The sequence below is a fragment of the Ambystoma mexicanum genome, chromosome 2q, assembly GCF_040938575.1.
Source record: "Ambystoma mexicanum isolate Mex_15411 chromosome 2q, UKY_AmexF1_1, whole genome shotgun sequence".
Lineage (NCBI taxonomy): Eukaryota > Metazoa > Chordata > Amphibia > Caudata > Ambystomatidae > Ambystoma > Ambystoma mexicanum.
Genome location: NC_090924.1, coordinates 551,869,438 through 552,013,616, shown reverse-complemented (window position 1 = coordinate 552,013,616; position 144,179 = coordinate 551,869,438).

The following is a 144,179-nucleotide window of genomic DNA, read 5'->3' as shown; positions in this document are numbered from 1 at the left end:
ACCCCCAGAATGGAGGTCGGGAGCATGGTTGCACCGGCACTGTTAATAACGGTTCCGGTGCAATCACGAGTTCTGCTCGCGGTTGCCGGTCTGCACGCCAGGTCAGACCACACGTGCAGTCCGGCACCGGCAAGCAGTACTCGTAATGTGGCGGAGAGGTACAACAGTGCCGGTAGCACTACCAGCGCCGTTGTTGCCTTTCCGCCACATTCGTAATGAGGCCCAATGTCTGTTATAGCCTTACATTCTAGGTACAGTCAAAATATAGTAGATACAGCTTTCTAGAGTTGATTCTATCATATGCCAAGTGCACCTTCAAGTGTCCAGCAATGCCTCTCAATGTTAGTTAATGACCCATGTGTTGTGTTCTGTGCTGCCTCACTTCTTGTGAGCACTAGTGCTCTAGGCCTCACATGCCATTCACATAAGTACACAGAGACAGAGAGGAACTCAACTTCTCTTTATTACCCTCTACCGAGTTCTGCCTTCCCGGGCTCTACTAGCCCCTCCTCCTCCTTCCTTCTCCGTGGCTTCCCTCCTCTTCCCTTAAGGTGGATGTCTTCTTAAGGTGGGCTGGCCACGTTGCATGTCATAACACTCCCCCCCCCCCTTGCTTATCATCTTTGTAGGGAGCAGTGTTTATTCTTGTGTATTCTGGTGGCCGTTGTGGTCTTCTCCTTGGCCTCATTCCCGTTATCTGTCTTCTGCTTCTGTGCCCATGCCGAGGTCTGCGTGCCCTCCTGGCGAGCTTGTCCTGGGTGGGCTCTTCTTTCTGCCCTGTGCCCCATGTCCTTGTCACGCTACTGGGTAGTCCTTGTGGTTCTCTTTCCGGTTTCACTCAGCCTTTGAGCTGGTGGCCTTGACATTCGAGTGCCGCTGTCGTAGGGGCTGGGAGGTACGTTTGTTTCCCATTCCCCTAAGTACGCGCGATGTGCGGACGGGGTTTGTAGTTGTCCTGGGGCTTGCGGTGTGGTATCGCCCCGTGTTCTGGTCATAGTGACTGTTCGGATTCTCATCATAGTCATATGTCGAGGTGTCCACGACTGCCTTTTCATCCCCTGGGACCATCGCGGTTAGAGTGCAGGGTGCCTGTGTGGTGGGGCGTGTATTGGATGCTGTAATGGCAGCAGGGGTCTCTGTGGTGCTGGTGCCGGCCTGGCCGTGCTGCTTGGTTGGGTGTCCAGTCGAGGCCCTTGCAAGCCCGTTATCGTCATGGTGGCTGTTGATGGTGCTTGCCCGGTAGCTCTGCTAGCACCTTCCTTAGGCTGGTGATGTTGTTGATGCACCTGCCTGTGCTGTACATGTCCTTCTTGGTAGCTGGGGCCCATCCTTGCTTCTTGCTCCTTCTTGGGGCTGCTGATCATCTGCAACGGTTGCACTGGCAACAGCGGATGCTGTGGTTGAGTTTCCGGCTGGGAGGACCTTGTGTTTGCCTACACCTTTCTTGCAGTCTACTGTCCGTATTTTGTCCATTGTTTCGAGTAGGGAGTGCCCCCTCATCCCCCCTTGCAGTCCTTAAGGAGCCTCTTCCATTGAGGCATGGTGCCTCCTACGCCCGTCCCTTGTTCTGTTGTGGTTGTTTGTCCTCAGTGAGCGGTGTGTACCCCTGTCAGGGGTTACCGGTTGGGAAACTGCGGTCTTGATGTGTTCCGCTCCTGTGTGGGATGCTCTGTTCTTCCGGGTGGTCGTCTCGTTGTGACGTTTCCCAGGCAGCATCGTCTTTTGCACTCGGATGGGGTAGTCTTGGTCGCAGTCAAATCTAGGAGTGCTACCTCTGCAGTCCAGTCTCCTCCCGGAGGTGTCTGGTGATGCTCCTCGCTTGACTCTTGTGTTTACCCTAATGGGCTCCTGTCCTTGTCTTGGGCCTTGTCCTTTCAATGTCGCTCAGTGTTCATGGTATTTCACCAGGCGGTGGCGGACTTGAGTTTGTGTGTGGAGTCCCCTTTGTCCGCTCTCTCGCCTGGGCATGTATGATTGATGGCTGGTTGTTCCGTGTGTTGAGTGTGCCTGTGCGGAGCCTTGCCTCCACTCTAATTTCTTCCACGTGGCACCGTTATCTGTGCTGTCTCTGGGTTGTTGCGTTTGTGGCCGTTCTTGCTTGTTGTTAAGTTGTGTGTCCCGAGGACGGGGCGTACCTGTATCTCCAGAAGTCTTGCGTGCCGAGGTAGCCAGGTCGTGGTAGAGGTAGACACGTAGCTGATGAAGTCTTCGCAAATGAAGAGTAGCGACGCAAAGAACCAACCCCGGACCCGTCCTGTAATACAGGATTGAACTGGGGCCGGCTCCTGACGCCACGAATGACGCTTCCCAATATTAACGTGGCGTCAGAACAGTGCAAGCACTGACTGGGAAGGTCGTAGATGTTTCTGGCAGGTACCGGCAAGTATCCCAAGCAGCTATCCAGGATAGTCAAGTACAAAAGTAGCCAGTACAGGTAAGCTGGGAGTCCAAGGTGCCAATGCCGGTAAGCAAAGAGTCTATGGTACAGGTACAGGTAAGCAGTGAATCCAAGGTACCAATGCAGGAGAGCCGGGGAAGCAGACCAGGACCACAGGAGACTCAGCAGGAAGTGGGCAACTCAGGCAAGGATGGAAGCAGGAGGATTCCCCAGGGAGGTAGACCAAAGTACACAAGAAGACAGGAGAGGGAAGGGAAAGGGGAGCCAGACAAGGGTAGGGGCAGGAAGGACACAGCCCAGGCACAGGATCAGGACCCAAGAACCTCAGAACCAGGGAGCGAAGCGGAAGGGAACCAACCGCGTTGAGACGCGATGGGAAAACAATTCGGATCGCTTAAGTAGCGGTCCTGTGTGAAAACGAGGCTTGAACCGCGCTGCAATGCGCATGCGCGAATGGATGTCGCCTCGCGAACGAGGTTTGGAACGCAAACACGTTCGAACAGCTGCGTGAACGACAACCGTGCCCCACACGGGCCAGGACAGAGCAAATCCGCCGGGGAAATGTGCCCGGGGCGGCGCGTCGTCTCCACAATCTGAGACGTGGGTGCAGCCGCCAGGAACCAGCACGCCCCCCAGAGCCCCGCCGCCCAGTACAGGTAGGTGTCCTAACACTATGCTCCCCACCAGAAAGACCCGGAGCACCCGGTTTCCAGGGATTCCTACGAAAAAATTCCCGTAGTAGACGGGGGGCATGAACGTTCACACAAGGTTCCCAAGTCCGATCACAAGCAGGGTAACCCTTCCAGTCCACCAAAAATTGAAGCCTACCCCGGAAGAAACGGGAGTCACAAATCTCCTGCACCTCAAATTCCGGAGTGCCTCCCACATCAATGGCCGTGGGTCGAGAATGCGAACGACCGTACGGATCAGACCAAAACGGTTTAAAGAGAGACACATGGAAGACGGGGTGAATCCGCCAAGACTGCGGCAAATCCAACTTGAATGCCACAGAGGAGATTCGTCTGCTCACCCGGAAAGGTCCCAGAAAACGGGGTGCTAATTTAGTCGGGAGATTGTGTACTGGTAGATTCTTAGAAGAGAGCCATACCATGTCCCCAACCTGGAAAGCTGGCTCACTACTCCTCCTCCTATCAGCCTGTGCCTTCATACTTTCACATGCCTTGGCGAGAGCTCCCGTGGCCTGGATCTGATTCTTCTGGATGTCAGCAACCATCTGATCCGCGGAAGGAACTGCACTGGAAGGAACAGGATGAAATGGAATCAACCTGGGATGAAGACCCGAGGAACAATAGAAAGGACTCATTCCAGTGGCTGAGTGTTTAGAGTTGTTATAAGCCACCTCAGCCAGATCCAGATGTTTTGCCCAGTTGGATTGAGAAGCATTGGAAAAACAGCGTAAGTATTGCTCCAAAGTCTGATTAGTCTGCTCAGTCAGGCCATTGGATTGTGGATGATAGCCGGAACTGAGAGCACGCTGGACACCCAAGTGACGGCAAAGTTGCTTCCAAAAGGCAGAAATGAACTGAGATCCACGGTCTGAAATAATCTTCTCAGGAAGCCCATGTAAGCGATAAACAGAATGTAAAAAGGCCTGAGCCATACTACCGGCTGAAGGTACCTTCTGGAATGGAATGAAATGGGCTAGCTTAGAAAAACAATCGATGACCACCATGATGCATGTATATTCTTCCGAGGGAGGGAGGTCCACAATAAAATCGGTGGCAATAGTATGCCAAGGATATGGTGCTCTCTCGGTGGGTTGGAGAAGTCCAATAGGTTTCTTTCGTGGAATCTTGACCTGGGCACACACTGGGCAACATTCCACATATTCTCTTGTCTGCCTAGCCCATCCTGGCCACCAAAATTGGCGAGAAATCAGTTCCTGAGTGGATCGAATGCCGCGATGTCCCCCAATCTTAGAATCGTGTAATGCTTGCAGGACGGCAGTCCGAAGTACCTCAGTGGGGAGGTATAACCGATTGTGAAAGAAGAGTAGGCCACCGTTCTCCCTAATTGAAGGGTGTTGGAGAAGTAAGGAATACTTGGGATCCTTTTGAGTGTCCTGTAGGATGGTATCCAGGCATTGAGATATAACCAACAAGAAGTGTTTAGAAGGAAGTAATTGTTGAGCTCGATGATCTAGTTCAACGTTGTTCTCCAGGGAGCGGGAAAGAGCGTCAGCCTTCGAATTGCGTGACTGAGGGATGTAAGAAATCGTGAAATCAAATTGGGAAAAGAACAAGGCCCAACGAGCCAAACGAGAAGTACGACACTGTAAGGAGCGTAGATACTGTAGGTTCCGGTGGTCAGTGCGTACTTCCACTGAGAATCTTCCCCCCAGAAGATGGTGACGCCATTCCTCAAATGCAACCTTTATGGCCAATAGCTCCTTTTCAATGATTGCATAATTTCTTTCGCTGGATGTTAACTTCCGGGAATAATAGGCAACAGGAACCTCCAACCCTGTCTGTGGATCGTCTTGAAGAAGGACAGCCCCAACAGCAAAATCGGAAGCATCTGCCTCCACGATGAATGGCCTGTTCTCATCAGGATGATGTAAAATCGGGGAAGTACTGTATGCCTCCTTCAGTTTCTTGAAAGCACTGGTTGCTGTTGCAGTCCATCTGAACGGAGTCTTGTTCCTGGTCAAATCCGACAAAGGCGCGGTTACTTCCGAATAGGCAGGTATGAAACGCCGGTAAAAATTGGGGAATCCTAAGAAACGCTGAAGAGATTTCAAGTCGGAAGGTTGTCTCCACTCCTGAATCGCCCGTACCTTGGCAGGATCCATGTGTATTCCGGATTCACTAATAACATATCCAAGAAATTCGATACTACTCTGATGAAAGTGACATTTCTCAGCTTTGGCATATAAGTGATTGTGATGTAACCGACCAAGAACCTCCTTCACATGACGTGGATGTTCCTCTTTCTCTTTGGAGAATATCAAAATATCATCGAGGTATACCCATACGGATACACCAATCAAATCCGAGAAAATGTCGTCCATTAGACGTTGAAAAACGGCTGGAGCGTTGCACAGACCAAACGGCATTACACGATACTCAAAATGCCCTGCTGGGGTCTTAAAGGCCGTCTTCCATTCGTCGCCCGGCTTGATACGTACTAAATGGTATGCCCCTCGGAGATCCAACTTAGAAAATATACGGGCATTCCGCAAAGACTCCATAATGTTGCGTATCAAGGGCAACGGATATCGATCCTTTCGTGTGATGTCGTTTAATTGCCTATAGTCCACACAAGGCCGTAAAGTGCCCTCCTTCTTTTTCACAAAGAACAAAGGGAATCCCGCAGGTGACTTAGAAGGTGTTATATAACCTTTCTGAAGACAGTCATCCAAGTATTCTTGCAGGACCTCTCTCTCGTGAGGTGATAAGGAATACAATTTGCCATGAGGAATTACTGCATCGGGTAGTAGTTCTATGGCACAATCAAAGTCTCTGTGAGGTGGCAAAGGAATGGTACCAGGTTCAGAAAATACCTCATGGTAATCGTTGTAGTCGGAGGGTACCGAAGACAAGGTACACACGTGGAATGGTCCTGATCCTTCTGTCTGAGTGGCAATAGTGGAAGATCCGGTACTAGGTCCGAAGGTGTTACACTCCCGACTACATCGATTGGAAGCGAAGGTCAGGTTACGGGAAGCCCAATCAATAATGGGGTTATGATGTAATAGCCACGGCAACCCCAGAATTATCGGGTATGAGGGTGATTTAATCACATCAAGAGAAATCAGTTCGTGGTGTTCAGCTATCTGTAACTGTAGTATTCCGGTATGTTGGCGAACCGGACCGGAGGCCAAAGGGGTTCCATCAATTACCTCCACCAGGGTAGCACGATCCTTATCAAGCAGAGGTATCCCGTTCTTCTTGGAAAATTCAAAGTCCACGTAATTACCTGAGGCTCCACAATCCAGAAGACCCAATACAATCACTGATTTGCTATGCCAGGTAACCCGGATCTGAAGAGCCATAAGGGCCACCGGAGTCATGGGTGGATGGGTCGTCACAGGAATGGGAAGGACTGAAGAGATCGAAGGGCCTGTCACTGCCTTCCTCCGTTGCGACAGGCCTCTTAGTTTTCCGCCTTCTTGATTGGTCGCAATGGACAAGCACTGAGAAAATGTCCGGCAGTACCACAATACAAACAAAGACGGAGACTTCTCCTGCGTCTTTTCTCAGCCTCCGATAATGGTCCTCTGAGTGCTCCTAGCTGCATCGGTTCTAAACCCATCTCCGAACTGACGGGCGCGCCTCCAGCCTGAGGAAGTGGTCGGGGAAGGAACCTCTCTAACCGACGTCTCTCACCTCTTCTTTCGGCCAGGCGATGATCAATACGTAGGACCTGCTCCTGGAGTAACGGCAGAGTCTCAGGTTCGGGTATGTGAAGTAACTCATCCTTGTATTCTTCTCTTAGGCCGCGTCTGAACAGAGTTTTTTGCGTTACTTCGGGCCATTGAGTGTCCGTAGCCAATTGACGGAACCGACTTATATAAGTGATAATATCACTGGGTCCTTGTTTTAAATCCATCAACTGATTCTGTGCCGTAACAGCCAAATTGGGAGACTGAAATACCTCCAAAAATGCTTTCTCAAATGCCACAAAATCATTAAGAATGGGACTGTTAGCCGATACCAAGGGAGAAGCCCAAGCCAAAGCACTTCCTGTTAGATTTCCCAAGATGTAGCCGATCTTAGCCTTTTCTTGTGTGAAATGTGATGCCCGGAACAAAAAATGTATCCTGCAATGGTTGCAGAATTCTGCCACACGCCTAGGATCACCATCAAACTTCATGGGTGCGGTAGAAGCCATTGGTGTCTCCGCATGTGGAATAACAGGGGTTCCTTGCATGACCATCTGGCGAAGATTGAGATTCTCCTGACGTAATACCGCCATTTCTGCTCTTAAGGCTCTGACTTCGTCATGGATCTCCTGGGATTCCTCCATCTCCGTCTCAGAACTGGGGATAAGGCGTCTCAATCTGTTAAGTTGTGTGTCCCGAGGACGGGGCGTACCTGTATCTCCAGAAGTCTTGCGTGCCGAGGTAGCCAGGTCGTGGTAGAGGTAGACACGTAGCTGATGAAGTCTTCGCAAATGAAGAGTAGCGACGCAAAGAACCAACCCCGGACCCGTCCTGTAATACAGGATTGAACTGGGGCCGGCTCCTGACGCCACGAATGACGCTTCCCAATATTAACGTGGCGTCAGAACAGTGCAAGCACTGACTGGGAAGGTCGTAGATGTTTCTGGCAGGTACCGGCAAGTATCCCAAGCAGCTATCCAGGATAGTGAAGTACAAAAGTAGCCAGTACAGGTAAGCTGGGAGTCCAAGGTGCCAATGCCGGTAAGCAAAGAGTCTATGGTACAGGTACAGGTAAGCAGTGAATCCAAGGTACCAATGCAGGAGAGCCGGGGAAGCAGACCAGGACCACAGGAGACTCAGCAGGAAGTGGGCAACTCAGGCAAGGATGGAAGCAGGAGGATTCCCCAGGGAGGTAGACCAAAGTACACAAGAAGACAGGAGAGGGAAGGGAAAGGGGAGCCAGACAAGGGTAGGGGCAGGAAGGACACAGCCCAGGCACAGGATCAGGACCCAAGAACCTCAGAACCAGGGAGCGAAGCGGAAGGGAACCAACCGCGTTGAGACGCGATGGGAAAACAATTCGGATCGCTTAAGTAGCGGTCCCGTGTGAAAACGAGGCTTGAACCGCGCTGCAATGCGCATGCGCGAATGGATGTCGCCTCGCGAACGAGGTTTGGAACGCAAACACGTTCGAACAGCTGCGTGAACGACAACCGTGCCCCACACGGGCCAGGACAGAGCAAATCCGCCGGGGAAATGTGCCCGGGGCGGCGCGTCGTCTCCACAATCTGAGACGTGGGTACAGCCGCCAGGAACCAGCACGCCCCCCAGAGCCCCGCCGCCCAGTACAGGTAGGTGTCCTAACACTTGTGCTGCTTTGTTGGTGTGGATGAGCTTCTTGTCTTGATGGGTTGATTGTGGGGGCCTCTGTGGGTGGCCACCTCATGCTCTTGCATGGTTATGTCCTGCAAACTTTTGTTCCTGGCCTGTGCTCTGGTTCCTTGGTGATGGCTCACTTTGTTCGTTGACCCTCCTCTACTTTCCAGTTAGCACTGGGCACTGCTTCTTCTGTGTCAGCTGCGTCTTCCCAGCTGCCTCTGTCCGCCTCCTTCCCTTCTAGGGTGTCCTCGGGTCCTCCTCGCTCTTAGGTACACTTGCCTCCAACAGACCTGGGTCTGCCTTCTCCTATTTCCGGTACCTATTCTGGCCCTCTCCTTGGGCATTATTCTTCCTTGGCCCCCTCATTGGGCATTATTCTTCCTTGGTCCCCTCATTGGGCAATCTCTGTTGTGGCCCTCTTCTTGTGCAATTACTTTTTGTCCACTTACTCTTTCTTTTATGGCCCCCTCATTGGGCAATATTCCTCTTCGGCCCCCTCCTTGGGCAATATTCCTCTTCGGCCGCCTCGTTGGGCAAAATACTTATTTTTCATCGACCCCCTCTTTGAGCAAAATCCTTATTTTCCATTGACCCCCTCCTTGGGCCTCCTCATGCGTTCTCGTTGCCTTGTTATTTCCAAAATTCATTATTCTGTTAATCACTTTATTCTTTTCTTGCATTTGCAGATGCAGCTGTTTGGTTTATTATTCGTGCAGTTTTGTCTTTCGAATGTCATGTTGTTGCGTTTATTTTCTCTTTCTCTGCATTTACGGTCAGTTCTTTCCTTGTATTGTCTGTGCAACCTCTATTTGTGTACTCTTGTGTTTATTTTACTCTTCTTCTCCTCGCGCTCAACGTGATGCCACTGGTGTCATAATACTCTGTTATCATCGGGTTGCGTTACTATGACAGTGTTGTATTTACTATCCTTGTTGTCACTAATATTCAGGCCAAGATGGCTGCACGTCCTTAGGCCCTTTCCTCTGATGTTACGGGTGTTACGCGCGCTCTGAACTTTCAATCCTACGTTCCGGTGAGTAGCGTGCTTTTTTAACGTACACTGGCACAGCATGTATATAACTCTGTCACGTAATGTTCCAATTGTGGCAATATTAATCTTGCTTCGAACGACAGTCTACTCGTTGCCTTTCTTTATGGCTGCACAGCAATGTACACACTTTCAAATGAACTACTGCCGCGTCGACCCATACGAAACCTACGCGCTCACACGCCTTCCTTTGATGTCCCTTCAGCCCAAATGTCTGTGACGGATGAATGTCCGTTGGCTTCTCTCGTTGCTCACTCACGACAGGACACTAGGTCTGTTTGTTTCCTCCATCAGACATCAGCGTGGGTCGCCTTTCCTGATGGGGCTTGTCAGGTGTCAGTCCCATGCTCCTCTTTCTGCGCACTGGCGCATGGTTGGTTCACCGCTGGGTGCGTCTCTCACCCCTTTCCCTGTGCGCTGTGTGGGTACGTCCCCACTCCTCACACGCACCGGTGGAGGGCCAGTCAATTCCAGGGCCACTCTGCTTACGTTGAAGAGTATCTTGGGTCCCTCGCTGGGCATCTGCTGCGCACGGCAATGCGCTGGCAGGGTGTGTTGCGCTCCGGTCCTCTCCCTCGAACACGGCGCTTCGCAGGCTGGGTGTGCTGCGCTCTGGTCTTCTCCCTCCTTTACGGCATGCACACGTCCGTCACGCTGTACCTTATTTGGATGCCAGTGATCCGAAAATTTCAGACATGGGCATTCCGCTCATGTACACGGTTGGGCCTTTCCCTTTGTCGCCAGTTGTTGTGTTCTGTGCTGCCTCACTTCTTGTGAGAACTAGTGCTCTAGGCCTCACATGCCATTCACATAAGTACACGGAGACAGAGAGGAACTCAACTTCTCTTTATTACCCTCTACCGAGTTCTGCCTTCCCGGGCTCTACTAGCCCCTCCTCCTCCTTCCACCTCCCCTTCTCCGTGGCTTCCCTCCTCTTCCCTTAAGGTGGATGTCTTCTTAAGGTGGGCTGGCCACGTTGCATGTCATAACACCATGCACCTGTTGTGGTCACCATATGTAAGGGAGAGTCTAATTTCTGCAATCATACGTGAAGTGCAGCTTCAAATTCCCCACTGATGCTATTCAAGTCCATGTATGAATTGTATGTGCAACCTCATGTGTAATTCATGTGCCAGGCTCAGCCTCAAATGATGCAAAACCACCATGTAGTTCTGTTTCCATAAGAGGCTGTCTCTGTGAAATGCTTGAAAAAATAGCTTTTCCATCCTCGTTTCTAGGATGGTAATGCGTGTGTTTCTGGGTCAGAAATTACCTCGTCACGATGTGTGCCTCCCCCTGCACAAGCTCCCAACAGGCACATTGGCAATGACCCTAATTTCTGTGCATTTAAAAACACATCCTGTTTGTGAATTCAGGGTGCGTTTTTAAATGCGTCCCCTGATTTGCACAAACGCACAAAGCATTGAAAAAGGGCATTGGAACGAGTGCATCTAAGGCACACACATTCAGATGTCCTTTGTGAATCGGCCTGCTCCTTTTTTGTTGTTGCAAGGGCATCGCTTGCACACAAAAAGGTTTTGAGAATCTTCCCCTCTAACGTTATTCTGAGCCTTTGCTTGGAATTATTGATGCAAATACTTAGGCATTTACAATAATCCATTACTTATATAGCGCTTTCGCCAAAGCACTTACATACAATTATTTTAACAGCAAGCAAAATTGGTCAACCTCAAAATGATGAAAGAACGAAAAAGACTGTGCTAGGATTCACACCTTTGACCTGAAAAACACACATAGACCCCAGCAGTGAGCACTTAACCCACTGAACTGTCTTACCAGCCAATTATCCTTAATTCTGCCTCAAAATGATGAAAGAACGAAAAGACTGTGCTAGGACTCACACATTTGACCTGAAAAACACACATAGACCCCAGCAGTGAGCACTTAACCCACTGAAATGTCTTACCAGCCAATTATCCTTAATTCTGCATACCACAGCATTTGGCAATGGACAGGCTCTTAGGGTTACATTTATGAACATAACACTATTAAAGTGCTTAGAAGCAGGAGGGTTGTGCCATGGCCCACCTGTAAATCTGATAACAGTAGTCTTCAATGTTGTGGGGGAAGATCTCATAATACATGTTTCCTTTTAACTGCACAGTAGATTACACAGCATACGGTATCACAATAGGACAGTTCAACTCTGACATGTGCCAGCCTGCAGCTTTCAAGTTGATATTTCAGAAGGGCTGAGTCAGGCCTCCATCCTTTTGAGGTTTATGCATTATGCATTATAGATTTTGCCAGGCATGAACCGAAATACATACAAATATGATACAATACCAATAATTGTACTTCAGTTCAAGAAAATCTAGGTCACAGTAATATCAAAACATGGAGTATTTTTGCACAAAATTATATGCTCCCAAAACATTAAAGTTGACTCTAAATAAGAATGTCTGGGAATCCAGTCTCCGATGCCTTTATAGACAATTACTAATTTCCAGCCGCAGCTTTGCGTTTATAGTATGTTAGAGAATGACAAACCTCTCAGGGTGATTTTCAAAAATCAAAGAGAGCTCCAAGAATGCTTCATTTTCGTTTGTAGATTGCCTCTGCAATCCTTTACCATGGGATGCAGAGGCAGTGCCAGAGGTCGCAAGGAAGTCACCAAGGATTGCAGTTACGACCCCTGGTGACCCCCAAATGATGTCCATGCTCCTCTAGATGTTAATTTGGCAACTCTCCCCCTTTATCATAAAGCGTAAAATAAATAGAAATTCTTAGGTAGAGTAATCATTTCAACAATACGAATTTTAACCATCAATAACTAGAGCAGTATAGACCATTCGACGCTCAGTTAATTTGTTAATCTCCTAAACCTATATAGGGCCATCTTTATAGGATACCTCACAATATATACTCAAATGTAAGTGTGGGAATCTACTGTTTTATTTCAAAGTCTGATATATTCCAAAGTATAAGAGTTCTTTTTTGCTTCATTATGTTTATGCAGATAGAATCCCACAAATCCAAAGGACAGTGTGATCACTGGGGTGTAAGCCGGTTTTAATTATTTATACTATGGCCCTCATAAGTTTGGTGGTATCCCGCTGGATTTACCAGCGGGATACCACCAAAGGCTATTACCATTACTGGCACCAGATATGCCAGAATTACCTGCATATTACAGGTGCCAGCAACTGCAAGTAATTCCCCATTCCATGGAGCCCGAAGGCCTCCATGGGGGGATTACCAGTATTACCAGCACCGGTAATACTAGTGCTGGTAATACCAGCTGTTTTTTAACAGTGGGTGCCTGACTTACTTCCAGCTCTTGGCTGGAGGTAAATCAGGGAACCCCACCAGCAAACTTGAAGTTTTGCAGTGCTGGAAATGTGACGGTAAAGGAATTACCACCAGTTTTTTCCCACACCGCCACATTTATAACGAGGCCCTATGTTACCTGCACAACGAGCTAAATCACGCTCGACGTGCAGATGACATAGGGCCTAATTACAGGAAGTGTGGAAGAAACTGAGATATTAATTTAACAAGAACATGGCTCCCTTCATAATGCAGCAAATAAAGGTACAATGGGCACCTCTGTTGGGTAGTTATGGGATCTTTAATACTGATGAGTTTTCTTCTGTTAGGCAGAATCCTGTGCAGTTCCCTTAGGGAGCACTACACAAGATTAGGACTACAGGTGAGAGCAATACATCCCCTTTGGTATCAGTCTGTACAACAAAGATTTAGTTGGTAGCTGTGGCTGAGCAGTCAGACTTATCTCAAGAGGGAGATGAGCAGTATTCAGGGTTTACACAATAGACCTACAGTACTAGGGCACAAGGAAACACTGACCAAAGCTTTGTATTAAAAAGTAGGTATATATTTATTTGATACATTTATAATAACACACATGTATCACAGTCATCAAGCAAGTTAAATAAGTCAGAGGAAAAATATACACACTCCCTAGTTGAATTGTAGACCAAGTGAACCAGAGTGAAAACTGAGCAAAACGTCACAGTGAAACCCACACACAAGGGATACTCTAGCAATTTCTCACAAGGGAGGGAAAGCACAAGTTATATACAAATAGCTTCTTACACACCCTAGCAACACTTCCCATAAGTTTGTGAACCAGATTAAGCAAGACAGTGCATCAGTATAGGCAATACTTAAATGAAAACTGAGCAAAATGGCATTTCACAAGGTTTAGAAAGGGGAAGATAAGGGTAGTTATAAGAAGTAGGTGCATCAACACAGTTCTAGTTGAGAATCATTCTAAAGAAGGCAGTTCTAACAAATGTAGCCAGAGTCAGTAGGCCTGTGCCAGAGTCAGTGGTACAGGGCAAGGTCCCAGGAGCGAAATGTTCTTGTAGCTGCAGTCAAGTCTTTGATTAAGGATTTTGAAAAAGGTGGATGCAGAAGTTGAAAGACAATGTTAAAAGAGAGGGGCGGCCAACCCAACAGGTAGGTAAAGGATTTAAAACACTGTTAGCACTACCACGCAGAAAGGGTGGCCTGGCGGAACAATGTACCTTTAAAATGAAGAAGTGGCTCCTGTGGTGGCGGTTGTTCCTGGTAGTTCCTGCAGTTCGGGGAATCTAGCAGAGGAAGAGAGGCTCTCATCGTGGAGGAAGGTTCGAGTTACTGCACTACCCAGGGATGACACCAGCCGCGGTGCTGCCCAACGAATAAAAGGTACGCTCCTTTAAATCGCGGTCCGGGTGGACGGGTGCATGGCTATTCGGCCTCCGAGTACAGTGTACGGGAGATTCGACCAAGGCAGGTCCGGGAAGGCGATTGGAAAACTTGTTGGCCCCACCAGCTCAAGGGAAGAAGGCTCTTGCAGATGAAGATCTTCTCTCGTCGTGTGGAGAAAAGTGGTGATACGCTGCAGCAGGGCTTCACCGGTGGTTCAGTCGTTGCAGATGTCTTTGGCTTCTCTCCTCTTTGGCTTCTTAGTTCCAGTGGCGACGTCTTGCTCTTCCAGTCCTCAGGACCCTGCTTTTATGCAAAAAGATCCCCATTCATACAGCCTAGCTGTCACTCACACAGTGGAGTGGTCATCTTGGCGGGAGACCCTCCAGCCTATCAGGATAGAGTGCGACATGGGTTGCTGAGGCAACCCTGTCCAGGGGTCCTACGCCCCCTCCCACACAATGGACCCACCCAGACTCAGTGGCGCCGAAAGGAAGGCTTCTCATCAAAAGCCCACCAAACGGATGAACAAAGGATCCCCGACCTGGGTTAGGAGTTTAGAGAAAGACACGAGAAAGAAGTTATATTAATGTTCTGGCAAATAAAACCTACCAGAGTAAAGTTAATATTAAAATACACCGGCGGTATGTTAGTGGCTGTCAGAAAATGTTGTAGCCTCGAACAATGGGAAAATCCCATAGGAAAATATTTGCGGTTTAATATTTCCGGTAGTAACCACTGCCACCGGCCAGAAACTTTTGAGAGAGGGACTGTACGGTACTCACTCGAAAATGAACATAACGAAAAACTACTAACCCTTCCCAGTACTTCCATAGTAAGATGGGTTGTACTGGTTTAGTTCACAGAAATTGACTAATAAAGTCAATGGGGACTTTACATGCCCTGGGAGACAGTAGTCAGTCCCAGGGTATGGAGTCTATGTTTGGGGGTCTACACCTCACTTCACTGAGGGTGCTGTGTAACACATGTGAATAAAGATGGTTCCTATGGAGGGGAGAGAACTCCATAGGCATTAAACACAAACATAGCCTAGAACACACATAGCAAAAAAATGCCTAAGAGTGGGAAAAAGAGTCTCAGTCTTAGCAGGAGAAAAAAACAAACCCTTCTAATCCAGCAAAGCTGCTGGGGGACTCTATAGGTGAGGGAAATTAGCCATAGAATGAGAATTCTCCCTAACATCTTCCACAGTCAACACTCAGGCTTTAAGATTGTATATAGGTTTAAATTGTATTTAATTAATTGTACTAGGAGATGCATACACCTCAATATTTGAATGGATGCATACCATTTGACCTGGAAAATTCTCAAAGAGGATAACTATGGCCTGCTATCATCTGCAGTGGTGGCTCTCAATGGATAGTTGTAGAATGCAGCACCTGTGTTCTTTTTCCTTGGAACCACGGTAATGGGGTGAGGGACCTCTGTTATTTTGGGAAGCAACCAGGAAATGGGGTACAAAGAGGAAGCCGAGTTACTGGTATTAACATACTAGGTACACATGGTAGTGTTGCTGCATGGAATGCTCTCATGGCTTGCTGCATTGCTACCTGTGTGGTCAGTCCAGGCATTAACGGGTGGGGACGGTGCTAAAGGTAGAAAGAGGTCCACTGGAAGGGGCACTGAAGGGATTAAAGCCACGTGTGTGGAGAAGAAGACATTCTGTAGAGCATTTTTGAGTACGCTCATGTGGAAGGTATGGAAGGCTGGGATGGAAGCATTATTATTATTATAATTTTAAGTGCTTTAATTTTTCCTTCTGGAGCACTGTGTGCCTGAACCAATGGATTTAGCTCATAACAATGCCATATGTGTTTCACCTTGTTGCTAGATGAGAGCAGCCCACTCCCCAAGCCTTTTTTCTTCTAAGAGATACATATGGTTATGGTTCTAAGTGATACATATGGCTCTAAGAGATACATATGGTTACCTCAAAGGCACAAATACAATTTCCGGCTTCACATTTCATTGTACATCTACTGCGTTCAGGCATATGGGGAGGAAGGGGTAGCACTGCATGTTCTGAGCTCTTTTGATATCCCTCAAATCTCTACCTTTTGTATTCGAATAGATCTTATACTGTTGGCAGCCTACTGCACATCATCTATTTCATCTGCATGTTGTTCTACTCCCTGCTCTTTATCCAACTTGTCTCACCCCATGGCTTGGTCTGTAACCATGCCTAAAAGATTTTTTTTGGCACAGGCCCGGCGTGAGCAGCTGAAGCGATGACTCTTACAAAGATAAACAAACACGATTTTAATGTCATGGACACTGCAGTACAATTGGCACAGTTTACAAATTAAGTGAACAGGGTAACACTATGCTTTTTTGTATATTTCTTTACAAAAGAATCCTTTCTATCATTTAATATCGAATTAAATACGCAAAAGAAGTAAAAAAGGGGGGAAAGTACATTGTTACACAATTTAACAATTTTACAAGACACACTTGAATACTAGTACAGTTACATACATCTCAGTTCATACTACTGTACTATAGGTTGAAACCTATGGCACTGTGAAGCCTAGCCCCCACCCCACCATACAGGATTGTCGAATATAGGTGTAGCCTCCTCCTCTGTTCATTATATGATGACACCTACTGCATTTTGAGACATAAGCCTCTTGCACACTATCCAGGATTATCAAATATAGGTGTAGCCTCCCTCTTTGTTTACTGTTTAATTATACCTACTGCATTGCGATACCTAGGCGGACCCTCCGTCTTTGTTTACCATATGCCTAAACCTACTGCACTATGAAACATAGGCCTTTTCCCCCACTACACAGGATTCTCAAATCTAGGTTTAGCCTCCATCTTTGTTTAATATATGCGGATACCTGCTACGGTATGAAACCTAGGCTCATTGGTATAGGACTTTCAATTCTAGACCTGGACAAATATTGCCCCAGCTGAGCAATCCCGCAGCCTATGGTACGTATATTTCACACCACTATTGTGGACACAGGCCGCAGGCACGGCCAAGCATCCATGCACGATAGAATATGGCTATGGCCAAGCACATCCGGTCTGCTCTCACACATAGCTGTCCAGACTAAAACACCTGACGTGCCTCAACACCTCTGCCACCAGCATACAGCGACCACCACCCGAAAGGAAACCGGTATAGCTGACTTCACATAGAATTGCTCAACAATAGCAATCTATCTCTAACCCTCAACAGCACCCACCCATGTGTCTGACCTCTCTTGGGCTGCTTAGCCGAGCCTTGCTAGCCGCCCAAGTCTTAGAATGGCAACATGCACACATGCATCTTCTAAGCTAAACTCCCTAGAATTTCCAATCACATCGACTAAGGTCACCAAGGGCGTTCCAACCGAGGAAAAAGCGCATGAGGCCACACAAGTGGGGAAAGAGCGCTATATAAATAACAAAATACAATACAATACAACACAATAGTCAACATTATTGGACAGCTCAATTCATCATAGTCAGCGTTATTAGACAGAGAGTAATAGAAAGAAAGATTTCATGAATACATTCAGAGGACCTGTTTAAAGACAGATACAGACATTTTATAAATATGACCAATTCCTAGGGCCTGAGTACTAAAACAGTTACATACATCTCAAATCATAATAGGTGACGTTGTTCCACTGGACCGACTGTTTTAGCACATATCATTGAGGTCACGCTGTCAACATTTATAAAACCACGTATAGGAACCCTTAATTTCCTCGTACAACCTTCACACATTCGCCCATTCTATTAGTAACATGCAATCAACATATATAAACACATCCTTACATTCTACTCATTCTATCATAAATTACATCATTAAGACATTTCATCAATTTTAACCATATCATACAATCACCATTCATAAAACCAAATATTCAAATCATTAAATTCTCCCCTTTCTATCATGGATTAGAAGAGATTAAAAAAATACTCTTGTGATCAAATTGCAGCAGTATTACTGCTCCAAATAAATGTCATTACGGAAGACTATACTTTGTTTACTGTGTTTTCAGGGTGGAAGAACACACTATATCCCGTTCCTTAAATAGGTCCAGGGACTTAATAAATGATGCAATCGCAAGACCCTCTGCGGTGTTCTGAATGTTAATACACCAGGACCATATATAGTTATCATCCGCCCTGGCTCCACATTTAACAAATTTGGTCATATGGGTAGACCTTTCTTTACATAGTGCCGGGCAAGATAGTAGTAAGTGCCTCACAGTTTCAGTTTCATACTCCTTCTCACAATAACGGCAGTATGAATCTTCCAAACATATCAGTTACCTGCGTAGTAACACATCCCGGGTAGGTAACATATTCCAACACAGTTTTAAGAGAATGCTCCGATAACATCGGTTTGGAAACTGTAATAGGAGGGGTGAAATGACCCCATTTCTCTTATGATCCCACTGTAGATGGCACAAAGAGGGGTAAGAATGGAATCTATCTGTGGTTTTGATCCTTTTCCCTATAATAATCTTTTCACCCTATCAGGGTTTGTGATCAATGTCTCCAAATCCGTATTGAGGTCACACATAGACTGGTCACAGATATCCCGAATTGCAATCAAAAACCTACTGGAATCATGCCCCGGTCCACACATTGGCACCAATTTACCCAGATCAACATAGAGCGTATTAAGAGTCACCATGTCACCCGAACCTCCAAGGATGCAATTCCCAGTTTGTATCTGACAGCCGTCACTGTAATATTGTTAGGCTGTTTAAGCGTATGTCTCCAAAGCCCTCCCTCCAACGTTTCCCAGAATTTCATAAGTTCTTGATAATGTAGCTCCATCCCATATATTAGTTTTGGCACAACCTTCCCTTCGTAGAAGTACATTTCTGTTATTTAGTTTATTTATTATTGTATTTGTAAAACGCCTAGCAGCCCGCAGGCATCAAGGCGCTGTTTCACAAATGTGACTTAGTTACAGGAGGTGGGATTCATGCACAGGTTACACATTATTCAATACAATGTTACAGTGGTGAATGCCTTACATGTTGACATGACGAGCAGGAACAAATGGAGAGTACATACATGTAGTACAGTCATTGTGGCGGTTTACACAAACCGCCACAATGTTTTTATTGCTTTTCTGAAGACCGTGTGGGATTCAATGCTAGCTGCTAGAACTGGGAAGCAAGAGCTGCCTGCTCTAATCCTGAGGCTTTTCGGAATGGAAAGTCGTTGGTATGGCTGGATCTGGCGGGTCTGATTGATGGGGCACAAAGAATCTTTGCGCGAGGTAGCGGGGTGCTGTGTCATGGCGACATTTGTGGGTAAGTGCCAGGGACTTAAAGATGATAGATTCTTTGACGGGTAACCAGTGGATGGATTTCCTGGTGGCTGAGATGTGGTCTCTTTTAGAGACCCAGGTAGCTGCTCTAAGGGCATTGTTCTGCACCGTTTGAAGTTTCTTGATGTTCCTTGCTGACGTGCCTAGTAGGAGTGCGTTGCAGTAGTCTTGGCGCGATCCTATGATTGCTCTTGCGATGGTGAGGGAGTTTTGTTGCGTTAGGAATGGTCTGGCGGCAGTGGTAAGTTTCGAGTGGTAGGCTGCCGCTGATGAAATTGCATTCACCTGTCTTGTCATGGTGAGGTTTGAGTCCAGGTATACTCCCAAAGTTTTGACTGACTGGGATACCGGGATGCAGGTGTTGTCAATGAGAAAGGAGTCATATTGGGATCCCATTTTTTTGATTGTGGCCAGAGAACCGATGATAAGGAGTTCAGTCTTTGCACTGTTAAGGCACAGCCGAATTGAAGATTTAATGGCAAAGCGTCCAAAATTGTGCTCCAATTTGGTCATTTGATTGGATACAACAGAGACTTTCTGTTTAAGGAACAAGCAAACTCCCGGGTCCGAGGGCTGGGCCAGTAGGGTTAACCCCAAATAGAGCACGCTTGACGTGCCCCCTGCATAGACCAATTCTGTCTTTTCCTTTTTCGTCCCCTTGAAAGCACCAAGACACGGGTCTTCCGGGGGTTGACAATCAATCCATTCTCTGCCCCATAAATTGCAAATTTGTCAATTAAACATTGAAGGCCCACTTTGATACAATCGAGGAGCAGAAAATGTCGGCATAGTACAGCCAGGGAATACGGAACTCTCCTAGTTTCTGCGTAACCAGGCCTACTTCAGCCAGATAATCCCCTACATCAGATACAAATAAATTGAAAAGACAGGTGGCAAGAGCACAACTTCAGGCCCACCCGGGTTACAATCCTACAGGACAAGTTGTCTTCAAGTTTAAGTCTAACGCAGATTCCTACATTATCATGAAGAGCCATAATGAGCCGCAACAGACCCACTGGAAGCCCCCACCTCGCATGTTTAGCCCACAAGTGGCTCGGAATAATACAATCTAAAGCAGTCAACAAATCAATCAAAGCCACATAGATTTCCCCACCATACTTTCCCCAGGCGGTTTCCTGTAATGCCCTCACAACTAATCCATTCAAGTTCGTGGAATGACCTGCTTGAAACCCTGTCTGGAGTTTATTTAATCGGTGTGAGTAGTCACCCACTTATGCAAATGGGTTAGCAGCATTGAGGTAAACATTTTACAATCTATTAATTATATAGGGGGATAGTTTCTAGCCTGATCTCTCACCCCATGTTTAAATATAGGAACCATGTAAGCAGTCTGACAGGAAATTGGAATTTTACCGCTTTTCAAGAAACTCTTAAAGAGCATAGTGAGAACCTGTGCCCAAACAGTCGGATTGCCCCTGCAGGTATTGTTAGTCAAGCTGTTGGGTCCAGCCGCCCGGGAGGTTTTAGCACTCTTGATAAACTTCAACACCACTTCATAGTCAATAAATGGTAGCCATTCACCCCCACCATACTGGGTAATCCCATACATATAAGTGAAGAAATCTACCCATTGGATTTCAGAGACTGCATTCAATTAGTTAACGATGTTAGAAAGCTCTTGATTGTTAATCACTGCTCAGAATGCCCTTAAATCTCATGTAGCTAAGGTACACAGTATGATTTTAATGTCTTTTTGCAGCATCACTGCCTTTCTGGAGCTACTATAGTTTGTATACCTTTGTTTGACCAATCTGATTCTGGTATTCTTTTTAGCTTGGTCCCAGCTGAAGCAGCGAATCAACCTCAGGTTTCGATGCATAGGTGCTTTCACACCGGCAAGCCGATGATCAAAAATGCGCCTGTGTTTATGGCAAGACGTGCCTAACCTCAAATTAGGGTGAGCCGTATCAATCAAGCAACTCAAGAAATTGTCAAAGGGTGAAAACATGAAGTTTCCATTCCAGGGTACTAGTACTCATAGCTGTTGTCAGTTCACTGTTGAGGATCCCTATATTCTGGGGAAACCATGTAATCCCTTTACACTGCCCCACTGTTCTGAAATTAGTAAGGTCATCCTTAATCCACTTTCAGGACACAATGGTCGCTCCGGTATTTGGGGAAACCTTGCCCCCTGCATTGGAGTTAGAGGAGATTAAAGCTACAAAAACATAATCAATGGTTGAGAAGCTATCTCCTCTATGCCAGGTTGGTATTATTGAATTAGTGGCATTAAATCCCTCATTCAAACAAACCAAATCCAAGGACTCTAATGAAAGATTCCACATTCACTCCCATTGTTGCTTATGGTTGCCCTTAATCATATCTGGTAGGGTCTCCCAGGGTTCGTTATCATTGCACAACAGACCACAGTCGGAATGGAGGTCTCCTGCCAGTATAACCCTACCATTCAGTACAGCTTCCTGCCAGTCCTCAATTAGGTTAGTGATTGTTCCCAGAAAAGCATCTAGTCCAGCTAAACCCTTATGCCGGGTAATGATTGTTCCCAAAAAAGCATCTAGTTCAGCTAAACCCTTATGCCCTTATGCCCTTATGCCAATAAACATTGACAAAGAGGATTTCAAGGTCACCCACCGTGGAGGAGACTTTCACCCCCAATATCAGGACCGGGATGTTGGGCACTGACATAGCTGAACGTCCCAAAGTCCCCTTGAATGCAATCATAAGTCCCATTGAGGGTCTTCCTACCCTATTATGTTTTGCGAATTGGAAGAACACCTCGAAACCATCTATAGAGATGTTATCTAAGTGCCAAGTTTCTTGTAGAAAAATGCAGTTACTTTCTTTCAGCATGGCAACCGTTTCAGGATTGGATGACAAATGTGTGTTACCCCGAGTGTTCAATACAATAACTTTCATTTTCTATCCTCCTCCGTCAACTGTTTAGGATCTAAGCTTATTGGGGCGCGATCAAATCCACATGGCTGCTTTGATATAAGCCCAATTTTCGTTCTATTTATTAAAACCACTGTGCTGTTGCCTCGCTTGCCTAGGTCTATCGGGATGCAACACAACTTTCAGGTTCCCACCATAGTTAAAAGGACCTTTTAAGGCTTTGTGCTCCACTTCCAATAATTTGACCTCAAACCCCAGTTTTCCCAAAGTGTGAATTTCCGCCATGGCAAGATTCATAACCAATTGGAAGTTAAAATAAATGTTACACTTCTCCCATTAATCACGGTCTGGGAATGGAATCCTATTGAGATCACAGGAGGATAAGAGACTCAGGTTCGGAATTTCTGCAAAGATTTTAAGAACATTTCCCCGATTCAGGAACACTGACCTATTTGGTCCTCAGAGGCTTGTCATCTGAATGTTATGTGTAACTTTACAGCTCATTTCTATGGTATTCATTAATGCCATCAGGAAACCTCATGATTATACTATTTCTGCCATGCTTAGGTTGACTATCGGCACCCTTGGCCCCCCTCGGGATACTCTGAGATCCCCCCGCTCTTGGGCCCTGTGGTTTCCTATCTCCAAAACCAAAGGTGCCATTCGAGCGGTCATAGTCCATAGGGTTCTGTGTGACATTCGGAACATACATTTTCTCTAAAGATTTAGCCTGCTCTGGGCACTGTACCACGGTCTTACTTAATGTACCCAGATTACTGCCTTCCTGCTGGATAAATCTGTCCAGTACCTGATCAGGCAGTGTATAGGACCAATCTTTTATTGAATTCCGTCAATCCATCCTTCAATCCATCCCTCAATACCGAGTCAACCTCCGGGGTTAACCTTTGTTGTAAGACCAACCCACAACTTTGTTCTAGTCCCTCTAATCTATTATACATTCTGTGAAGAGTTCGGTATGCGCTGTGACTTCAGCCCAAATATTATCATAGAGGTTCACGAACAAACTAAGGACCATATTTAAGGCGGATACAGTGGGTTGTGTTAGGCAGATTGTATCATCTACTTCCCTGAGGGTTACCTCTGAAATGAAGCCCCTTTCTTTAGGCCATTGCTATTTTTTCATCGGTGACCCCGCATTGGAAGAATCACAGGTTTGCTGTAGCACGCTATGAGACGAAGAGTCAAAGTTAACATTTCAATTTTTTGGATAGCAAAGTCAACAAACTCTAAAATGCTCAGTTCATGGAGTTCATTTTCTCTGGGATTCCTTTCTGCATCATCCATCATAGAATGATCCAGTCTTGCATTCCCTCTCACAGAAATGATATATTTTATTTCAGTACTAGTACAGGCTTTTTCCCAAAATAATTCATGATTTACTGTCCATAGGAGAAAAGGGGGTAGATTTCTTAAGATTTTGTTTTTTACCCAGAGCACGTACCTTCGGGGTTATGTGAGTGCCCTCATGTGTAACCATGCATCCTCTAGCCAAACCCACAAAGGAGCCATTAAAGAGTGTTGTTTCAGTATGTTTGTGGGCATCTTGCCCTTCGTTGATTTGAGGTCCTCCTTCATTGTGGAGAGACCACAGGCATTACTATCCTCTGCTTACCTAACAAGGCCCACCCCATTACCAGGGACCGCCCCAGCCAGTAAGCACAGCCACTAACCGGTCTTCTTGATGATCAGTACAGTTTTCCCTCCTCCTCCTTAAGTACATTGTTATTAGCTATAGGACCACCTACCTCCAGTGTGGCCAATAGCTCTAAATTAGGGACAGCTGCCTCTAAATAATGAGCTGGGGCAGTTAAGTTGAGATCACAGGAGCCTACATTGTGGATTTGAGCTGTTACAATACATTCATCTTGGTGGGTAGAGCAAATTTCATCCACAGCCTGCAGCTCGGTAGTATGGATTACATCCGCCAAGTTATTGTCCTCTAAAAGATCAATGACCCACTGCAAAGCAAAAATAGGATCTTCAGAAACTGCCATATCTTGTTTTTGATCAATTGTATCATCAATAGTAAATTGGCTCCTGAGTCCCTTTCGCAGCATTAGAGTGTAAACCACAAGGAGCATGAAGGGAAAAGGTAAATCTCAACAAGGTATGGGTACCAAGGGTAGACAAGGCTTGCCCACTTACCAAGCAAAGAAACAATCTTTGCGAGGTGATATGATATGGCATTTATACATATATACACACGTGTTTCACTAGTTTCACTAAAATTGCTAGGTCAGAGTAACAGACCGAGAAAGAAGGCCAAACCCAGGTCCCACTCCCATCTTTTACTCATCCCTCTTATAGGTTGAAAGCATAGAGTACAATTCCTATATAAATAATCTAAAATAAATTATCACAAATTTATAAATTTGCAGTTCCTAAATATGAAAAAGGATAACATTCAAATTCAACCCTCTTATAGGTTAAAAGGAGGATAAGGTTTAGTTCCCATATAAAGAATCTAAAATAGAATTTCACAAATTTATAAATGTACGGTTTCTAAATATAAAAAGGATAACATTCAAATCCAATATATAAGAATCTTAAATTAATTGTCTCAAGTTCATAAATGTACTTTTTCAATTATATAAAAGGATCAAAAAATAGGTTCTATGTAAAATGTCTGTATTCACAGGTTCAAAAGGAAATTCCAGATCTAACTATTTAAAATAACGTCCTGTCACTTGTTCGCATAAACATAAAACATAAAACAAAGGACAAACTGACATTCAAAATATCTTAAAATATCTCAAAATATGGAGCTTCAAGGACGCTAAACGGAGTTGCTCTGTAGAAAAAATAAACAGAATGTGATGTAGACCAGTACCAAAAGTCAGCTAAAACTGTTAACTGTAAGTCCGATGTTCAGAGCTCAAAGGAAAGAATCCCACAGTCACTCCTTCAGTGGGATACCAGACAAAGAAAAAGGATTTTTTTAACATGAGGACACTGAACAAAGAAAAAGGAATGTTTTAACCTGAGGTCCACACATAGTATGCAGTGTGTGGCGGAGCCCGCAGCAAAAGTCGACCAAAGCTGCTGACAGTAAGCCCCGTGTGAGGAGCTGAACGGAAGGAATCCCGCAGTTACTCTTATAAGGGAGCTCTATACGGAGAAGAAGGAATATTTAGCCTAGAGTCCACACAACATTGGAAGTTTGGAAGTGGCAGTAGGTATTGGCAACAGGCAGAGACGCCTTTATGGGAGGGCAAAAAGGGCAATTGCCCAGGGCCCCCACCTTGTAGGGGGCCTCCACAAGGTAAGATTCCATTGTTCATCAGACTTAAATAGCACATGCCAGGAGATTTTATGGCATGCTGCTGAGGCGCTAAACCTATTGCCTGTCTGTTTTGACAAGTACATTCTGCCTTGATCAATTAATCATGTAATGCTTTCTGTGTTCACTGTGGAATACATAGTTTGTGTGTTCCGTACAGCACAACTTTTGTAGCATACTTTCCTTCCTGTGGGAATTGCGTTGATCATGTGCAATAGCCAAAGTTGAAATCCATATTGATAAATTGAGTGCCACAATGGTTCAGAAGTTAGTTCCGTGTGTTAAGCTCTCATTGCAGAGATATGTGTTCATCGGAAAGATTAGAAGAGCGCATTCCAGCAAGGCCGGCTGCACCTTTCCTGTGTCTGAAGTTTATAAACATACCTGCATATGTACTTGGATTTTCAGGATAAGAGGTGCTATTATCAGCAATGATCCTGTACCAGATAGGGGTTGCTATAAAAACTAACATGTCATTCGTATTGCGAAGGTCTAGAAATTGGTTTGTTCAGATGGGGCATTCTAAAACCTAGGCAATCCCCTCCAAAGATAAGCATAAACTATTAGTCCAAGTGGTGAATAAGTATCCAAATTCAAGACTGTGGAACCAAAGTGCTCATGCTTGTATCCTGGCTTTGCCAGCAGATGATACAGTAATCCTGGTTAAATCATATATCTATTGCATTACTGTGCTGTCTTCTGTGAGGTTTGCCTTCTTGCATGCTGGTGGCATTGTTTAGCTCATTACTTGATATTTCTTATGTAGGGCATTTGAGTGGAAGGGGTGGTAGACAGGAGCGAGCGGACTAGCAGGGTAATTCATAGATTTCAGCGCAGAGGCAGCACACGCTAGCAGCGCAGAGAGGGAGCGTGCGCCAGCGTGCGCCAGCCGTGTGCGCTAAACAGCATTCTGGCGCACCGCGTATTCATGGAATTGCCAAGCTATTTTGAGCGCTGGCGCAGTGACCATCTCGCAGCGCCAGATACGCCCCCAACAACGCCCCTTGCGCAAGGAAAAACCATTGAAATCCCCAATGCAGCGCAAAGGGCCGCGCTAACCCTGGACCAGCTAACAGGGCCGCTACACTGCAATCGCGCGAGCGGGGAACGAGTATTCCTGGGGGGCGCAGGAAGTTTCACACGCAATAGGCCTACTGCGAGCGGGGTATGTGTATTTCTGGGTTACGCGGGAAGTTTCACGCGTGATTTCGCTGTCTGAGTGGGCTATGTGTATTCTGAGGGGTGCGCGGGTACTTACACATGCAATTTCGCTGTCTGAGCCGGGTACGTGTATTCTGAGGGGTGCGTGGGTACTTTCACATGTGATTCCACTTGCAGAGCGGGGTACGTGTATCCAGTGGGGTGCGCAGGGAGTCTCACATGCGATAGGCCCTGGGCGAGCGGGGTAAGTGTATTTCTGGAGTGCGCGGGGAGTATCACATGTGATTCCGCTTGCAGAGAGGGGTACGTGTATCCAGTGGGGTGCGCAGGGAGTTTCACACGCGATAGGCCTTCTGCGACTGGGGTACATGTATTCCTGGGGTGCGTGGGGAGTTTTACATGTGATTTTGCTTGCAGTGCGGGGTACGTGTATCCAATGGGGTGCACAGGGAGTCTCACATGCGATAGGCCTTGGGTGAGCGGGGCACATGTATTTCTGGGGTGCGTGGGGAGTTTCACACGCGAATCCACTTGCAGAGCGGGGTACGTGTATTCTGAGGGGTGCGCGGGTACTTTCACATGCGATTTCGCTTGCAGAGCGGGGTACGTGTATCCAGTGGGGTGCGCGGGGAGTCTCACATGCGATAGGCCTTGGGCGAGTGGGGTACGTGTATTTCTGGGGTGCGCGGGGAGTTTCACAAGCGAATCCGCTTGCAGAGCGGGTACGTGTATTCTGAGGGGTGCGCGGGTACTTTCACACGCGATTTCACTTTCAGAGCGGGGTACGTGTATCCAGTGGGGCGCGCAGGGAGTCTCACACGTGATAGGCCGTGTGAGAGTGGGGTACGTGTATTTCTGGGGTGCGTGGGAAATTTCACACGCGATTTCGCTTGCAGAGCAGGGTACGTGAATTCAGTGGGGTGCGCGGGGTGTTTCACATGTGAATTTGCAGTGTGGGTCCTCCCAGGTGTGCCCTCTACCCCCTCCCCTGCCCCTGCAGGCAGCCCAAGCCACAGGGGACTACCCAGCACCCCTGGTCATGTCCCGCAGGCAGCCCATCCACCATGGGCATGCCCCCCAGCCAGCCCACATGTCACCTTGCACTAGTGATCACCAACTCATGTCCACCTGCACCCCCACCCACCCAGCATTGACAGGCACCTGCCAGTAGGCCCCCACTCATGTCCCCCTGCACCCCCACCCACTCAGCATTGATGGGCACCTGCCAGCAGGCCCCGACTCATGTCCCCCTGGACCCCCACCCACCCAGCATTGATGGACACCTACCAGCAGGCCCCGACTCATGTCCCCCTGTACTCCCACCCACCCAGCATTGACGGGCACCTGCCAGCAGGCCCTGACTCATGTCCCCCTGCACCCCCACCCACCCAGCATTGACGGTTATGGCCCGACTCATGTCCACCTGCACCCCCACCCACCCAGCATTGACGGGCACCTGCCAGCAGGCCCACACTCATGTCCCCCTGCACCCCCACCCACCCAGCATTGGCGGGCACCTGCCAGCAGGCCCACACCCATGTCCCCCTGCACCCCCACCCACCCAGCATTGACGGGCACCTGCCAGGAGGCCCACACTCATGCCCCCCTGCACCCCCACCCATCCAGCATTGACGGTTATGGCCCGACTCATGTCCCCCTGCACCCCCACCCACCCCGCATTGACGGGCACCTGCCAGCAGGCCCACACTCATGCCCCCCTGCACCCCATCCACCCAGCATTGATGAGCACCTGCCAGCAGGCCCCGACTCATGTCCCCCTGCACCCCCAGCCACCCAGCATTGACGGGCACCTGCCAGCAGGCCCCCACTCATGTCCCCCTGCACCCCCACCCACCCAGCATTGACGGTTATGGCCCGACTCATATCCCCCTGCACCCCCACCCACCCAGCATTGACGGTTATGGCCTGACTCATGTCCCCCTGCACCCCCACCCACCCAGCATTGATGGGCACCTGCCAGCAGGCCCCCACTCATGTCCCCCTGCACCCCCACCCACCCAGCATTGATGGGCACCTGCCAGCAGGCCCCCACTCATGTCCCCCTGCACCCCCATCCACCCAGCATTGATGGGCACCTGCCAGCAGGCCCACACTCATGTCCCCCTGCACCCCCACCCACCGAGCATTGATGGGCACCTGCCAGCAGGCCCCGACTCATGTCCCCCTGCACCCCCACCCACCCAGCATTGACGAGCACCTGCCATCAGGCCCACACTCATGTCCCCCTGCACCCTCACCCACCCAGCATTGACGGGCACCTGCTGGCAGGCCCCGACTCATGTCCCCCTCCACCCCCACCCACCCAGCATTGACGGGCACCTTCAGAGCAGGCCCCCACTCATGTCCCCCTGCACCCCCACCCACCCAGCATTGACGGTTATGGCCCGACTTATGTCCCCCTGCACCCCCACCCAACCAGCATTGACGGGCACCTGCCAGCAGGCCCCCACTCATGTCCCCCGGCACCACCACTCACCCAGCATTGACGGGCACCTGCCAGCAGGCCCACACTCATGTCCCCCTGCACCCCCACCCACCCAGCATTGACGGTTATGGCCCGACTCATGTCCCCCTGCACCCACACCCGCCCAGCATTGATGGGCACCTGCCAGCAGGCCCCGACTCATGTCCCCCTGCACCCCCACCCACCCAGCATTGACGGGCACCTGCCAGCAGGCCCCCACTCATGTCCCCCTGCACCCCCACCCACCCAGCATTGACGGTTATGGCCCGACTCATATCCCCCTGCACCCCCACCCACCCAGCATTGACGGGCACCTGCCATCAGGCCCCGACTCATTTTCCCCTGCACCCCCACCCACCCAGCATTGACGGGCACCTGTCAGCAGGCCCCACTCATGTCCCCCTGCACCCCCACCCACCCAGCATTGACGGGCACCTGCCAGCAGGCCCACACTCATGACCCCTGCACCCCCACCCACCCAGCATTGATGGGCACCTGCCAGCAGGCCCCCACTCATGTCCCCCTGCACCCCCACCCACCCAGCATTGATGGTTATGGCCCGACTGATGTCCCCCTGCACCCCCACCCACCCAGCATTGATGGGCACCTGCCAGCAGGCCCCGACTCATGTCCCCCTGCACCCCCACCCACCCAGCATTGATGGGCACCTGCCAGCAGGCCCCTACTCATGTCCCCCTGCACCCCCACCCACCCAGCATTGACGGGCACCTGTCAGCAGGCCCCACTCATGTCCCCCTGCACCCCCACCCGCCCAGCATTGACGGGCACCTGCCAGCAGGCCCACACTCATGACCCCTGCACCCCCACCCACCCAGCATTGACGGGCACCTGCCAGCAGGCCCCCACTCATGTCCCCCTGCACCCCCAGCCACCCAGCATTGACGGTTATGGCCCGACTGATGTCCCCCTGCACCCCCACCCACCCAGCATTGATGGGCACCTGCCAGCAGGCCCCGACTCATGTCCCCCTGCACCCCCACCCACCCAGCATTGATGGGCACCTGCCAGCAGGCCCCCACTCATGGCCCCCTGCACCCCCACCCACCCAGCATTTACGGGCACCTGCCAGCAGGCCCACACTCATGTCCCCCTGCACCCCCACCCACCCAGCATTGGCGGGTACCTGCCGGCAGGCCCCATCTCATGTCCCCCTGCACCCCCACCCACCCAGCATTGACGGGCACCTGCCAGCAGGCTCACACTCATGTCCCCCTGCACCCCCACCCACCCAGCATTGACGGTTATGGCCCGACTCATGTCCCCCTGCACCTCCACCCACCCAGCATTGACGGACACCTGCCAGCAGGCTCCGACTCATGTCCCCCTGCACCACCACTCACCCAGTATTGACGGGCGCCTGCCAGCAGGCCCTGACTCATGTCCCCCCAACACATCATAAAGATGCACAATCATGGGCCTCATGTCCACCAAAATCCCACAGCACCCCACCCCAGTTTTGAGAGGCAATCAAGTCCTCAATCCACCCCACACTGAAATGCCTATTTCATGACACAAACCAAAAGTCAACTATGCACATCAATACATGTCCCTCACACGCACACACACTGGGTGCCAGTGATTGTGTACATCCACTTTTTCACATGCAGTAACCCAATGAGCGAATACCACACATGGAAGTAAGAAATCAAAATGTATTATGAACAAAATGAATGAAATGAAATGAAAGCATGACAAATATTTCAAACATGAAATGAAATGTATGTCCAAAACAGAATAAAAAAACATATGAAGAATCAATCCAAAGTGATCCAAAAGAAAATGTGTCCAAACTCTCGGTCCACCAAATCAAATCCAAAGGAAACGTAAATTGTAAAATCCATTGATCCATGGTGAGTAAAAAAATCAAATTCTCTCATAAATCCACTGTTCAACTATGTAGACCGATTTCATCCAGGGTCCATGAGCCCAATGAAAGAAATAAAACCTATCAAAAAAACTACCTAAGAAAAGAACTATATACAAAAGTGTGGGGCATAGTCCATTAACCCCAAAATAAAGGAAAATGAAAATGAAACCTAACACTACAAACTATATACAATGGGGGCAGGCTAGTCCGACGGCTCACTTTCTGATTTCCTGGGCCAGGGCATCATCAAACTCCTGGTCTATGTCCTGGAGGCGGGCCTCTTCCATGTCCCAGAGGTTTCGCAGGGACAATGCCATGTTCAAATCCAACTCCCCGCGCATTGCCTCGAGGTACTCGGCCCACCTCAGCACCCTGTGCATGGAGTTCTCCGCCCTGACCATTGTGAGCCGTGCCTCTTCCGCCTGCCCCTGCTCCACATCTATGGCCTGGCCCAACCGCTGCCACACGGAAGACACTTACAATCCAGGGTCCTCCTGCCCTCCGGCCGATGCCTGCCCCTCTGATGTTGTTGGCCCCGAGACATCATCGCTCCCACCGTAAGCCTGCTGCTGCCGTGCATGTGCCCTGCCCGTTGTTGCCTGCATGTCATCCACCTGCTGGGGTCCAGTTGTTGGGGTGGCCACCCCTGCTAGACCTCCGACTCCCGACTGTGACAGGGATGTGTCCTCCACCAGCCTGGCTGTTGGGTCAGGGACAGCTCCACGGGGTGCCCGGGTGACACTTGGGCAGGAAGATGGCACGGAGGACGACCAGCACATAGGGAGTTCAGTTGATTAGGGGGTCGGCAGAAGCTCCAGCACACGGAGGAACCCAGCACTGGTGACCCCGCCCAGTAGGTTGACGCGGTCTTCGAGACATTCGAAATGACGTGCGCTGTCCTCACGAGAACCCCGCAGGTCATTCCGAATGTCACGAACACGCAACGCCACCCCACCCAGGACAGGCTCAAGCCGGTCCCGGATTGCCACGTCTGCAGGGAGAGGAAGGCCAGTTGTTGTGTGGCTATCCTCTGCCTTAAAACAGGTCTGGACGAAGGCATCCCTGCTGGTGCCGGATGATGCAGTCACAGGATCGGGAACAGGATTACACACAGGCACCTCTGCGGTGGCCTGTGCTGCCTCCTGTCCCTGCCCCTGGACTGCACTACTGGCACCAGTGGAATCCCCCCTCCAGGCCCCGTGTGTGTGACTTCCACGGCCTCCTCCTCAACCAAACCCCCCACCATCCTGGATGACTCAGTGCCATCTTCCTTCGTAGGCCCCTGTGGGGTCTCAGCTGCCCCTTCTGCTGCTGAGGAGTCCACCTCCGACCTCCGCCTCTTGGACCTACCCCCACAGCTGCAGCCGCGGAGGCGGCACCAGACTCCTCACTCCCAGACGAGATGGCAACCTGGGAGGGGAGCCGGGCCTTGCTTCTCCGGCTGGTGGTGGAATCCCTGCCTGTGTGCTCCACAGCACCGTCTCCGCCCTCTTCATCAGTTGACGCTGCAGACAGGGAGAGACAGAACACAGGCATCAGGGCACTGTACAATGGTCTAATACACACATGACAGTTGCAGATGAGTGGCAGTCTCAAACTTCACACATGGCATCACACTCCCCAACACACATATCATTTCTAGCGACACAAACGCGCAATTGAACAGGAATGTTGCAGCAGCCAGCACCATCCATACACATACAACACCATGACCATCCGAAGGTTAGCCTGACGTCACATGCAACTCAGGGATTGGCAAACACATGCACACACGCCATCAGATGTACATGCATCTGTACATCTACACCACCTGTTGCAGTGAAGTCTTCGGCATCCATGTCACATCTGCCAATCAGCCTGCTACATGTCAGTGTCACATGCATCCATGGTGTATGACAGTGGCACACATGTCAAATACCCTCACACACACATGTACACCATGCATGTACATGAAGGTGGAACACGCATCCATGTGTCACACCCCAACCATGCCATGGTACATACACAGATATGTAAACATGTGTGCACCCCAACATGCATTTGGCCATAATGCTTTTGTACACATACATGTTGATGTGCCTCACACATGACTGGACTCTCATGCATCAGGATCATGTGCCTGTACATACACATCCATATATGGGCCTTCCAAGACATATGTGCAACATGCACACACCTGCTACACCACAACATGCACATCATACAATCAGTACGCATGCACACTTACCTCTCAACTCCGGACGGGTCTGCCTCCCAAGGACCTGGAGGTGGAGCGCTGGGTGTATGCGTTCCAGGACCCTCATCTGCATGTTGGTAAGACGGACCCGGCGCCTCTTTGCATGCTTTTCCTTCAGGAGACGCCGGGCCTTGCTGAGGGTCCTGGACCTGAAGTCCTCCCAGCGCTTCCGGACGTGTTGCAAGCCGCGGACTGCCACCTCCTCCACATTGATGGCAGCCACGATGTCTGTCCAGATCCTCTTCCGTCCTTCATTGTCGGCGCTTGAACTTCCAAAGAGGGCATCATAATGCCCCAGGACTTGCTCCACCAGGATACCAACTTCTGCAGCACTGAAGCTGGTAGCCCTCTGCCTTTCTGGCTGGGGGTTGCCAGTGGTGCCAGATGGTGTTGTGTCCGACATGGCAACCCCCGAGGCAGGTCTGGGTGGGCAACTGGGTCCTGGGGCTGGGCTGTGGAACAAGATGGTACTCCAGTCGGGAGTCTTCTGTTCCAGCAGGGGTGGTCACAGCAACTGGACCCCTGCAGGTGGCTGACGTGCAGGCACCAAATAGCAGGGCACGTGGCCAGCAGGCAGGCAGCAGCAGATGGCAGTTGGGAGCGTGCTCGGGGCTCTGGGGGGCACTAATTTGGCCTTCTGGGCAGGAGCGTGGTCTTCCGTGTGTTATTGCGTGGCCAGCTTGATACGGAGTGATTTGGCACGTGAAAAAACAGCACGTTGGCGTATAATTCGAAGAAAGGCCCTTAGCGCGTAAGCGCGCCTGTGACGTTAGATGCACGGGCGTTTCACACAACACGGGTGCATGTTTATTGTACAGGTGAAAAAACTGCACGTCCGGGTGTCACTGCATGTCATTAGAGGAAAGGCCCTTAGCGCGTAGGCGCCTAAGTGACGTTGCACGTGTGGGCTGGCTTAAAAGGTACATGTAGGACGCCATTTTCTTGTACGTGCTTTTTATGGAGAGCGAGCGGGTGATTCTTATACTTCTTGTCGGTTCACACACGATTACTTCACAACGGTTCCAGTTCGTACTCCCTGTTTCCTCAGACTGCGGTCATTTCTTCTTTTGGCGGGGGTGTTGTCAACATGCACACGCGCATCTTTTTCACGTTCTTTTTCCAGGCGGACGATGAGTCGCGCACGTATTTACCAACTGTGGTTGCCCCGTGTGTCGCGTACCCCTTCAGAGGTCATTGTAGGCTGCGTGTAACACGCGTACGCTTATTTTTGTGTTTCTGGGTGCCACAGCGTAGTGCGGGTTAATTTTTCCACGCACGTGGTCTACCAGGGGTTGCGTGCATGTTTACTTTTGTTTTTGGGGTGCCTGTGCGTTGCATGACCCGTCATCTTCCCCCAGGGGTCACAGACAGCCTTGCTAGAGCACTAGGGTACGAATTCCATCTAGTACCCTACCCCTTTCACCCCAATTGCCCAGGACAATTGTTTACTGCAACTCCCATACGCACAACAACATCAGTGCCATGGTTGGGAGGCGACCAAGCAATAAGGGAGGGAAAGGTGGCCGACCTCCAAAAGGTGGGAGCGGTAGGGGACGTGGCCAGGATGTGCAGGGTGCCCCAAGAGGCCAGTGTGTGGAGGACCAATCGGGGCCACCTACACCCCCCCCAACGGTTGTGGGAAATTTAGCTGACACCATCCCAGCTCAGCCCTTCTTAAACCCGCCCATATTGCCAACTGAACGGGCACAGGATGACTCCCAGGCTGACTTCCAGGTCACCAAGTCTAAGTCACGTGTGGCAGTGAAAGTTGCCGTCACCAGGCCACGTGGATCTGGGGCAGCAATGTCATCTGCTGCCCCAAGTAGCCAGGGTGAGGAGGCTGCAGGGGCAGCTGCAGATCAATCCACCCCAGCTCCGAGTCTCCCAGCTGGGACAGTGTCGGTCCAAGTCCATCACACCGACGTTGGTCCTGCCAACATCACCCTGCAGCCAAGGCCTGCACCCAGACCTTTGGTCATTGTGCCTTCGCAAACTTACAGTACCCAGTCCACCTGCACTTCTTCCCCTACCAACCAGAGCGGTGTAAGCCACCCAGGATCCGCACCACCTTCCAAGAAGAAGAAGGTTGCTCTTGCAGGCTGGGACCCTAGCCACGGCTACACACTACGGCACGTCAAGGAAGCCTAGCTTCAATGACGCCGAACTAGATGCACTTGTGGCCTATGTGTTGGCACATAGCCGCAAAATGGTGGTGACTGCAGGGTGCAAGACTACGCCTGCTCAATGTAGGGCCCACTGGCATACCATAGCGGACCACATTAGTGCCCTTCGATTTGTGAGGAGCACAGCTGATGATTGCTACAAGCGGTGGAATGACCTGAAACGCAGAGCAAAGAACAAGCTGGCTTCCAATCGTGCCTCTACTCTGGTGACTAGCGGTGGGTCTCCACCAGAGGACGACCAACTCACTGAACATGAGTCTGTCGCTGGAACCTTCGTCACAGAGGAACAGATCCGAGGCGTGGGAGACCTACCAGATCTTGAAGCATTGTCCGGTGAGTGCCCATGCATGTGTGTGTAATCCATGTGTATGTTGCTTGGGTGATGTGTTCTGATTGAGTGCCAGGTGAGGGTGTGTAGTCATGACTGGTATGGGTCACCCATGTTGTTCCTCCAAACCATTCCCTGGCCTTTGTTTTGGGTATGACAGTATCCCTTCTGACCACAGTAGCCAATTTGCACCAGATTACTGCAGTTGCCCATCAACTGTCATCTTGCAACAACATTGTTAAACATGTTTTCCTCTTCATTCAGCCTGATTGTTTCAATCCTTGCCATTTTTACGATGCATTTTTCTACCCTGCTGCCACATATGTGACATGCTTCTGTCATAGATTACACCCCACAATGGCCCACATTTATTACCTTGTTATGGGAATGATTTAACCATTCAGGCTGATTGAGTAATGGCCTGCACACAATCATTTTTGGGCCTTGTTTGAATGTAGAACATGACTGTTGTCTTCTGTCATGTTGAAGTGACCAACCATTGATGTATCCATCTGCCTGCCATCACTGTGTAATTGACACACAAAGGGGAGTCCCCCAGATGGACCATTTAGCCAAATTGTTCAAGGGCCCAGTTTTTGCTACAACTCGGCTCTGTTCCAAGAGCTATTAAATTACCTCAAAGAACAATACACACAGAGGATGGCATTTTAATTATATTTTAAAATTCCATAATTTATTGCGTAGGCCATGGGTCCTACGTTTACAGCATATAAAAGAGATTGATTAAATCTGTTTGTGATTATGTTAAATTAATCACAACATACATACATGAACCAGTGTAAAAGATACATGCATATGCATCTCAACATTTTTATAGAATATAAAAAACCTTTTTTAGATTTAATTGATTTGGAGCTTGAGTGACTCAGTATAATAACCAGAATAGGGGAGACACAGGCAAGAACTGTCTTACTAGCCCTATCTGTCTAATGAATCACAAATCTCCTTCGTCAAACAGTGTCACTTAGTTTGCATTTCTGACCAAAAAACACATCCCAGGTCCTGTGTCACTGTGTAATTGTACACTGGATGTGTTGCAGTGTGTGGCACATGCGTATTTTGTCGCACTATTTTGCATGTTTCATCTCATCATCTCCATCTCACATGGATGGGTGACAGTACTCATTCACTACCATATGGATGTAGTTGTCAAATGTACCATGGCAATGCTACGTGACATCTGTGTGATGTCATGTGTCATGTATGTGTATTGGACATGCCACTCACAGGCTAATGTTTGCTGCCAGTGCGATCCAGCATGCTGCACATGTGTTGCTTTTCCATCTTGGAGTCCTCAGTGTGTGCTTTTTGCCTCCCCTTCCAACTCATTGACAGTGCATGCATGCCAGAGTTATATTCATGTGGGACATGTGCAATTTATGTATTGGATCTCTTTCTCATCAGGCCTATGTGTGTGCTGTGGTGCTCATGCCTGTTTCCATTTGTTGTCTTTCATGTTTTTGCAGGTGATGAGGCACTTGATGCTGTTGAGGAGGAGGGGATGGTGCACACCCAGGAGGGATCTCAGCCACAACCGGGCACCAGTGGAGGATGTGGGGTGGTGGTGGGTGAAAACCCAATCCTCCTGCAGACAATACTGTCCACGGAGACCTCTATGAATCAGGAGCTGAATCAGACAGTAAGACATATGTGCCATCGCAGGTTAGTGTTTCTGGCAGGGATGCTGTTCTGTCCAACCCACCTGCACCGGGGGTAGACCCCTCTATGGGGATGTCAGTGTTGGAAAGTCCGCCTGTGGCGGTTACGGATGCGGGGTCACACTCCACAATATTTGCTCGTGTTCTTGGGCCAGCAGATCAAAGGAGGAATGCAGTCCTGCAGCCTCTGGCAGTGCCAGCACAGAAAGGTGCAGATCGCCTTGCACCAAACAAGTATGGTGCCCGTCAACGTGGTGGCCGTGCGCCACCAGGCAATACTGTGTGGGAGAACTCCATCTACAGTATTGCAGCACAACAGGGAGCATCGTGTGAAATGATGGCTCAGGCAATGGATAGGGTGGCCACTTCCATTGTCCCTCCTGAAAGGCAGGTGGAGCTCCAGTAGCAGGCAACAGACTCCATTTGCCACTCACACAGGGAGGACATGTTGGCGTCCAACAGGGACCGACGGGCTAGACTGGAGGCTCTGTGCAAAGCCATATCTGTAGAGTCACAGGCCCACAGGGCAGCCCTGAGGTTAGAACACGGGTTCCTCAGAGATACTCTGGGTGAACTTGAGGCTTCCAGGAATTTTAGGTCAGAACAGCAGCTGGAGCAGCTCACACGTTCACTCTCAGCTGAGCTCCAGGCAACCCGTGCGGAGATCCGGGCATCACGCGAGGCCATGCAGGCAGAAATGCAGGCAACCCGTGAGGTGCTGCATGGGGATCTCTGTACCATCATCCTGCAGAACCAAACCTTCCAGACCCGCATGCTTGCTGCCATGGAGGACCATACCAGGGCTCTGCCTGGGCTGCCTCCCATATCACGGCCACCTGCTGATGTAGCAGCAGAGGGTGAAGAGAGCGACGGAAGTTCTCCCACTGTAGCATAGCCGTGCAGGCCATGAGCCCATGGAGGTATTTTTTTTGTTCCAACAAACAACGCATGTGGGTGTTGGGATGCACCCTGTACCTCATGCCTCCTGGGTGGCCTCCCCGCCCCCCTGGTCCACACATGGCCATTTTGGATTTTTTTTTTTTTTTATTAGTGTGTTGCTTTGTGTGGCTCCCATGGGCATCCACTGTGTATTCCAGCTGGGCACATGCAGGCTTGTCCTGTCTTTGGGTTAGATGCTTGGTTTCCTGACACACACACCCCTCCTGCTTCCCCTTTCCATGGGCTTGCAAAGGGTGTGTCCAAGTGACAGTAACTTACACAGTGACATTGGGCTCCCATGAGTTGTGTGGGCAGTCTGTAGTCAGAACTGTGTCTACATCCCTAGTGGGGGTTGTTGTTGGATTCTACAATGCATGGTGTATTGATATGTGCTTGTGCATCCATGTCTTTTTCCTTATATACATGTAGGTCCCTCATGTCTTCAGAAGGCCGTCTCCTTTGCAGATGCAGTTCATGTTGTATGCAGTACACTGACACATTTGCCTGACAGCGACACTCTGCAGTTGGAAGGGGTCCATGTGCTGCCTTGGTCAGGTTGTGAGACTTGCACTACTTTAATGTTTTCCTTTCTTATATTGCCACGCTTTCTTCCTGCACTGATGTTTTGTGTTGCTGGTAAGTATTTGTTCATGTGTGGTGTTTCTTATTGATTGCTGAGAGCATATTGTCTGTGGACTGTTTACATTAGGAACATTCCACTTTGTGACATTTGTGTCATGTGTTGTGCATTCATTTAGTTGCTTTCACATTGCATGCCATGCCATGGTGTGTTGGGTAGTTGAGATGGGAGGGGTTGGGTGACATGGCACTATTTTGATGTGGTATTTTGCAAGGGGGTAATCTTTCCTGCTGCATGGATGTGCGTCTTTTTGTGAGACAGCATTGGGTGTCTTTGAGTAGGTAGGGATGCACACAATGTAACACTTCCAGGTGAAAAATCTCAGGCTGGTATGGTTGTGACAGTTGACTGTCCCTTTTGCCATCATCATTGATTGTCAGCTGGTATGTGCCAGGGCTGTGTGCACTCCACAGGGGTGTGATTTTAGGTGAAGTAATTTGCCACAAGCTGGGTAAGGGCTGCCTCACCACGTGCCCTTTCACCTCCCATGCGCAGCGGCCGTGCATGTGGTTGGGGATGTGGGGGCACCACCATGTCCACTGCCACGCGCCGGCGTGTTGCAACGTTGTGAAGGACACATGCTGCCACTATGATCCTGCACACTACTGGGGGCGCGTATAGCAGCTGCCCACCAGAGCGGTCAAGGGAGCGAAAGCGTGACTTGAGCACTGCGAATGTGCGCTCCACTATGCCCCGGGTTGCAATATGGGCTGTGTTGTATCTTACCTCGGGTGGTGTAGTGGGGTTCCGAATTGGCGTCATCATGTAGGTGCTCAGAGGGTAGGCACTGTCCCCTGGGGAGGTGATAATGGTTCTCATTAGTGGGGTTTTCCCATTTCTCAGTTTCTGATATGCATGCATGTGCAGAGGCATTTATACTCACCAATTAGCCATGTGTCTCCATGCCGCCCAGCTTCCATGTCCCGGTTTAGGGGTGACATTCTGAAAATGAAACTATCATGGCTTGACCCTGAATAGTTGGCATATACTGAAGTGATTACTCCCTTGGCATCACATACAACCAGCACGTTGATTGAATGCCAGTGCTTGCGGTTTCGATATATGTGCTCAGTCGCCCTGGGAGGACGTAGAGCCACACGGGTGCAATCAATTGCACCTAGCACTTTGGGGAAGTGTGCCACCCCGTAAAAGTCCTGGACCACGGCCTGCCTTTCTGCAGGTGTTCTGGGCATGTATATGTGCCTGCGCACTGAGGGGCGTGTAGTCATGATGGCCAACACCTGGTGTAGGCAGCGTAACTGCGCGGCCTGTGACACACCCCCCACTATGGCACTTGTCAGCTGAAATGACCCAGTAGCCAAGAAGTGCAGTACATTGAGCACCTTTTCCAAGGGGATCAGTGCTTGAGAGCACAGGGTGGGTGATGTGAGGTCATCTTCCCACTCCCTGACCAGTTCTAGGATTATGTGTGGTGGAAACCTGTACCTCCCATACACCTGGTGATCAGGCATCCCAAAAAGGCTGGTCCTGGGTAAAAAAATGCGGGGCATGGCTATCCTCCTCCTCCTACAGTGTCCCACGACCACTGCTGCGAGGAACAGTATATTCATCATAGCGTCTGAGCTTGTTTGTTGTTTGCGCACACTTTTATGCTGCGTGGGGCCGCTTACGCCTGCTTCCTGCTGGCGTACGTGTTTCCGGATTAGCGCGTCTTTTTTGGTGCACGCCTTTCCCCCGTTCGATTCCATGAATACGTGTTGTTGGCGCGCGTGTGGGCGTTGCGAGCATTTACCTCCTGTACTTCCCCCGTAACGCCCACATTTTTGCGTGTTGTTCCCCATTCCGCGTGTTATGCCCTGTGTTCTGGCCACTTTTGTTGTGTGCGCTGCGCTATGTGCGCTTTCCCTGTGCATGTAGCGCACGCCGTTTAATGACGTGTACGCCCGCGTGCGCCAACCACGATTTTAGCGCACATCCCAGGATTTACACGCACACTGAATTCCATGAATCGATGTGCGTGGCTTTGGCACTCGTGAGCTGCGATTTTCACATTTGCGCTGCGATTTTCCCACTTGCGCTCCCCTTTTCGCGCACATTTATTCCCTGAATCAGCCCGTCAATATCTCTGTTTACATGAATACCCAAATAATTAAGAACCAAATCAGACCACATTTCCTGTGTCTGAGTCTTTGTAACATTTCTTTTATAATTAAAGAATGTACTATGTTTATCATTCTGATTAGACTAAGAATGAAGAGGGTAAGTGGACTTAAAGGGAGTAAACATGTATATTTTGAATGCTGCGAGGCAGCATATCAACCTATAGGTCATGATCACGGTGGGGGCGGGGGGGTGCCACCAGATATTCTTGGTCATTTAATTCCTTTGGTTTGGTGGAGGGGGGCCCCAAAGATGTCCATGCCCAGGGCCCCAAAAATGCTTAAGATGGCCCTGGCAACAGGTGTTGGTTCAGCCACAGGGGAGCTCAAAGGCCCAGGCCTGCAGTTACTCCCCTGTTAGAGGCCTGTTTAAAGCCTGTCACAACTGGCACCTCAATCTTCCACACAGCAAAGTTTCACTAATTAAAGGAGCGAAAGAGGAGCCGCAGCATTCATCCCACACTAGGAGAAATCACAAATAGCCCGAGTGGCTCAGGGACACTTACTCGTGTTAGATGTCAGTTAGGCTGCTTCAACACTTTGTGGAAGTCATAGGCAACAGGTGGTGATGTCAGGGATGGCCAGTCGTATTGTGTCCCAGCACAGACACCATGCAAAAGATACACTGGGCTTACTTGTAAGTTTGCCGGTCCAGGAACTATGGTACCGGTAAGCTTGCCGGTACCGTAGTTCCCGGACCGCCAAACTACGAATTGTGCTCGCGGGTGTGTTTCTGCCTGCCAGGTCGGACCTGGTGGGAAGAAAGGCACCCGTGAGCACAGCATCCGACCACACCATTCCCATTCAGCCCTATGGGGCCGAATGGGAATGGGGAGCATCTTTTTTGACAACGCCCGCAAATGGGCAATTACCGGGTCCGGTCGGGCCGTAATGACCCGGTAATTGCCCATTCTCGGGCGCCAGAAAGAAAATGACACCGGCGGCAGCCGTGCCTGTATTGCATATGTCATAATGAGGCCCACTGTGTCACACACAGCGCCGTTCTCCGCATCGGCGTGGTGTTTATGTAGAATAAAGGTCTGCCTTAAATGGACAATAACAACAGTTTTCTCACGAGTAGCAGGTCCAGCAGGGAGCACCATGTAACACCAGACACACTGGGCCTCATTACAACATTGCCGGTCTGGAAACAACGGTGCTGGTACACTTACCTGCACCGTTGTTTCCGGACCGGCAAGGTACAAGTCTGCGGGTGGGTTGCCTTTCCGCCTGCCACGTCTGCCCCGCCCGCAGACTTTCATGGAAGCACCAGCACCGTTATTAATAAGCCACCACTTAATATTGCGCATTGATGTCATGTCCAAATTGTATCACTTCTTTCTTTGCCCTTGCCTGACTGCTTTCCCGACAGAGTCAGAGCACTCCTCCTGCACATACATTCTCTCTAGCATATGAGTATAGCCTTACACCAAGTACCATTTAGCTTGTGGCTAAACCCCCTACCGCTTCCTTACAAGGTCTCCTTGCGGGACCCGCTAAGGACGCCTGGTAAAACCAGGCGTCCTTAGCTGGTCCCGTGAGCAGACCAGGATGCAAACAACGGGCCCGTCATTAACTGGCACGTTGTTTGCATCCTCCCCATTCCCATTGAGCCCTATGGGGGCTCAAATGGGAATGAGTATGTACCGGATCCGGGTTCCCTGAATGGGTAAATACCGGGCCCTCCAAGGTTGGAATGACCTGGTATTTCCCCATTCAGGGAACCCGGACCTGGTACCCGGTATGGTGGTAGCCATTCCGCAAATAGCAGTATGGCTACCTCCATAGTGGTAATGAGGCCCAATGACTCCTTAAAAATAGTGCCCACCTTTTCCTTCCCATAAACCAGCTGCTGCTCTAGTGCCACAGCTGAGCAGCATTATAAGCTTGCTGATCTCCCTATCCTTGCCTGAAGGAGTAGCAGGTCACTAGCACTAGGGCTAGAACTAGAAATAGCAAATGCCTTACTATGACTCCTGAAAGCTGTATACAGTGAGATAATGAAAAGAAACTGCAAGCTGAGGGTCAAGAAGCAGATCTGGTATAAAACTGAAGTTTGGCAGAACGATCTTGGACCCCAATAAAGTCATGGCATAGAAAATAACCTTACAATGAGCCAAACCTAGTGGAAAAGGGGATCCAATGAGAAAACAAAGCAAAGATTCTGGGCTCCTGTGTTTCTCACCCCTTCTTGATATCTCGCCTTGCTCTGGGCTTCTGGGTTTCTCACTCCTTTTCAGTATCTAGCCCCATTCTGGGCTTATGGGTTTCTCACTCCTTCTTCAGTCACCTCCGGGCTTTGCCGCCCTCCTCCCGGTTCCTAGCTTGTGACACGTACCTTGTTCTCAGGGGTGGGTGTGTTGGGGGAGGTGGTCTGTTTCATTGACATAGAACCGCTACTCTGCGTTGCTTCTGGATCGCTGCATTGGTTTCCACGCAGTGATTCCTTCTGTCGGTGTAGAACATGACTTTGCTGCTGATTCGCACTAGCACTGGTCAACCGCTTTGTAGTCAGTCGTTTCTCTTCGGTAGACAGTGGGCCTGAGTTCCTCTGGCTCTCTGCCTCACTGCAGGTGGCCGTGTTCTGCAGACTCTCTTGCTCGTCTGCCCTCCACACCGCCTGCGTGGTGCTGCACACTGGCTTTGCCTCTGTGGGGGATGATTCATTGTCTACATTACTCAGAAGCTGACCATCTAGATCTCTCCGGCTTCCCCCTTGTGCCTGGCATTTTGGTCCTTTTCCCCATACAATGATGATGGCTAACCAGAATCAAAGGGCCCTGCAACTCATTAACCTGCTCAATTGCCACAAATTCAACAAACACATGGGATTCTTTAGACGAAGGAGACTAACTAAAATCCCCTTCTTGGGGATTTCTTGTCGCCAAAGGGGGAGGGAGGGTGACCACCAGTGGGATCCCACTTGCCCTGTCTCCTAGGTGACAAGGAACACATTTCCTGGATTGGTCACATTCACCATTACCTGTCTGTCTAGACAAAGCTGGCTTTACCCAATTTTGTCAAGAACTCAAGTATGGGATCCCAAGTAACCCATGTATTGTTTTCCCACCGCTAGGTTTGTGGAGGCATGCCATTTTCATTATCCCAAAGCTCACTAACGGCCCTTGCAAATGGGTAAGTGTGAGTTTATAAAAGCATATATTTAGAAAAAATCTGTCTTTAGTCTGACTTGATTTTATGTCTCGTTGCATAGCTATCCAACAAATGTAAATAAACCATCTTTATTCTTTAACCAGAATTCTGCTTTGGTCAGTTAGGGGAAATTGTCCAAATCATATCTGTGTTATGATATGATATGATATAATAAGTCCTTTATAACGTGCCTGTACACAAGTGTTTGTAGGCGGGACAAGACAAGGGAGGGAAGACAGAGGAAGGACAAGACAAACAATCTTATTAGGCCTTGTGCCATTTAGATCGTGCAGGTGGGACAACGCTGAGTGCAGGGGTAACAGAGAAGGGGAAGTGTCAGGGAGAGGGAAGGAGGAAGTGCAATCAGGGCTACAATGCTCTGAGTAAGTGCAGAGAGGCAGGGGACTGTAGACGTTACAGTAACAGTCCCCAAGTGCGTGGTAGGCCTGGAGGCAGTGCAGGTGAGACTGAACATGGAGGAGCGTGGTACCCAGTGAGGCACTGAAGGTAGCCAGCCAACCAGTCAGCGCTGCGGGCAGTTGGCCAGCAGGGGAATGAAAGAGAGAAAGAAGAGGACAAAAGGAAAGTCTTGAGCTGCTTCCTGAACTTCAGATGGCCCGGCTCAATTTTGAGAGGGCTAGGGAGGCCAATCCAGAGGGAGACACCTTTAGAGGAGAGATACCTACCCCCCAATTTCTGCCTGGAGAACCTTCTGACACTCAGTGAGTTGGGGGTAGCAGAGCAAAGGGCTTGAGATGGAAGGTATTTTGGAAGAGAGATTTGGATGTAGTGCAGGCCCCATCCCCAGAAAGCCTTGTGGATGATGCAGAGGGTCTTGAACTTGATTCTTGCAGCCACCGGGAGCCAGTAGAGAGATTTCAGGGCTGAAGATATACAGTCCCTGGGCTTGAGGCCAGGATAAGTCTCACAGTCCTGTTCTGGATGGGCGGAGAGTAGAGGAAGGAAGATTGAGAAAGAGGCTTTTGCCATAGTACAGCATAGAGAGAACCAAGGATTGAGAGACAGTGAGCTTCTGGGGGAAAGTGAGAAAAGGAAGAATACCTCTGAGGAGGTGCAGCTGGTAGTGGGCCTTCTTGGCAAGGTCTATGATGTGTGGAGAGAAGGAGAGGGTGAAGTCAAAGATGACACCAAGGTTTTTTCCCTCACAGGAAGGCAAAGGAAGAGGGCCAGAGTGAAAGAGGGAAGGTGGGAGCAGGGGTCTCAATGAGAAGGAGCGCCGTTTTACTGGCATTAAGGCAGAGGTCGTTAGAGGTGCACGAATCCTGGAGAGCGGATAGACAGTCTGGAATGAGCGAGAGAGGAGAGGCGGCTGAGTGAGCCTGAAGAAGAGCTGAGTGGCATCCGCATAATACTGAAAGTTAGAGGATAAGGTAGAGATCAGGTGAGCCAAGGGGGCCGTGTAGACATTGAAGAGCCAGGGTGAGAGGTTAGAGCCCTGGGGAACACCACAAGTGGAGAGAGAGAGATGATGGAGCGAGAGGACCCAAGTTGGACCTGGGAGGGTCGGCCAGGAGGAAGGAGGTCAGCCACTGTCATGATCTCTGCTTCCAAAAGGTCAGGGTTTTCCCAACTCCCTTGGAAGCAGATCCATAACCCAGGTTCCGAGTGCCAACCAGTCCCAATTGGGACCTTTTGGACCCAGTCCTGGCGCCAGTGGCACCAGGCTCATAAATATGCCCAGTCCCAGCGCTGGAAGCGCCGGGCTCATAATGCTTGGGTGGATTTACCTGCAGCAGACCATGCTGCTTACTTGCCTGCCAGTTGAGCCTCTGATCCTCTTCTGTTTGGAACTACTTTTCCTGTTGGGTGGGGCAGGAGCCACTCCCTAGATTCAGAACACTGGAACTCTTCTGGAAAGCAGGAACTCTTTTCTTACCTAGGCGTGGCTGTGGAAGGAGACACCTAAGCACTACAGGAGGCTATTTAAACCACACCCGATGGATGAATCTTGCTTTGCGTTATTCTGCATCCTCTGCAGCAGAACGCTCATCGTGTCTTCTGCATCTGATCCTGGGCCTAAGGGAAAAGGCTTACCATCCTGAATCCAGTCTTCAGCAACACCTATAAAGACAAGAAAGAACAGGTTAGCATTACGGTCTTCAGTGACAGCTCTTCACTTACCTGGTCCATCGGCTGTCACCAACGCCTCGCGCTGCATTCCGGCATCTGAAAGACAAAAGCTTACCAACTCTTTGCACGCTGCGGAGGCCTTCGGCGCTGCATCCCGCATCTGAAAGACAAAACAAGGTGCGTTTAAAGACATTGGGGAACTTTAATACTCACGTGCCATTACTCCTTTCCACATCTAACCCAGTGGGTATTCCGGCACCCTGCAGCCGCTCCGAACTTGTACCTGCAAAATAAAAAGACAGTTAGAGCGCATCGTGAAGCAGGCAACAAGCGCTTACTTACGTGCTTCCAGGCGCTTCTATTCATCACACGGGCCCCATCTTCAACTCACTTCAGCCTGTCTTCCGCCATCGCCGGAACCCTGCAAAACAAGAGACATCATTACTAAAGACTTTAAAGACATTAGAATTACTCGAAACTTACCGTTCGTGCAGTAAACGACGGACAGCAGTCCTCTGAAGTCAAGAGGCCTGCTCCCCTTATCCAGTGAAGAAACTGGTTACAGCACCCTGCCCCGAGGCAGATGGAGAGCACAGCGTTCACTTACCTAAGGTGAGAGCGTTAACCTTTGGGGTTCTACAGGAGAAGAGAAAGGGAAGAAGAGAGAGACATTCAATAACCCAGTTCCTTAATCCCATATTTTCTATCTGCAGACATCTTACCCTTCGAGTCAGACATACAGTGCATAGAGGTCCAGCCCAAAGAGCCAGCCGTGTGTTACACATCACCTTTGAAGATACGGTATACGCCCAGTCAAGACCGGCGCCTCTACGGGAATCAGGTGAGCGTTACAGCCACTCCAGAGCCTGATCCGTGATGCACAGGTTCTCATAGAGTCACTTGATCAGGGTGGAGTGGTTGACAATATCAAAAGCAGAGAAAAGGTCAAGGAGGATGAGGAAAGAAGGAAAGATAGAGTCAAGATTACAGAGCAGATCTTCACAAGTGTTCAGAAGAGCAGTTTCCGTGCCTGTGGCTGCTCTAAAGCCGGACTAATGGGCATGGAGGCAACCAACATATTCAGTGTAGCTAGTAAGTTGGGAGATGGCCAGCTTTTCCAGGAGTTTGGCCAGGAAAGGAGTAATAGAGATTAGGTGGTAGTTTGCCAGACAGGTAGGATCGGCCAAAGGTTTTTTGAGGACGGAGTGCACAAGGGACTGCTTGAGAAGAGAGGGGAAATATCCAGTGGCAAAAGAGTGCAGAGATTGGGATTGAATACGGGCTCTCTTCTTGGACAGGGACTCTGTGTCACCTTTCGAGCAGTCCAGTTTGTAATAGGATATGCCCTCCACTTCCTCTCAGCCACCCTGCACTTGCATTTTAGGGCATTGAGGTTGCAGTCGTACCAACAGTTGCACTTGGAGGTAGGCTTCAGACAGATTCTCATGACAGAAGCAAGGATGTCCAGAGTGTTGGTGATATAAAGATGCAGGTTAGTGAGGGCTGTGTCAGAGTGTAAGTCAGCCGCAGGAGTAGGTGGAGCAGAGAAGGTAGGATAGAGAGTTTCAGGTGAGAGGAAAGCAGAAAGTGGTCTGTCCAGGAGAGAGGAGTGGTGAGAGGGGGATGTCTGCGGAGATGAGAACATCTAAGGTTTGTCCGGCAGAGTGTGTCAGATCAGTGGGTAGAATGGAGAGAGAGAGTGTTGCAGAAGTTTGAGGAAGAGCACAGAGGAGGGACTAGAGAGAGTTGAGGAGAGGTCAGCCCACTCTGAGGGGAAGAGGGCAACCTGTCCAGGTGGCCTGTAGATGTTGACCACAGTCAGAGAGAGCCAGGACAGATAACAATCCTGCATACCAGGCATTCAAAGAAGGTGTAGGCCTGTGTAGGAAAGACAGAAACAGGGACCCACTCCAGAAAGATCAGAGCTACTCCACTTCTGGGTTGGTTGGTTGTTAGCTTGGAGAGGATCTTGTAGCCATCAGGGAGAAGAGTGTCAAAACTTGTGACAGAGCTGACTGTGAACCATGTCTCCGTCAAAGAGAGGACATCAAGGTCAAGTTCTTCCAGGAGGTGGCAGAAGTCAGAGGAGTGTTTGGCAGCAGAGCGAGAGTTGAGAGTAGCAATGTGTTGCAGGTTGCCACATTTGAAAGACTTCCAGGGTGGATTACAGGTATGAGGTACACCCATTAGAAGTGGTAGAGGTCCCTAGAGTGGGCAGAGGTGGTAACATTAGGTGGCATAGTAGCCAGAGAAGAGGAGAAAGGTGCCAGAGAGGCGGTGGAAGAAGGAGGTGGTGTTAGATCCAGAGAGGTGCTAGTAAGAGTAGCTGGAGAAGGGAGGAAGTGGATAAGGCACGGGAGACGCCTATCAAAAAGGAGGAGATTGGGCTGAGGGCCTAGACCAAGATGCTGCCATTCATATCGACATTAATGATGGTCTTGGAGGAGTGTAAAGAGGCCAAGTGGACCTCCCACTCAGTGCCACTATTGATGGGATATGAAGAGATCGGAGAGAGAGCTGAGACTATATGAGGGGTCCAACGGTCTGTTGAGGGAATGACAAAGCGGTTGTCGGTGAGAGTCTGCCTGGAGGAAGCACTGATGTAGATATCAGCAATAGGGAGGCCTGGGTTGGAGACCAGGATGTCCCTCTTGAACTTCTTCTGATCAGATTTAGTGAGAGGGATAGGATAGGAGATAGAGTTACAGTTAGAGAAGATGGGAGAAACGGAAAGCACATAAAGGGTGCGAAGAGGAAAGTAGGAGGGGGGAGCGAAAGAGAGAAGGAGAGATGGACAGCTTTGCGCCGCACAATGCAGGATGTGCAGAGGGTGGGGGGTCACACAGTAGGGAGCACACAGGGGTAGCAGACAGGTGGGCACAACAGTGCAACAGCAATCACAATAGAGGGGACCTAGAGAGTGGGAGAGAGCCTAGTGGCACACAGTTCACAGTAAACAGTAACTACAATTGGGGGAACCTAGAGAGTGGAAGAGAGAATAGTGGGATACAGATAACAATATAACAGTAACCACAGAGGGGTGGACTGAGTGAGTGGGAGAGAGCCGAGTGGGACACAGATAACAGTACAACAGTAACCACAGAGGGGGGTCCTAGAGAGTGGGCTAGAGCCTAGTGGGATGCAGATGACAGTACAACACTAATCACAGTGGGGGGGCCAAGAGAGGGACCCTAAACACAAAGAACGGCTAACCGCTAGAGGGGAGTGTCTAAGATTGTGCAGAGACAGAGTATGTTATGTCAAACGGTTAGGTTGAAGTCACGCAAAGGCTGCGTAGTTTAGTAGGGAGCAGTAGTGGCTGCTCCCACTTCCTGCCTCTTTCTTACCTTTTGGACGCTGATGTTCAAAGCTCCACTTAAATATAGAAACATATGAAGATGGAACATTGAACCCAATACTATCTTTGCATGCAAACAACTAGTTTAAAAGTAGTTTTTGTACCATGTCATTTCAAGCAGCTATATCAGGAATGAATTGCTGATTTGAATTTTAAGTGTGATTCGCTGCAGGCCTGACAAATATTGATCAACATATGTTTTTAGGCGTTTGCTTGCCCTGTGGATAATTTTTATAGGGCCTTAATACGACTGGTAGTTTTACTATGTTTGACAACATATCAAAATTAATCAAACTATTTCTGACTGTCGCCTTTCTGCGTAATAGACCTTGATTTTGAATTTAATTGCAGGCCACTCTTCATCTTGATTGATCTCTTGACATTTATGAACATAATAGAAAAATGCTGTAGGGGATGATTTCACCAATTAAGCAATAAGCTGCGAGTGCGGGGTGCATTACCACCACAGGTAATACCCGGCCCCAGACAAAAAATGGCTGCCATGGAAGGGCAAACATAGTCTGTTTTTCCTTTCCATGGCAGCCATTGTAAATAGTAAAAAGAAAGTAACAAAAAAAAATGGCCGCCATTGAAACGGGAGAAGGGACTGCACATAGTCCCTTCTTTCTTTCCATGGTGGTGTGTCACAGATCGGGAGCGGACACGGTTAAGACAGGCATGTTTCCAGTGCAGATGCTCACGAAAAGGAGCAAAAAAATAGGTAAGTGGATGGAATGGGGAGGGAAGGGAAATCTGTGATGGGGCAGGGGAGGGAAGCATAGCACTTACCTGATTCTGCAGCAGGGGAAGATAGAAGCCTCCAGTCATGATGAGGCTCAGAGCAGGGAGATTACCATCATTTCCCCGTTCTGGGCCTCCTCATTGGCTGGGAGGCTGCCACCCACCTCCCCCGCCAGGTACTAATAACACAAATAGCTGTGTTGCCTGTGAATCAGCATTGAACAGTGGTGCTCGGTTATTTCAGATAAACATGCCACTCTAAACTAAGCATGAAAATGGAAGAGCTGAACCATGGAGTGTAATTTAATTGGACAATTTTGGGACATGCAGCAAAGATCCATCCTCTGAAGTATTCAATCTATGCATGAACACTTACGGCACCACTTCCTCTTAAATCATTACGTAATTTCGCTCTTCATGTGGGTACACTTGTTCCTGCATCTTTAACATAATTAAGCTGATGAATATATGCATTGCTTGTTGAGTGGCCTGCAATGAGGACATTGGTGTGAATAGCAGTATTATAAAGGATGGCCTATTTCTGGAAATGTTAGGAGCATAATTTCATGAAAAAAATGCACAAACCTACAAATCACTTAAACGTAGGTTCATCAGAGATATAACACAAGGTCTACCCAATCTGATCAGATGTTCAGAATTAAATTAGAATTCAGTACACAGTATGTATTGCAAAGCCTCTCATGCCAGACTATATATATATGTATATATTACAGGACCTGTGTTAGCGACCCTGTGGTTATGGTTAAGTTGCTCAACCCATAAGAAAATCACTTTTTGGGCTGCTTACAACTTTGCCCCCCTGGGCAAATCCTTACCAACCTTTGCAAAAAAGTATATGGTCCTGTCAGAATTTTTCTGGGAAGTTTGGTGAGGTTTCGTCAACCGGGGGCCCCAACATTTCTGTTTTTTTCCATAGACGCAATGGAAATATAATTCTGCTAACGTCTACAGCCCAAACCGCTGGACGGATTTTCACCAAATTTGCGGCAGGAGCGGTGGCTTGGTCTCGAAAGTGTGCTTTTGTAAATTTCGTGTAAATCCTTCAAGCAGTTCTTTTTAAACGGGCCAAAAGTAGGTAAAAAAAGAATTTGTGACATCTGAGTTCGGTCCGCGGACTCACTTCCCTTTTCGGTCCACAGACGGGCATCTGATTGGCCTAGAGGGTGACGTGATGTCTCCAGACATTGGACACACCCACTGATTGGATGGTGAAAAGCGTGAAGTGCATCAGATTTTTGGAAACGCCTGCCATGTTGGATTTTGCAGACACCGGCGGAACATTGAACATGAACATTGCGGTAAAAGCATATTATAGAACACAACATTGCACTTGTCAAACAATCTCTTGGGAGTTGAGGGGGGATGAGGATGGGACGGGATAATGCTGTAAGAAGTAAAAAAAAACAGGCATTTTTCATCCCTGAAGTCCATGAACATTCAGGATGTTCAGGTGCAGTCCTGTGTTGTTTGCGAACACTTCAGATGTTCAGGGAAATCTATGCCTATGTCTGCATTACAGGGTTGGCGAAAAGCAGTTTTTGGATGGCTTATAACTTTGGCGCCACTCGATGAAACTGCATGACATTTTATTCTAGCCCTGTTTCTGAATGGTTTGGAAAGTGTGGAGCTGTTTTGTCAAGAGGGAACAAAATTAGGGGGGGGGTTCCAAAATATTTTAAAGGCTTATAAATGTGGTGCTATTTGATGAATCGGCACAAAAGTTAGCAACATAATTTCGAATCTAAATATAAATATTTTTACAAAGTTTGGTGGTATTTTGTCAAGAGGGGGCAAAATTAGAGGGGGGTTCCCAAAATATTGTAAAGGCTTCCAAATGTGGTACCATTTGATGAATGTACACAAAGGTTTGCGAAAAAGATTTTATCTCTAGATCTAAATGTTTTTTCTGAAGTTTAGTGGGATTTTGTCAAGAGCAGGCTAAATAAGAGGGGGTCTCAACATTTTTAGATGGCTTATAACTTTGTTGCCGTTAGACAAATGTGGGCAAAAGGTTTCAGAAAGATTATAGACCCAAGCTTGAATGTTTGTGTGAAGTCTGAATGGATTTTTTCAAGTGGGTGCTAAGTTACATGACTATTGTATGTACATACATTTTGACACTTTTTAAAAAATAAAACATGGAAGGATTTCCAGCAAACTCGTGTAAGGAGCATTGGCAAGGACCTTAGAGCATGGTTTTGCAAATGTGCCCATGTTTTATTTATTGCAAGAGTCATTTCTTTATTTGCATTTATAAAGTGGACAGACAGCCCAGAGGCATTGTGGCGCCGTTACATGGAATTGGTTTAGTTACAGTTGCAGGTAGGTGTACATACTTAAGTACATGATGGAAGGCGATATATAGCATATCGTGGCATAGCACAGTACATATAGCTGTCATTACATGAGAGCACATAACAGTCTGGCATGGAGATGCTGCTGGTTTAGGTGAGGGTTTTAGGAGAATAGCCTAGTTTTGATAGCCTTGCGAAATGCAAGGTGTGAGGGTTCAGATCTGAGGGTGAGCAGGAGGGAGTTCTATTGCCTAGCAGCGATGTAGGGAAGCTTACCCCACCCCTCAGGTACAAGCAACATGTTTGTGTAAGGTGTTCTGGAAGTGTGGGGTATGTTTACTCTCTGAAATAGGTAGGATGGGCTGTGTGATGGATGAATCTATGGGTAAGGGAAAGTGTTTTAAAGAGGAAAAGTTTGCGGACGGGCAGCCAGTGGGCTTGTCGTCTGGCTGCAGCAATGTGTTCCCTTTTGGGATGCCTATGGCGGCACTTAGGGCCATAATGTATGTACAAAAAATAGTGATATACCTTTGGTGACTGAGGTATAGCCTGTGGCCATGGGCAGTGGCCAGATTGTCTGGTTCATGGCATAAGGTCATGACCCGAACAATCTGGCTACTGACCATGACCGCGAGGGATGACAAATGGGGTTAAAGTGGCCATGTCCACCTGGGACCGGTTATGTGGTAAAGTTATTGGAAAGTGGGTTAGTTTTGAAAGGGGAAAAAACAGGGGCTCTGTATTTATTTATTTATTTATTAGCATTTATAGAGCGCACAGCAGCCCTTAGGCATCTGTACAGAGCCCCACTTCCCTTTCCAATGTGGCCATCCTGGAAAAGGATTTTCCTTCCTACACTGGGATGCCGATGGCGTCCCAGTGTAGGAAGAAAAATCCTTTTTTTTTAGCATGCCAGATTCCCGTTTTGGGAACCCGGGGTGCTAATGGCCTTCATCCCCCATTGCAGGGGCTGCAACAGGGGATAAGGGTCCCAAGCCGAGGCCGATAACTTGGGCTGCTGGGCCGTTATCCCTGTTCCTATCCCTGGAACGGGGGATGAACGCCACATTATTCCCATTAGCATAACACAAAATGCTAATGGCAATGTTGGAAAATCTTGTTGAGTCTATTTACTTTACTGAGAAATGTAAAGCTCTTTTTATAACTGTGAAAGGTGGTTCCTAAAGGAACCTTTCTTTTGTTGTTTTTTTATGTCTTTTTTTGCAGGAGAGGTTAGATGGAGGGAAATGAGCGAAGAGGCACCAGGCACTAATATGGAGGGGCAGGTAGACGGGGGAAGATGTTGCACGTGTGTTACTTCTATGGTATTGGGCAGTGTTTCTCATGATCCTTGATTACAGCTTTAAAAGCACTTTGAAATTGCTTCCCCCTGCAGAGTGGTGTGTTGCAGTATATACAGAGGACTGTTGTCTTCGAAAGATATGGATCAACAGCCTCTTTCATTGCTTGCAAGGTAGCTGGTGGGATTTTGTGTCCCACAGAAGTAGGCTGTGTGGTTTCAGTATTGGATGAGGAAGATGAGGTGGAGGAAGACAACATACTACTTGCTAAGAAAGGAACAACCTTTCTGAGAGTATTGCAGTGGATCGATTTGGTGTTGCGGTGCATGGAGGTGGTCCCGTAGGAGTACTGTTCAGGCAGTCCGCGACTGAGTACAAATGTACACTCAGTGCAATTCACTTTGGTGGCTTTATCATTTGGTACATTCCCAACAGTGGTAAAGAACTGCCACGCTCATGATTCTCTCTGGGTGCTAGAGGTAGGCACTTCCTCTACCTCATCTTCTTGGTCCTCTTCATTGTCTTTGGAAGTACTGCACTTTTATTGTTGTGTAGGTCCTCCAGCTGGTGGTGGTGACTCTTGGGGAGGAGGGATGGCAATAGATGATGCCATTTTTAAGATAAATATCAGTTTTGCTAATATTCTTCCAAGTATGTGCATTGTACTAGATTGTTAATGGATGAGTAAATATAGGCATAGGAGCTGTGCAAGGGTACATTTTGAGCTTGAAAATTCCTAGATCAGTAGAAAATGCAGTTCCGAACTGTCCTCAAAGCATGTACCAGATCACGAAGCGTGGACGCGTTCGTGTACATGTCATCATGCCGCGCACAAGCGCATGGTCATGTGGCACTGACTGGAAGGTCCGTGATGACGTCAGACGTTCGCGGATGTCGATGGATGCAAAAACAGTGGAAACAGTTGCAAAAAGTGTATAGAAGTGTTAAAAATTATGCTAGAAGGTGGGAAATGGCATAGTTTTAAGGTGAAACTTTGTACATTGGACAAAAATGTTGCTATATTGGGGTAAGTATGATATTAGAAAATTGTAGGAAAATAGTATGCACTGGTAAAAACCCATGAAATTCACTGAATAAACTTTGTTTAAGGGACGTTATTGTTAAGCTGCACCAAAAAAAAGCTATAAAATTCACAGAAAAAACTTTGCTAAAGGGACCTTAATGTTAAGTTGCGATAATAAAAACCTATGATATTCAATGAAAAAACTTTCTTAAAGGAACGTTATGGTTAAAAGTAAAACCGAAAAACCTCAGAAATTCGCCAGTTATGGTAAGCTAAGCAACCACCGTGCACTGCTAAGACTAATACACAGGACATCAAAGATGACATCACAAATGTAATTGATGACATCATTGATGACATCACATGTGAAATTAAATTTGATGAATAGTCCCTAAAATGGGTTGCGTTTATAATGTTGGTAACACAGTGTCAGGGAGACCTATCATGAACTACTTAATCTATTAAAGAATGTATGATGTGATTTAATGATGTGTTATTTATATAGCGCCTTAATACAAAGCACCTTACAGAGCCCATATTTACATACAATATCACCCAATTGAAATTGGTACTCATCTATGAACCTCAGAAGGATGAAAGGCTGAGTTGGCCTTGCTGGGATTCGAACCTGCGACCTGCAGATCATGCTCAGATCGCAACAGCAAGCGCTCAACCCTCTGAGCTATCTTACCAGCATGTGATGTGATATGATATGGCATTTATAATGCGCCTATACACAAGTGTTTCAAGGTGCGACGATGCAATGGAGGGCAACAGAGGGAAGACAGAGATAGCAATCCTACTAGGCCTGGTGACATTGTGTTCTCGCAAGTGCAGGGGAGTTCGGAAGGGGAAAAGTGAGGGAGGAAAGGTGAGGGTGCAATGCAGTACATAGGATAACAGTAAAATAAATAAGACAATAAATAATAGATAAAAATGCAGCCAGCTTGTGGCAAGTGCGGGGATAAGTGCAAACATCAAGTGTCAAGTGCTGGTAGGGGCTGTAGGGATGCAGAACAGTCCCAGTGTGCAAGGGTTGCCAGGGGGGCAGAGCAGGTGTGCAACTGGGGGGGAGGAGACCTGGACCCGAGATCAGAGTATAGCCAGGTAACCAGTGCAGTTTTGGTTTCAGCCCGGAGATTAGCAGGGGAGAGGAGGAGAGAAAGCAGAAGCAAAGAGGAAGGTCTTGAAGTGCTTCCGTAACCGGAGATGGTTCTCCTCAAGTTTTAGTGTGGCATGGAGGCTGTCCCAGAGGGAGGCCCCAACAGAAGAAAGAGATCTACCACCAACTTGCTTCGTGGAGAAGCAACTACCCCTGAGGCAGTTGGAGGCAAATGAGGAAGAGCTCGAGAAGGAAGATATTTAGGAAGAGAGAGTTGAAGGTATAGAGGCTCCAGAAGGCCTTGTCGATATTGCAGAGGGTTTTGAACGTAATCCTCGCCGCCACTGGGAGCCAGTGCAGAGATTTCAGTCCTGGAGCGATACGATCCCTGGGCTTCAGGCCAAGAACAAGTCTTGCAGTGCTGTTTTGGAGGAGTTGCAGAGGGCCGAAAGTAGAGGCAGGCAGATTTAGAAAGAGGCTGTTGCTGTAGTCGAACCTAGAGAGAACCAGATCTCTGGAGACTGTGAGCTTCTGGGTGAAGGAGAGGAACGTAAGGCTACCTCAGAGGAGGTGCAGCTGGAAGTGTGACTTCTTAGAGATGTCAGAGATATGAGGAAAGAAGGGAAGGCTGGAATCAAAGATGACCCTGAGGTTTTTAGCCTCACAGGTGGGAGCAGGAAGAGGGCCAAGAGAGGCCAGCCAGAGAGTGACAGGAAAGGAAGGAGCAGGTGTGCCGATGAGGAGAATCTCACCATTAAGGCAGGGATCATTGGTGGCACACCACTCCTGTATGGCATAATGACGGTCAGAGTTGAGAGAAGGAGAGGAGGTGGCAGAAGGGAGCCTGAAAATGAGTTGCGTGAAATCCGCATAGCACTGAAAGTTGGGGCAGAGAGCGTCAATGCAGTGGGTAAGAAGTGCCAGGTATTGGTTGAACAGCCAGGCAGAGAGGTTAGACCCCTGGGCAACACCACAGGTAGAGATATAGATAGAGGAGAGGAAGGACCCAAGTTGGACCTGGGAGGGTCGATCAGAGAGGAAGGAGGTCAGTCAAGCCATCACAGAGACATTTTGAGCAAGATGGCATGATTGACTGTGTCAAAGGCAGAAGGGAGATCAAGTAAGATGAAGACACAGGGGGTGTTGGAATCAAGGTTGGAGAGCAGGTCTTCATGGATGTTCAGGAGAGCAGTTTCCGTGCTTCTGGCAGCTCTGAAGACAGACGGATGGTCATGAAGACAACCAACAGATTCCGTGTGAAGATTAAGCTGGGAGATGGCCAGTTTTTCCAGGAGTTTGCCCAGGAAAGGTGTGATGGAGATTGGACGATAGTTAGCCAGGCAGGCAAGGTCGGCAGAGGGTTTCTTAAGAAGAGGGTGCACAAGGGAGTGCTTCAGGGGAGAGGGGAATACTCCATTGGCGAAAGAGTGGTTGCAGAAGACAGCCTGAGCAATGTACTCATCTAAACAACATTGTTTTGGAGTGTTGTTGTTAATACAGGAACCTTATCATACATAAACATATGCAATGGCTGCAGCATGCACCATAGAAGTACAATATTTATAATCTTGTAATTTTGCATAATGCAACAATGAATGCTACCTTATCAGAGTTTTGAGTAATGTTAAACATGTAATAACTAGCTAATAATTTGACTTAACTGCACACTAGTACAAACAATACATATGAAGACCCACAATGCACACAAATCAGAGGCGCATACAGGGAAACTAAAGTAAGGAAGAAAGAAACAGCATCATCAGAAAATGTTAATTACATTGAAGTTTATCTTCATGTATAAAAATGAATTGTGTGTTTGAGGCCTGCTTATTGCCCCATGTATGTGCACCATGAGCTGAGTCCAAGAACATATGACAAGGTTAACGTCAAGATATATAGCACCTTTTTAATTTTAATATTCTGACTGTAAGTGAACAAAACCACCTGGCCTAGATATATCAGTGAACAAAAACAAGTGACCCAGACAAGTGATGTCATCAGTGATATCATTAATGACATTTGTGATGTCATCTTTGATGTTGTGGGTGTTAGTCCTAGCCATGCGCAAAGTTTTTTCAGTGAATATATATATTTTGAAGGAAAAAACTTTAGCTGCAGGCACATTAAGGTGAGAACTTAATGCAACAAAACCCCTGAAATTCAGCTAAAGCCACCTTAACTTCACACCCCCTGTTGCGCTAACTATGACCACAACGAAGACATCACAGAATTTCAGGGGTTTTGTTGCGTTAAGTTCTCACCTTAACTTCACAGCAACTAAAGATTTTTCCTTGAATTTCAAAGGTTTTGTTACAATGTATTGCTAACCTTAACGTCTGTGCAACTCAGGATTTTTCTACAGCAACTCTGTAGCTGTTGGAAGTGGCTGTCCTCAAGGCAGTGCACCTTGATGGCTCTTCCTGCGTTTTGCCATGTCCTTTCCTCTAATCATGCATTGCTTCAGGTTTCCTCCATACATTAGGAGGTAGACGGCTGCTGCCATCTCTTTCCGTGTTACTGAAGCCCCGCTGCTGCCCTAACTTTGTGGCGCGCTGCCTCTGCTGCGCTTCTCGATCTGTATGTTGTTGGGTGTCCTGACCCACGTTTGGACTATTATGCTGCAACATTTGGTGCTGTGGGCTTAGGAAATCCAAGAGGGCGGAAAAGCCCACATTTGCGCCAGAATCCAGGAGATCCGTGCAGTTTTGCGCACACCAAAATGGTCCCCTGACCTGCCACCCACCAGTGCAAAGAAAGATGGTTCTGTTCAAAACCCGTTTTTATTAATGTCAAAAATTGCTAAGATCATGGACACGGAACCACCAAACAAAAATCCAACTATGGTTGAGTGTTCTACTTTACTCTACTACAGATCCACATCAATGCCATGTCAAGCAAGGATCATATACTATCAAGTAAAATCCTTTCCTTTTGAAATGTATTAATTAAAGACAGCTGTCAAAATAGGTGCAGTACTGGCATTGGACACTGACCGGCGCTGGCGCTCTATAAATCCTGACAGGAGAACTGTCTTGCAGAACTGTGCAGTGAACAGAAGGGGGTCTTATGTAATTAAAAGTTCAAAAGACATGCCTTTCCTGAGAACTCTTAACACCCCAGAGACCCACACCAGGAGGCAGGATATCACATGGCCCTGTTGATTGAGAAGGAGGGGACTTCCCTGCAGCCTGCTGGACCCAACACAATAGACCCTTTCAATTGAATGGAGTATGCTGATTTGGGTGTGGACTGTAAACAGAGCTCTGCCTGAAAGGAAAGACATGTGATCCCTGACTCCCCCAGTTCCTAGGGGCAGGCCAGACAGGACTGTGAATTCATATTGCAGCAAATATATGTTTAAGTTAAATGCTTCTAAAATCTTGTACTAAGCTCACAGAAATGTACAATTTGGGGATCCTGAAAATGAAAAATGCCCTCACGATTTGAGCCCAAATTCCACTTTGCACGGTGTTCTGGGACCGAACCCCGCTATTTATTAATATTGCAGACACTGTGTTTAGGATAGAGACATAGTAATTTCCAGTAATATGCTCAGGGAAGGGGTGCAGGTCTGTGGAAATTCTGAGGAAAAACCAATATGGCGAAAGTCACTAAAAAGCACAAAATGTTGCCATTTGTGAACCCAGGCTCTGAGGGGGATCAGAGTTGGGCGAGAGTGTATCTTAAATTAATCTGTGAAATGTGTATGTAATTTCAACGACGTGTGTATCTGGGAAACCTGTTAGTTATGAAAAATTAATTTTCTAAGTAAAAGCAAAGGGGCGTTTCTTCAATAGACTGTAGGACTCTGACTCACTCTGACTCACTGCTCTCTTCTCAAATGAGGTCAAAGAGAAATCCTTGACCTATCAAATCGTGAGTGGGTTGGGCATAGAAAGTTAGCATCCACACCCATTTTCAAAAGACATAAAAAGAGCCACTGGAAGCCAGACAGGCACATTCATTTTCCAACCTTCAACTGAATTCCTGCGCAGCACGCTGCCGGAGAACTCCAGACCCAGAACTCCAGAGATCCAGCCTAACTCCAGAACAAAAACTCCAAAGAGCTGAACTCTTCAGCAGGCCTCAAAATCTTTTGCAAACTATTCAACCGCTGGGCTGTGCCGTTTGCTGCTTGCTAAGAGTCCTGTGTATCCAGAACAGAACCAGTACCCAGAAAGCAGTGCGGTATCCAGAATCCACTTGATCCAGACCAGCAGAACCAGAGACCCAGACCAGACCGCTGTGAACAGAACCGGTGCCTGATTGACCCGCCGAGCAGAGAGAACCGCAGCTAAACTTGTTGATCAGATCCGTGACAAGGTCATTCCTTTCAAATTTATAGTGTGAGTACCCAGCTAGAACTGTGCAGAACCCATCTCTTAGCTTAAAATAATCTGATTCAAAACATTTACCCTGTCCAAAACTGCATCATAGGAATCGTGTGTTCCTTCTCCGATTTTAAACCTGTAAAAGTGTCATTTGCCATTTTGAATCATTATTTCATTTCTGAAAAACCACCTTCATAAAATCGTCCGTATCTCCTGAACCGTTTGTGCTAGAAGCGAGATTTAACTTTCATTTTAAAGCTAAGATTCTGGGATTTCCAACGAACCCAGACTTTCTATTCATTATACTTTTTCTGTAATCGCGCTCGACGCACTCGGAAAAAGTGCAGCGATTTGCGATTTGGCTCAAATTTCTTCACTTGCCAAAATAGCAACTTCTTGCTTTCCTTTGCTGAAATTCGTTTGCAACCTGACAATCATTCATAGAGCATTGCTAAAGTGATCCTGAACTAATTTAAAGTAGCTATCACCCACCCTGAATCTCTTATAGGGAATTAAAATCATTTTTAGCATATTTTTCCCTTCTTTGCATACCACCTTTAAAGTACTTTGCCTGTGTTTAAAATCATCCCTGTTTCTCTAAGCTTGCTAGGAGGGAACTGAATTCGGATTGTACTGTGATTGTATTCCTGAAGACTGTGTGTGTTACTTCCATCTCCTTACATTGCATAGGGGGGAGTGAATTGTCAGAGAAAAAGTAATTATATTATCTTTTGCTGAAATCATATCAAGTTTATTTCTGTACTGCCTTTTATTCATCTTTGCATCTCCTTGAAACCATAAAGCATTCTCAGCTACCTTGTTCTTTCCATACCAACTCCTAAGTAATAAAATAAGTGTGCTAGTGTAAGATTATCCATTGTTGATCAACATCATATTCTTAAGTGTGATATCAAATATTAATTTATTATAAAAGTGTGATATATATATTGTTACATTTTCAATAAATCTTTTAATTTGCAAAACAAACCTACTTCTTGGCTCAGTGGGGTCAGGGGGATTCTAAGAGAGAGGCGTTATACAAGGGTTCATCATCCAGATTATAACTTGTCATAAAAATATATAAATAAGGGCTTCCCTTGAGCAATCGCAGATAAGGCACTGACTTAGTGGGAAAGCTTGATTGGAGTCATTAACAATGTACATTTCTGGTTTATACACGACGTTGGTTGGGAATACGTCAAGCTCGCAGTTACGCCTTTGTTGTTTCTCTAGTGTCTCACCTGCCTTGCCTGCGGCCCTATTCTCAGCCACCTTGACCCTGCACACCAACATGAGTGCAATAACACTGCTGTATTAAAGGAACTTCTTTTTGTTTACTCTTGCACTGTTTGTTGTTTTATACCCGGTACACGTATTGTACTCGTCACACAATGCCTGAAATAATCAATCCAGCATCTGATTCTCCAGTCTCCCGAGTGCTCCTAAAAAAGACTGGCTGTCCAAAGTTTTGCTCTTGGCTTTCGTAGGAGAGAGCGGGTTCCTATCAACCGAACTGAGTTCTTGTATGAGTCCATGGGCCTTTATGAGGAGTCTTGTTCAACTCCAGTTAACAGCCTGACCCATACACTAGAAGCCCAATACTCAAGGGCAAAACCAATCAAAGTGCCCACCTGGTAGCTACACCTAATCCTCAAGTAAACAAAGTAGGCTCACTATGTTCCACCTTACTAGTAACTCCTAGTAGGGAGGATAGACACACTAAGATCACCCAGGTATCTCCTGTAGCCTCTGAGGCTAATGGAGACTTGTCATCCCCTACCATGTTGGCATCCTCCTCTCGGGTCGTGAGGGTGAATTCCCTCATCCTCACCTCCCCCCTTGCCTCAGTGGAGGATGCTGAGTTGAACTCCAATTCTGAGCATTGGAGAATCTGGAAAGATTCCCTGATAAAGGAACTGAATGATTGATACTCTTCGGAGGACTTCGATGCATGGCTAGTGTCCATTGACATTTCTGCAGAGAAATATCATGCTTTCTTTTTTAATAAAAGTGCGCAAGCAGCCAACGCCCTTTCTGTGAGTTCTCGGCCTATAATCAAAGAGGATTGTTCCTCACAGACAGACCTGCTCCTAAGGGAAGCTGTAAATTGTTCACATTTGACAGGGCCTTTGCATGCAGGCACTAGTGTGGCATCGTTTTCCCGTCTTAAAGAAATACCACTTTGCTCCTCCGCCTTATCAAGTAAGCCATCATTCAAACATAGTTCTGCTCCATTGGAGTCTGTCACCGTTGAGGGCCTCCTGTTGGTCAGCCGAGGTTGAGAATCCCAGAATGACCAACTTAAGGTCTGTGCGCAAAAAGAAATCCCACATGGTAATACCTGAGGACGAAGATATTAAAGCCCTGGTTTTGGACACATGAAACCTTATTATTACCAATGTTCCTAAACTGTCTAAGTGAGAACCCAGAGACACACTTTGCAAAAAAGTACGTGCCTGGCTCTGTGCAAGAACGGGGCCTGGTGTAGTGTGTGCTCCTTTGATTTTAAATTCCTATGTATGATGCAACTGGTTAATTGGTGTGCCCAAGGGAACAGACATTGCATTTTGGTGGGGTGTGGAGCCAGCACCCTGCCTGTGTACCTGAGACTGTGTAAATATCTGCCCATGGGCTCCGCGAACCTTGGTCTTATAGTTTAATCTTGTTCTTTTTACCGTATTTCAGCAATAATCTGATGTATTTGTTCTTTTTTAAATGTTTTGTTTCATGTCTTTGGTTGTATTGTTTTATGTTGTGTCTATTGTAACGCTTTGAGGCCTATGGGCAAAAGGAGCTATATAAGAATTACAAATAAATACATACATAAATAAGTAAAGATGTTTCCTTGAATTTCAAATGTTTTATCACAATGTATTGCTCACCCTAAACTCCCTGCAACTAAAGTCTTTTCCTTGAATTTCAAGGGTTTTGTTAGTTCATAGATTTTTAGAACGCTTCCAGACCACTAACATGGTCTTTGGCTATAGTCAGTGGGCATGGCCTTTGGCAGTGCCCACTGTCCATTTTAAAACACTAGCCATGTGCTTCAAATTGCAGGTTTTGAGAACTCACAATGTTTTTAGGCAGAGTGCAGTGAGGTTGAATGATGTTCCACGGAGCACACACTTCGGTTAAGCAGCAGGCTCCAAGCGGTACACCCCTTTTTGGTGCCATAATTTCAGCATGCCCTTTTCTGCGCGGAAGCCATTCCGGCACCGTTATTTTGGCACAAAGGATGTTTTGATGTGGCTGACATTGCAGCCATGTCTAAACCTTCTCATGCCAAATAAGATCACAGGAACGCACTTCAATAAACCTAACCACTACCAGTTGCATTGTTTTTCTTTTAATTAAATAAAATTGGTTAAATAAAAACATACAGTCTTGAACCATGGTGTGGCAGAGTTTAAGGCCTAGCATTTAACCACCAGGCCACAATGGTTTGGTGCTTCATGGGGCATAAATGTCATACTTAGCCTATAATTTAAGTTGGTCAATGATAAAAGGCTAGGTATAAAATCTGTGAGAATACCATCAATAACATCACTGTAGCATAATGGTTAAGGGCTGTGTCTCAAACTCCTTCAGGGTCCTACGGTGGCAGAGTATTCTTTAAAATATTTTGTTTTCCTGTTTTATAATGTTGTCCAGACCTCTTTTTGAATATATGTGCAGTGTAAGGGGAAATGTGTGGTATGAGGGTGTGCATGTCATATGAGAAGGTTTGCATGCAATGTGTGTGTATTTGATGTACGCGTGTGTGTGTGTGTACATGGTGTGAAGTTGTTTGTGAGGGATTGTGCATGCAGTGTGCATTTGCTCTGTGTTAGTGTTTGCGCACGTGTGTGCACCAATGTATGTATGCATTGTGACACGTCAAGTGTGAGATTTCAGTGTCAGTGTGTGCGGGTGTGCATGTCTCCATGTAATTCGGAAGATGCCTTTACAGTTCTTGTTTTTTTGTGTGCATTTTGTGACTTAGTTTTCTTTTGTCCATCAAGTGTCCTGTACTACAAGTCCCAAAATGCAAAGTAAAAAGGAAATCTGAATGATCATCTTAAAATTAACAAGAGACGTGTGGCATATCATGATATATACAAGAAATGTAACTTGGCTATAATCATGATTTCTTCTGCACCTTTATTTGTTTGGGTTGAATGGCAGTAGGGGATCTGTAGGTTATTGAAGGAGGAGGTAGGTAGTGTAGAATCAGCGGAAGAGGGGAAAGTAAAATATTTTATTTCTACTCGGGAAAGAATAAGGGGCTGTAGAGGAGTGATGTCTACTTGCCCCTGCCGTTTTCAATGTCTAAAATTAGCACACAATATTAAGGGAATAATGGGACTGTGTGGCATGCCCCTCCATTGAGCTGCAAAGTGTGCTTGCTCACGTGCAATGGAAGACGCACAGCTATTATTATCCCATTGGTATTGCAGATCAAAAGACCTTGTTAAAATTATGCATTTATCGGGTGAATGTTGCAATGAAGGAAGCCACATGGATCAAAGGCATGCCTGTTAGACTACATAGTCCAGAATACAGAGTGCTTACCAAAATATACTGTTTTAAATAAAGAGTGAAACAAGGTATTGATCTCAGGTCTGCCAGAGTTCAAGGACCAGCATTCAAGCATTACGCCACAATGACTCAGTTCTTCAAGGTGCATACATTTCGAAACTTGTGAGTATCCAAGCAATAATATCATTGTAGCATAATGGTTGAGTGATGCGTCTTGAACTCCCATAGGCCAAGGTTCTCAAAACCAGCATTCAGTACACATGTTTTTATTTCATTTTTTTCAGTTGTATAATGTTGCCCAGAGGTGTTGTACTACATGTTTCATTATGTTTTATAATGTTGCATTAAATAAATGTGTTTCACATTTAATCCACATTACAAAATATGAAGTGTCTGCAGGTTCATGCCAATTGCAATCTCTCATGCCAAAACATTCTTGCATGAGAGGTAAAAAATGCAAAGTGCCTGCCGGCCCATGCCGCTCCAATTGCGACCTCTCACGTCAAAACATCCTTTGCGCCGAGAAGTCCATGCGCCCTACTGGCTGCGTCTAACTGGGTGCACTCAAATGGGACATGCGGCAAAACGTGAGGAAGGGGCCAGCCCCCTCAGGCCAATTTGCTTTAAGTGGTCTTGTAACATTGTTGCACTTGTAGGACACCGGGGCCTGAGGGGACTGGCCTTTTCCTCACTTTGAAGCTAAACAGGGTCTATGCTTGTTACTGCAAGGATGGGAGACCCTGGTCACCAGTGATTTTTTGCCCTTGATGTCACTGTAGCTGTAAACATATCTATCATTTGTATTATGTATAAAAGATTGCAGGCTTTAAGAACTCCCAATGTATTTAGTTAATATCCTGTGTGATTACATTATTTGCAGAGGATCATACATTTGGGTTAAGCTTCGTGCTAAAAGTCCCTTGTTTTATGGCTGGTCTCTTGTTGACTGTTGTGACCCCAACTAAGCGCATTTAAGCAGCACGGAAAAGGTCAAAAAATTATCAGCTGCAAGAATAATATATGCCCACGTACTTTTGCCCCATATCGAAATTCAAAAGCTGACACACATTAATATATGCACAGTAAGTGACCATATATTTTAAAGTGAAATATACAAATGTAGCTCAATTGACCTTCTCCTTAGAAGAAAGTGTGTAAGACAAAATAGCATTGGACTCTTAAAAAAAAGGGATGAACACAAGAAAAATAACCTGAGAGAGGAAATCATCCAATAAATATGCTGGCAAAGTATAAAAGGTGCTCACATTTTAAACCCAGCAATCTGTAGTGAAATATTACATGAAAAACAACACAATTCCAATATGAAGCAAGGGCTTGCAGTGTTGTGGGTAAGCATCTGCAGTGGGAACATGACAACCTGAGTAAAATCCTGGTATCCAAATACTTGAGCAAGCTTACCAACCTCACAAAACCTCAAGGGGTTGCATCCACCCTCTGAAAGAAAGTTATGCTGTCCACCCAGATGTGTCCTTTACTGATGCCCTGAAAAGCACCCACAATCAGGGGAAAATAACTGAACAAGTGTCCAGGATTGCAAACTCTCTTGCCACATTGTAGGCAAATACTCATGACTTATTTGCCCTCTCATAATCTCCCCTCCTCACCCCCATGTCTGCTTTCAACTATACTCTGCTTTATAAAGCTAACTTGAAAAATATGCATACCATAGTGTCACTCAAATATATAAATCCTTATAGAAGTATGTTAGGCAAAAGTGTACAATTGTGGCATTATTCCCCCATCTTGACTGTGAGACTTAACATACTAGATTGCAATTCAGCAAAAGGCAAAATAATGGCCTCTGAGTGCAAAGCTTTCAAGGACTGACAGTAACACAGTTATAAAAAAAAATGAGGATGACGTGTGTTATGAGATATTTAAAACTAAAAAAATCACAGCATTCAGGACTGTGGACTGTCTGCCGTCCATGCAGTTACCGGACTGACCCTGCTTAGATTCAACGCGAGGATGGATCCAGCCCCCTTAGGCCATTTTTCTCTAAGTGGTTTTGTAAGGTGGGATTGTATATAAGTAAGCAGAGGACATCACAGTTACTGCAGGGATGGGAAACCCAATGTTGCTGTAAAAATATCTATTTGTTCTTTTTTTGACTGGGAGACTACAAATAACAGAATACAATTCAGCAAAAAGCTAAAAGTGGTCTCTGAGTGCAAAACTTTCAAGGACTGACAGTAGCACAGTTAAAAAAAATATATGACATTGAAATTCTAACTCATATTAAAGGTTGGCATCCCCATGTGGCCTCCAAGGGAGGTATAGACACTGCAATTTCCTGGGGAGAATAATCACCCCCCAATTCATACTTCAAGAAATTAAAGATAACGTTTTAAATAATTACCTGCAATTACTGGGTCAACACGATTGGGTCAGTCTAGCCCTGCATGCACTAGAAGATGGTGGAATGTTCACATGCACACTCAGCATAGCATGCAAATGCATTAACAATATGGGCCTGGCGATGACCAGGGTGGCAATTTAACATCGATAATTGGATTTGAAAAAGATTTATAGTTTATGCAACAACAATAATTGTTTCTTTTGTATCTCCTTTATGTTTTCCTAATGTGTTGTTTTGCATTGTGCCTATGCAGCTTTATTCCAAATATGTTCTTTTTATTTTCAATCTTGTTATTTGTTGGTGGTAAATTGGTAATTTGTTCAATTCATCTTGAATTTCAACTGAACCATTTGCCCTGTTTTCGACAAATGTTCTATATCTTGGTATTGTACCAATATGTTGCTATACATCAATCATGGTTTGAACTGGTATCCTATGGATATTTGGAACCGTTTTGAAATGGGATATTTTGTTGCATGCGCTTATACCTTATGTAATCATTTTTGTGTTACATTGGTAATCATGTGATTCGATCAAGAAAAAGACTGTGAGGTTTAAACACTTGTTGGCTGTATACTTTGAATAGGCTGTTTACTTTTATTAAAACACATTTTGGGCAATCAGCTCAGTGTTATAATTCAAATTCAATTGTCTGCAGGATCCCAATTGTGCACAGGAACCCATGTGGCGCTATCACCGACAACAGATTTAACTGCAACTATTTTACTTTTTGGTTGATTTATGTTATTGACAAGCGCAGTTGGTTCTATGTCTGAGTGTCCCTCATCTGTGATAACTTATGACCTAGTAGGCCTCCTACCTCAGGTGTGAGGGGGTTCCTGTGCCCCCGGATAATGTCAAGCCCTTTAATCTGTCACATATCTGTTTGGATGTATGTGCCTGCTGCAAAGGAATGCATGCAATTCACAGGGCACATGTGTATATCCTAGCTGGTCAACTTGGTTCTTTATCATCCTGAAATCAATGCAATGAGTACCATAAAGATTGTAAATAAAGGTACTTCCTGTTACAGGGTTTTGAGTTTCATGTTATAAAGTGATACATAGGTAATTAGCCTCCCAACCTTTTGAGATTTGGCATGCTTTGCTATTCTATGAACACTCAAGCTGTATTTGCATTTGCACGACTGTGCCATTGCATAGAAAAAGAAGAATGAAAAAACAGTGGTTTAATAGGGATGCATAAAACAAAAATGGAAAAGTGGTTGGGTTACATGGTTTAGGCATTAATAAATCTATTTATTTATTTGTATCATTTTGTTTTCTTAGTGCTTTAGTTCACTAAGGAGGTTTCCCCTAACATACTTAAAAACATCTTACATACAAACATCCTTACACAGTCCATTTCTCTAAAAACATGTATAAAAAATACAGCACATATCTAAATACAAGTCAAGTCAAGTCAAAAAAGTTTATTTTGGATTCTAAAAATCCATAAAACACATAAAGCCAACATAATACATACATGAATAAAACCCATCCTTTAAGAGCATCCACAAGAAACACAAGAAACACAATATATATATTTCCAATACTGATACAATTTAGAACATATCTAAAAACAATATGCCCTGTTCAAAACCACTCAACATAGGAGTCCACGGCATTCCTCGCCCTGAATCCTTAGTATCCCCTTTCTAAAATACATCACTCTTTTCAGATAGGTAAGTAATGCCCATGCAACCAAAACAGAGGCTGCACTTCAAAGGAATAAAATAGCTTCTCTGTAATGGCGAATCTTAGACTCCCTAAGAACTGGAATTAATGGTGCTCTCCTTATCCCGATGTACCCCGGGCAAAATATTAACAGATGTGGCAAATTTTCAGTACTATACCAACACACCGGGCAGGCAGCGGAATCCGGATAACCTTTCCAGTTCACAGTGTTCCCTCGTAAGAGCAGACAGTCGAACCTTGCCCGAGTGATTAACCGACAGTCTTTTTTATGAAGACCCCAGATTAAATACGGTTGAATCACAAAGGGCCGGCTAAGCTTTACATGCAATTTGGCAGGATTATGTTCATACACCAGAAGTATTCTCCACTTGGCAAACGCTTCACCCAGAACAAGTTTATACCCTTTCGCCTCTGATTTAGATAGGAGAGATGCTGCAGGAAAAAGAAAACTTAAATTGGCCTCTCCTAAGGCTTTTGCTATATAGCCCAGCCATGGAATTTTCTGCCACCCCGTCCTCTCCAAAACAGAACTAATGATGTAATGACAAAGAGAGGCATGAGCGTTCGCCCATAACCAAACCCAAAAGAGTATCAGGGCCAATGCCCACTGATCCTCCCAAAATTACAGGCCCAGTTCTCTGTGAATAGCGGTGCATGCTGAAGAGTTAGGGAGTCCCAATAATCTCCTAAAAAATATATTCTCCTTGACTTGTAACTCACCAGCCTTCTGGAAACCCCACAATGGAGCCCCATATAATGTGACTGCCATTGATTGTGTGACATATATCTTAGAAACCACATCAAGCGGTTGACCCCCACAACGGGACATGAAGCAAAAAATGCCCCGTGGAAGTACAACGAAGTACTGTTTGCTGGTATTCCTCTCGTCTCTCATGGATTGTGCTTGGTGTTTTGCTGGCGTTTGTTGGAGTCCCTGTGAGTCTTTTCCATAGAGCGAACGACGTGACAGCTCTGTGTGGATTCCTTTAACAGTAAAACCAATTTGGCACTACTGCTTTAAGAAAAGCTCCTTGATCCTTGTGGCTCCGCCCCCCGAGCTCCGAGACGTGTGGTACAAATAGCCCCGGGCCTGCACATTCACGCGCGAACCGCTGAAGTACAACAAAGTGCTGTTTGCTGATATTCCTCCCGTCTCTCACGGATTGTGCTTGGTGTTTTGCTGGCGTTTGGTGGAGTCCTTGTGAGTCTTTTCCATAGAGCGAACAACATGACAGCTCTGGGAGGATTCCTTTAACAGTAACACCAATTTGGCACTACCGCTTTAAGAAAAGTAAGAAAAGACTGTTTGAAAAATATTGAAAGACTTTGAAAGACTAGATTTCATGTGCTTTCACTTTGAGTGTTAGCCCAGTTCTGATACAATTCCCTTTTCTATCTCTAGGCTCCTTGATCCTTGTTGCTCCGCCCCCCGAGCTCTGAGACGTGTGGTACAAATACCCCCAGGCCTGCGCATTCACGTGTGCACCGCGGAAGTACAACAAAGTACTGTTTGCTGTTCGCGGTGCGCGGCGAGCTGCCGGTCGGGGCTTTGGAGTACCCTGTCAAGTTGTTGAGGCTAGTGCTGCTTGGCCTAGTTCTCGTTTGCTATTCTCTGAATTTTCCCCCAAAAAAAAGTATATTCCTGGGTTGCGCTCATTCCCTTTGTTGTTAGTGCCTTCAAAGAGATGCGGCACATATACACTTTAAGAACCAACATGCCCCCGCTTCTAAATGTATGGCGGACTGTGCATACAACAGAAAACACAGAGGAAACTGCAAGCAATACAAATAATGCAGCAAGTAATGTAGCGCCGTCCTGCTCGACCCCCAAAGCAATATCGAACTGCAGAAAGCGAGGCAGAAACAATGAGTCCACACGTAACCTTACTGATATCAGAACCTTTTATTCACCTACTGTACCTATCAATGTACCTAAAAATTCTGTTCTGCCTCTGACAAACAATGAAGCAACAGGAGGTAACCCAGGTAAAAACAGCTCGTCAGATAAAGTAACATCTGTAGCCTTGCATGTTGATGAAGACGTAATAGAAATCACTGCATGTAATATATCCCTGTCTGATAGCACTGTGCTTAGAGGGGAATCAGTGGCATATACAAGAGTTGTTATGGGCAATCATTCTGTCTCTCATTCGGCTCCTCACATTGCTGACCCTTTGACCATTGACCTGGTCGACTCACATAGTGATCTGTCTAATTGTGCTATGTTGGTAAAACTATCATTCTCGCCAAACATTTCGGAAATCACCAATCGCAATCAAGCAGTGACCTCTTCTTCTTTCTTAGCCCCTACCCCACGCTAACAAAATGATATGCAGATACATCAAGAGAATGATGGCTTGTCCAAAATTGTGGTCATGTCCTTCGAAGCCATGCAAACTACCATGAATACACTGGTCAAACTATTTGACACGTTGAATGATAAAATGAAAGTGCAGAATGACCATCTCAATTCTGTCTTAGCTTGGCAATCAAAATTTGATGCAACTCGGTTGTCGAGTGGGGCAGCAGCAACAACTCAATGTAAAGAATCAGATAAGGTGAGATTTGCTGATATGGCCACCTCTCCAGTCAAAGTATTAATGAGTGCCTGAGTGCAGTCACAAAACCTTTGACTCCAGTGCTACCCTGCTTTTCCAACATTATTGGTGAGCAGCTTGTTAACAATCAGGCTAAACCCGTCATGTTGGATAAACCGGGAAGCGAGGCCCCCATGAAAAAAAAAAAACAACAATACTGTTTACACCATTTTTTCTAAAACTGATCACGCTGAAAAGCAACGAAGTTTAAAAGAATTGTCTTGCAAAATGACAATGAAATCAAAAAATATTAAAGGAACCAATCACACGATGATTGCTGCATCTAAGCAGTTTATAAAGCATCTTAAAGTGCCAAGCTCTAACTCTCAAATAGCATCCACAGCTGTCTCTAAAAAATACATGCAGCTGGCGCAGGCACGTAAATTAAAACTTAGCGTCTCAATCTCATCAAACACAGTTGTGACATCTCATGAGTCATTAGATGACCTAATAAAAGCAGTCAACTCTCACACAAGAACCATTAAATCTTTACCATCTAATATGGTTAGTAAATCTCCTATTTCTAAACTGAGTGGCAAATCGCAGTGTGACGACAATCAAAATGTCGTCTCACGTCGCAAGGAGATCAGAAAAGAAGTTGATGCCTATATGGCACCATTTTCTGCTCAAAGAGATTTAAAGGTACCAGAGCTTAATGGTAAGCTCTCCTTCTCTTCAAACCCGTGTGAGTGTGATAATGGGGTGGAAAAAGCAAAAAACCTTTACCAAAATAAACCTCAAACATTGCCAACCAACCCAAACAAGTCAGTTAGTTTGGAAAAGCTCACCTCTGGCGAAGATAAGGTAACGCACTTCAGTGAATCCCTTAACAAACAAAGCAGTACCTTCTGTAATCAAACTAGATTGATTAATCAAAATGACGGTTACGTTGCTGAAATAGTCCAGATGTTGAAAGCGCTGCTACCAACCAAATCTATTACAGAAAATAGTAAGCAACCTTCAATATTGTCAAACAAAAAATCAATGCTTTCTAATGAAGCGACACAATCTAAGCTCAATCACCATAATTTGGGCTCATTGATTCTTGTCTGTCGCCCAGACCCTTACCCACAATATGCCTTAAATCGGCAAAGCATTATGGAACTATTTTCTGACATTGAATCACTAGATGACATTATCAGCTCTGATATTGAACAGGTTGAGTTTATTGCCATTAATCAGTTAAGTACAATAAGATTATGGTTCCGATCAAGAGTTATTAGAAATCTTGTCTGGCAATCTAAAGATGTGCTGTTTCAAATGTTTTTTTTGTAATTGTGAACCTCAAGATGTAGCTATGATAAATCCTCCTATGAAAGAGGGTACTAAAAAAACTGCGTCATGGTGCTTAAATGATTATAATCAAGAGTCTGAACATGGTAAAAAACAAAAATGTCAATGTCAGTGCAAAGAACCCAGAAGTTAACTAGAGCATATGGATGAGTGTGAAGTAATTTCACTAGTCTCCTGGAATACCTGTGGTTTTCATCATCTAATTGAAAACAAGAATGACAAACTTTCAAAACTTAGCATAGTCATGTTACAGGAGACATGGATTACTGACTCAATCTTATGGGACAATTATGAGATACGTCTCATACCAGCCCTAGAAGGCTTTAGAGGCCGCCTGATGAGTGGCCTTCTCACCGCCACTAAAATTAGTGCTAATATCTCAATCATATATAAATACTCTCCGAATCCTTACTCTCAACTGACTATTGTCTCAATCAATACCATCATATATGCTCTGGTCAATTTGTATTGGAATCCAGCAGGAATTGAAGATATGGAATTTGTTATCAACGTGTCAACTATGTTGGACTACATTACATCTGTACCAAAAATAGCACACACATTAATAGCTGGAGATTTAAATCTCCATTGTATAACTAATATTAAGGCTGCTGAACAAAAGAGAAGAATTCTGTGGAACCATATAATGGAAACAAGAGGCTTTTCCATGTTGAATGGGTCCGGCCCCTTTGACTGCCCGCCACACTCTACCTGGTCTCAAAGAGGCTCTAGTGGCACAATCGATTATATATATGTGGACAGTATACTATCCTCGAACTCATTAGAATTCAGAATTGAAAAGATGATGAGTAGTGATCATAGTATGCTATGTCTACAATGGTCCCTACCACAATGACGACCACTGCAAGCAAAATCAAAATGGGGGGCACTTTAACTGCTAATAACAGTGTTAATCGGGTACGCTGGACAGAACAATCTATTACACAATTTGGTCTTCTGTTAAAATCAGCCTTTTTTAATCCAAAATTGGGTCAAGCCTCCAGTGCTTCAATTTATCATGAAATTATACAAACTCTGAGTCAGCCGGTTACCAGGAATAAACTATACCAGCATAGAAATCATGTGTTTGGCCCCAATATAAAGGAGAGGAAAACACTCTATCGTTGGGAAAAGCGTGAGGCTGAATCCCTGCCGATATGTGTTCGCTATCAAACTCTCAAGCGCATAAAGACAAACTACAAAAATTGGATACAACATCACAAAGCTCAAATGATGCAAACTGATGGGGAACAAATGCTTGAATATTTGAAGGACAAAAATACGACTCATATATGGAAAGCCATTAATGAATCCACCTCCTCCCAACAGACATCAAAACAAATTCAGCATGTCACTGAAGCGACCTGGGTAGAATACTTCAAAACAATTCTAGCTCCACCTGACCCTGCAGGTCTAGTGTCAACCAGAAAAAAATCAATTCCATTCCATCTCAACATAGATAGATCAGACATATTGTATTATATTAAAAAAAATCAGTGCATCAAGAGCACCAGGGCCTGATGGTTTGTCAAACCACATATTTAAACAATATCCTGAACTATGGACAAACATCTTGTTCTCAATCTTTGAGCAAATTAATGTCTCCCAAACTATTCCTTGTTCATGGAAACATTCCATAATAGTTCCACTCTACAAAAAGGGCAATTGAGAAAAACCTGAGAGCTATAGGCCGATAGCCCTCCTTGATGCTCTGGGGAAAATCTATACACGAATAATTTTGAAAGAATTAAATCTATGGATGAATACGCTCAATATGAGTGACCTATTTAAAACAGGGTTTGTGACAGGTCTTGGTACAACACCAAATATGATAATACTCAACATGCTAAAAGCCAAATATTACAATCGGAATCAAAATCTTTACATGGCTTTTGTCGATTTCCATTGTGCTTTTGACTCGGTTGATCGCCAACTGCTATTCACTAAACTGAGCATGTATGTATGTCCTTAAGCACTACAAACTATAATTGAGAATTTACATTCCAACACAACCATCCAAATTAGACTCTCATTGGAAGGGCTCTTATCATCCTGTGTTACAACTGAAAGCGGTGTCAAGCAGGGCTGTATTTTGGCCTCAACACTTTTCAATCTATTTATACTAGATTTGGGGAACGTATTTAATGACATAGAGAGCGATGCTCCAAAGCTGGGAACGCAAAAAATAAGGTGGATTCTATATGCTGATGACCTGGTGCTTGTTTCACAGACCCCGAAAGGTCTGCAGAATATGCTTAATTGTTTGGAGAACTATAGTGCAGCGAACAACCTAATAATTAACACTGAAAAACCACAGGTGGTTATCTGTCAGAAGAAGAAAAGCAAGAAACGTACAAGAAATTGTCAATGGTCCTTAGGCAAGCAAAATCTCAGTGTTGTAGATAATTACAAATATCTAAGTCTTTTTTTCTGAGGCAGTCCTGGACATTACTTAAAATCAGTGACTCTAAATGCTAAAATTCGAACTTTGGCTTCTCGAGCATCTATTCTAAATATGGAAAGTTCACCACTAACCATGTAATACTGTTTTATAAACAAAAGGTGATACCCATAGTGTTGTATGGTGCTGAATCTCAAATACCAAAAACATGTCATGATGCCTACCTCCAAGGAGCCAGGTCCGACCCAGCAACCCCAGAGGCAGGCATCATTCCCCCCAGGCAAGTGCCAGCTGGCCCAAGCTGGGGCCCTTTGGACACAGTCCTGGAGCATTAGGGGCCAGGCTCATAAAGCTAGACATGTGTTCAAGTGTTTTAATGTGCACTTACCTGATGCAGACCATGCTGCTACATCCAGGCCCTCTTGAGGCCTGAATGGAACTACTTTACCTGTGGGACTACTTTCCACCTGGGTGTGGTTGGGGAAGGATACATACCTGATCGGTGGAAGGATACATACTTGGAACTTCTTCCAAAGCTATTTAAACCACGCCCGATCAGCAACTCACGCTTCGCATTGTTCTGCTCCTCGCAGCTGGACGCTCACCGTGTCAGCTCCTGCATCTGGACTTCAGCCACGCCTGTCAGCATCCTGGGTCACCTGCAAAGGGAGATAAGAGAGAATTGGAGAGAAAGAAGACCTTACCTGCTAAAGCTGCATCACGGAGACATCACACCGACGATCCTGAAAGGGAAGACATCATTTTTAAAAGCATTTCACTCACCTTTCCTGGGCACCTCCATCTTCAGCAGCGATCATCCGGATCCGCAGCCACTTCCCAGAGCCTAGAGAGAAAAAGACAAGAACACAAGGTGAGAGAAGGAAGGGAATAGGAAAAGCTCAGTTTCCTTCTAAGACTTACCTGTTGGGTCATTCCCATTTCATTTCGGGTCCTGCCGCTTCCTGGCATTCCGGTCCCCGGCCCCTATGAGGAAAAAAGACAAAGACATTGAATGAGCGAATGCAAAGACATTACCCGAACGCTCATCCAGAACTTACCTGTCATTTACTGGAACTGCACGTTTCACTTCGGGTCGGCACCATATCTCTGGCATTCCGAACCCCGGCCCCTAAGGGGAAAAAAGACATAAGCGTTAGCGCTTGCTGCAATAAGACAATGAACATTATTATTAAGCTTGAACTTTTGAACTTGCAACAGAACTCTTACAGCGTCTCACCTGAATAGTCAAGCTTATTTTGAACTCCCATCAAACCTCAATCCAGTGAAGTAACTGGGTTTCAATGCACCCCTGCATCAGAAGCAGGATGGAGAACTCATCCTTCCAGACCCTAAGGTGAGCTTCACGGGGAATCGTGGAAGGGTATCGTGGAGGGTTGGAAGGGAGTGGGAGGCTTGAGCATTATTCCGTCAGTAGGTAATACTCCCTTTTCACGCACAGGGGAATATTCCTGCGAGCCAGAAAAGCCAGAGTAGAGGGGCCCTTCCTGTCCATCTTCAGAGTCCTGCGCTTCACCATTGAAGAAGCATCAGCACTCGAAGCCAGACCTGCGCCTCTGTGGGAATCAGGTGAGCGTGACAGAACGCGAAGCCTACCCACAATTTCCCACCCGGGCGCTATGGAGACTTCCGAGACAGATCAGCTGGCCCAGCTTTTAGGGGAATTACGGGCAGAAGTGCACTCAGCCCGCCAGGAGACTAACGCTCTCAAAAGAGAACTGATCCTATCCAAGGAAAGAACAGATGACCTGGCCAAAAGGTTATTGCAGGCCCAGGCAGGGCACACTCCTTTACCTAATTCCGGAGGTACTTCCACATCAATGGGTTTGAATAACCCGGTACAAATCAATCTACCTGGACACATGCCTTTGGCCCCGCCTGAACGTTTTGCGGGGGATCCCAAGAAATATGCCGTCTTTATGAACCAATGTCGTTTACACTTTCTATGCAGACCCGGGGCCTTCCCTAACGACCAGACCAAGGTAGCCTTTATACTATCTTACCTCAGTGGCAGTGCTGCCGATTGGTCTATTCCATTGGTAAATCAGGATGATCCCATTCTCCAGGATTTTCAGGGCTTCCAGGCCAGCATGGAAAGATTGTTTGTTCGACACTATCAAGGACAGGCCCTTGATAACGAACTGCTATCCTTACGACAAGGTAATCAGGATCTCCTGTCCTACGTTGCCACCTTTAATAGACTGGTTGTGGAAACTGGATGGCCAGAAAACAAAAGGATCACATTGTTTCATCGAGGCCTGCTCGGAGAGCTTAAGGATGTTCTAGCTCAGATAGTAGATCCACCCCAGGTCTGCGCAGACTACATAGACTTGTTGGTTCAACTTGATCACAGACTTCAAAATAGAAAAGCAGATCGGTTCAAGTACGAAACCCGAGTACCGATCAAAACCCACGCTAACTCCAAGAGTACCGACGTATCCGAACCTATGCAAATCGGCGGTGTTAAAGGACCATTAACGCAGAAGGAACGAGAGAGAAGGCGGCAAATGCAACTTTGACTGTATTGCGGGACTTCCGGTCACTTTCTTCGAAATTGTCCGGTCAAACCACTTAAGAAGGTGTAATTTGTTGTAGGGAACTTTTTTGGGTAAATCACTCTTAGACCTTAGATGTGATATCGGACTAGATCCATATGTAAATAAGTTTTGAGAGAGATCATAAATAATGGGGCCTATACTCCAGTGTAGGACTGTTTTCATTTTAATTCAAAATGGTATAAGAACACGTACAAACCTGCCATAGATAATTAGGTCCTTACCACTAAAATATGGCCGACAGCTGTCATAGTACGGAAACAGAAGTAGGACCAAATACCATCACTATGGTAACATCTAATATATAAATAACAAAGAATGGCGTCCGCCATTTTAGGAACCCGACGCGTGATGCAGTAAAATTGAACTTGTAAGGTAAGCCCTAGGGGTCTGCTCAGCCCACACAATAACGCACTAATCAACAAAGGGTCCGCGTTCCAAACTTCGGTTGATATCTTCACCCGTATAAGCTCTTTATCGTTAATGTACACAATGATAAAATGTGATATTACTTGGGTAACAACTTGAAAACTGTTCAGATCGCACTGCCGTGCGGAAACGCTACGTTGAATGGGAGCCAGTTTAGATTTCTTGAAGGGAAACCTATGTTAATGTCAGGCGAAATACGTACTAGAGGAATTTGTACACATGAATGCATGTTTGAATAGAATAATAATGTATGAATACAGCGCAGTGACTCGGATGTTTTACTTCGGTTCCCTTAGAAATCGTTTGGAGTCTGATGGGACTCAGCCATCTATCACGTTATTTGTAGCTGTTAAATCAGTGGATGGGTAAGCTAGATTTACCCATTTGGGATTTTTCGAATAAGTGAATCAATGCAACTTCGTGATTTCGACCATGGACTCAAATACTCTCATTTCTTCTTTTCTTTTTTCCCTATATTTTCAACTAGCCCTCACTCCCACCTCCACACTCCTTCAATTGATTTTTCGACTTCTGACTGGTATGTGTCAACTATTTTTGGTTTTGTTTACAAATGGGTCTGTGCATTTAATTAATGTTGCTTATGGTTATAAATTAATGCCTCAATTTGTCATGCATCTTTATTTTATATTTTTATTTTTCAATTTTTGTTTTGGGGAATTTGCGAAACATATGAATCCAATATGCTTTGTGTTTCTCTGTAATTGTAATGTTTATAATTTTCTATTTGCTAAATTTCTAATTTTATGTTGTATCATTAATATCTAGTAAATAGACATTGCCCTGATCTGAGGAAGGCACTAGGAGTGTGCCGAAACACGTGTAATCAATAAGGGCCATCAACAAATAAAAAATCTTTTTTTCTATTTTACGACCAGGTGTCGAAAACTGTGAAATTCAATTGTGGCGCAATTAAGAGATGTGTGCAGTCCCCGAGTCACTTAAGAAGGTGGTTGGAGCCACTGATAACAATTTATTGACACCTGATTCGGGAAACGACCTAGCCCGACAAGCGTAGGCGTCCGCTTGCGGAGCTTGAAAACAAACTCTTTGACCTCGCATTTTGTCATGCCAATGGTGCTCGTGGATCCAAAACAGCCTCAGCAGTTGCATGCTATAAAAGCGTACATCGACAGTGGAGCTATTGGAAATTACATAGACCGTGAATTGGCTTCCAGGATTAAGCTCCCTCTCCGCCCGAAAGTAACCCAAGATGTCATTACTACAGTAGATGGAACCGAAATAGCCTCAGGGCCTGTAACGCATTCCACTGTTGAAATGACACTGGTGAGTCAGGATGGACATCGGGAAGCAATCATGTTTGATGTGATCAAGGCCCCACAATTTCAAGTAATTCTTGGAATTCCTTGGTTGGAAACACATAATCCCAGAATTGACTGGCGAGCAAAGAAGATAAGTTTTCCTGATTGTGAACCAACTTGTTATCCAAGAAATCCAGTTATGGGTCTAGCCTCAGCAACTTCCACCCCTGTACAGCTACCGTCAGAATACCAAGAATTCCAAGACGTTTTTCAGAAGGAACAGGCGAACACGTTACCTCCCCATCGGTCTTATGATTGCCAAATCGATCTGGTACCCAATGCTCAACTACCTTGTAGTAGGATTTATGCTCTTACGGAACCTGAGAACCTGCATTTGCGTCAGTATTTAGATCAGTACCTAGCCAATGGTTTTATTCGCCCGTCCAAGTCTCCTGTCTCCTCAGCTCTGTTCTTCGTGCCGAAAAAAGAGGGTGACCTTAGAACATGTATAGACTATCGCGCCCTAAATCAAATAACGATTAAGAATCGTTATCCTCTGCCCCTGATCCCTGAGCTTATCGACCAGGTGAAAGACGCTTGTGTGTACACCAAGTTAGATCTCCGAGGAGCTTATCACCTGGTGCGTATAAAAGAAGGCGACGAATGGAAGACTGCATTCCGCACCAAATTTGGGCTCTTCGAATATCAGGTGATGCCCTTCGGTTTGTGCAATGCACCTGCCGCCTTTCAGTACTTTATGAATGATGTTCTTCGGGAACTTATCGATGTCTGTGTCATTGTTTACATTGACGACATCCTGGTGTGCTCTTCTTCAGAATCCGATCACAGAAAACATGTTAGGGCAGTTCTTGAGAAATTGCGCCAGCACAGACTATTTGCAAAGCTCGAAAAATTCGTTTTTCATACCACAGAAGTTGAGTTTCTCGGATTCATCCTGACACCTCAAGGAGTCCGAATGGACTCGCGAAAGGTGGACGCCATCCTCAAATGGCCATCTCCTAGCTCGGTGAAGGGAGTTCAGAGCATGCTCGGCTTCGCCAATTTCTATCGAAGATTCATCCCAGAATTTTCCCGAACAGTCCAACCCATCACAGCTCTCCTAAAGAAAAACAAACGCTTTGAATGGACTCTTGAGGCCGAACAAGCCTTTCAGGACCTGAAAACCAAATTCACCTCTGCACCTGTATTGAAGCACCCGCACCCAGATCTCCCTTACATTGTGGAAACCGACGCATCCAGTTCGGCCATGGGAGCTGTCCTGTCGCAAAGAGACCCAGAAACTAACCAACTACACCCTGTGGCCTTTTGGTCCAGGAAATTTTCTCCTCCTGAAATCAACTACGCAATTACCGACAAAGAGTTACTGGCTATTAAATCTGCTTTCAAGGCTTGGCGTCACTACCTTCTTGGGGCAAGACACACCATCACCGTAATTACGGACCACAGAAATTTACAGTATTTAAAAACGGCCAAAGCTCAATCTTCACGACAACTCCGATGGGCTCTATTCTTTGCGGAATTTGATTTCGTAATTACCTATCGCCCTGGCTGCAAGAATGGTAAAGCGGACGCCTTATCCCGGATTGGCATGGAAGAACCCAATTCGAGTTTAAAACCTGTGCCAATCATACCTGAACAAAGAATCTTAGGCCTAACTTCATTGCAAACTATTGAGGACATCCAAACGCAAGTAAAACAACTTCTAGACTCTTCAGCCTTACTGGAATGGAGTCAAAAGGGTCCTGATTACACCGTTAAGGATGATTTACCCTACTTCCAGGAGCGGTTGTTTCTGCCAAGTAAAGAATTGCAAGAACTTGTTATTGCCCATCATCATGAATCATTAATGGAAGGACACCCAGGTATCGCTAAAACGGAGGAAAAAATCAAACGCCACTTCTGGTGGCCTTCTTGGAGAAAAGACATAAAGTCTTTTGTATTGTCTTGCGGAATTTGCGCCCAAAATAAGGCTCAAAAGAAAAGGCCAGCCGGCCTACTTCAACCCTTGGATATTCCACCGGCACCATGGCACACCTTGTCAATGGACTTTATAACTGACCTGCCTCCTTGTGCTGGTTACAACACTATCCTTGTAATTGTGGATCTATTCTCCAAAATGGCCCACTTTATCCCTTTAAAAGGTTTGCCTTCAGCTTCCACCTTGGCCAAGGAATTTCTGGAGAATATAGTTTGCATACATGGTTTTCCTTCCCTATTAGTCTCGGATCGTGGAAGTCAATTTATCTCCCATTTTTGGAAGAAGTGTTGCCAACTAGCACAAATAAATGTGCGGTTATCCACCAGCCACCACCCCCAGACCGACGGACAAACCGAGAGAACCAATCAGACTCTCGAGCAATATCTTCGGTGCATGTTACACCAATCCGAGTTAAATTGGAAAGACATCCTTTGGATTGCAGAATATGCATACAACAATTCAGTGCATTCTGGAACCGGACACACTCCTTTTTATACTTTGTATGGTCACCATCCTCGGACCTCTGACCTAGATCCACCTCTGACCCTGGAAATGCCCGCAGTAAATCATCTGCATTCCACAATAACCCGAGCCTTCAAAGAAGCTGCAACTCATTTACAGCAAGCCAAGAAAAAGTATAAAGAAAACGCTGATTTGCACCGAAGTAAAACTCCTCCTTACCAAGTAGGAGACCAGGTATGGCTAGCAACGAAACATTTACCCCTCAAGGGCCCGCGAACCTTCAATCCCAGATTCATAGGACCTTATCCCATCAAGGCTATAATCAATCCCGTGGCCTTTAAACTGGATTTACCGTCTAACATGCATATTCATCCAGTTTTTCATGCATCACTTTTGAAGCCAGTACAACCAGGGACCCGACTGTCCAAGCCTCCAGACCCAGTTCAAATTGAAGGGGAATTAGAATTCGAAGTTAAAGACATTTTAGACTCCAAGGTGTTAAAGTCAAAACTCTTCTATCTTGTTGACTGGAAGGGATATGGACCTCAGGAGAGATCGTGGGAGCCTAGTAACCATGTTCACGCACCTCGATTAATACAAAGGTTCCACCGGAGATTTCGGAACAAGCCAAAACCCCGGAGGGAACAACCTTGGGAGGGGCCTTGAGGGGGGGTACTGTCATGATGCCTACCTCCAAGGAGCCAGGTCCGACCCAGCAACCCCAGAGGCAGGCATCATTCCCCCCAGGGAAGTGCTAGCGGGCCCAAGCTGGGGCCCTTTGGACACAGTCCTGGCGCATTAGGCGCCAGGCTCATGTTGGACCCCTGTCCTTGCGCCTTAGGCGCCAGGCTCATAAAGCTAGACATGTGTTCAAGTGTTTTAATGTGCACTTACCTGATGCAGACCATGCTGCTACATCCAGGCCCTCTTGAGGCCTGAATGGAACTACTTTACCTGTGGGACTACTTTCCACCTGGGTGTGGTTGGGGAAGGATACATACCTGATCGGTGGAAGGATACATACTTGGAACTTCTTCCAAAGCTATTTAAACCACGCCCGATCAGCAACTCACGCTTCGCATTGTTCTGCTCCTCGCAGCTGGACGCTCACCGTGTCAGCTCCTGCATCTGGACTTCAGCCACGCCTGTCAGCATCCTGGGTCACCTGCAAAGGGAGATAAGAGAGAATTGGTGAGAGAAAGAAGACCTTACCTGCTAAAGCTGCATCACGGAGACATCACAGCGACGATCCTGAAAGGGAAGACATCATTTTTAAAAGCATTTCGCTTCGATCGCTGCAGCGCTGCATTTCACTCACCTTTCCTGGGCACCTCCATCTTCAGCAGCGATCATCGGGATCCGCAGCCACTTCCCAGAGCCTAGAGAGAAAAAGACAAGAACACAAGGTGAGAGAAGGAAGGGAATAGGAAAAGCTCAGTTTCCTTCTAAGACTTACCTGTTGGGTCATTCCCATTTCATTTCGGGTCCTGCCGCTTCCTGGCATTCCGGACCCCGGCCCCTATGAGGAAAAAAGACAAAGACATTGAATGAGCGAATGCAAAGACATTACCCGAACGCTCATCCAGAACTTACCTGTCATTTACTGGAACTGCACGTTTCACTTCGGGTCGGCGCCATATCTCCGGCATTCCGAACCCCGGCCCCTAAGGGGAAAAAAGACCTAAGCGTTAGCGCTTGCTGCAATAAGACAATGAACATTATTATTAAGCTTGAACTTTTGAACTTGCAACAGAACTCTTACAGCGTCTCACCTGAATAGTCAAGCTTATTTTGAACTCCCATCAAACCTCAATCCAGTGATGTAACTGGGTTTCAATGCGCCCCTGCATCAGAAGCAGGATGGAGAACTCATCCTTCCAGACCCTAAGGTGAGACTTCACGGGGAATCGTGGAAGGGTATCGTGGAGGGTTGGAAGGGAGTGGGAGGCTTGAGCATTATTCCGTCAGTAGGTAATACTCCCTTTTCACGCACAGGGGAATATTCCTGCGAGCCAGAAAAGCCAGAGTAGAGGGGCCCTTCCTGTCCATCTTCAGAGTCCTGCGCTTCACCATTGAAGAAGCATCAGCACTCGAAGCCAGACCTGCGCCTCCGTGGGAATCAGGTGAGCGTGACCAAACAAGAAAATACTGGGATCGATACGAAGGTAACTTTTGGAAATCTGTTTTTAAACTTCCAAATTGTACACATACCTCTTTGCTGCGACTAGAATTGGGGGCGACCTCAATCTATTGTCAAGTCATTTGGAAAATGTGCTGTTTTTTTAGGAAATGTATAGTGGGCTCTTCTGAGAAAAATTTGCTAAATACCATAGCTCACTATCTATTAACTTCAACTGACAAATTTCCAAATATATGGTACAAATGTGTTTTAAATGCACTAAATGATGCCAACATTTCTTTACAACTGTTAATTCTTAATCCAACAAAAGCCAAGGCAGCATTATATCAACAAGATTGGATCGATACTCAAGACATGTGTAAAAAGTATTGTGATTATTCAACTTTAACATTTCGTCCCAAATAAATTAGAGTAATGGAAAAATAGTTGCAAAAATGCCCCTCCAGTTTTGTCAAATCTGAAATGTTAAGAATACGATTAAATCTATACCCAACAAATGAAATTCTGGCGAGACGTGGCATTGTACAGAAGCAACATAAATGGTGTCGCTTCTGTAAAAATAACAAGCAGATCAAGTCCCTAACTCATTTAGTGGTGTGCTGCCCTATGCTGAATTTTTTACGGCAAAGATATTTTAAAAATTTACTACAGCTCTATTGCTTTCGCTCAAATGATGAAATTTGGGGGCATCTAATCAACAGCGATCGATCCTCAATGTATATTGCTTTGGTTACATTTTTGTCTGCTATTTTTCCAAAATGAAATTGTCTGTAAATTTTGAATTTTTGTTTTGTTTTAATTTTTGTATTTTGTATTTTGTATTTTATTTATTTCTATAGCGCACCAGGCCCAGGGGCAACCGGGCCTGAAATGTATTTTTATTATGAAAACAATAAACAATAAGTGTAAATCAACTTTTTCTTTTTTGTACTGAAAATTTGAAAGATTGTATTTCAGCCAAAAAAAAAAAAATGGCCCCTATTTGTTGGCTCATCTTAGCGGACTGCTTAGTTAGGTGTGCCTTCCCCGTAATGGCTTCCGAGAATCTAATGCCCAGGTAATCAGAGACCTTCCCCCTGGGATAACTTCTCCAGCACAAATCATGGGCTGCATTGTTGTTCATTTTTAACCCCAAATTGTTCCACTGTGCAGTGACCCCCGGACCACTACGCACACAAGCCTCATTATTGTTGTGGATTTCCATCAAGACCTTCAGTATGGCCCCAGGGCAGCCCATGGACCTGAGCACTGCCTAAAGCTTTGGTCTGTCTACCTTGTCAAATGCTGTGCTCAGGTCCATAAATGCTAAATATACCACCTATCCCCTACAAAGACTGAGTTGGCCACCAAAAGATACAAATTAAGGCCCTGCTCCATAGTGCCTACTCCCAGGCGGAAGCCAAACTGGATGTCAGAAAGAACAGCCTGTTCCTTCGGCCAGGTTTAAATATGGCCTAGTAGCACTCTCCCAAAGATCTTAAAAGAGGTGTCCAATAATGATATTGGCCTATAGGCACTTGGACTTGCCTGGTCCCCCTTCTTAAATATAGGGAAGATAATAGCCCTTTTCCAGGATGGGGGTATCTCCCTTTAATGCAGGCATTAAACACCGCTGTCAAGAGAGGTGCCCACAAATCCAGGTGGTCCTGAAAGAGGTCCGATGGTATCGCATCAGGTCCCGGTGCCTGATTATGGGCTTGCTGATTTATGGCCTTAGTTATGTCATCCAGCCCAAACTTTAAACAGGAGTGACTAGGCCCCACCCCCCCTCATATTCTCACTCTTGAATAAATTCCCAAAGTGCTCCAGCCAGGCCGCTTCCGCCACATGGGTGCCACTTGCCTCATTAATCATGCCTCCCACAGGAACGCCCTTCACAAACTCCCAGAATGCCTTCTGGTCGTTGCGTTTAGCAGCGTCCAGAATGCCATCCCAAGATGCCCCTTCAATTTCTAATTTCCTTCTCTTTAATGCTACTTTATAATGTGCCCTGGCCTAGGTAATCTCTCTTCTGCAAGAGGTTGGGCCTTTAAAGTCCGTAATAGTGCTCTCTTTGCGCTTCTACACAGCTCATCAAACCAACCTTTGCGTATCCCTGGGCCCTTCTCTTTATGTATTAGCATAAATCTTTTTGAAAGGGCTCCTGTTAGTTCAATGAATTGGGCCACAAAGCCCCAACCCCCAGCATCCCCTTGTGGCAAAGACGAATGGGATGGTGGTCACTGTTCACATCCGGAATTACTTCAAAGCTCAGTGCATGATCCCAAAGCTCACAGAGATACAGAAATAGTCAATTATCGAGGAGCCCAAATGGTTGTTAAAAGTCACCAGGACTGGGATATCTGGGGCCAAGCGGCCATTAACAGTGCGTAGCCCCATTCCGTCAACCATGAGCAGAATTGGAGACCCTTGTTAGAGACCCTTGTATACCCCAAAATAGGGGTAGGGATATTCACTGATAAATTCTCTAGAGGGTCTTGTAAATCCCGATCCCTGCCAATTCCCATTTTTAAGTTAAAATCATCTCCCCAGATATACAATTCATTTCTTTCCGAACCGAAGACATATCTAAATACATCATCAAAACTAAAATATTAATCAAACTGATATCTTTTTTTTAATTTGTTGATTGTGTTTTGGTTTACAGTTGAACCTTTCACAAAACTGACATCTCTAATCACAATGATTTCTTTACAAAAATAAAATCTTACTTCATTACATAAAAAACGTATTGTATAAAATCAGGCTCATTTCATTCGTCTTTTACATAATGTGCTTAGAAATTCATTCTGTCAATCATTCTTATTGTCTCAATGTTCATGAATACATAGTCAGCATTAATTATCATTTGCCAAGCATCATTTCTTTTTATAGGTTCCTGTATTCATTAAAGTGCTTTTCATAATATTCCTTGCGAATAGCATTCAGAGCAGTGCAATTTATTATTAGATGTTCCATTGTTTTGCTTTTGCTTTTGTCTTGGCAATGTCTGCATGTGGTGTCCATTGACCCTCATTTGTTTCGTTGAGCTATTAAAGATCTTGTTGGATGTAGATCAAATCTCATTCTCATTATTTTTAAAACATACATTGCATCAGGATATTTTTGCAAGTGCATTCTTGCTAGGTAATTTGGTTGTCTTGCATGCCTTATATTTTGTGCACGATTGGAGCGTTTCTATCCAGTCCATATCATGCAACTTCTGTTTTGCTCTTGCCTGATTCATTATAAGTAGTATATTATCAATCTTGGCTATTGACATTATTTTCACACAGTGACTTCTCCACGTTTCCAGATTGCGGAAAGTATCTTTTTTTTAATGAGGACATGATTAAGGGAATTACAGTGTTTAAATGATCGTCTGCCATTCTCCATTTCCTATATAGCATTAGGGTGCTCCATCATACTCTTCCTCTTATTGCTGTTAAGCCCAATTCCTATCGAATTATCGATATGGGGAAGCTCTTTGTTATTGGCAATAACTGTTTCCAAAATATTCCTTCAATGAGCTCCCAATTAGGATGATGTTGCGGAAGCTTTGCTTGGGCCCCATAGTTGATAACATGTATTATCTTTTGGTTGTAGTATTTCACTACTGGTTTGTACGAGAATTTTCCATATTTGGCATATACCATGTTTGCCTGCAATGCTAATGATTGCATTTTTTGTATAATTTCTTCGCTTCTGTTGTTGTTTATGTTCACACCCAGATACTTGTATTAACTGACAGAAATTAGAGGCGCTGAGTCTATGAAACATGTATGCCCCCTGCACCTATGTTTTCCTCTTTTGTTGGAAAGCTTCATGATGTAGTTTTTTGGGCATTGATCACTAGTTTGTTCGAGCAAGCATATTCGTGAAGCGCAGCTAATTGCCTCCGTAGGCCTATTGGGGTCTGGTCCATTATGACCAGATCATCTGCATAGAGGAGGGTAGCCATTTTGGTTTGACCGAGTTTCTGCGGAAATTTATTTTTCGCTGTTAAATATGCATTGATGTCCTTAATATAGAAGTTGAATAATGTGCATTCTATTATACAGCCTTGCTTCAGTCCTTTATCTGTGGGTATAAACTCAGATAGTAAGCCGTCACTATTCAATTTGATTCTTACTGATATGTTTGAGTGGAATGCTGAAAAAGGTTTAATATATGATCTGGACACTTGGCTTTCTTGAGTTTGTCCCATAACAATGGCAGGGATATGGAATAAAACGCCTGTTTGAAGTCCACAAACGCGATATAGAGAGGTGTCATGGTTTCTATTGCTTGTTCTTTAAGGGCTTCTATTAATAGCAAGTTAGGTGTGGTTCCTACGCCTGCGACACAGCCAGCTTGATGGTAATCCATGTTGTTAGTATGCTTTAGCCATTTCTGCATATCCCGTAGCACCAAGCGGGCATATATTTTTCCAGGAGCTTCAAGCAATGCCAAAGGTCTGTAATTATCTGGATTATTTCTGACCTTTTTTGAATAATGGAATTATGATTGATTGTTTCCATGATGTGGGAATCTTCCCCGTATTTTTAATTTCTTGATAAATTAGTTTTAGAGCCTTAGCCCATTTGTCCAGATGTTGTTTTAGTGTGTGATTTGAAAGTCTGTCAGGCCCTGGAGCATGGGATGAACTGAGTTTTTTAATCTGGAGCACAATGTCCACATGGTGAATTTGTAAATCTTTCACATTATTTGTGAATGTCTCTTCAATTGTATCCTGATCTGAGAACATTGTCTATAGTGTTCATTCCACTTCTTTTCATTTATTGAGTTTAATAGCACTGAAAGGTTTTCATTATTGTTGGCATTGTTTAAAAGCTTCTAAATTTGTGCGCTTGATTTAGAGGCTATGGCTGTTATCATCTTTTATTATCCTCTTGCTTTTTCCTTGCTTTAATATCCCTGATTTTATTTTTATGTCTCATTTTGATCCTTGCACTGGCACTTTGTTTCACTTTCGCTGGAAGAAAATTCAGTTTTCTTATCTCGTTCTTCATTATGATTTTTAGGTTTCTTCTTTCTGAATTGTTCGTATATTGATGTTTGAATACAGGACAAGTGAATTTTTGTGTGTTTTCAAACAAGGCTAAAAACTGATTATAGTTTTGTGTGTTGCTCTTGTCATTGTTTTCATATGAATGATGATTCACATTCTTCAGTTTACTTATTAACTTGTTGACTTTACGTGAAGACCATTTTATTCTGTTTCTACCGTTATTTTTGGACAAGCTATTATTAGTTGTTTTCTCCCATTTAATTTCCAACGGGTTATGATCACCCTTATCTGTTTTAATGATTTTGAAACTGTTTATTTGAGTTACCATTTCCGCAGATACAAATACATAATGAGTATCACAAGAGATGTGTTTCTTTCCCATGTGGGTCTGGCAGGTTATCACTGTAAATTGTACCATTGAGAATTGTAAGCTTGGACGCAAACATTAATGCTAACCATTTCTTGCATTTGGTGGATTGGGCTTTGTCGTCCAGGGTAATGCATCTTATGTTTAAATCCCCAGCTATGATGACCTTGTAGTGCTGTGGTTCATTTGATATCAAGTATAACATGTTTCTAGATATGTTTGAGGAAGGGATCGTCTGCTATTATTGCTGAATTCCAATATAAGTTGAGGATTGCAAAGTGGTTGCACTGTGAGTTACTTTGCATAAATTGTAGTTTTAGCAGCTGAATACAAGGATGTGGCGTATTCTACGTGGTGAGCTTACCCCCTGTATCAAGTCGTAGGGCAGCTAATAAACCTAGCATTGGTCTTCCTTTGGATTGCTATGATGACCTTGTAGTGCTGTGGTTCATTTGATATCAAGTCTAACATGTTCTAGATATGTTTGAGGAAGAGATTGTGTGATATTATTGCTGAATGCCAATATAAGTTGAGGATTGCAAAGTGGTTACACTGTGAGTTACTTTCCGTAAATTGTAGTTTTAGCAGCTGAATACAATGATGTGGTGTATTCCACGTTATGAGGTTACCCCCTGTATCAAGTCTTAGGGCAGCTAATAAGCCTAGCATTGGTCTTCCTTTGGATTGTTTTAATGCAGGAATCCAAATTATTTCGTAGTTAGGTAGAAGTGGCTGATTGTACATCAAAGTTTCTTGTAGCACTACTGAAAAGTGTGAAGAGCAAGGTTTGGACTCTCATTAAGAAAGTGCATAAAACCCTCTGTATTCCAGCTTGCAACTTTAAATTGATTTGAAGGTACACTTTCTTGATCGCTTTTAGTGCTTTGGTTATTAGTTCTTTTTATAGCTTCTTTTAACCATAAGCATTTGGAATTCTTCGTATATGAAGCTTGACATAATACCTCACAATTTAATTCCCCTTGGCTTCCGTCGCAGTGTATGAGCAAATTGCTTTCTTTAGGTTTTTTTCCCCTCCTGAATGCCTTCTTTTTTGTGAGTTTTCTCATAAGTGTCTTCTTCAGTAGTGTATGTATTTTTAATGTATAGATTAAATCCCGTTTGGCTAGTTCTCTTTTAAAATTCCAAATTCTTTCTTATATCAATTGGGATGTTATTCTTAGGGTCACTTTGTCAATTTGTCTGGTGTTTTTGATTTGTATTGATTCAAAGTCACTAGATACAATTGATTTTAGATCTTTGATTGCTTGGAAGCTTGTTAGAACTGTGGTTCGATTTGGATAGGGATCCTTCCAATATCTGTCTATAGTGGTAAGTACAATCTTTTCTGTCTTCTGACACTTGGGCCTGTGTATCGTCAACTTGTTGGTCAGTTTCCTCTATATTCATTGCTTCATAATTAAACAGTCTGCCTTTCCTAGATGGTTCACGATTTGAGGTGGATGACATTTCTTTATTAGTTTGCTGCAGCAAAACTATTTGAGCTCCAACTGAGGGTGCCTCAAGTGTCTTTCTTTCAATGTCACATCTTTTTTGTTTGATGGTTCTGAAAATAGGATGTGTGGAAGTGGGGCAATGAAACCCGGGCATGGTTCATTCCTTGTTAATCTCAAACCTGCTGGCTTTTATTTCATTTGTGATTATAGGGATTTCAGGCTCTTCATTTTGTTGTATTGTGGTCACAGAGTAGGTAGATGAATTCATTTTTTGATTTTCTATATCTTCGTCGATGTTCTCTTCCTCAAACATTATGATTTCATTATTATGATTTTCATTATGATTTGTTTTGTCAATGCTATGGGCCTCATTACACGGTAGGCGGTAAGGGTTTACCGGTACCGGTATTTTACCGGTAGCGGTAAATCCTTACCGCCTTACTACGAGGTCCCTTTGCGGGTTGGGGTATTTAACGCCTGCTTTTTGCAGGCATTAAAAACCAACCCGCTAAGGGACCCAGGGAGCTAATTACGGTACCGCAATTTGCGGTACCGTAATTAGCGCCTTCCCCATTCCCATTATGCCCTATGGGGCAAAAATGGGAATGGGGAAGGGCAATGGTGGAAGGGGGAATTACCGCCCTGCCAACCTTGGAATGGGGCGGTAATTCCCCTTTCCACCAAGGCGGTGCCAGTATTTTACCGGCATGAACCATGGCGCTAATAGCGCCATGGTTCTCCGCCTACCGTGTAATGAGGCCCTATGTCTTTATCAGCAGGATCATCATTTCCATCAGATTTCTCTTTGATTCTCGGGACATTCAAGGAGTTTATAGATATTTTTGTTTTAGATTCTTTTTTTTTGCATTTGCCTGATTTATTTTTAATTATTTGATCCTTGGCTTTATTCACTTGTGGTTTTCGTTTCCGTTTAGTTTTGTTGAAAAGGTCAAAAATGGGCTCTTGGTGCATGGCACAAGCTCCATCTGTGTTGTTGATGGCATAAGCATTTATGTTGTTATCCTTTGTGACGCTTCCTCACTAGGTATGATTGCCGGCTCATTGCCATTTTGGTGTTCATTATTAGACAGGGCAGAAGAAGAGCCTGTGGTCTTTCATATCTCTCCACTTATTGTTTTAGTGTTAAATGGTTTCCACTAGACCCTCCTTTTTACAGAACCTAGATTTTCTCAATCTACGCTCTACACCTGCTCTAGCTCCTAAAATGCCCTGCATCAGGAAAAGGTCCATTACGGGGAAGGCACACCTAACTAAGCAGTCTGCTAAGAAGGCACAGGCATTGCGTACGCTTAAACTCCCACAGACACTTGTATAAACATTGAGGCATTGTACCATAGGATCTTAGGTCCACCAACAAACCAGATAAAAGGTGATATACTCATACCAGTTATATTGTGTTAATCCAGTCTCTTTCTCACAATCTGAATTTCACCTTTACAGATTGGGTAATTAAAAAGTTAATATACACATCATTATCGCACAGGTGAGTTAAACACTGTTCATAGCACGTCACAAACACGGAGGATACATTTTTTAGCATTATATGTTTTAGCAACCACCAAATCGATGAAACTTCGCAAGATAGAATCTTTCTAAGGAAATTACATTTTTTCCAGGTTGCTATTGTTTCCAAAGAAGGTAACCCCAGCTTGTATCTTATAGCCAGGATAGGGACACTTTGGTTGGCAGTCATTTGGTCGAAAAAAATTGGTCGACCAGACAAATGGTCGAACCAATTTGATCGAAAACCAAATGGTCGAATTTTTTTATTTTTTTATTTTAACCCTTTTTTTTTTTTTTTTGGGGGGGTCCCCCCCCCAACCCCCTTTTTTTCTCTAAAAACCCCTTTTTATATTAAACGAAAACCCGAAAAATAAATATATAAATAAAAAAAAAAATTCGACCATTTGGTTTTCGACCAAATTGCGTCGACCAAATTGCAGTCGACCAGTTTTTTTTCGACCAGTTGACTGGACACCGGACACTTTGTGGGAGCTTTAAAGTTCTCCTCCAAAAAACTCCCTCTGATTTCACTCAATGTCCCGTTAAGCTAAAGAAAGTAGTCTTTGCCCCGTAGGTCATTACTGGTACAACATTCTTACAGTAAAACTCCCGAATTGGAGTCAATGAAAAATAACAAAAGAGTTGATGCATATTTTCTTTCTTAAACAAGGAAAAACCCAAATACATATAAGTATCTACCTGGTTAAGGATATTACTACCCAACAAACAGTGGAATTTCTCTGTCAATTTACACGTCTTCTGTTTAAAGGCAAATATTTTTGTTTTTTCTATGTTAATGCAGACGTCATTCAACTTAGTGTATTTCTCTAGGTCAGACAGTTGACGCTGCAGCCCAATCGAGGCACGGCCCATAAGGACCATGTCGTATAGTAAATAGTTCAGATGTATGCAGTCGACCTTTGGTGGAAATAATTGTGTGCCTGAAAAGGCATCCCTGATGTCTGAAATAAAAAAAGCTAAAAGCAGGGGGGCCAACAAACATTGTTGTTTCAAACCTGTTTGACCGGGGCTGATAAACACTCCTTTCTATCCAACTTAACTCGTAGTTGGAGTGTTGGAATGCAAATCTACAAGGATGGCTAACAATGTTGTAGGACAACCCCATTTGTCTAACTTAGTCCACAGTTTATGCCATAGTAAGATCAAAGGCAACATGGAGGGTTTTGCACACACTAGAGCCTCTTTTTTGAGAAGCCCAAGAATAAAACTGTTGACCTCTGTGCCAACTCCTCTACAAAACCCAGTCTTGTTTACATCTAGCCTTTTACTCTTTTTTGCCCAATTCCTCAGCTCCAGTAACACTAACCCAGCAAATATCTTTTGATGGACCATAAAACAGTGATATAGGTCTGTAATTGCCAGGTGATCGGGAGCCTTTCTTATAAATTGGCACCATTATAGAGGTTGACCAGGATGCCGGGTACACTTTCCCCCCAATGACTTCTTTAAAGATCTCATGTAAAATCTGCGCCCAAATCTGTGGATTGTTTGTTTGTTTGTTTATTTATTTGTAACACGCACCAGACTCAGTGGTATCAGGGCACAACAACATGAATATTTTAAGCTTACATGGTCACAGAAAAAACAATATAGCAAGTTACAAGTTTACAAAATGAGTACACTGGTATACAAGATAATATAACACAGATATATGTACAGGAATGGTGTAGCAGGAATATACATAGGTGGGCACAGTATTCAGTGGTAGTTACTTAGGAAGATGGTTTGAGTGGCTGGGGAACCTTTGGCTTAGATATCATTCGTTTTTAGCCATTTGATAGTATTTTCCTTGAATTGTGGATAAGTGTGATCTGCCCTGAGGAGTGGTGGAAGAGAATTCCACAGTTGGGCACCTTTGACGGGGAAGCTATTGCTGCCAAGTGTTACTCGTTTGAAGGGGGGGACTGTTAAGGAATTAGTGTAAGCTGCTCTTGTCGGTCGGGTGGGTTGTTTTCTATTGAATCTTTCAGTCAAGTAATGAGGTGCAGTATTATTGAGACATTTGAACATCAGTGAGGCAGTTTTGAGGGTAATCTTATCTTTAGTGGAGAGCCAATTAGAGTGTGTCCTATCTCTGGATATGTGGTCTCTTTTGGACAGTCCTAATGCTGCTTAAGGCATTGTTTTGGATTATCTGTATTTTCTTAATTATGTGTTTGTTGGCTTCGATGTATAGGGTGTTGCAATAGTCTAAGTTCGACAGCACGGGGGCTCTCGCCAGTTATTGCAGCTGCTTGTTGAGAGGAATGGTCTGGCCGACCTGATTAGTTTAAAAGTATAGGCCGTTGATGAGGCCACAGCATTTATTTGTTTTGCTAGTGAGAGGTTGGCGTCAAGGTAAAAACCTAATGTCTTTACCTCCTTAGTGACCTGAATTGTATTGCCATCTCCTTGACGTTACCTTTTAGACAATGGTGGCCTGACCAACCGGCCATGCTGCCCTTTAATTAATTTGCATTTTACAATCAGATCATAAAGATCATCCATTTTCCAATCAAACAACCAAGGATTAACCCCACATTCAACCAGCACAAAGGGGTCATCATTCTCAGTCATAGATATTGACTGAAAATGAGCTCTCCAACACTCTTGTGGCATTGGATTAGTCTGAAGACAGATCTGAAACTTCTCATTTGATTTTATAATTTTCCAAAAGTCCTTCTAGGTTTTACATGGCAAAGTCCTTTACATCTCATGAGCGTCCTCTAGCAAGAACTGGTGTTTATGATGATGTTACCAGTTTTTATAAGAGGTCTTCGTTCGACGTTATTTTGGAATGCATCAACTGGGGACAATGATTTAAGCATCTTGGCAGTTCTCTTTTCTTGAGAATAATCACCCAATCATATTTATGCTGATGGATAACTCTTGGTTTCTTGTCCACAGGCATTTTTTGTAAATGTCATCCCAAACCAGCGGATACCCACTACAATTAAACTTTTCACTAAGGAGTGACACATAGGACACAGATAACAACATAGAGTTTAACAGACCAGCACTATAAATATTCAAACGCACCCTATTCACACTGGAGTTAAACTCCAAAGGGATACAATACCTGTCCGTAAACACACTACTGGACTTTGTACACCATAGGATCCTTAGAGGAAAATGATCATTGACATCTTTTTTTCAATGTTCATTTCTTGAACCTCCTGATATAGATCCTCCGAAATTGTGATCCCCTAACCCATGTGTAGTGTGGGGCATCGTATCCCTTTACATTCCCATTCAAAATGCACAGGCCCCAAGAGTTCATTAGGGAGACCCAGGAAGCGTCCCTTTTTCGTGAGGCTTTATCAGACGAGGAAATTATCTTTTCCTTCGGCCAGTCAAAGCATCTAATGTTGAGATCAGCACACATGATCAATTGATGAAACGCATTGGGTCTCATTACGAGTAGGGCAGTAAGGGATACCAGGCACCGGTAAGGAGAGCGGTGCCGGTAATCCCCTACTGCCCTATTCCGAGGTCCCTTGGCGGGGACCATAAGGAACGTGTGGTCAGACCACATGTCCCTTACGGGTCCCGCTAAGGGACCAGGGCGCTAATAACGGGCTTGCACGCCACGAGCCCGTCATTAGCGCCCTCCCCATTCCCATTGAGCCGGATGGGGGCTCAAATGGGAATGGGGAATGGCATGTTCAATGGGGACTTACCGGTCCCGCCAGGGTTGGACTAGACCGGTAAGTCCCCATTGAACTACACCGGTGGCGGACCCGTTATTGGTGGCAGTCATGGCGCAAATAGCGCCATGACTTCGACCAATCTCGGAATGAGGCCCATTGTGTATAGGTGCTACATAAATAAACAATCATATCATATCATATCATATCAATTAATGTTGAAGCCACAACGAATGCCAACTACACAAAACGTCTTCAATTAAATCTAAGTACTCCGTTTACAAAATCTTGTGCGGGTTTCAATACACAAGGTCTCTTCCTTATCTGTGTACATGAAACAATTCCAATTACGTTTTAATGCCTGTACATATGATTACGGCTGAGAAAAGACAGATGCCTTGTCTGATACAGCATTAGAAAGCCCACCAACAGTTCTGCTGCCAGTCACCCAATTTCACCCATAATAGCCGGAAATAAAAGTACAGAAAACCCATCAACCATTGAGGAAGCCCTTAAAAAGGTCTCCTGGAGGCAAATTAAATCCACATTTAAAAGGTTAACACTTCCCTCCTGAAACAAGTTCAAGGTAAAAACCTAATGTCTTTACCTCCTTAGTGACCTGAAGCCCCTGCAGTTCCATGAACGTACACAAACATCCCAAGATAGGTCTGGGCTATGTAAGGAACTCATGGAGGCAACAGTAAAGAAAGACACAAGTGATCACAGTTTAAGGGTATTTATTAAACTGTATGTGCGGGTTGGAAAAGTGCCTAATCTAAACCTAAATCTAAGATCGGAGCAAGCTACGATCATCAAATAATAATAAGGCAGTCCCAGTGGCGTCTTGTCAAACAGAAGGGCCTATACTAAAAAAAAACTATTGCCAGTCCTTACAACTAAATACAAAAAGAGTGTGGGAAAGTGTTCACAAGAAAGAAGGAAGTGTTCACTTATGATAAGTCAGGATGTGGTAGCCTGGGGTCTCCCTTCCCCATGATTTGAGCACAGGACAAGGCGGGACACCTGGGCACAGCACACTCTTGAGCTTTCCCAGTACAAGATGACAGTTCTGTTTCAGGTATCAGGACCTTTGGTGGTTAAGTCACTTTTCTACAAAAAGTCTATTGCCTCCAAGTACCTGATGGGTCCCTCTTTCGGGCTCAGACCCTGCACAAATCCAGCCTCCCTCCATCAAGTTCACTATGGCTTGTACTCAAGGAGATTTCCTCTGCTATACTCACTCATCGTTGAGTGATGGCTTTTCACCCCTGGATCTCCCTCTTCGGGTCTCCGGTCGTTCTCAAATGTTTGCCTCCCTTTGTCGGGTTCACTACAGCATTCACAAGCCTTACTGTCTATTTAAACAGTTAAACAGTTCACTGTGGACATCCGTCTGTTGGGTTCACTCTTGTCAAGACTCTGTTCATTGGGACCTCAGACTTCACCGCTTTCCATCAGCATCACTCCGTTGGGTTCTCTCTTGTTAACTCTTGCCAATCACACAGTTCTTTCTCTTTTCTCACTATATGGGATTCACCTACCTTAGACTTTTGACTTTACAGGGGGTGTTACCAGACCTCTGCATGACCACTGTTACCTTCTCCTTCAGGCTCTCCTAGGGCCTACTCGTATCGGTGGTTTCAACAAATGTGGGATCAACCAGCTTCTCTTGAATGAACACCCACGTGGTGCCGGACCCCTCTGTAGCTGGTTTTCCCTTAATGTTAACAGTTCTTTGAACTTTCCTTAATTTGCCTTTTGTGACTTTCATTCAACACAGTTCAGTTTCTTATCGGTTCTCCCCTCAACTCACCAGCTGTGATGAACCGCTTGGCTTTTCTTGTCTCTGGAGTCAAGGTTGGTACCACGGTAGCAAGCATCTCTCTCTCTTCTGATTATCAGTGTTGAAGTGCTCCGTGTACCGTTGACATCTGCTGCAACACACGCTGGCTATTGTTCGCGGTCTTACAATTTCTTTCAGGGAGGCTTTGTTGGTGTGGATCGGAAAGGGAAAGGAAACTTCTCTTCTTGTCACCCTTTCAGTTCTCGATGCCTTTCTCCTCTTCTTGAACTGCTGTGCTTGGATAGATGTTTCATAATGCCATCTGCCTTGCTCGTCGTGTGCTCTCGTGCTCCACCTTTTATGCCTGTGGTGAAGGGAAAGGGCCATCAGGTGTACATGGTTCTGGTCAATTGCCTGACTCTGCCTGACCCTTATTTTGGGATATGTCAGGTAAATGGCTCTAGTGTTAGTCCATTGTCTTTCGTGGTGTAAGTGTTTGTGTCAGAAAAGGGGGACAGGGCAGCAGAGTGTCTGAGTATCCTACGTGGCAGGATGGGAAAAGGTGTTAGAAGAAGGGGGATACCACATCTCACCCATCGGTGTCCCACTTCCACTCCCCGAGGACTCCCCCAATCAGGCGATCCTCCCTCACTAGACCACCCCCAGGAACTGGATTCAATAGTGATGGCCGTGTACTACCCACCTGAATGACAGATCCCCGGGGAATAGTTAGGGAGACATCTTCAGGTTTCTCACAGCTACCACTCACTTTGTGCAGAGGATCCCGGCCTCACATTCATTGTGACTTCAACTTTCACACCCATCATCTATCACTGTGTCTGTGCCGCCAGCTATTATTTGTCTTTTCCTATGGTCTCAGCGAAAACACTATGGGGGTCATTCCGAGTTGGGCGGTAGCCATGGTGCTATTATCTTCCTTTGCATTTCATACAGACTTTCCAACCCCTTCCACCCCTGCCCCCAGATCAAGTTGTAAACACTCCAATGGAACAGTTGACACCCCCTTCTCAGAATTCACATTTGAAAGACACCACTTACAAGACAAAAATTGTAAGCACACCCCCCTTCCCATACAATCACTTGTATTCGTATGCTCAGCAAGTGTCAACAGTTCAATGTCTGTAATTTCTCTCAGCCGTTTTTTACTTGCAGAAAGCAAGTCATTAAAAGAGTCATCCAAACCCCTATTCCCCGCTTACTCTATAGTAGCCATCAAGGGGGACTATTGAGATGAGTGTGAACATTCTAGATTAGCTGACCTGCCACAAAAAGCCCACTTCAATGTTGAAAGGTAACTTTCCTTGGTAGCAATGGGAGTTGAAGCCTGAGGCTCCTTCGATAGACAGTCTACACTTCCCTTATGATGCTTTTGATGCCTGTATGGATTCATTGATGTCCCTTAAAGTATAGATTTGGGCCGTTGTGGTCATTGGGAGATTTCCTGTACATGCAGAGGTCTTTTTTGCAATAGCATTGTTATTCAAAGCTGGGGCAGTGATGCTTTCCACAGGCCCTGGCACCACCCTGCCCCCATTATAGCGTGCAGGGATCACGTCTCGACCAGGACCAGAGCATTCTCGCTTGCCCGCTTCCACCTCCCCAGAAAGATGCTCACCAGCTACTGTTTTACACTTCAGACCACCCGCCATCTCTTAAAACTACAAAACAGCTTATAAACCAAACTGTGCAGACGCAATCAAATACAGAACACAGAGCACAAACTGATGCACAAACTGACAAAAGTTTTCACTACTGTGTGAGGAGTGAACATCCCCCTTGACCTTGTCATGAGAAACCACTGCTATCTGCGGGTTGGGAGGGTCTCTTCCTCTCACACACTGAACACACCCAACACACTGTGCCGCACACCGCATGCTCACCACGCGTGACAGGGCTTTTAATATGGTCAGAGTATGCTCCACTTCCAACAATAGCTGCAATGAAAGACAGACTCCAAGCAAAGTCCTTGGTCTCCGAGCTCTGTAAACCTAACACACTGCACCGCACACCACCAATAATTCTATAAAAGTCACAAAAATGGAAATGGTATGGGGAAAAAAATAAGCAATGAGTATGGAGAGTGGGAGGGGGCAGAGTGATACTGAATATATTGCACACGGATGGTGCAGACCTCTTTGAGTTTGTGATCTTTTGCATTTAACAGCCTACAATCTTGTTTTGCCTTGGCTTTTTATGAGCGCTTTCTTTTCACTGTCTTCGTGCAGGATGAATTTTCTGGGAAAAAGGAGAGAACAAAGACAAAGGAACACAGTAATAATATTTTAATCTATTTACATAACTACCAAATCTATAAGGTTTGAGGGGCTGTGGGTAACAAGTCCACAATAATTTGCATGCTGGCCTCACATTTTTCAACAATATTGAGCAAACTTTAGAAACTCTGGCAAGTTCTTTGCTCTGAACTTAGCAATGGTGTAATCCTTTGCATAGACCCTCCTCTGTGCTGTGTTCCTTTCATGTTTACTGAAAACATATTACTCTTTTTTTCTCTGGCAGAGTCCTCTCCTATGGAGCTTTGATACACATGTAAAAAGTAGACTTTTATTTATCACAAGCAAGGATGTAGTTCTCGTTTTCTAAAATGAATGGCAACTGAGATAGGTGTATAATGGATCTTTGAGATATGGCCTTGGATGTATTCATAGCGTAGTCCTCTCTCATCTGATATCCTAGTTGGATAAGCACTTCAGTTGATGATGTTCATCTGGAACTTAACATTGGTGTTTATGTCCACATTCAAATTACACAATTATCTGATAGGCCTTGGAGACCTCAGGGGTGCTCTCAATACTGACTTTATAGATGTGTAAGATTCCTTCCCTTAGGACCTATGTCTCCAATGTCTCCCTTCTGCTCCCATTCAGCGTGGTTTGGATCCCAGCGTGCTTCTCGATGATATAGGGGGAGATACAATTAAGCACAATTGATCATCTTTCTGCCCCCTACCCCACCATCCTCTTTTCCCATGAGGAGCAACACACTGTACAGGCTGATTGAATTCTGCATCATACGGCAGATTTGGGGGTTTGGGGTATCCTCTTAAGGATTTCTTTGGGGCCTTCAGAGTAGGCCCAACATCACAAACTACAGCAACAGTAGGCACACATTAATGATGTCATAAAGATTTCATAAGAAGGGGCATTTTAGAGAGTTTTTCATACACAAAATGATCAAAGATGATCTTGCAAACATTGTGTGATGAGTTAGTGAGCTTCTGATTGGGTGTTGTATTGGTTAGTTCTTGGTTTTAAATGGAGTAACCTTCTCAGATAATCTTTTGGTGGACCAATAGGTTCCAGTAATGCCAGATGCTGTAGAGCCCCAAAGTTGGAAGTAGGGGGAAGAAGATTAAACTGCACTGGAGCTGCAGTTTGGATTCCAGGTGCATGTCTTAAGTAAAAGCCTTCACATTGCTGGCGTAAAATTTCACAACACTGTTCTCCAAAGAGGACCCAACAAGGTCCTTTGTTAAAAAAAGCAAGTCCCAGTGTGGCGAATAGAAGACAAATAGTGCATTAAAACAGCAACTGGCCACGAGAAACATGGTGCTTGGTGAATAACTTATTTTGCTGAACTCCAGTAAAACGTTGTTTTTGCTTCATGACATGGTCCAAGACTTAACCATTCAGATATGATTTTGGCAGAAATTCCCATTTCGCCAAAAATAAATACTGATGATGTTTTTTATTTCCTCCAGTATAGCGGTAGGGCCTTTATTGCTCTTAACAGACTAAACTTGGTCTGATCCTGTACCACTGTGTCATCCGAATGAAGATGGCATGGCATTTGTAGGGAATTTATTCTAGTGGAAGTAACTGCATTTCTCCAAGGGCAAGTGGTCAATCCACTAGATGAAGATCAAACCACATTGGTTGGGCGTGACACATTCCTTCTTCAATATTCTAGTCTGGGCTTGGGATGGAAGGCCTAGGGGGGGCACTTGGGAGCCTACTGGGCATCCTGCTCTCCCCCCATATTGAGTAGGTTGAGGTAATATGGGTATATATGTGTGATTCCTGCTAGGTGCCATCTGAAGTGTGGATTCAGTGCTTGCAAATCAGCCAATGCATCTCCTCACAGAAGTGTAATGGTGTGTGCCAGTACGGGCAAAGGATATTTTTGATAATATAAACCTGTGCTTTTCCCAATTCCTCTGTGTCATGGCACAGGCCTAGGTGGTCAGGGAGGTATCTAACACAAACAGGGGTCCATTCATGGCCTATATCTGATGGATAGGTGGGGGCAGTCCTTGCAGGAGGTCATTTCAAATCACAGAAAAAACATCCTATGGTATGGGAGGGCCCTGCGTGATTTGAAAGCACGTGGTAATATGTGCTAATGCAGGGCAGATAAAAGAACAACACTCTTCTATGGGTTACCATTCAAAAGGTAAGAAGTATGAGTTGATGTGTGTGTCGCGTGATCCTGTCCCGAATGGTCTCACTGCAAAAAAATCCCCATTGGTTTCAATGAGTAATTGTGGGCCCACCACAGCAAAGTGAATCTGTGATTCTTCATGTTCATTGTGATAAAAACCTGCCTAGTATAATGGAGGAATATTCAAATTACCCACCACACATAGCAAGGGGTTCTCGAATCCACTAGGAAAAGCATTTCAATAGGGATTAATCAGGAATTCAAATGTTGCTGGTAACGCTCCAATGCTGGTCCTTTCCAGTTAAGGGAATATTTGTGTGATCAATAACTTTCTGGAACAAGAGATCAACAATCATGCCCAGCAATTTGGAATAACTTTCATGATTGAATTTAACAAGGTGAAACGAGGCATGACAGAATGTTCCAAGTACCATCCGATATTTGTTTTACTCTGGATGCTAACATACTAAGAAAGGCCTGAACAGCCAGACTGAGTTCATTAGCTCACAAAGCCTTCAACATTGAAAGTTCACTCAGCTGCAAAAAACATGGAGTTACTACTGCTCAAACAAAACAACATTCATTATTTGCTCAAACTATGATATAATAATTCTTGAATCAATGAATGGAGTGACACAGTTTTACCAAGTACATATTACATCAAGTCTGGGTTCTAGAATTTGTTTTTATATTTTATCATTTTGTGCAAATAACGCAGAGAAGCCTAAACAGATTTTCTGTTGACGATAATTATGTATTCCATTCATGCAGCACATACATATAACAGCCATCCAGGCATTCGTCCATCAATTCTGCTAATTTATTAAATAAATAACAGAAAGTACAAATGTGTAGTGGTTTTTATTTCATAAACCTTATTAATATTGAGATAAACCATTTTTCTTATTCAACAGTTATTACACAAAGATCTGAATTTAATTTTTATAAGACGTCAGAAATTCCTGCACAGGGATCCGACTACGTTTTCCCATAAATCGTCATTGTAGGAGGAACATTAGAAAGGTGTTTGATGTTCTACACCACACGAGGCTTCTGTCCAAGCACCACCTGCTACTGAACGTAGAAGTTGAAAAAGCATTGAACACTATTACTTGGAACTACCTGTTCGAGACACTGAGGAAGATGAATTTGGGAGTCATTCTATGCATCGATTAAGGCTTTTTATCTGGTCTCAAGTGCCTGTGTTAGCACCAACAGTCTGCAATTTCCGATATGTAATGTCCACAATGGCACAAAGCAGGGGTGCCAGTCTCCTAATCTGTTTAACATTTCCCAAGAGTCACTGACAATAGCAATTTTGCCTGGTGATAAGTGACTTCAAACTGAACAAGCCCTAGGTGAAATGTTTACTGTTCGAGAATGATATGCTGGTTATTTTACCAACAACATCACAAACTGTTATGCCTCCATTCTTCCACATGGACGGTGCTGACTGGTTGTCTGGCTACAGAATGAATTGGGGTAAATTAATATGTTCGGTGTTCAAAATAGACCTGGACATTTTGAGTTATTTGAATATTTACCTTATCACAGTGTTTGAGTCAACATGAGCACTCTTAAAATGAACATTCTTTCAAGCAAATGGAAGCCTTTCAAGCCTCTTATTTATTTTACATAATGTGAATGCCATGCTCCGATGCCTCTTACAAATTGATCGAATAGATACTCCTTTCTTTAGTCAGGAGTTGGCAAACGCATTGTGGGCAAGATATGCTTATACAGACATGATGACTCCGGTTCAATGACAAGTAGAACATTTGTGGTGAAATTCTAAATAGTTCCAGGGCCTATCAAATCTCAGGCAATCTTGGAGTCAATGTTGTGCCAATATTCATCAATGAAATAACCATTTCAGTTTAGGGTAAAGAGCATTATTTGCAAATTTCACTCTCAAATACATCAAGAGAGAGAAACATAGTGCATTATGAAGTCTAATGTTGGTTAGTCATCGTCTTATGTTTTTTAGTCTGACTATCAGATTACTGAATGTGCACAAAGTATGATTGCTCCCCCTAAATATATATGACCGTTCCACAACGCAGAGCCACTACCTCAAAAGATTTAGGGCTCTACCTCAGAGCAGATTGATTCACTGCCTTAAAATCCTTAATGACTCTCCCTCAGAGATTAGCTGCCCCTCATGACAGCTTATTTCCACTTTGACTAACTACATATAAGAGAGTGGGATGGCCCCCCTCCGCTGCAACCTTGACAGTGATGGCTCAACCCCCGAACTGATTAGTGCCAGACATTTCAGGCAAAATATGCCTCCTTACTTCTTCTGGCACTCCAATTGTTGACCCCACATAGAGGACCAGTCACCCATTCCTGGCAAGGGAATCTGGAGTTGCCACTAACCTGTCTGGTCCTATGCCAGTGGTTCAGGCTTTTAATAGGCAGTCTCTTAAGCGTATCTTTAGGCTTCACAATATTTGTTGTCCAAAAATGTGTTGGACATTAGTATCCCAGGAAAGGTTCTACCAGGAGCCTCAATGGAACCACAAAAACACGATTGTGCAGGTGTGGCCAGTGGCTGGTTGTACATGACTGTTAAAAGTGATAGTGTGCCACCAATGAATATAGTGGTCCATTGATATCATGTCAAAATTGTATCACTTCATTATTTGCCCCTGCCTGACTGACCTCCTACAGAGTCGCTGCACTCCTCCTGCAACTACATTATCTCTAGCATATGAGTATAGCCTTATACCAAGCATCATGTAGCTTGTGGCATCAGTAGGAAAGTCTCCCGTGCATACCACCTCTTGTCATGGCCTCCTGCGGCCTCCTTTTTCCATCCAAAATAATAGGAACAAAATACTGTTCCATTGCCTCGGTTTCTTCCCATCCTTTGCATTCACCAACATCATCTGGGTCTGTGGCTCCTTGAAAACAGTGTCCACCTTCTCCTTCTTATAAGCCACCTGCTGCTCTAGCACCACAGTCAGCCTGTTCTCTTCTGCGTGTCGCTGAGCCTCATGATGAACTTGCTGATCTCCCCATCCTTACCTGAAGGAGTAGTAGGCCACTACGGATGAAACTAGAACTAGCATATGCTTTTCTGTAACTCCTGAATCTCCAGTGAGATAATTAATAGGAAATGCCTGAATCCGATTGGGCAACATCGGATCAAATCAGCTCCTGTGCAAGATGAAGAACCCCTTTGTGCTACAATCGAGACGGCATCCCATAAGATGGCCACCTCAGCGAAGAAAAGCAACATTCCCCCTGTTGCTATAATGAAAATGCCTGAAAACCATTGGTCAGCATTGGATCAAATCCACTCTATTAGATGCAGCTGACAGGCAGAGCCGGCCACTTCCAAAGGCTGATATCTAAGGCCTTAGAAGCTCTCAACCGCTCCACCTGCACATCCAGCACATCCTCAGTCCACCATGGGACTCACACGACGCTCTGTGCAAGAAGAAGATCCCCTTCGTGCTACAATCGAGACCGCATCTCATAAGATGTCTGCCGCCATGAGCAACAGAAACCTTCCCCTGTTGCTATGACGAAAATTCCTGAATGCGATTGGGCAACATCGGATCAAATCAGCTCAGTTACTCGCAGCCGGCAGGCCGAGCCAGACACTTCCAAAGGTCGATTTCCATGGCCTCAGAAGCTCTCTGCTGCTCTTCACCACCATTTTCCGCCATGGCCACTATCATCTGCGCCCCTGTCTGATGCCTCACCATAGAAGGTAATTCTAATGCGTTCAAGTATTCTACTAACTCCTGCCATGTATTGAATACCTGCCCTGTCCTGAAACTGTACTGTTGTGACAATATTCCCCTTGCTCCATCTACCTTCCTAAAACCTGCTCTTTTGCCCATCCTCCCTACCACCACCACCTACAAGCTACCTTCCCTTCCATTGCACCACCGTACCCACCCAAGCTTACTCTAGCACGCTCGAAGTTGCTGCTTTAGGCCAACCACTTACAGCACACCTGCCGGGTACAGACTGTGGCGCGTTGCTGTGCATACCCCCATCAACCTTACAAAAGAACCAGAGCACCAGCACACAGCCTCATACTGCTCCCCTCTATCGGCCCTGCAACCTAGACATTCCATGAGACTCTCTTCACAGCGTGACCCTGGCCAGCCAGGCCTACCATCCCCCAGCTACCTCAGCTACTGCATACTCCAGAAGGTTGCCCTACCATGCCATTGTGCATTCAGCCCAACTTGCCCTACGTTGCACTAGCCCTATGACTATATGTCATCCTGGGCTCACCACTACCATAACCACCCCCACAACTCCCTTGAAAGCCAACCTGATTCCTAGACCACTGCCACCTACACAGAGGGCATGCAACACTACTGCCCCATTATCTACAGAAACCGAAGGATCCGCCTCAAAAACAACGAGGCTACCCTGAACTGCATGCGAGAAACTATCCTAGCCAGAACTGCTAAACTAGTATCCCGAACAGGCCGTCTCATCAGCGCTCCCTCTGCCAGAGCCCAAGGCACGACCTTCATTATGTACCTCAATCCCCACGAAATCCACAAGTCTCAAGTCCTACGAAATTACCACCCAAACCACATTCCCAAAAATACTCACTCAGGAGTATCCTGAATACAAATTCCTATGAGCACCCAAGACCCACCAAGAATAACAATCCAGCTTCCCATGACTACAGTGATAAGCCTCATTCCGCATAGAACATCAGCAGTGCATTGACCCCCCCACCTAAAGCTAACACCCCGACATCATTACCCCAGCTAAAAGGGGCCCTCATAAATGCTAGGTCCATCCTAGCCCACACTCTTGATGTCAACAACCTTATCCCCTCCCAGGACCTAGACATGTGGGTCATCACAGAAACGTGGCTGCACCAAGCCTCAGGGCCTGCCTTATCACTAGCTCTACCACAGGGCTACATGGTACTTAGAAGTTACAGGCCTGACTCCAGTGGAGAAGGCGTCACCCTCATCGATAAGGAAACCTTGCAGATAGGACCCACCAACAATGTTATGGAGGGAAACTGTGCACTCCTCTCTGTAGAAAATACTCAGCCTGCCCTAATGAATCCATGTCTATCCATGTTATTTCTCGCTCACCAGGTCCACAAGAAAACCTCGACCACATTGTAGGGGACAACCTCAAACCTACCACTAGAGCTATCCTACTTGGGGATTTCAATCTAGGCCTCAACGATCTTTCAGACCCCCACACCTCATCTGTGGCAAACACACTCTTGGTCATCACCTTTAAACACTGCTTTAAACACTGCATCGATTCGCCCACCCACATCAAAGGCTGAACACTGGATTGGGTAGTGGAGCTTAACAGCCAGGTCACCATCTCCTCCAACTCTCCATGCCCATGGTCAGACCATCACAACGTTACTTTCACCTTCCCCCCTACTAAACTCGCCAACCCTGCACTCCCCGTACTGCCTCCAACGTGGTCCTGCAGTACCTGGAAAATAACCAAGGACTCTATCTCCCCCCACCTAGCTCCACTCTGCCCATAACACATCCTCTCTGATGATCCCAACTCCTCAGAAAACCTCTATGCAAACACCCAGACTAAAGCCATGTATGGTTCACCCCTGAGTCCAAGCCTTACAGTCAAATGAACGCCTAGCAGAAGCTACCTGGAGATAGTCCCTATCCACCCAATCCAAAATTCTCTTCAATAAAATTGCAAGATAATATAAGCAGGCCATCATCTCAGCCAAATCAGCATCATAGAACTCCAGAATCCTGAATTCCAAGTCCAACTCCCATGAAAAAACACCCTCGGCTCCTCCTACCACCATTATCAAAGATGAACAGTGGTGTGTAGACAAACAGGATGTCATGAGGTCCAAAATCTCCTCCCTGCAGACGAGAATTGCCACCAAACAAGCTAACCCAACAACAGCCCCCCCGCTATGCCCCCATCCCTTGACCCCCACACCCATACCTTACAAATCAGAGATATCACGGAAGCAGAAACTTCCCTTATCCTCAAAAGCCTTAACACGTCAAGATGCAAGGGGGACATCTTTCCAGCCACAATCTTTAAAGACTGCTCTGAACCTCTATCTCCGTTCATCACCAAATTAATTAACGCCTCATTCACTTTGGCCAATGTTGTATTGGGGTGCCTGGTTAATGGTGCGCTAAAGTCTTCAATGTTTCCCAATCTTGATGTGTCACTATGAGGATATGATTAGGAAAAGTTGAGTGTGGCTGCAGTACAGGTAGAATTGATGGGTTCCCTCAACCCACCTCTGAAGAGCCTGTTACTAAAAGTCTTCTCCTCTTCCGCGCTCTACACTCCTCTTTCTGAGTTAGAGAATAATGTAAACTTACAATTGTATTTGTCAGAGCGCAGTGCAAACGTTTTTATTGAAAAGAAGGAAAAGATATTAGTCATATATTGACTGGTCCCAATTTTGGCAGAGACTCAAGGTATTTAAATCATGCTTTGTGGGTTCATAACACCATATAGCAGAAACACAAAGGTAACAAATTCATTATTGCCAAAAGTGTCACACAATTTGTCCTTTCTAAAGACACTGATCGCAAACAGGACAAGAACTGAAAATCGTACTATATACTCTGTGGGTAGACTTGACCATATATCCAAGCTAATCACATGTGAAGGTTCCTGGGTTAATCACATGTATAGGCACCTTTGTCAGATACAAAATACCCAAGTGTTGTCAAATACAGATATGCTAAATAAAGATATGCCAACATGTATTTTGACCCTTTGGGTCCTCATCAGGGCACACTATTAACACCACAATTCTTAAATAAAAGTGATATACTATACACACTTGTCACTTGAACATATTAACCATCTGGTGATCAGTCAGATCATTTGATCATCTAACACGGTTATGTACAATAGGACTCTGATGGGAGAAAGTGGGAGGGAGAAAGCAGAGGAGAAAACAGCTATTTAATTTGATCATTACAATCTAGAGATATACTTCAGTGAACATGGTTGGTTACACTAGCTTGTTGCTTGCAAATTATGCCCCGATCAATATTCTGTGGTATACAGGCCTACACCTTAATTTTGGTGATCTGCCATATAGACCCCTCATCAGTAAGTGAATACTAGAAGTGGGATGTGCAAGGGAGCCACCATGCTACGACTGGTTGATCATAGTCCCATGTCAGTTGAGACTATGTAAAAATCATAGTACATAAAACATAAGTAGACTTTGTGGCTATATTATTACTTGAACTAATGACTGTGATCATTGGTTGGCTGATCCAGACCTATGACATGCAAGGTGCATCATTTCATAAATATGGTCATCTTTGCAGTGTGCCATTGCCTGACTGATTGGCAAATACTGACGGCGTGAATTAGGCGAAATATTTTTACTATTGGTGAATTGTATTTGATGCAACTCATTGAAAATGACTAAAAGGAGCTTGGAGATAGTAACAAATAAATAAATAAAACAGCACATTGAAGCCGAAAGCCTGCTTACCTATTTATTACAGTTATGTGATTTGCTGTTTGTAGATGGTGCCGCTTCAAGCCTGGTATCCGCCAACCTGAAACAATTATGGGTCCTTCCCTTACTAAAAAAACAACTCTTGACGCAGCAGTTCCCAACAACTACCTCCCTATCAGCACAGTTCCTTTCATCCTAAAGGTACTAGATAGGGCACCCTATATCCAAGCACAGCACTTCTTGAAAATTCACCATATCCTAGGCTCACAACAATCTGTTTTCAGGCCAGGCCATGGCACTGAAACAGCACTACTTGACCTGAAAAGCCAACTTGACAATCTAAGAGATGAGGGAACGCCTGCCCTTCTCCTCCTCCTTGACATTTTGGCAGCTTTCAACTTGGTAGACTAAAAGAAATCTCTGGTGCCACCTCTCACAGGCTGCCAACTTCTCGCAAGAAGCTACCACTTGGGTGGCTTCCTTCCTTGAAGGCAGTACAATGAGATTCTTCTCAGAAACAGCTTGCATGCCCCTGATCCCAATCTCCTGAGGGGTCCGCCAAGGTTCCGGTGTCTCACTCACCCATTACAACATCTTCACCAAGCCCCTTTTTGACTGCCTAAAGTGCATCAGAATCTCCTACACAAACTATGCAGATGACATTCATATGCGACTCCCCCTGACCAGCAACTACGACAATGATTCCTTGACCATCAACAAAATGTATACGACTATCGAGGCCTGGATGGCAACCAACTACCTATGCCTTAACATCAACAAGACTGAGAAACTACTGGTAAGAACCTCTGCAATGCTTAGTAGGCTTAACCCTCTATTCACATCCTTCGCCATTGATGGGATTCGGATCCCAGTCTCACACTCCGTAAAAACACTTGGGATCTATTTGGACGCCACTCTGTCCCTCACGCGGCATGTGAATGCTATTGCAACATCATCTGCCTATGCAACAAAACTGATAAATGCCGCCAGACAATTCTTGACACCTTCCAGCTCCCCCACCATTGCTCGAGCAATAATAGGTGCAAGGCGGGACTATTGTAATGTGCTCTTCGCAGGTAACTCCAATTTTTGTTAATAAAATGCAGATTATCCAAAACAATGTCCTACGCTCTGCACTCAATGGCCCTCATTAGGACTCCGGTGCTAAATCATGGTGCTATTAGCACCAGGGTCCATGCCGGAGTCCGCCATGGAGAAAGGGGGAATTACCACCCCATTCCAAGGTTGGCAGGGCAGTAATTCCCCCTTTCTCCATGGCCCTTCCCCATTCCCATTTTTGCCCCGTAGGGCTCAATGGGAATCGGGAAGGCGGCAATTACGGTACCGCAAATTGCGGTACCGTAATTGCCATCAAGGTCCCTTTGCGGGTCCCTACTTTAACGGCTGGTCCAGACCAGCCGTTAAGGTCGGGAGCTGCAAAGGGACCTCGTAGTAGGGCGTTAAGGGGTTAACGGCACCGCAGCCTTTTAAGGCACCGTTAACCTTTAATGCTGGGGTCGTAATGACCCCCAATATCTCCAAACTAGATCACATATCCAGAGCCAGAAGGCAACCCCACTGGCTCCCCATTCAAGAGAGGATCATTTTCAAGACACTCTCCATCACTCACAAATGCCTGTCTGACACAGCACCAGCCTACCTGGCACAAAAGAAATGCGAGAGCCAAAACCTTCAAACCATAGACGCCATTGCACGCAAATTGTCTGGTGACACCTAAATGTAACTGGGTCAAAGGAGGAGGCTCAAGTTTTCCCACTTTAGATGCCAAGCATTGGAACTCCCTCCCGCCGAACGGATGCGTTGAGGAATCATATTGGGCCTTTCGCAAACCCCTCAAAACCCTGCTGTTCACCTAACTTTGGACTATATATGACCAATCGACCAAAGTGGTCTAATTTGACATCCGCAAGATGTACGTATTATGGTTTTTTCCTAAGTTGTCCTACCCTGTGTAACTGACTGAAACAGCGCATTGATGCCTCTGGGCTTAGGTGCTTTACAAATACAAAAGTACATTTTAAATTTTTTTAATTTTTAATTTTTATTTTGTATTATAATTTAAAACAAACTTTTTTACAATTTAAATTCTTAAAAAATATGATACATTATATTATATTTAATCAATGAATGTTATTCACGATCATTCGTCTCCAGTTTTTTTTACTTCAGCCATTCTGGAAAGTACGACCCTTTCCAAGTTTAGCTGCCCTCATCACAGTTCTTTCTTCTAATCTAGAGGGTTCAAGTATTTTGTCCAAAAAGTCAATTCCGGCACATAACCAAGCAACATTTTCACACTGTAGATACAAGGTCCACCATTCATCTGGCGACAGTGAAAGTGCATTACATATGTATTTATCTAGATAATTTGTTCTTTCCCTTGTTAAACCTTTACAGCTGGTCATCAGATTCAATCATGTCAACGTTTACAGAATCTTCATTTGTTGACTAGGTATTCATATTGCTGTCTTCTAAACATCATTTCTTTGGTTTGATAGAGGTTTAATTTCAAATGTAGGAATTGATTTCGATGGTGAGTGCGAGGACATTTCATTAGATACGTTTGTAATTTATTCATGGCCCTCAGTGTCCAAGGGAGCATTCCTAGTGACTTATATTGGATCCTGATGCTTTGTGAAGTTATCCATTCATTTTCCTTTACCTTAGTTTCGACTGCATTTGGATTTTTATCAGTAAGTCTGATGTGACGACCAGCTGCTTAAGTATGTACATACATAATTGTTGCCATTCCCCCAGTGGCCCTGTTTGACTTTCTGACTCCTTGTTCTATCATAATTTATATGGCACTGCAGCATCTTGCATTAGAGTTTTTCTAAACAGCGCTAGACTTTTCCACGTTAAAACAGATTCTAATGATTGCAGTCCAAGTTCGCATCTTATTTCCGCAATTGGTACTCCTTTTGGTAAATGAAGCACCTTCTTCCAGAATGCCCCTTCTACTATTTTCCAGATATTACTTTTGATCGTCAGACCTGATACGCTGCCATATGTCAATGCTGGTGTTATCTTTTGCTTATAGAATGTTACTATTGGGATAAATGTATAATTCCTATAGGCATGAATTATTGAACCTCCCAAATGCTAGGACCTTTATTTGTGATTTCAACTAATTTAGCCAAGGCGCCTCACCCAATGATTTAGAAAACTGGATACCTAGGTATTTTATCGTCTCCACTTCTTCTAGTGTTTCATTTCCAGTAGTCCCCCCCCCCCCGAATACAGCTCGTTTCCTAGGTCTTCCTTTCCTTTCAGTTAGGTTTAGAATTTTAGATTTGTTTATGTTAATTACTAGAGTATTTTTAATCTAATCATGTATTGCTGCAATGCATCTAATTTACATTGAAGACCGATTTGTGCCTGGTCTAGCAACACAAGGTCATGTGCATAAATGATCCAGGATACCTGTTGGTTATTTATCTTCAGAGAGAAATCCTTTACTTTTTTCAGGTAATCTGGTAGATCCGCCAAATACAAGTTAAAAATTGTAGCAGCCAATAGGCATCCTTGCTTTAAACCCCTTTCAGTCTTTATTATATATATATATATTTGGTGGCTAGTGTTCACTTGTATTGATATTGAGTATAATGCTTTAATTGGATCTAGCTGATTACAATTTCAGGCTATAAGTTTGTCCCAGAGGATATTCCTATCAATGGTGTTGAACGCTTGTTGCAGATCAATAAACACTAGGTACAGATTTCCTTTTGTTTTTAGCCTCTGCGTTTTCAGAATGTTCAGTATAAACAGGTTTAATTCTGTTCCCACACCTTTGGTGAAGCCGGTCTACCTGTGAACATGAATATTGACTTTGTATGCCCATTTTACGATGCGTTTCTGCAGCTGGAATGTGAATAGTTTCCCTATTACATCCAGCAGAGCTATGGGTCTGTAGTTCTTTGGCACCTCTTTGACCCCTTGTTTGAAAATCGGGATTATAATAGCTGTGGACCATCATGAATCAGGAATCTTTTTCATTTTGATTATTTGGATAAACAATACCTCAATGAACCTACTCCAAGACTCTGGATTTTCTTTCAGAATATTGTTTGTTAGGCCATCGGGCCAGCGGAATTTAATGTTTTTAATGTTTTAATTGCTTCACATATATCTTTCTTATTTCTATTAATTCTCCATGGTCTTACAGGTAACGCACTCTTGTGTTTCACTTGTGTGTTCTTATTGCGAAAGACATTGGTATAGTGGGCTATCCATTTTTCTTGTGCCATCCCACTGCTCAAACATGCTTCCTGATTAAATATTGTTTTATTCAGTAATGACCATATTTCACGTATGTTTTTCCCTAGAATTGTTCTCAGCATTTGCTCGCCTTGTTCTTGTGCCCTTATTATACACCGACATTTCTGCCAGTTTCTGTAACATTGTTTCCTCTTCTTGATGTCTGCTGCTTTCATTTTATTATTTTCTTTTGCATTTCTTTTGATGTCAACTTTCAATTGCTTTTTTGCATCCCCCATGAACTTACTGTATGGATACTTGTGTTGGCTATTCGGACTAGATCTACTCGATTTGATTTCTTTATAAATTGCCAATAGTGGAGCATAGCTCACTATTGACTCCTTTTGTTGTACCAGGTCTTGAAAATTAGCAGCTAAATTCAGTACGTTCATTTTTTTGATTTTTAACTGATTTTTCCTTTGATTTACAAGGTTTTGCCTAGTGGCTTGATTTTTTTTAAATTCTTTCCATGCTTTCCAGGTCAGTCTTAACATGCTATGGTCGCCCTCGGTTCCAGAAACAATGTCAAGACGTTCTATCAAATGCATATTGTTGCGGGAGCTCCAAATATAATCTATGGTCGAACATTTTATTTCATTTTCCCATGTTTTTTTCGTTGCGATACCACCAGGTGTCTGGCCATTTAGCATATAACAGTTTTGTTCATTCATATTTCATGACCACATGTTATTACGTTGCTCGTTTATTGTTTTCTGGCTTAATTCAAAGTCAATTGGCATACCTTCTGAGTCCAGACAGTGCATATTAATGTCACCACAGATGTGATTATATGTGGATTTTTATTTTCCATATTGCATTTGTCAATCACTTTGTTTATTTGTGCCACACATTCTCTTGTTGTAATCGTTTTAGGGTTCCAATAAATATTAATGATCACTGTGGTTTCGGGAAATTTCATGGTGATTTGATTTTGTTGAAGAATAGTAATTTGGATATAGGGGTTCACTTTAATCGGTTCTTTATTTCTAAGGCCAGCACTGATTTTTATACTTGTTAGAAGACCAGGGAGGGTCTTCCTTTTTGGCCCTTCTTTGCAGGACTTATGAAGGTCACGTCGCCTTCTCTCTATGGTGCTTCCCAAAGCCATGTCTTTCATAGACATATCACTGTCACATTGTTCAGATCAAACGTATTCGGTCTGCATAGATGTTGAAAACCTCCAGCATTCCAAGAGATTAAAAATCCAATTGATGCATTTCCTGTTTCCTTATGCTAAATGTGTCTTTCTGTCGCTAACACACGCGGAAGCCAACTTCAGATTTCTACCTTTGCTTCTTTGTTGTTTATTTGCGTTGAACCTTGTGTTTTTATTCTGTGATTCACGTTGTTTTTGAAGGTGACTGAAAATCATTGCTTATCCTTCAGGCCTATACGTGACAATTTAGGAACTTCTTTCCTCTTTTGATATTTTTGCCTGGATTCTTGCTTGACAGTAGTTATGTTAATGTATTCACTCACGTCAAGTCCAAGTGGTAACTGTGCATCTCTTGCCTTCAATAAATAAATAAATATAAACTGCAATCTGAAGCAGCAGACTTGGTGTAAAGCTTAAAACTGCACTTTGGAAGAACGATCAGGACCAGTGGAAAAGGGGATCCATTGAGAAAATCAAGAAAACACTCTGGGCTTCTGGGTTTCTCACATCTTCTTGCTCTCTTACCTTGATCTGGACTTCTGTGTCCCTCACCCTTTTTTGGTTTCTTGTCCCATTTTAGGTTTCTGGGTTTCTCACCCTTTCTTTGGTCACCTCTGGACTTAACTGGCCTACTCCTGGTTCCTAGCTTGTGGCGCATACCTTGTTCTCGGAGGTGGGTGTCACCAGGGTGAGGCGGTCACTTTCATCAGCAAAGAACCACTACACTGTGTTGCTTCTGGATCCTTCCATTGGTTACCTGGCATCAGTTCCTCCGGTCAGTGTGCAACAGGACTTTGGCACTGATTCCCCCAATCTCTGTCCAACTGCCAGTCGTTTCTCTTCGATAATCGGCAGGCCCGAGCACCTCCAGCTCTCGGCCTCACTCTGGCAGCAGTGCTCCAGTGCTCTGCAGACTCTCCTGTTCCTCCAGTCTCCATGCTGCCTGCTTGGTGCTGTGCACTGTGGGGGATGATCCCTCCTCTTCATTGCTTGGGAGCGGGCCGTCTTGCACACTCTTGCTTCCCCTGTGTCTGACGTTCCAGATCTTTATGTACTTCTGTGCATCGAGTCAGGGCAACCCAATTGGTCTTTTTCCCCATGCAATGATGATAACCAACCAGGGCCCTGCAACTCATTACCCTGCTCAATACCTATATAGCCCAAAAAACACATGGGATTCTTTAGACAATGGAGGCTGACTAAAATCCCTTCTTGGGGATTCCTTGTGCCCAAAGTTGAGTCCACCCCCAGCGGGATCCTGCTTCCCCTGTCCTCTAGTTGAGAAGCGACGAATTCCCTCGATTGGTCACATTTGTCATTACCTGTCAGACTATACCAGGCTGGCTTTATCCCATTTTGTCAAGAACTCAGGTATGGGATCCCAAGGTAACCCATTTATTGCTTTCCTCACCACTAGGTTTGTGGCAGCATGCTATTATCATTATCACATAACTCCCCAACGGCCCTTGCAAATGGGTATTTTGAGAGTTTATAAAAGTATATATTTAGAAATAATCTGTCTTTAATCTGACTTGTTTTTATGTCTTGTTGCAGAGCTATCCAAACCATTTAAATCTACCATCTGTATCCTTAAATCCGCATTCTGCCTATGTCAGTTAGGGAAATAGTCTAAATCATATTTGTGTTCAAAGCTCCACTTGAATATAGAAAAATAGGAAGATGCAGCATTGAACCAAACACTATCTTTGCATATGTAAGCAACTCATCTAAAAATAGTTGATGTACCATGTCAGTTCAAGCAGTTGTATCAGGATTTATTTGCTGATTGGAACTTTGAGTGTGATTTGCAGCAGGTCTGACAGATGTTGATTGTCATTTGTTTTTAGACGTGTCAACTGAACTATTTCTGTCTGTCGGCTTTCTGCGTAATAGACTTTGATTTTTAATTTAGCGGCATGGCACTGCTTACCCTGAGTGATCTCTTTACATTTATGCACATAATTGAAGAATGCAGTTGCAGATGATTTTACTGGTAAAACAAATATCTGTGTTTTTTGTGAATAGCATTGAACAGTGATGCATCGTTGTTTCGGATAAGCACACCACTCAAAACTAAGCATAAACATGGAAGTGAGGGAGAATGGAGTGCAATTTAATGGGACGAGATGCAATTTTGGGACATGCAGCAACAGTCCATCCACTGAGGTATTTAATCTATGTATGAACACTCACGGCACCATTTCCTCTTATGATCATTACGCAATTTCGCTCTTCATGTGGATACACTTGTTCCTGCATTTTTCACATAATTAAGCTGATGAATATATGCATCACTTGTTGAGTGGCCTGCAATGAGGACATTGGTGTGAAGAGCAGTATTAAAAAGGACGGCATATTTCTGGAAATTTTAGGAGCACAATTTCATGAAAAAATGCACAAGCCTGCAAAGCACTTAAACTTAGGTTCAACGGAGATATAACACAAGGTCTACTCAATCGGATCAGATGTCAGAACTAAATTATCATTCAGGACAGAGTATGTATTGCAAAGCCTTTTATGCCAGACTGCTTTGTACATTACATGGCCTGCGGTAGCGGCCATGTAGTTATGGTTAAGTTGCTAAACCCATAGGAAAAGCACTTTTTGGGCAGCTTATAACTTCGCTCCCCCTGGACGAATCCTCACCAAACCTTGCACAAAAAGTATATGGCCCACTCTGAATTCCATTGCAAAGATTGGTGAGGTATGGTCAAGGGGGCAAAGTCATTTTTTAAATTTTTTTATTGTACCAATTAGTTTATTCAAACTTTTATTACAAACATCCGCCAATCCTACACATCAGACTAAGACTAAGATAATGTTAATCGCTTCCTATCATCGGGTAGAATTTTATCTAAGAAGTCAATCACAGCGGAGGTCCGATGCACGTTGTTACTTGATAGCATCGTAAACCACCACTCATCTGTGTTATTGTTCACCGGCACATAGTTCCCTAACATTAGCGATCTCTCATTTGTCAGTTCCGCACATTCGGTTATCAAGTGTTTCAGAGATTCTTCTGCAATCAAACAAAATCTACAGATATTGTCGAATGTGTTAATATCATTTGTGATCCAAAGAACATCTTTTGTTTGATATGCATTCAACCGTAGTCACAGGAACTTATTGCGGTGATATCTTGACAGAAATCGCTTGAGATATTTTGGTAAAAGATCTAAGTTATTTGTTGTTAGACCTAAATACAATGTGGTCTTCAAATCTGCTCGTTTTTCATTGTTCAGTATCCAGAACCACTGGCGCAGTTTTTTTTTGGCTATTTGTGGGACAGACATCACCGTCTCCCATTTTATATCAGCGTTATCAACAATGGATTTTATTCTGTTGGTCCAACCACTCAGCATACTTTCATGGGGATGTTGTGAGGTCGATGCCAAAATTCGATAAGCTGGCGTGGGATCTTTCAAGTGTATTTTCCTTACTGTGTTAATGGATCTCCATAACACCGTAACGTATAAGGAATCAAGACCAAGTTCATGTGTGATCACTTTTGTGGAGATGTAAGAAGGCAAATTGAGAACACGTCTCCAGAACTTCCCTTCTAACGTGTCCCAACCTTTGTAGTTTAAATTCCACTCTGCTTCTGCACCAAAGCTAATCGCCGGGACCACCTTCTGTTTGTAAAATGTCAACACAGGCATTACTGTAAAATTGCCCTATTCGGCTGTATACGAGCCCCCTGTAGAGCAAAACCAGCCATGCAGTGTTTTAGATCAAGTGCCCAATCCCACTCTCTTACAGAGTTATTGAACATTACTCCTAGATAGTGAATGGAGGAGACATTTTCAATCGTTTCATTGCCAATTTTCCACCTAAATGCACGATCTTTCTTTGTCATTGCTTTGCCAATAATCAATGTCTTGGTCTTTTTTTCATTTATTGTCTGTTCATTTTCTTCGCAGTAAACTTCGAATCTGGTGAGAAGTCTTTGTAGCCCAATTTGGGTTAGATCCGTTAGCACAATGTCGTCGGCATATATTGCCCAACTCAGGTGCTGTCCGTTTACCTTTGGTGGAAAACACTTGACTTCCCCAAGTGCTGTTGCATTGTCTGAGATAAGTAACTTAAACAATAACGCTGCCAAAGTGCAACCTTGTTTAACACCTTTGTTGGTAGCAATTTCGTTCGATAGCTCCCCCTGTGTATTTGTTTGCACACGCATTGTGGTATTAGTGTGTAGTGCTATCAATGGTTGTAATAACGCCGGTGGACACTGCCATTTAGCCAACCTTCCCCACAGTTTGGCCCGATTTATCGAGTCAAAGGCTTGACGCATGTCGATAAAAGCCAGAAACAACTTTGTCTTTTTTTTCCAACGTCTCCAGTAATATGAACAGGTTCACCTCCGTCCCCACACCTTCGGGGAAACCTGTTTGTCTGCAATCCATCAGGCCTGCTCAGTTTGCCCACAATGACAGTTTTCGTTGTAAGCAGGAAGCGAATATTTTACCAATCGTGTCGACAAGAGCAATCGGGTGGTAGTTTGAAGGCTCCTCCCGACTGCCCTTCTTGTGCACTGGAACAATAATTGCTGTTAACCACGAGCAGGGTACTTCTTTCATCGTTGCGATTAGTTCAAACATGTGTGCAATCAAGCAAGACCATTGCTCCTTTTTCTCTTTCAGCATGACCTTAGAGATGCCGTCAGGTCCGGCTGCTTGAGAGTTTTTCAGGTGTTGAATTACAAATGCAATGTCTTCAGCAGACTCAGTAACATCCCATTTTTCCCCGCTGGCTGTCATGTGGACATTTCCACATGGAGATGAAGTTTTGCATACATTGAAAAAATGTTCTTCCCATGTCAGCCTATTTAATTGCACCTCTTCATTCAACAAGTCATTATTTAAGATTTTCCAAATTTCTCTAGAATTGTGATGTATAATCAGATTTAACATACGTTCGCCTCTTTCTTGATCTCTTATTAGGCCAAATTATTTCATCCAATTTCTGTATCTCATTTTCCTTTGTTTTATTTCGAGTTCAACATTAATGCCCGCTGATTTCCGGAGTTGCCTTAGATCTTTTCGCAACGTCTTTTTTTCCTGGAGTACAATGGAGCTAAATTTGTGTTTGCATACCCGAGACTCTCTGCCTCCTGGTTTGAATTTAATACGGAATTTTGTTAACATCGGTGCCAAGTTTATTTTACTTCTTGGTGATAAATTTCCCAGTCGTATGTTTTGAGATAACCTGTTTAATTGCACAGAATTTATTCTTAATCTGTTTCCACCATGATTGACTTCAACGGCTGTCGCTAGTATCGCATCTGGTCTATGCCTGTCACTCATCCAAGACAGTTCCAATCGATCATGGTCACTATTTGCGGCCTTGCAGATTTCAAAGTCCTCAATATCGGGCCATAAGTTGTTAGATATCCATATATAGTCTAGCATTTTATGCATTGGCCTACAGTGCCAGGTGGATTTTGGTGGATTGTCACTTTTTGTCATCCATTTAGCATTTCGCAGTCTCAGGATTCTATCACCAAGCCCCACTGCTGTCTTCTCTCAGCATTCGAGTCAGCAGTCACATTTGTAGTCCCATTTTCCTTATGTGTATTATCGAACCATGAGCAGTTTAGGTCACCGCTAATTATTATCTGCAGTTTGCGGCATCTCAGTATACCATCATCTATTACAGCAATTAGAGCCTTCAGATAAGATGTTGTTGACATCATCTTTGGGTTCCAATATGTATTTATCAATAACAGCTTTTTAGATTCATCGTTGTTTTTCACATTAAGTTCCATCAAGATTCCTTGGACAAACAGGTTAGACATGTATACTTTCTTTATTTCCCATCCAAACGAATTGTTCAGCATTATTAGTAGCCCAGAGAACGGACGGCCGCGCTGATTTTTACCAGCCGGGTTTAATGATATTGAATAACCATCTCTGACTGGTGGCTCACGTAGCCACATCTCCTGTAAACATATCGCAAAGTTACTTTCTAGGACGACTGGGAATTCTTGAAAGAAATTAATAAAACCCTGTGTGTTCCAAGAAATCAACCCACATTGGAATTTTCCAGTCTGTGGGTCTAGTTACATCTGACGAATCCTGTATGTATTAACAGCAGGGCTGACTGGCGAAGCACCATTGGGCTTCATTGGGTGTAATTTGAACACCTCCTTTAAAATGTCTCTTCTTTTTTCATTGGTCATTTCAGGATCTTCATCCGGGGACATGCTCTCAGATCGATTTATTCTGCTGTCCTCTTTATGTATCGAGAGGTTGAATCCATAAGAAAGAAGTTCATCTTTCACTAACAGTAGTGTTTTTTCTACTGCCTGTGAGCTGATGTGCAATAGAACTTGGTCGGAACAATCCGACGATATGGATGTCTTCTGAGGTGATTGTTCGCAATGATGGAATTACATGTAGTAAATGGTTCACATTGCCTCTATTCAGATTTACCTCATTTCCATCTGGGAAGATGTTTTCAATCTGCACCTTTCCATTCACATTTTTGCGTACACTTTCATTTTCGAAACGCACCTGTGGTTTTTTATCTTTTTGTTTCGTTCTTTGTACCCAAGTCAATCTCAGATTTAAATTCACTTGAGTCTGTAATTTTCCATTATTTGTTATTATTGTGCCTTCCTTCGGTTGACTCTCGTAACTTTTCCTCGTTGATTTCAAACTCCTCAATGACTTGTTTTGATCCATAATTACCCCAGTAGTCCTGTTAAGTTTAATCATGCTTTTGTTCGAACTTCTACCACATGCCATTTGGGTTGATGTATCTGGGGCATGGGTATTCGAGACAGAAGTCACCACCTGTAGACCCTCGTTAACCACACTCCCTGGATCATCATTTGAGTCAAGTGAGTATGTGGACCACTCACATTGCTCCACTGACCCACTTTCGGAGTCATTTGCTTTTGTTTCAGAATCTAACCGCAGCGTTTTTTCGGGTTTATCACTTGTCTTTCATTCACCGACTCCAGTTCAATTAGAGCCGAGACCTTTGTTTCCTTCGCAGCTGAGGGTTTCTGTGTCTTTGTAGAGCTGTCACGCTGAAAAAGACCTAACTTCTGTGGGGTTGACAGATTACGTATGAATTGTTTGGTTTTTGCTGGATTTTGCTTACTCCGGCGTTTATTTATTGCTCGTTTCACTTTGGCATTTCCTTTCGGTTTGTTTATGTTCAGCTGCAGTGTCTTTGCACTACCCGAGAAGATGCCAAACGTGTTCCGCTGAGTTTCCTTAGCAGCCATTTGCGGCTGCACTGCTGATGGTTTCCTGGGTGTCACCAAATCCACATCAACTGTAGTCACTTCATCAGCCGCCTGCTCTTGCATCTTATCCGCTATTATTGTTTTCACGTCTGTTGGCACAGCTTTTACAATGTTGGTAGTTTTCAGGCTCTTGCTGATAATCCCTTCACCAGTGGACTCTATCTTGTCCGGTGATCTTCCTGGACTTCGACACTGGCTCTCAGGTAAAATGTTTCCTTTGGGTATCTCGTTTAAACGATTCTTGTCTAGATGTGGAAACCACTTCATACATTCAAGGATGGCATCCGTGAGATCGACAGAATTTGTGTGCTCTTTCATTGCGAGATCTCCTAGCCTATTTTGCCATTGTACTGTTAAATAGCCGTTCAAGTGGCAGGGCGAGTAGAGCGCTCACTTTGACATCCGTGCAGAGCTTGCTAATGCAGGTTAGAATCCCGGCAGGGCCAAACTCAGCCTTTCATCCTTCCGAGATCGATAAATGAGCACCACACACCATGAGTAATAATAAGCAGCGCTCAGATACCTGAGGGTTTGTAGCACTATATAAATGTCTAATTATTATTATTATTAAATTAGCCTCCATTTCACTCTTTTGTTGTAGTAAGGCATAACTGTGTGTCAGGTGTGCCAATTTTGTATCTAGATTTGACAAAAAGCTCCTTGGTCCTTCAATGAATCATTCAGTTATTCATATAATTTTATGAACGGAATCAGTGCCAGGGAAGTAGCAGCCAGCACATTATTGTGTATTTGAATGGCAGCAACTACGGATATGTTTTCCTTCGTAGCACTTTCCGTGTCAGACACTTTTGGTACCTTCTTTGTGCTGGCTAGATAATCATTAATTGCAGCTGTTTCATCAGTGTTATTTTGAGACCCCTCCAATGTCGCGTTGTCAGAGCGATTCTTTAGGCCTGTTAAATTTAACAATGCCCTGTCATCGAGAGCAATAGCTTTCACCTGGACACTTTTGGCATGCAGGGTACTAGTTCTTTCACCCTTTTTCATTGCGAAACGAGGCGCCGTGTTTCTAACCGTTAGGGAAGACGAGTGTGTAACCTCTTCCTCCAACACAGTCTTTTTTTTTGCATTTCGGGCGTAACTCTTGGCCAGTTTGTCTTTAATGAGCAGATAATCCTCCTTCAAGCGTTCGTTCGGTCAGTCTTGCTTCACGGCCGGCTAAATCTATTTTCTGCATTGACCAATCAAACATTGTCGCATTCATGCTTTGATTGCTGGTTGCAAGTAAGCTCTTTTCCTTATTTCCTTCATTTTCCCTCAATACCAGCTTGTCCAAGCAGGATGCGACTGTACCGCTTTGCTGATCGCTGGTAATGGCACTTCCTGTTCCTTGGAGTAACTCTACTGTTAAATTTGCTAAATTAGCCTTCGCATTTAAAACGGCAACCACGTGGTTATTTTTTGCATCTTTGCTGCCGTCTGGAAATACAGATTCCGTCTGATGATCTCAGGGTTGCGTTTTATTTTTATCAACACAAGTCACTGGTGGCGGTATCAGCGGTGCGGGCACTCGCTCATCCAGCACACCTTTCATTACAGTTTGATTACCACTCATTGAGGCAGTATGAGTTGGCGTAGCCTGCGTTGAAAATCGAGACTCGTCGACCATCAATTCATTAAACTTCTTTTGTTCATTGGATATTTGTTCGAAAGACGCAGCAGGCACAAGTACTTCAAGTAATTCCAAATCGGTAACATCAAACAGCGATTGGAATTGAGTGGGGTCGATAGTTATTTTGGACAGTTGCCCGCTTAATACGTCCCGCTCATTATCGGACACACAGTTAACCTCAATTACCTCTCTCAGGTCAGGTTGCATAAATTGTGATGGCCGTGTTAACTCTACACCTGCCAGCTTTTGTGTCGCATCATACGGCACTACATGAGTCAGTTGATCCGTGCTGATCGTAATACTTGGAATTTCTGCCGCTTTGTTGTTGATACTTCCCAAGGCAATATCCTGTAAGGAAGGTACTGCAGATTGTAGGTTACATAAAGTCATTGACAGCTTTCTACCGCTTACCTCTGCTGTTACGTTGTTACAAGCCACTGCATCAGAGCCTTTAATCAGTTTCAAGTGCCGGCGTTCGATCAGCGTCTTCAGGCGCGTCTGTGGACCTGGGGCCGCCATAGCACAGCTCAATACAGGGAGCAGGCTGCCACCAGACAGCTTGCTCTTCACCGTTCTGAGGTGGACTGGGCAGACTGGGGACTCTCACCGTACTCCGCTTGGCGCTCCCCGCCGTCCAACACCTGTTAAGGTGGAGTCAGAGAGATTCCTCAGCAAGGATTAAAGGGCCAAATACTCAATAGTTCGCAGTAATTCACTTCGCAGCCGCTGCAGCTCCTCTCACCACTAGCAGGACTGAACAGACTGGGGACTCTCACGGGACTCCGCTCGGCGCTCTGCGCCGTTCAACACCTCTTAAGGTGGAGCCAGAGAGATTCCTCAGCAAGGATTAAAGGGCCAAACACTCAATAGTTTGCAGTAATTCACTTCGCCGTCGCTGCAGCTCCTCTCACCACCAGCAGGACTGGGCAGACTGGGGACTCTCACAGGAAAGTTATAGGGTGACTGGGCGGATTTTCATGAAATTTGTGGCAGGAGCGGCGGCTTGGTCCTAAAAGAGTGCTTTTGTAAATTTGGTGGAAATCCGTACAGTCATTTTTTTTTTAATTACCAAAAAGTAGGTCTAAAAAAATTAGTGACATCTATGTCCGCTCCGTGGACACACTTCCCTGTTCGCTTTGGTTTAGAGGGCAACGTGGTGTCCGCGGACATTGGACGCGCCCACTGGTTGGATGGTGAAAAGCGTTTTGGAAACGCCCACCATCTTGGATTCGCAGACAGTTACCGGTGTCCACAGACATCGCAGTAAAAACATATTAAAAAACACAACATTGCACTTGTCAAATATATCAAATAATCTCTGGGGAGGTGAGGGGTGATGAGGATGGGATGGGATATGGCTGCAAGAAGCAAAATAATTGGTGTTTTTTTACCCTAAAAGTCCACGAACAGTCCGGATGTTCGCGAACAGTCCTGAGAAGTTCGCGGACACCTCAGCATTACAGGGTTGGTGAAAAGCAGTTCTCGGATGGCTTATAATTTTGGCGCCACTTAATGAAACTGCATGAAATTGTGCAATTATATTCCTGACCTGATTCCTAATGAGTTTGCAAAGTTTGGTGGGATTCTGTCAAGAGGGGGCAAAATTAGAGGGGGGTCCCAAAATAATGTAAAGGCTTACAAATGAGGTGCCATTTGACGAATCTACACTTAATTTGGCAAACTGATAAGAGATCTAGATATAAATGTTCTTGCGGCGTTTGGTAGGATTTTGTCAACAGGGGGCAAAATTAGAGCGGGGGTCCCAAAATATTGTAAAGGCTTATAAATGTGGTGCCATTTGACAAATCTACACAAAGATATGCAAAAAGATTATAGATCTAGATATAAATGTTTTCGTAAAGTCTGAATGGATTTAGTTTTTTGACAAGTGTCATAGACGGAATGGAAAACACTTTGCTCACACCTACAACTCAAAACGGTGGATGGATTTTCACCAAATGTGCAGCAGGAGCGGTGGCTTGGTCCCGAAAGGGTGCTTTTGTAAATTTGGTGAAAATTCAGAGTCTGCCCACTTGCTGCAAATAGCGTACTAGTATGTGTACAGAAGTGGACAGGGTGTGTGGCAGCTGGCTTATTGGACTGCTTTGAGGATTGTAGCCATTGGGCAGATTATTGGGTGCATGGGCGGCTGGCTTATTGCACCCAAGAGAGTGTGCACTGGCTGCAAGTATTGTGATAGTATGTTTAGTAAAGTGGACAGCACGTGTGGCAGGTGGCTTGGTGGACTCCCCTGAGATTCTTGGGTGTATCAAAGTCTGTGCAGTGGGTGTGAGTAATGTAATAGTATGTGAACTGAAGTGGAGAGGGTTTTAGGTGGATGCGGGGGCGTGGCCAGCGCGGATTTCCAAGGAGCTCCTGCCCATGATCCTGCAGCATAAGTAATAGCGGCGAAAATATCGAAGCTCCAGGGCTGAAATTTAACCGAGCCATAATAGAACCTTTCAAGCGTACCCGACCAAATTATCGGAGATAATCAGTGCAGGCAAAGCTGAAAAGCACCCTGAGACTCCCCCCTGCGGCATCCAAGATGGCGGCCCGCAACGGAGAGACCCACTAGGCGTTGCGGGACAGAAACGAGATCCACAGGCCTCCGCTGAACACCACAACAACTCGCCTCGGCCGGAAGCACCACCATCAGGCTCCCACAGCTCCATCCACAGCTCCATCCCAGGAGAGGCAGCGGACGGCAGGACCCAGGGGGCCCCGGACGAGGAGGCCAAACAAAGCTCTCCGCCGTCCCTGCTGAGCCTTCCAGCGGGAGCGCTCCCGAGGGTAACCTGCCTTTGCGCGACTGGGGGACCGGTTGAGGAACACCTGGCCGAATTGGAGGAGAGAATCGGCGCAAGCAGAGCCTGAAACGAGACGCCCTAAGATTACCCCCTTGCGGCACCTAAGATGGCGTTCACACCAAGCGGCCTGTAACGTAGCGACTCGCGGAGGCCAGTGGAGATTGCAGACCTCCGCGAACGGCTTGACCCAGCAACGGAAGCGGACAGTACCCCCATCCTAGGGTGAGAAAGGGGAAGGAATGGTGGAGGGCAGCCGGATCCGGACGACCCCAGGCGGAGCGACCGAGCTAAACAATCCGCCGCCCCCGCCGGTCCTCCTGAGCAGGGAGCTCCCTGAAGCAACTCACCTCGGTGTGACCGGGGGTCCCACCCTGGTCCGTTTATGGAGGGTGCCCCCCAACACGTGGGACTAGCCAAGTAACAGAAGCGGAAAGATCCAAACGAGGGAGCAGCCAGGAACCCACGCAGCAGTCCAGACAGCTGCCACGAGGCACCCGCACCCAAGAATATGAACCCCGATGACACCTGTGGACCCACCCAACCCAAAATGAAGTAAGTGGCTGCCCCCATTTAAGAGCTCACTGCCCCACACTGTCACCAGTTGTGCGGGGGCAACTACCCTCCTTGCGTAGGCCGAGGACAGCGAACTAGGTATTGTGCTAGGGGAAGCGCCTTGTACCAGCCTCCGCTTAACTACCACATAGGGTCAGCCGTTGAGGAGTCGGATCAGTGCATAACTCAACCTCATACTCGCAGAGACCCCCAGAAGTGGGCTCCCCACATCAAATTAAGGCCGCCGACCAAAACTGCCAAAGCTAACATTACACTACACGAAAACCCGGACACCTCGTGCAATGTCTCCTCCCAAAAACAGGTCCAAAACCGTAACGATGGACTCGTTCACCACAGCTCGACCAAGGACACATATGCCACAAGAAGGGGACACCATGGCCGAGCCACCGACCCCGCCGGAGGATCCCCGCAACTCTCAGATCCTTCAGGCGATTGCAGCACTGAAAACAACTGTTGAAGACATGAGAGGAGAAATAAAATCGGACCTGCAATTAATAAGACAAGATGCCCGTAACCTGGCCGAGAGAGTCACTGCCACAGAAGCCACTCTACAGGAAACCACAGAGACCACACAGGAGCTAAAAGCGAAAGTTAAAGAGCTGGAAACAACTGTGGCTCGCCTGGAAGCACGCTCCGAAGATGCGGAAGGCCGGGCCCGACGAAATAACGTCCGAATTCTGGGAATTCCAGAAGACATGGAGGGCTCAAACCCCACGGAGTTCATAGAAACACTGCTGATGCAGGAAATTGGAGCGGGCAATCTCACCCAAGGGTTCTCTGTGGAGCGGGCCCATAGGTCTCTTCAGAAGCGACCACCCCCCGGGTCTTACCCAAGACCAATGATTGCAAAAATATTGAACTTCAGAGACCGAGAGACTATACTAAGGTTCTCGAGGGAGGGAGGTGAGATCAAAAGAAACAATGCATCAATAGTCATGTACCCTGACTACACTCCTGCGGTACAGCGGGCAAGGAACTCCTTCATACCTATAAAGGCCAGACTACGAAAACTGAACCTTAAATATATGCTGCTGTACCCGGCTAGACTTAAAATACTATACAAGGGAAAGGCCATTTTCCTAGAGACCCCGGCTGCAGCAAACCTATGGCTCGAACACAATAACCTTGCAGAAGACACTGAGGAATTGATGGAACACAGCAAAAGATGAGACCATACAAAGGCACGGCGTGCACCTAAATATTTAGACCAAATCTAATGCCGCATCAAGGAAATATCACAACTGGGCAGGAAACTGGAAGCCCAATCACAAGACCGCTGATGACCCCCCCAAACCGGAAAGGTGTAGGCAAAAAACCTGCACACTTCCCCAGGCCGAGAGACCTGGACAGGACTGGAAGGCCCGGGAGCCCCCGAGCGTTGTCAGTTTGAAACGACTCCTGGGGGCAGTTCCTTGTTGTTTTTCCTAGTTAATCCATTCCACGGAATGGTAGTTAAAATAGTTAGTAAGTCTCCATACAGTAAAATACAACCAGTGGTCTGGCGGGCTGGAACAGCGGTCGGGAAGGGCTGGAATCCACGAGCTGGCGGGGACCCTGGGGCCCTAGACGAGACCGCAAACACTTCGGGGGAAGCAAGCGTCTTCTGAACCCTCCACCGATACCAGGATGGCGGTGCACATTAAGATATTAACTTGGAATGTGAGGGGCCTGGGCACTTATCTTCATAGAAATAGGATTAAATCCTACTTGCGCAGGAAAAAAGTGGACATTGCCCTACTGCAGGAAACACACTGCACCACAGAAGCCAATGCAAAACTGAAGGAACACTGGGGGGGACAGGGTTTCGGAGCACCCTACTCCAAATACGCCTGAGGGGTTTACACCTGGATCAACCCCCAGGTGCCATTCCACTTGACTAATATGGAAAAGGACCCAGAGGGCAGATACCTAATAATATGGGGCACTTTCGAGCAAAGAGAGATCTGCATAGTAAGCTCATATTTCCCCAACAATAACATCCCTGCCCATTTGAAGACACAGAGTGCAAAGATGGTGCAATTTAGAGAGGGCTTTTTTCTGTGGGAAGGAGATGTCCATTGTGTCCACGATTCTGAGTTGGACAGGTCCTGGCCTCCAGCGAAAGGTCCCTCCACAGCCACTATGTCTCTAGCCACCCTGGTCAAGGAACTAGACCTGGCAGATGCATGGCGAGAACTGCATCCAAACGAGAGAGCCTATTCATACTACTTGTCCCCCCATAAACTCCACACTAGGCTGGACTACCTATTCATAAGCAAGGAGCACCTGCCACAAGTAGGGGGCATGCAATATTTGGGGAGGTCTATCTCCAACCATTCCCTACTTCTGTTGGACTGGCATCACAACAGTCCCAGACCACCCATTCCCATGTGGAGGATGCCTACCGAGGCCCTGAAGGACCCAGCCTTCAGGGAGGAATTGCAAGAATCCATAGAGAATTACATAACAGAAAATTCAGGTAGCGTAGAACACACCAGCACGGTTTGGGAAGCCTTAAAAGTAGTCACCCGAGGGGAAGTTATTGCGAAAGCGGGGGCATCAGCAAAACACTAAGAGCTGAATTTGAGCAGAGAGAATGCGAGATCCTGAAACTAGAGGCCACTCCAGTAGAAACCCCCGGGTGGGAGGACGACCTCAGAACCCTTAGAGATGCCTGCTCCGGCGCGTGGAACAGACTAGCCAAATTTGATTTTAGCGCCAGAACTGACAGAACACACGCAGAAGCCGATAAACCGGGCCGGCTACTGGCCTGGCTGTGTAAATGAGAACACCCCAGACATATAACCACAACATTAAGAGGCGAACACGGTACAGAGCACAGAACCCAGCAGAGTATCAACGACACTTTTAAACTTTACTATGCAGATCTATACTCCCATGCGGACAGGATCCCACCAGAACAAATTGCGGACACACTGGAGGAAATAGGCCTACCTAAGCTATCGCCTGCACAATCCGACACCTTGGACTCCGACATCACACTAGAAGACACAACAGAAGCTATTCGGTCCCTGGCCACGTGTAAAACCCCGGGAAGCGATGGGCTCCCCCTGAGTTCTATAAAGCATTCAAACCCTCCCTAACGCCACTACTACACCAAGTCTTTTCAGAGGCATACGAAAGAGGTGTCCTTCCAGACAGCATGAGAGAGACCCTAGTGATCCCAATGCTTAAGCCTGATAGGCCTCCCGACAAATGTGATTCTTATCGCCCGCTCGCCATGCTTAACTACGACGTTAAAATATTGACGACGATCCTAGCTAAGCGACTATCCAAAGTGATAGGAGAAATAGTACATACAGACCAAAACGGCTTCATACCCGGCCGCAACACATCCCTAAATTTGCGCAGGCTCCAACATATCATAACCCAGACTGACACATGCGACGAACGACTAGCACTACTGTCCTTAGACGCCATTAAGGCGTTCAACTCCATATACTGGGAATGGCTAATAGCGGTCCTGGAGGGATTCGGAATCGGCCAGGGATTCATTAGATGGGTCAAGATCCTGTACAACAAACTAAAGGCCAGGCTGAAATCTGGGAAGTATGTGTCAGAAGCATGGAACATTCAGAGGGGTACTAGGCAGGGCTGCCCACTCTCCCCCATGCTCTATGTTTTGGGATTGGAACCTATAGCAATTTATTTTAGACAGCAGTTTTTTGATGCAGGGATCAGGTTGGCAGGAATCGACCATATCATCTCATTATATGCTGATGATGTTCTAATATATGTTAACAATCCCCATCTAAATGTGCCGACAATACTGGAAGTCCTCGACAACTTCGCCAAATTCTCTAGCATTAAGTTTAGCAAAACTAAATCCTGCTTGTTCCCTCTGGCAGGACTGAAAAATAGAGGCAATGAAGAACTCCCCAAGGTGGGCGTCAAATGGCAGGCGACCTCCTTCCATTACCTAGGGATCCAAATAACGCACGAGTTGATGCACATACACAATACGAAGGCTACAGTACCCGCGCTACGCAAATCCATAAGATTCTGGGCAAAGCTCCCATTATCCATGCTAGGGAGGGCCTCAATAGCCAAGATGATTATTCTCCCCAGATTCCTGTACGGATTCCAGAGTGTCCACTTCTACATCACAAAACCCTTTTTCCAACTTCTTGACAAAATAATCAAAGAATTTCTATGGGGAAAGGGCAGACACCAGGTAGCCCTATCCACGCTAGTCCTACCATACGATCAAGGTGGCATCCAACTACCAAATCTAGAAAAGTACTATCTGGCAGCCCAACTGAGCCATGTGTCCAAATGGCTGGTGGATGATGCCACATCCGAGACCCCCCTGCTACAGGCCATGATTACCCCGATCCAGCTGAAAGAATCACTCTGGGCCCCACAGAAACTAATGCACAGACCACCATTTCTGGCGACCCTAGGCAAGAAGATATGGCACAGAACCATAACGGTCTTGCGCCTGAAAAATCCATACTTCCGGGAAGTGCCAATCATCTCAGGGCTCGAAAAAACAGATACCAACCTATACAACATTAGGCTATGGGAAAAGAAAGGGATATATACTTGGGGTGACCTATACACCGACGGTACATTCAGAGAATTCCCCGAGCTGCAGGCGGTAGAAGACATCCAGGCCGGTCAATTCCTCTGGTACCAAAAGATCCGCAGCATAGCCCGCACGAGATGGACCACCTGGCCAGGAGAACCCGAAGAGGACCCCTTCTTGACACTGATGTACAACTTGAACGAAGGAGGAAAAGCGATATCTCAAATATATAGTCTTCTAAGGGACACCCCCAACCCTCGCAGTGCTGCACTAAAGACCCGCTGGGAAACAGACATGGGACACGAAATGACTGAAAATGAATGGCTCAGAGCATTGTTCTTCCCAAAGAGGTCTCCAGGAACCAGAGATTTCGATTAATACAAATCAATGTATTATACTGCACCTACTTGACCCCGAGCAAAATAGCGATGTTCAGCAGAACCGCTGAGACACAATGCACCTGGTGCGGGACAGATGGGGCAGACTTGATTCACATGTTATGGAACTGCACCAAGGCACAGAACCTCTGGTCGAAAGTAAAACAAACCTGCGAAGAAGCAGAAGTCAAGATACAAATGGACTCCAGCTGAATGCCTCCTAGGCAGCTACCCTAGGCTAGCCAAACTTAAATATGCTGAAAAACTAATGGACTTGCTGTGCATAACGGCCAAAAGAACTATCGCTATGGCCTGGAAAAAGCCCACAGGACCAAGCCACAAAGTATGGCGCAAAGAACTGGAAAGATGGGCGAACGCCGAAACCAAACCCTGGGAGGACAGTGTAACTAGATCCACTGAAGACTCAAGCAGAGGCATGGAAAGACACCATATCTAAACTGTTCCGATCCTCTGATGATAAACCCCCCTGAACGACGCAAATGATTGTTCTACTGATCCACATGAAGGCATAGAACACTAAGCACCAGACCCCCCAAACCCTGAACTACTCCAGAAAGGACTCCTCCCGCTCCCCTGAGGAAAGTACATCCACCCTCCCTGACAATACCAACCATCATTCGCCCACTGTAAGGAGACAGTTAATGTTAAATTTGTTGTATGAATGTTGTTATTTTGTTTTATAAACAAGGCATAACTGCAATAAGTCTGTCAGGTATCCTGAATAAAGGCCCTGACCAGTAATAATGTAAAACGCTTATAACCACAAATGCCAATAAACAAATTTTAAAATAAATTAGATGGATGCGTTATGTGTGTGGGTTGTGGCCACTGGGCATATTCTTGGATACTTCACTGTATTATACTGTATTGGTATGTGAAGTGAAATGGATAGGGCCTCAAGTGGTTGCATTATGTGTGTGGGTTATGGTCAGTGGGCAGATTTTTGTGTGCATGGCTGTATTATGCTGTGGTGGTTGTGGCCAGGCCCTAGACTATTGGGTGCATGGCTGAAGGCCGGAGGACGTAGGCCATACACCCAAGAGTCTAGGGCCTGGCCACAACCACCGCAGCATAATACAGCCATGCACTTAAGATTGTGACACTGGCATATGGATTGCACAAATATGTGTAATATGTGGGGGGAAAACTTTAAAGCAGCGCAACTGATGACTTCATGGGCCACTTGATGTATGCTAAGTTGTTTTAGTTTCACAGGGTAGAAGGTTATTTTCCTTTTGCAATTACATATTTGATAGTGGGTATTGGGCAGTAAGATATGCTATGTTTGCAGATCAGTGAGTACATTTTGGTTTCAAGAATATTATGTAGGCATTTGCAAGATTTGCTGGTAATCTCTGCTTCAGAGTAACTGAAGTATCATTGCATTCAAACCACCCACATTTATTTTTAAAGTACACAGTATAGTGACCTGCACTGGTTGTGGCACCTGTGTGGTACATTATGCCCACTGTTGTGAAGGTTTTCTTGGCAAGTGATACTTGCCCGTGTGTGAACCTAGTAAGGTTGCAATTGTTTTTGGTACCATCTGCATTGTATAATAAAAGCATTGGTATATATTTTTTTTAAATTTGTTTTGGCTCGATGAGCCTTTACAAAAGATCGAATAAAAACAAACAAGTGACAACATTTCTTTGCTTATACACAGATTTTTGTCTATAAAAAGAAAAAAGAATAAAAGAGAAAGACAGAAGGAAAAAGAAACCCTTTTTTTTGTTCTCCTTTTTGCCAACCCTGCCACTTTTCACAGCATTTATACTTTTCGGTTTTGTATCTTCAAATGCCATCTGAGTACACAATATTATGATGACCTATTTTCCTGGACTATACAGGTTAAATGATTATTTCACAGTTGATTAACACCTGGATGGCTGCTGATGTCAACACGGCATTGGTGCCGGAAATGAGTCTGTCCCACAAACGGTCTGATATAATGTCCTCCTCTCTGCACACAGAGTTCCTAAATACTCTTCACCGATGTGTCCATGAGCCTTCACAGTTCATTAGTAAATGCTTTAGTGTTTGTTTGGCAGGGTTTATGCAAATAGAACACAGTTTTTTTGCTTTGTCCCCTTGGTTACGCTTTTCCAAAACTACCCTGCAATGGACCAGGTTTAATCTCATTCTGAGGAAGTTTGAATGCAACTTTCTATTTGGGAATTTCATTAGATAGCACGAAAGACACCCAAGTTTCTTTTCCCCCCTTAAAAACGCGCTTTGAACTGGATCTGATCTAACCTTCTCTATTGTTTCGATCCAGTCTAAGGGTTCCAGTTTTTTTTAACTTTGAGCGGGTTTAAGACGAGGGTTTCCTCATCAAGATCTATTTTTATGAGTGCTTTTGTTACTTTTTCCCCCAGTAAAATCAAAAGCAATGATTTGCACTGCAGTTTCTGAGACCTAAGGTCTCCGTAAAGGGAGGTATCTTTACCCGTAATTATTTCTCAAAACAGGGAGATCAATTTCCAGTCTGCCATTTACTTCAATGACTTTAGGCCCAGCTCGAATCTCAGACTTCTTATAGATGTAAAGCTTGGAAGTCCCAAGACCCTTTTACACAGGCGACCCTCAAATCTTTCCCAGTTTGCTGACCAGAGACCCGGTTTAGTTTCCAGTCCATATAGTATCACTGGAACCACTTTTGCTGAGTAATACTTCACTAGCGGAAGGATTGAAAATTTACAGAATTTATAGTTCAGTTTGATCATTTGTGATGCAGCTTGTGTTACCTTGTCCATAATCTCGGATTCTAATTTATATTGGGCTGGATGGGCGTGTATATTATAACCCAGATATTTTATGGTTTCTACAATTCTAGTACATTCGCCCCCCAGATTCCAACTTTTATATTTAGTTTTTGACAAGGGATGTTTAAAAATGAGGATGTTTGATTTGGCAGGGTTGACTGTTAGTTTGTTTATCTCAACATAATCATTCAGTCTCGTAAGCAGACGTTGCAGACCGATTGGTGTTCTATCGAGGAGTACTATATCGTCTGCGTAAGCCAGCCAACAGATCTTTCTCCCATTTAAGCTGGATCTGACCAACAAAGCCGATTCTTAGAAAGGTCCCATGTCTGCCAGAAACAGGTTGAAAAAGAGAGGCGCTCCTAGACACCCTTGTCTCACCCCCCTGTTTACCTCTATTAGTTTTGAGAGATGGCCTATTGCATCAAGACGAACTCTTAGGTTTGTAGCTCTATGCAGTTCCACCAAGATGGATAATAGTGTTTCTGGCATTCCACACCAGCGCAATTTTTGCCAAAGTAATGCTCGTTCTACTTGATCGAAAGCTTTCGATAAGTCGATCCAAGCTCCATACAGTGGGGGCAATTTCTTGCTCTCTGTTTGTTCGTTCAAAAGATTTAAGATCAGTCCATTAACTGATGTTGAATGTCCCTTCCGGAATCCTGTTTGGAAGCGTGATAGACTGCCTAAATCTTCTACCCATTTTGAAATATGGTTTAGTAGGAGTTTCATAAATATTTTACTTTCGATATCGAGCAGCGCGATCGCTCTGTAGTTTGCTGCTATCCGAAGATCCCCATTTTTAAAAAAAGGGTATTACTAATGCCGTTTTCCAAGAGATTGGAAATGCCCGCTTCTTAAGGATTTCCCCGAAAAGACCAGATAATAGTTTTGACCATAGTTCCAGTTCGCTTTTGAGTGTCTGGTAGGTCAGGCCATTTAATCCTGAAGCTTTAGATGTCGAAGAGTTAATAATGATCTCGTGTAGACTCTTATAAGTCTCTGTTAGGTGTTCGACCCAACCTTCTTCAGAGAATAGATTACAAAGAGAGTTGCCTGTTTCTCCCTCAAATTGGTTTAATGCTTCCCAAAAACTTTTATTATTATTTTCTCTTAGTATGTTAAGTACATATTCCCTGTCTGTCTGCATTCAGATTTCCCTTTGTGAGAGTGACCAAGATCTATATTTGGTTTTCTCTCTTTTTATTTCTATTTCCAGTTGTTCTGCCGGATCCCTGTTTTTTAAATTTCTCGTAGGGCTTTCCTATGCTCTCTTTTTCTCCTTTGTGTTGTTTCATCAAAGGCGTGGAGATGTTTTTGTTTATCTTTCCCTGCTAAATCTCTGGGTGCTAGTGTTGCCCAGAGAAATTTAGTGAACCTCTGAGGGTCGCATTCCAGTTTCCAAATATGCTCAGGAATCTCTTTTAGCCGTTCATTGAGCTTAAATCCCCCATCTTTATATTTTGCACTCTAATTTTCCCTTTTTTTACCTCTAAGTTCTGAATTTCTCTCTCTGTTTTTGTTCCCAGAATATTTTAGAATGAAAGCTCGAGTCTGCTATGATCACTCCCCCGTCCTGTTTTAAAACAAGAAGGGATGGTGATGCGTGCAGGTTCTTGGAAACAAAGATGAAGTCTAAATCAGAGGATGATTTCCCTCTATGCCACGTTATATATGTTCCTTGATCTCCCTCTTGTGGGCTATTGACCATTCTAAGATCCCATCGTTCCATAAATTCCTGCCAAATTCTTCCCCTACTTGTCTTCCGAGCAGTCGAGTGTTTTACCTCGCCGTTTTGTAAGTTTAGGCAGTTTGTATTAAAATCTCCTGCCAAAATGATGTTGCTGGAGGCTGAGTTCACTTTCACTGTTTCCAGTAATAGACCCAGGTCTTCCAAGAAAGTGTCCAGTTTTGAGCTGGCGGGGTTCCAGTATATATTTATCATAACCCAGAGTGAGGATTTCCCTTGTAGATGTATTTCTGCTCTACATGCGTGAATACCTAAAGAATTTTTCCCGATTTCTACTATATTTTTAAAAATTTGGTTCTTGAGGGCTATAAGCAAACCCCCTGATGGTCGCCCTAGTGACTTTTGTGATGCTGGTAGGCAGAAAACTGTGTACCCTTCAATGTTTAATGGGTTCACCAGCCAGGTTTCTTGTAGTAAAACAGCATCCCGCTGGTTAAATAAATGTGCCCGCGTTTCTTTTGCTCTTATAGAACTGGAGCCCCGCGAGTTCCAACTGAACACATTTAGATCATCTTTTCTAAAGTTGCTGCGTGCCTATTCCTACTTTCTGCAGTACTTGCGAGAGGATCTCTGGAAGGAGTAAAAGGGTGTTTTCTTTTGTGCTTGGTTCTGTCTCTCTGCTTCCCCCTTTCCTGGGGTTCGGTTCGTTTGAGATTTCCCTTCCCTTACTTTTTGGTATTGTAGTGTTCTGATAGTTTATAGTAATATCTCTTTCTGAGTCATTGCATGAAACCTCCAGCCCGTAAGATTCTAGCTCCACAGACTCTTGCAACATAACATTTTTAGCATTCTCTGAGGTAAATACCAGTTCAACTAGGAATGGATCTTGCGACATTGGAAATGTAACACTTTCTATATCTTCTGATGAAAAACAATGAAGGTTTTTCACTTTCTTCATTATGCCCAGTATCACTGCGCGACTCAGTGCTTTATGACACCCTGTATTGGAACGCAATCTCAACCAAACTCTTTGGATGGTATAATTTTTTAGATTACTTTGGTTCGGGTATTCACTAGTTTTTGATGGAATCTGCGTTATTGAACAGGTATCATCTTGATTTCCTGGGCTGTTTAGTATTACCGACTTTCCTTCACCATTTTGAGTTTTATCTTCGTTTGTTGCAGTTGGTTTTATCTTGTTCAAGGTTGTGGTGGTAGTCGGATTTATCGAGGATACACTGAGTTCTTTGCTGGTCTTCTGATTCTTGGTTTCAAAGGTAGGAGCAATTTTTATGTCTCTCTGTGCTGCCGCGATGTCGTTTGAATGATGGCTCTTTTTTCCAGATTGAAGATCTTTTTTCAAAAAGATAGGAGCCCACTTTATTGTTTTTTTAACGATATTTTTTTGAGGGGATCCATTCTGTTCTTTCGAGGCTTGTGATTTTTCTGGTTTTGATTGATTTTTCAGAACGCTCTCCTCTGTTATTGTCCTTGAATTATTGCTTCCCTCTACCTTATTCTCGGTTTGTAGACCGATACTTATTTTTGTAATTGCTATAATTTCTTCTGGTTTGTTACAGTTTCCTGTTTTAGTCTTTTTGGAGTCTTTTTTGGTGTGTTTCTGAAGTCTCTGTTCTTGGCTAATCATTTTTTTCCCAAGGGAGTTTGTGGGCCTTGGACATTGCGTGTTGGACTGTCCAGTTCCTCGCTGTTTCCAGAGGTTTTAGGATTTGTCTGTGTATTTGCTCTTTCTTTTATATTTCCATTGTTTTTGTTGTCTTTCAGCCCCTTCTTTCGGCTTTTCTTTGTTTTAGTTTGTTCTGTCTTTGACCTCTCTCTTCGTGCAAGACATTTCCTCATATTTCTCCTACCTCTTGAGGTTTGATCACAAGGATGCTGCCAATCTGGGACTGTTTCCATTTGTTTCCCTTTTGCCTTTTCTGACTGTGTTGTTTGCGCCTCTTCTACAATTTCCAATTCTCCTTCTACTACATTGGCTAACCTTTGAAATTCTTCCAACACCGAATCCGAGAGTGATGTATCATCTAGTAAGTATTCTCAGATATTTTCTTGATTTCCCTCTGCTGGATTTGATTCCTGGTTTTCTTTCAATAAAGAGAGGATCTCTCCCAGTAGTTCATTGTTTTGTTTTTCCATATCGTTTTTTTTCTTCAGGCTCTGCTGTATAGAGGAGATATCTAGTCCTTGTTTTACCATTTCCAGGTTTAGATCCCAGAGCGGCAGGGTCATGTTGGTGTTGGTTGCAGCTACCAGGCCGACTAGGGACGAATCACACAGTGCTACTTCTTTAGTTATCTCCAAGAGTGTCCCGTTTTGTACTTGTACCTCCATTTTTAGCATTTCAAAAACTGAAACCAATTGAATACATAATTAAGGGCTTTCAATGTTTCTGTATTTGAATCTGTTTTTGTCTTGGCGTCTTCATGATGGACTGTGTCTCTTTGTGCATCTGGAACTTGGCTTGTGTTTTCAAGTGGCTGTTTGTTTTGATGGACTGGTATTACCACATTTTCCCCCGCATTTGAAATAGTGATTTTGTTCCCCAGTTTTGCTGGTGACATGATAATTTCCGTGCTGGAGGATGGGGTTTGGGGTTGCCTCGGATTTTCCTATAAAATAAGTGATTCCCCTTCGGCATCATTATGGCTTTTATGTCGTTTTTTCCCAAAGTGATTTTCTATTTTTTGTTGAATTCTTTTTGTTGTTATTGTGTGCTCTAATCCCCGTTTCCATGTATTTATTATTACAGTACTTGAGTTATTCTCTTTGTGACTGTCCGCCAAATAGCCAGGTTTTTCTTCTGCATGTAATTGTACCTGGATTTGCTGAGGAGTGTTTAAGTGTGTGTTTTCCTGAGTTTGTGGGTTTACAGGAGTGTCTGTTTCATGACTTCCACTTAAGAAGGACCCATCCCCTTCTCTCTCCATTTCTTTTGTGCTGCGTAGTTTCATATCAGATCTCTGAGTACAAATGCTGGTTAGAATTTTGGAGAACAGTTTAGGATTGGCCACTTCTTGTGGAATTCCTCCTGAGTGCGTTTGGCTGATTTTTAGGGTTTATGACAAGTTGTTACTGTACCCCGTACCGTCCCACAATCAGGCAGTTATAAATCATCTATACCATAAACCGAGGCTCTGTACTAAGGAGCCGTGTATCAGGTGAGGACGTTTGTGGTTTGCTCTGTTTTATTCTTCGGAGCGAACGGGATCAAAGGAGTTAGCTCCCGCAGTCTCCCGCTCACTCTGAATACTTAAGGTAATTATAACAATGACAGCATACAGCGTGTTCAAAAAGTATATTCTTACCCTCCGCCATGCACTTTACCGACGTTTATGCTAGGTCATTTCTCTTCCAAATCCATGAGCAGCGGCCTAAAACACAGCAAACTGTGAAAGAGTCCTTGTGAAATTACACTTGCCCTTGACTGAATCGGGCTTAACCTTGGGGCTCCACCCAGCTCCAAACAGTTTTGAAACAGTCAGACACATCGCCCTTGTCACCTCGTCGGGCTTCTCCTTGCTATTACGTATTGGCTATGTTATTGTATTTGTAAGGTGGAATGATTGTTTGTATTGCAAGTAGTACATAATATGCCATGGTTTGCATTTTGTAACAGCTGATGAAATGGAATGGATTCACAGTTAGTTATAGATACATACACAAAGCGCTGGTTAGGGACTTGTTCCTGCATCATATGGCTGCAGAGAGTTCATGTATGTTTCCACATGTATGACATCTGGAAGATTTCATTTATAGGTATTGTTTTGCTTTCCAGTACTTGCAGTAAGTACATTAGAAATTCTTGTGGATCTTCTTGTGTGTTTATAGTGAATCTCACCATTCCCGCACAGTAGTCCAATTCGTGCCTTATTCCTGAGACACTGTAAGTGTTCTCAGGATTGTTTGTTGCATTTCTGTGAAAGAGTAGCATTTGCAAACACAACTGGTCCACACCATTTAAGTAAATGATTTCAACAATTGGTGGCAATTGGAATAGAACATTGATTGCTACATTTGCATACCAATTTACCCTAGTTGTGTTTGAACATTTGAATGGACCAGACTGTTCTGTGTCTGACTCATTTGATGCTAGTCCATGTGATTTTTTTGTTTTTGTTTGTGAAGTTGGGTATGCATTTGCCTTTTCAGTACATCCTTTTGTGGTTGTGGTAATTGATGGAGTACCAGCTGCTTTTAATTTCTTTGGAGGTACTGTTGGGAGATCATGTCTAAGTTGAGTTTGCTGTACTTTTATTTTACAAAGTTTGTCTTCTTGAGGAACAGGGTACATTTTGAGATGGGGTGTGTAGAGTGCACATAGTCTGTTGTACTCTACGATGCAAGGAATGTCAACCTTGACTTTACTTGCATCAAAATTGACTAGAAATAGTCCTTCAAGTATACGTAGGCATGACAGTGCTACATAACTCATGCCTTCTTTAAAGACCGTGCTGCCAATGTCAATCAATGCTTGCTCTAGGATTAGACCTTGGGATTTATGAATAGTGACTGCGTATGCTTGAGACAGAGAAAACTGTTCTCTGCGTACATACACGCCTTTGAAAAGAAGGATTCGGCTGTTGAGCATCCTATCCTTTTAACTTATGAAAGTTTGCCAAAGTGAATGTTGACAAACTGAATGCTGTTGTCACGTGGGTATGTCTGTAAGCCAAAAACTGTACCAAGTGCTCCATAACTAAACCTTGCTCCACGTCAAGGTTACGCTTTAGCATTACTCTACATTTTAAACACAATGTTAACATTTTATCCAAACCAGATGTGTTGGAGATAGACTTTTCTAAGGTATTTAGTCGTGCTGTGGCTTGTTGATACATAGGCACTGCCACACCATGCACGTCCAGTTTGTCTGTGGAGTAAATTTGCACCAGTGGTTGCATTTCTTTTTTCAACATTGTTTCATTGAATTGTGCACAGCTTGCTGGGGTTGGCATTAAGGACATACAGTTTACACTGTTGTCTGCTAATTGTTCCATGACATAACTATTACATGTGTTATGCCCGTATAGCTCATGGATGCATCTGCTATTTAAGATAGACTGTGCTTCAAAATTTTGGCATAGGTGAGGTCTGCAGACTGACGCATGTTTTCAATTAGTTCTCTATATTGGAAATGTTGTCAGAGATTTGCATTTCCTATGCTGCCAAGTGTCTTACGGCACTGTTTGTGTCCTAAGGTTTTAAAAATAGGTTCAACTTTCACTGGTGTTAATTGAAGAAGATCCCCAAAAACAATAACGTGTTTTCCTCCAAAGAGTTTGTCGTAGTCTGTTTTAAGGACCTCTTGCAATCTGAGGTGAATCAAAGCTAACATTAGGTTGGGACCATGCACACCTCATCTATTAGGAGCATTTTCATTTGTTTCAAAAGTCTGCATAGCTTCATAGCAGCTTCTGCTGAAAGTTTGTAGTAGTCTAATTTGTTTTGGTGTTCTACTAGAATGAGTAGCAATCAGTGTAATGTAATACCACCTATGTTGTAGGCAGCTTAACCTGTGGGGGAAGTTACAACAGCTGAAAGCTTGTTGTTTGTCAATTGTTGGAAGAACTTGCTGATGATTTTTTATTAAGAATGTTTTGCCTGAACCAGCTTGACCACTTACATACAGGAAAACAGGTTTATAGTTTTGACCGCTACAAGTTTTAGTTTCATGCTGTATACCATGTTCAATTTCTTTAGTTACTTCTAGGAAAATTCTACGCTGCTCATTGTTTAGTTGTAATTTCAGCAGAGCAAATATTTCTTCAGATTGCTCATACTGACACATGGTGTTTTCTACTTCAGTCATGGCTAATTCTGCCTCATTTTCTTTGAGTGGCTTTCTAAGTGGTCCTTGGCTTCCTGTAAGAGAAGGTTGACTGCGCTCAGGATTGTCTACATTTAGTTGTGCTTGAAGTTCTTGTTGGCGTCCATTGTCCAACATGCGTTTGTACTGTATAAAGTTTATATCTGTTATAGTGCTTTCACTTGCATTGAAAGCATCTTTATAGGAGTGTCCAATAAATCTTCTTCTTTTCTCCATGGTTTAAAAAGTTGCAGTAGGGACACCTAGTAAAGTTCTCTATGATGAAGAGTTTTTAATGATAGCTTTGCATGATTAATCAGTCTGCGTTTGGTAAGTTTAACCAGGCTGCCCTCACAACCTTTGACTATGTGTTTATCTTTTTTCTCATCTGGTTTAATATTATATTTGTATGTTAGGTTTTGGGCTATGTGGTATAGACATTGTTTCCAAAGCAGTACTCCTGTTTGGGTAGTATGTGTCCAATAAGTTGTTTTTCAAATTGTCCTGGCTGTTGGTATTGTTTTTGGCTATTGTTTCTATGGGCCTCATTCCGAGTTGGGTGGTAAGGGTTAACGGTCACCGGTAAGGAGACCGGTGCCGTTAAAACCTTACTGCGCAATTCCGAGGTCCCTTAGCGGGACCCGCAAAGGCTGTGTGGTCTGACCACACGTCCTTTGCGGGTCCCGCTAAGGGACCAAGGTGCTAATAACGGGCCCGTAATTTACGGGCCCGTAATTAGCGCCTTCCCCATTCCCATTGAGCCCTATGGTTGGTTGAATGAGGACTTACCGGGTCCACACAGGTCGGAATGTCCCGGTAAGTCCCCATTCACCCAGACCGGACACAGACCCGGGTTTGGAGGCAGCCATGGCGCAAACTTGGAATGAGCCCCTATGTCTTGGTACAATTTGAGAACTCTTTTTCTGAATGCAGCAGGACCAAGGCTTAGCCAGACTATGTTTTCAGATTTCCTACACAAGGCTGTGCCGATTAACCAATCTGTGGCTTCGTAGGAGCCACATTCTCTGTAGGAGAGCATTTTTATGCCAAAGCTGTATAATTTTTTTGACAGTGTTTTGTCAGATGATATGTAATTGCAGAGGTCTTTCAGCTCTGTTTTATCTGCTTTGGTAAAGTAGGCTGTGACATATCGTGCAACTGCAGTGGAATTGTCTGCCATGTCCTGCACATCTATG